This window comes from Schistocerca nitens, chromosome 5, assembly GCF_023898315.1.
Source record: "Schistocerca nitens isolate TAMUIC-IGC-003100 chromosome 5, iqSchNite1.1, whole genome shotgun sequence".
Taxonomy (NCBI): Eukaryota; Metazoa; Arthropoda; class Insecta; order Orthoptera; family Acrididae; genus Schistocerca; species Schistocerca nitens.
The window spans coordinates 506,403,234-506,547,412 of NC_064618.1; the positions used below are offsets into that span (position 1 = coordinate 506,403,234).

The 144,179-nt window shown below is 40.1% G+C and overlaps 1 protein-coding gene across 4 annotated transcripts; it reads left to right on the forward strand.

The window, feature by feature from the left end:
* Positions 1 to 19,889: 19,889 nt before the first annotated feature.
* LOC126259336 (3-ketoacyl-CoA thiolase, mitochondrial-like) lies at positions 19,890 to 116,562 on the forward strand. 4 transcript variants are annotated; one of them, XR_007546501.1, is made up of 9 exons: positions 19,890 to 20,044; positions 49,617 to 49,783; positions 53,336 to 53,467; positions 56,651 to 56,915; positions 58,388 to 58,563; positions 64,775 to 64,975; positions 65,140 to 65,294; positions 72,921 to 73,195; positions 116,520 to 116,562. XR_007546501.1 is itself a non-coding variant. In XM_049956043.1 (8 exons), exons 1-8 carry the CDS (start codon positions 20,026 to 20,028, stop codon positions 116,327 to 116,329), a joined length of 1,200 nt encoding a protein of 399 aa, XP_049812000.1. In that variant the 5' UTR covers positions 19,890 to 20,025; the 3' UTR covers positions 116,330 to 116,562. The 4 variants fall into 4 exon arrangements, 2 of the variants coding, with proteins under 2 accessions (XP_049812000.1, XP_049811999.1); XR_007546502.1 differs by having other exon boundaries at positions 72,921 to 73,069; positions 116,414 to 116,562; XM_049956043.1 differs by lacking the exons at positions 53,336 to 53,467; positions 56,651 to 56,915; positions 58,388 to 58,563; ... (1 more) ...; positions 65,140 to 65,294; positions 72,921 to 73,195 and adding exons at positions 88,649 to 88,780; positions 91,966 to 92,230; positions 93,697 to 93,872; positions 99,933 to 100,133; positions 100,298 to 100,452 and having other exon boundaries at positions 116,245 to 116,562.
* Positions 116,563 to 144,179: the final 27,617 nt, after the last annotated feature.

Consider the following 144,179-nt stretch of genomic DNA (forward strand, 5'->3'; position numbering starts at 1 on the left):
AAAAGAGACCCACTTGCAATGTCGGGAATATACCGTATACCTTGCACATGCGGAAAAGTTTATGTCGGAATGACTGGACGATCCATTAACACCAGGATCAAAGAGCATAAGCGACATTGCAGGTTGGGGCAGGTGGAGAAATCGGCCGTGGCAGAACACGCACTGAATGAGACCGACCACGTAATAAAATTCGCTGACACGGAAGTTCTGGCTGTAGAGAAGCACTATCACACGCGCTTGTTCAGAGAAGCTGTAGAAATCCAAAAACACGCGAACAGTTTCAACAAGAAAGAGGAAAGCCTTAAGGTAAACGGATCCTGGCTTCCCGTACTGCAGCGAACGACCGTCGCAGGTAGCAAGAGGAGAACCGCACCGGAAATGACCGCTGAGAAGCCCTCGGACGTTGGCGTGCCAGGTACATATAGTCTGCGGCCGCGAGCTCGCCTCCAGTTCACCACCGGCAATGGAGGGTGAAGCTTTGACAATGCCAGCCACTCATGCTGGCGAAACGTCAGAAAAATCATTAGATGAACGTCGGCCGAAGAACCCGAGACCTATGCAGGAACATCCATTTATTGCATTGTAAACATTTGCAGCCTGGTACTTATGAGTGCCTTCTCGAAAAGTGAGAGAAAATTGTAATGAATTACTCCAAAACTGGAAAAGCTTTGTAAGTTGGTGCGCATGCAGGGTAAGCATGATGGCAGTAGTTCTTAAGCATTTAATGACCTGTATCTACATTTGTATTCTGGAAAAGTGGTGTAAATTTGCAGAATTTTAACAAATAGCCCCAAAACTGTAAACTGCATCCCACAGCAACTGAAAATGGCGAAAGTAATACTCCTATATAAAAAAGGTGATGAGCAATGCATGGTAACTATTGGATTGTGTCTCTACTTTAAGGGCTTTCAAAAATTATTGAAAAAGTGTTCCTTTCACAACTAACTACATTCTTTGACACGAATAATACTGTTTCTGGATGTCAACATGGCTTTAGACCACAGTGATCAACTGAAACAGCCACTTTCAACCTGATAAACCGTGTCTTAAATGCAGTGGACAATCACAGAAATATCTCAGGTTTGTTCTTGGACCTAACAAAAGCTTTTGATGTGATTGATCATTCTGTGCTCCTGAGGAAGCGTGAATGGTATGGTGTAAGAGGTGTGCTAGATCAGTGGATAAAATCATATTTGGAATATCGTTTTCAGGTAACTGAAATTAAGTATATGTAAGGAAACAAACTCCAGGTACACCTTTCAGAACCATGTGGACTAAGTCATGGTCTTCCACCACGCTCTATTTTAGGTCCCTTTCTTTTTTGGTACACATTAATAATTTCCCATCACACTTTAGGGATTCTGAACCAATACTGTTTGCAGATGACACCAGTCTATTGACTGAAGGAAATAAAGAAGAAAATCTTACTGCATCTGCAAAAGACATTACAGAAGAAATGTCTGAATGGTTTACCAGAAACATGCTAATAGTTACTCCCCAAAAAACAATACTCATGAATTTTCACACAGATCATAATAAAAATGTGGCACAACCCATAATATGTATAGATAACCAAAACATTAGTGCTGACAATGATACTAAATTTCTTGGCGTTCATATCCTGGAAAATCTTAAATGAAGCACTCATATCACATCCCTAAATTCAAAATTAGCAAAAATGAGCTATTTAATAAGAATTCTTTGCAAGAATACTAGTGGCCTGTATACTTTGCTTGTGTACATTCAGTACTGAAGTACGGACCATTTTCTGGAGAAATGTACACCAGGCCATAACAGTGTTCAGGAAACAAAAGACAATTATAAGAATAATGAAACAAGTGAGCAGCAGAAAACCATGCAACACTTTCTTTAAAGATCTAAAGATCTTACCCCTTCCCTGCATTTTTATATTGGAAGTAGTCGTGCATGTCAAAAATGTATACTGAGAAAAGAAAACCTTTTTCCTCAAAACATAAGTGACATACATGTTAATCATTGTAACACCACATTATGCCAAAAAGGTGTATATCATGCAGGAACAAAACCATGCAACAGACTACCACGACATATAAAATCTCTTCCTGAACTACGGAGCTTCAGCCTACCTGCTGAAAAACTCCTACTATTCAATCTAACAGTATATTGTGCAAGAAAAAATGTAATTTGTATCTTTAATTGTAGAAATGACTTAAAAATATACAGTATTTAAAAATGTAATTATTAACAGCATACATCCAATTTGTTATAAAAATTTTAATAATATATGTTTGATGCTTGAAAAGCCAATAGATAAAAAGGTTTTCTGTCCAATATCCTGTGTACAATATATGTACTGAAAAAGACATTTATATGGACAAATAAATAAATAAATAAAAATATTACAGAAAATACCATTGCGCACAATTATCCTACTGGAAATTTTGAATACCACTTGAATTTGCTGCTGCTGCTGCTTTTGATCAACCAAGGTCTAGAGCACAAATGCTAAGTCCTATCTCATGATGCTGAGTACCTAAGGAGTGTTGGTGGTGGGGGCCTAGTGGCGTGGGAGGGTATACTGACAGTTTTGGGTCATAAATTATTGTCATTAAGATTTGTCTTGTGGCGACAGTCGACCACCAGTAACTTCACCGGCAAAGTGCAGAGTAAATGGTCTTTGGAGACTGGAGTTGTTTGGGTAGTCCCGTCTACTACTTGACTGAGTGATACATGTGTCAGGAATTTCTGCAATGTTTTCCTTGTGTTCTCTGTAATCATACGAACCTTAATAAAAGTGTCTTATCGCAATAAGTTTGAGTTTTCTGTGCGTGGCCCGTCACTATAGCCAAAAAACCCACATTGGTGACCCTGAGTTGCGAAAATACGTTGCCGTCGCTCGCTGGTATCACCAGTTTTGGGCCATTAGACAATATCACAGCCTCCAGTTTTTCCGGCAGTCCAGGACGCCGTGACCGCAGAATGGACATTCGACTGTGAAGCGCAACGGATTACTCCGTGTGCTACTAATACACCAGGAATGTTCGTGTCTCTCGTGTTTGCCTCGGCTGGCCGGACAACTCTAACCTCTGCCGGCATACCACACTGGGCGCTGTACACATCGTCTCAGACACCTTCTATGGCATTCTACGCTCAACAGAATGCTCCTCCAGCACAAGACCCTGGAAACCCCGAGTTTCTACTGCACAACATGGACCACGCTGCTGTCCAGTTTCTGGGTCCACACGCACAGCCGCCCCCTCCTCAGAGCGGCCCACCATTTAACGTGTCCCCCTCCACGCTAATCGAAGGGACACTTGCGCCAACTGTGCCGGGCCATTTATACGCCTATCTGTCCTGCTGCCCCGCGCACACCTTGGGCGACGCACCTGCCATGGTTCCGCCCCGTCACTCGGTGGTCAATCGCAATCTCGTGCCTCTGCTCGAGATTTCGGCTGCATTGGCGGTTGATCCTTCCGCACCTGCCACGCTGTGCTCGTCGTGTGGCTGTACAGATCCCATGCCTACAAGGACTGGATACTATGTTTTGCTTACACAGCTAATGGATGTTCAACGCAACACTTCGCCGGTCACTGAGGCACAGTTCGCACCAGCGAACACCGTGCAGAATCACTGTACGCTTCGTGCCTTTCCTACAGCCCCACAAGCACTGGCCCCCAGTCATTTTCCAAAGCTGCTGCCGTTACAACCGGACAACCCAGTGACGTGGTTTACCTTGGTGGACAACATGTTGGACATACACGGTATGGCGGACGACAACACTCGTTTTGTGTGTTTAGTGAACCATCTGCACGACCACCCTGATCATCAGTGGCTTGTTACTGAACCCAGCCAAGAGCAACAAATATGCCTCTGCTCGTGCATTACTCATTGAAAGCCTCTCTCATCCACCAGCCGATATGATTCACAACATAATTTACGATGAGACTTTAGGTGACAGAATACCCTCACAGCTGTCGCGACACTTGCGTGCGCAGGTCTGTACCGAGATCTTGCTGAACTTAGCGCTCTGGGCATTTTGGTTGGCGAAGCTGCTGCATGAACTACAGTTACATTTGCTTCCACATACCGCAGCATCACTCGAGGATAAACTACGGCTGGCAGACCAGGCATGCGCCCTCCGTGCAGCACAGTGCCTAGTACCGCCGAGGTTGGGCGGTAAAGGCCGGGTGCGTGCGTATCGCGGACAGCACATGGAACAGCAGCCATCTAGCGGTCAAGACGCAAAACCACCAGCGGGTCGGCCACAGCCTCCCCCCACCCCAAACGGGCTAGCGCCTGCCCGCCCCGCCTTCCCCTCACCTGACTCTGCGGCTGGCAGGACGAGTACAGCTGACTCACACATATGCTGGTTCCACCCCAGTTTCAGGGACGCCACTCACAACTGCCGCCCGCCCTGCGTGTTCCCAAACACCGCACACGGGTCGCAGTAGGCGCCATGGCCCGCGGATACATGCAGGGGTGCCCACAGACGTTGGATTCCGTCAGATCCCCCACCTCACGAGGATGTCTGTACGCCTTGGATTTAGGTTCGTGCTGGTATTTTCTTGTCCATACCAGAGCAGATGTTAGTGTCATACCTCCTGCAATTTCTGTAAAGGACACGACACCAGCCAAACTGTCCCTTCAAGCAGCAAATAAGTCGCCACTTCGTGTCGATGGTTTGGCCAAGTTACCTATTGAACTCATACCTGGCAAACAGTTCACTTGGTCTTTCTACATGGCTGACGTCGAAGATCCAGTATTAGGCATTGACTTCCTTTTCCACTGCGGACTGTCTCCAGATCTTCAGTTGGCCGCATTATTGCACCATGCCTCATCCCCTCATATTGCATGTTCAGTCGCCTCTTCGGCCCCCCTCCCCCTCAGCTTCCCGACGACTTTGACACAGCTCCCTTCGAGTGCTCTTCACTGGTGGTCAGCCTCACAACTTCCATTGCCCATCTCCAGCCTGAATGCCCTGCAGTCGACAATCTCCATGCTCACAACACCCAACTGAACTGGGCCATATCATCGGCTACGCAAGCCCTCACAAAGGCATGATGCCTCGTACAGCACCTGTCAACGCCGCTATCATCTGACACCAGAGATGCACCTCGTGGAACTTTGTCGCCACCGCCGCAGACAGCTTCCCCAGCACATCAGGTTAGTGACTCTTGTGTGCTACCGATTCCCGTTCGCAATGGGCCCCAAGCGAGTTTGCCAGCCGAGCTGAACGCTATCACGAATGGCGCGACACACAATATTGTCATGACAGATGGGCCACCAGTGCGTCATAAAGCACGCTGACTGCCACCACATAAACTTTGCCTTGCTAAAGCCGCAGTGGAGGAACTTCTACGGGCAGGTATTGTTCGTCCATCGGACAGTAACTGGTCTTCGCCCATACGTTTAGTTCCCAAAATGGATGGCACAATGCGCCCCTGCAGCGACTACCATCACCTCAATGCATGGATGGTATTAGAAAATTATCCTATACCTCACATACAAGACTTTGCACAAGTACTTAGCGGAGCACACATCTTCAGTGTCTTGGACTGCTGCAAGGTATGTTTACAGATACCAATGGAACAGAGTGACATACCAAAGACAGCTGTGATCACACCTTTCGGTCTGTACAAATTTTGTTACATGCATTATGGTCTCAAAAACGCGGCCCAAACTTGGCAGCGTTTTGTAGACTCACTCCTGTTTAACTGCACATATTGCAAAGCATACCTCGATGTCATACTAATTTTCTCCCCCTCTGACAGGGAACATGAACTCCACCTGGCCACGATACAGGACTTACTGACACATAACGGAGTCGAGATCAATAATGACAAGTCACAACTCTGCTGCACCAGTGTCACTTTTCTGGGGTACACCGTCTCCTCGGATAGTATATGCCCCCCGCAGGAGCGGGTTGACTGCATTCGCGATCTACCTCTCCCAGTGTTGTTTCGCAAATTACGCCAGTTTTTAGGAACTGTCAATTTCTACCGTCGGAACCTGCCGAAGGTGGCAGCAATTTAAGCCCCTTTGATTGATGCATTGGCCGGGAAACAAACCTCTGGCAGTCGCCGAGTACAGTGGTCTGACAACACGGTGAGAGCTTTTAAAGACCTTAAATCAGCGTTAGCACGTGGTGTCACTCTCGTCCACCCTTTGCCAGATTCCTGCATCTCTATTACAGTGGATGCAAGTGATTTTGCAGTCGGTGCAGTCCTCCAACAGCATGTCAATGACATGGCGCAACCACTCCGGTTTTTTTCCAAAAAACTATCTACAGCTCAACGTAAATGGTCAGCATTTGACAGAGAATTGCTTGCAGTTTATGAAGCTGTAAAATATTTCTGCACAGACATTGAAGGAAGGAATATAACAATTTTCACAGACCATCACCCCCTCGCGGAGGCTATCCGTAACCCCGCTGCTGACCTTCCCCCACATAGGTTTCGGCAAATGGACCTAATCTGCCAATACGCAACAGACATCCGTTACATTCGGGGTTCAGAAAATGTGGTGGCTGACTACCTATCACGTATCACTGCAATTTCGTCCCCCATTAATTTCGATGAATGGGCCCACTTACAGGACAGTGACACCAAATTGCACAACCTCTGACAGGACCCAGATACTTCCCTTCAGATCGTTTCGTGCAACCTACCGGGCTCGGCCAAGCCACTGTGATGTGACACATCCATGGGCACCGCTCGGCCTATTGTTCCCCCTGCACTGTGTTGCCAAGTGTTCACTACTTTACATAACTTGGCACATCCTGGTGTTAAGGCTACTACGAGCATGGTTACAGAACAGTTCGTGTGGCCAGGTGTGAAGAGGGATTGTCGTACTTGGGGTCGTGCTTGTTTACAGCACCAGCGCAGCAAAGTCAGCAGACACACAACCCAGTCTATGTAAATTCGACATCCTGAAAGGCCGCTTCCGACATGTACATGTGGACCTCGTAGGACTGTTACCCGTGTCTGATGGTTTCAGGTATATCTTGTCCGTCATTGACTGCGTTACACGTTGGGTGGAGGCAATAACCCTGCAGGGCATCACAGCAGATTCCGTAGCATGCACAATCATATTCTCCTGGATAGCTCGATTTGGCTGCCCTACATCCATCACCACCGACCAGGGAGGACTGTTTGAATCCCTGCTGTTTAACAAACTCTGCGTCCTCTGTGGGGTGGATAGATTCTGCACTACAGCTTACCACCCTCAGAGCAATGGACTGGTTGAGAGGTGGCATAGGACTCTTAAAACGGCACTCATGTGCCACGGTGGTGAATGGTGGGACGCCCTTCCCTGGGTTATGCTAGGAATACGCATGGCTTACAAGACAGACCTCCAGGCTTCACTTTCAGAGCTTCTGTATGGCGAGATCCTAGTTCTCCCCGCAGAGTTTGTCAATGACGAAGCAATCACTGACCTATCTGACCTCCCCATGCTAGTTGAGCATGTCTGGACACGCATAGCTGCGATCCGCACGCCTCCTCCACGACCACATACCCATCCTCGGGTGTTCCTGCATTCGGCACTGGACTCTTGCAAGTTCGTTATGTTACGGGATGACACAGTCAAACCGGCATTACACCCACCTTACTCTGGCCTGCATCGAGTAGTGGCTCGCATGGACAATACTATGGACATTCGCATCAGTGGCCATTGGCAAACAGTTTCCCTCCAACGTGTGAAACCAGCCTGGATGATCGAGGAATCTGTAACACACACCCCCGAGTCGAGTGTTCTGCCATCAGGTGACGACCCCGATCTCACACAGACCACCCACTCCCCTGCGCCCCACCATGATCATATGTGCACCGAGCCTACACCTGTGGGCAACTCAGTGGTTGCGTGTGACGATACTCTACCCTCGTTTCACATAGGCACTACGTGTGACAATCCACAACGTCAGACTCAACCACATGTTTTGTGTGACATTACCCCGTCCCAAGTGTTGGCACCCAATACCCCAACAGAGTGTTCCAGTGTTCTCCTGAACTAAATTACTTTTCCTCCCCCCCCCCCCTCCCCCCAGTGCCCCCTACATCCACTGTCGACAAAATCTGCATTGCAATCAATGCCTCTGAGTGCCCACACGACGAGCTTTCCTTGCAGCTCCACGAGGGATCCATCTTTGTCCTCCACATAGGGGACACATCACGTGGGTCCACACACACATCACATATCACCATTTTGCGCACAGTCCCTATCCCAAATGGGGTGGATACAGCTGACATGCAGTAAATGAAGCAGGCAAAAAGCAATACAAATTTCTCACAAATGAGATCGACAGGAAGTGCAAAACTGCTAAGCAGGGATGGCTATAGGACAAATGAAGGATGTAGAGGCTTATCTCACTAGGGGTAAGATAGATACTGCCTACAGGAAAATTAAAGAGGCCTTTGGAGAAAAGAGAACCACTTGTATGAATATCAAGAGCTCAGATGGAAACCCAGTTCTAAGCAAAGAAGGGAAAGCAGAAAGGTGGAAGGAGTATATAGAGGGTCTATACAAGGGCGATGTACTTGAGGACAATATTATAGAAATGGAAGAGGATGTAGATGAAGATGAAATGGGAGATACGATACTGCGTGAAGCGTTTGACAGAGCACTGAAAGACCTGAGTCGAAACAAGGCACCGGGAGTAGACAACATTCCATTAGAACTACTGATGGCCTAGGGAGGGCCAGTCATGACAAAACTCTACCGTCTGGTGAGCAAGATGTATGAGACAGGCGAAATACCCTCAGACTTCAAGAAGAATATAATAATTCCAATCCCAAAGAAAGCAGGTGTTGACAGATGTGAAAATTACCAAACTATCAGTTTAATAAGTCACAGCTGCAAAATAATAATGCGAATTCTTTACAGACGAGTGGAAAAACTGGTAGAAGTTGACCTCAGGGAAGATCAGTTTGGATTCTGTAGAAATGTTGGAACACGTGGGGCAATACTGACCTTACGACTTATCTTAGAAGAAAGATTAAGGAAAGGCAAACCTACGTTTCTAGCATTTGTAGACTTACGGAAGGCTTTTGACAATGTTGACTGGAATACTTTCTTCCAAATTCTAAAGGTGGCAGGGGTAAAATACAGGGAGCAAAAGGCTATTTACAATTTGTACAGAAACCAGATGGCAGTTATAAGAGTCGAGGGACATGAAAGGGAAGCAGTGGTTGGGAAGGGAGTGAGACAGGGTTGTAGCCTCTCCCCGATGTTATTCAATCTGTATATTGAGCAAGCAGTAAAGGAAACAAAAGAAAAATTCGGAGTAGGTATTAAAATTCATGGAGAAGAAATAAAAACTTTGAGGTTTGCCGATGACATAATTCTGTCAGAGACAGCAAAGGACTTGGAAGAGCAGTTGAACGGAATGGACAGTGTCTTGAAAGGAGGATATAAGATGAACATTAACAAACACAAAATAAGGCTCATGGAATGTAGTCGAATTAAGTCGGGTGATGCTGAGGAAATTAGATTAGGAAATGAGACACTTAAAGTAGTAAACGAGTTTTGCTATTTGGGGAGCAAAATAACTGATGATGGTTGAAGTAGAGAGGATATAAAATGAAGACTGGCAATGGCAAGGAAAGCATTTCTGAAGAAGAGGAATTTGTTAACATCAAGTATAGATTTAAGTGTCAGGAAGTCGTTTCTGAAAGTATTTGTATGGAGTGTAGCCATGTATGGAAGTGAAACATGGACGATAAATAGTTTGGACAAGAAGAGAATAGAAGCTTTCGAAATGTGGTGCTACAGAAGAATGCTGAAGATTAGATGGGCAGATCACATAACTAATGAGGAGGTATTGAATAGAATAGGGGAGAAGAAGAGTTTGTGGCACAACTTGACTAGAAGAAGGGATCAGTTGGTAGGGCATGTTCTGAGGCATCAAGGGATCACAAATTTAGCATTGGAGGGCAGTGTGGATGGTAAAAATCGTAGAGGGAGACCAAGAGATGAATACACTAAGCAGATTCAGAAGGATGTAGGTTGCAGTAAGTACTGGGAAATGAAGAAGCTTGCACAGGATAGAGTAGCATGGAGAGCTGCATCAAACCAGTCTCAGGACTGAAGACCACAACAACGACAACAACAATAGCTGACATAGCCCGCAACGTTCAGCACCGACGGGATGCTCAAGATTCGCATCCCCTTCTCTGCCGGTACTGCAACGACGACATCTTCTGTGCCAGGCCAGTTCACGCGTGCAGGTCGGCCAGTCCACCCCCCCTGCCCCCACTAGATGGCGGACTGTATGAGCACTAGTTCACCCTGCACAGACGGTATGGACTCGTAGCACATGCTGCTATCAACCAGCGAGCTTCCCACAACGCCACTACACAGGAAGACACCCACGTCCTGCCCCCAGTGCTCTGTATTCCCGGGGGGTGGGGGGGGTGGGGGTTCGCTCTGTGGCGACAGTCAACCGCCAGTATCTTCACCGGCGGAGTGCAGACTAAATGGTCTTTGGAGACTGGAGTTCTTTGGGTAGTCCCGTCTACTACTCGACTGAGTGATACACGTGTCGGGAATTCCTGCAATGTTTTCCTTGTGTTCTCTGTAATCATATGAACCTTAATAAAAGTGTCTTATAGCAATAAGTTGGAGTTTTCTGTGCTTGGCCCGTCGCTACAGCCAAAAAACCCACAGGCTCAAAGCAGCTGGGCACTTGGGTAAACATGGACTATTCCATGACCACCTTAGGTCATAAATTATGGAACCTAAAATGACAGTTATAGGCGTTTAACTAGATACTAAATACACTCCTGGAAATTGAAATAAGAACACCGTGAATTCATTGTCCCAGGAAGGGGAAACTTTATTGACACATTCCTGGGGTCAGATACATCACATGATCACACTGGCAGAACCACAGGCACATAGACACAGGCAACAGAGCATGCACAATGTCGGCACTAGTACAGTGTATATCCACCTTTCGCAGCAATGCAGGCTGCTATTCTCCCATGGAGACGATCGTAGAGATGCTGGATGTAGTCCTGTGGAACGGCTTGCCATGCCATTTCCACCTGGCGCCTCAGTTGGACCAGCGTTCGTGCTGGACGTGCAGACCGCGTGAGACGACGCTTCATCCAGTCCCAAACATGCTCAATGGGGGACAGATCCGGAGATCTTGCTGGCCAGGGTAGTTGAGCCTAGTGCTCACCTAGAGCACGTTGGGTGGCACGGGATACATGCGGATGTGCATTGTCCTGTTGGAACAGCAAGTTCCCTTGCCAGTCTAGGAATGGTAGAACGATGGGTTCGATGACGGTTTGGATGTACCGTGCACTATTCAGTGTCCCCTCGACGATCACCAGTGGTGTACGGCCAGTGTAGGAGATCGCTCCCCACACCATGATGCCGGGTGTTGGCCCTGTGTGCCTCGGTCGTATGCAGTCCTGATTGTGGCGCTCACCTGCACGGCGCCAAACACGCATACGACCATCATTAGCACCAAGGCAGAAGCGACTCTCATCGCTGAAGATGACACGTCTCCATTCGTCCCTCCATTCACGCCTGTCGCGACACCACTGGAGGCGGGCTGCACGATGTTGGGGCGTGAGCGGAAGATGGCCTAACGGTGTGCGGGACCGTAGCCCAGCTTCATGGAGACGGTTGCGAATGGTCCTCGCCGATACCCCAGGAGCAACAGTGTCCCTAATTTGCTGGGAAGTGGCGGTGCGGTCCCCTACGGCACTGCGTAGGATCCTACGGTCTTGGCGTGCATCCGTGCGTCGCTGCGGTCCGGTCCCAGGTCGACGGGCACGTGCACCTTCCGCCGACCACTGGCGACAACATCGATGTACTGTGGAGACCTCACGCCCCACGTGTTGAGCAATTCGGCGGTATGTCCACCCGGCCTCCCGCATGCCCACTATACGCCCTCGCTCAAAGTCCGTCAACTGCACATACGGTTCACGTCCATGCTGTCGCGGCATGCTACCAGTGTTAAAGACTGCGATGGAGCTCCGTATGCCACGGCAAACTGGCTGACACTGACGGCGGCGGTGCACAAATGCTGCGCAGCTAGCGCCGTTCGACGGCCAACACCGCGGTTCCTGGTGTGTCCGCTGTGCCGTGCGTGTGATCATTGCTTGTACAGCCCTCTCGCAGTGTCCGGAGCAAGTATGGTGGGTCTGACGCACCGGTGTCAATGTGTTCTTTTTTCCATTTCCAGGAGTGTAGACAAAAGAAGAGCTCAAGTGAGTGGTTTGTTTAAACAAGGGTCATTAACCCTTCATTTACCACCAGGCCTGAGGCCTGTCCGTAAAGCTTAATATCTTCTCTATTGCTGACTATACATTTCACTTAAACAAAATTTTAAGACTTTTCCTAATTTTGTCAAGTTAGTCATAATTCTGGAAATAAATGATTATGAAAATTTAGCTATGTCATTGTGTCAAAGGGTTGGTGCACGTTTCCTCCCATATGGGCCTCACAGGCCCATACGTTTATAAGCAGTTTTTCGACAACCAGATGTCTTTCTGTGCAGCATCAGTTATGTCACTTGCCATTGCTGAGTCGAGCATTATTCTTTCAGTGTTCAACATTTCTCCTTGTGATATGCACGTTTATTTTGATGCATTGTTTCATAACAGTTGTCTGTGCTAAAAACTGAAAATTGTAAGGAGAAGAGGACTATCAGATGAGGAGGTAAGGGAATTGCTGGAGCAGTCTTCTGATTCTGGAAACACGTCTAGTGAATGTGAATCTTCCAGTGATGATGATAATGAGGCAGATGTTGCGGAAAACTCAGAACTACACAAAGATGATGATCATGAAGTATCCCTTTACAAAGCTGCAGAAGAACAATTTAGTGATAATTCTGCTGAGTGTGATTTATTGTTTTCTTGTAATGGGAATGAAATATGGGTTACAGTTCCTCAAGCTGGAGTTTCTGGCAGATGGAACAAAAAGCCTGTACTGAAAGAAAAGCAGAGACCTACAACATATCCGATTAGGAACTGTGATAATGAAGAATCTTGTTTTTGTCATTCTTCCATGTACCGCGTATTGACTAAGTGTGTATGCAAACCAACAGGGAAGGTTGAATCATTCAGGGGGATTGGGTGGATACAGATATGCATGAACTGAAAAAGTTTCTTGGTGTTCTGATCCTGACTGGAGCATACAAGTCAATAAATGAATATATCAGTCAGCTTCAGAGTGCTGAGAATGGCCAACCACTGTTCAATGACATTATGGCTCGCAACTGCTTCCATGTTATTCTTAGGGTATTGCACTTTGTCAGTGCAGCAGCCCGACTTGAACATACTTCAAGTGACAAATTGGAATGAATGTGAAACCCAGGTGACTGAACTTGGAAAGTCTCTTTTTTATATCTCTCGATTTAGCTCATTATTTATTATCAAAAGATCTGACACTAGAATGAAATTTTCGCTCTACAGCAGATTCTGCGCTGATATGAAACTTCCTGGCAGATTGAAACTGTGTGCCCGACCGAGACTCGAACTCGGGACCTTTGCCTTTCGCGGGCAAGTGCTCTGCCGACTGAGCAACCCAAGCACAACTCACGCCCCTGTCCTCACAGCCTGGCGGAATTAAGGCTGTGAGGATGGAGCGTGAGTTGTGCTTGGGTAGCTCAGTCGGCAGAGCACTTGCCCGCGAAAGGCAAAGGTCCCGAGTTCGAGTCTCGGTCGGGCACACAGTTTCAATCTGCCAGGAAGTTTCAGATCTGACACTAGTCAGTACTATCCAAAAAGACAAAGGTGTACTGCCTGCTGATTTTCCTACACCTACAGGATGTGAAGTATACTTTACATTATTTGTTTTTCAACCAGATGTAATGACAGCCTCTTATGTTCCTAAGAAAAACTAAGGTGTTACCATCCTTAGCTCTCTTCATGACCAACCAACGGTGATGTCATCACAAGTAAAGAAGCCTAAAGTTATAATGATATAAAGTACCATAAAAGGTCAGCATTGGCGCTATGGACTAGAAAACACTATTCTACAATGTGAAAAGAAAAACAAGGCGCTGGCCATTGGCGGTTTTGTTTGACATGATCAATATAAGTATAATGAATGCATACATAATTTGGATGATGCTGGCTACCAATAAAAAAATGTGACATCAGACTTTCATCGTCAATCTGGAAAAGCAACTAGCAGGGGTAAAGAAGGCAATGAATTCATTAGTAGCACCAGACCCAGTAATGGCAGTGAAACCACCAGCTAAGAAAAGGAGAAGATGTGCATATTATATAGAGAAAAAGATAGAAAAAGTCAAGTTATGGGGTAAAAGTGTACCAAACCTGTATGCTTGGAACATTCTACTATTGTCTGTAGATCCTGCACAAGTTTGCTATAAGAATAAAAGTCATAAGTAAAAGTATAAAAACTGTGTTTTTTTTAAAATATAAACTTTAAAGAAATAAAATTATTTTAAAAGTATTTATACCTCGAAAGTCGTTCACATCATAAGTCGTCACAGTAGTGTCAATTTATGTCAATTTAAACAACATGAGCCTGAGAGACCCAACTGGTCGGCAATGCTATACAGATTTTCTGGTAAGCAGAGAGTTAAATTACAGTAGGGCAAGTGGCCGGTCTGTTTGTATAAGAGAACAATGGACCCTCCTGATGTCGAATCAGCTTTAGTTTACTACTCACATACAAGACATGTTCAGAAAGTATGTATACTAGATTTTTATATTTTTTTGGAAAAAATGTATTGTTGTTATAATTGCTGAGTAGTTTCCCACACAATCGCCATCCCGTTCAATGCATGTGGTGAGCTGTAGTATAAGCTTCTTCATATCCCCTTCTAAGAACTCTCCCACCAGCTCCTTCCTCCACATCAGAACTTCTTTCTGCACCTGCTCATCAGTTGAAAATTTAACTCCACTCATGTGTGCCTTCAGGAAGATTAAAAGATAGTAATCTGAAGGCACAAATTGGGGGGAATAGGGAGTGACGCAAAACATCCCAACCAAATGAGTCCAAGAGTGCCTTGGTGCCTGAACTTGTGTGAAGGCGGGCATTGACGTACAACAACTGCATTCCTCTTGTTAGCATTACCCTCCTTTTGTTTTGAATGCTCCTTTTGAGTTTTTTAGGGGCTCACATATATATGGAAATGGAAATACCATGTGGCTAGGGCCTCCCGTCGGGTAGACCGTTCGCCTGGTGCAAGTCTTTAGAGTTGACGTCACTTCGGCGACTTGCATGTCGATGGGGATGAAATGATGATGAAAGACACACAACACCCAGTCATCACGAGGCAGAGAAAATCCCTGGCCCCGCCGGGAATCGAACCCGAGACCCCGTGCGCGGGAAGCGAGAACGCTACCGCAAGACCACGAGCTGCGGACGGCTCACATATCATTGTGTATTTATATAGGCAAAAATTAGACGAAAATACTGCTTTTATAGTCACAAAACAGTGAGGCCGTGGTTTTTCTTTTTTTGCTCTAAATTGTGTTTTTGAAATTCTTAGCAGATCAGGAATTAATGTGATGCAACTGTGACAAAAGTACTTTTGTTTCAGGCGTGCAATGTGCCACCCACATTTCATCTCCAGTCACAATAGAGCACAGAAAATCCTCAACTTACAATTCAAGTCGCTCGGGAAACTCGCAGGCACTATTGACCAGATTTTTCTTCTTCTGTCAGCAGTTTTGAGACCAATATTGTGCAGTTTCTGGTATTCCAGCGTTTCTGTGAGTGTGTTTTATAAGAGAGTTCTGGAGAGTTGTGGAAACATTGTAGGAATTTCATCCACTGTCTGTTGGTGATGTTCATGAACAGTTTCGTCAATTTTTTGCCCCATCTCATCAGTCAAAATGGAAGGTCTTCCATTCATCTACATCTAATTGATTACTCTGCTGTTCACAATAAAGTGCCTGGCAGAGGGTTCAATTAACCACCTTCAAGCTGTCTCTCTACCGTTCCACTCTCGAACGTCTCAGGAAAATCGAGCGCTTAATTTCTTCTGATTTCTCTTATTTTATCGTGATGATCATGTCTACCTATGTAGGTGGATGCCAACAGAATGTTTTCGCAATTGGAGGAGAAAACTGGTGATCGAAATTTCATGAGAAGATCCCGTCGCAGCGAAAAACGCCTTTGTTTTAATGACTGCCTTCCAATTCACGTATCATGTCTGTGACACTATCTCCCCTTCTTTCTACTTTTTAGATGTCATCCGTCAGTCCCACCTGATGCGGATCCCACACCGCACAGCAATACTCCAGAATAAGGCAGACAAGCGTGGTGTAAGCAGTATCTTTAGTAGACCTGTTGCACCTCCTAAGTGTTCTGCCAATGAATCGTAGTCTTTGGTTTGCTCTACCCACAATATTGTCTATGAGATCGTTCCAATTTAGGTTATTTGTAATTTTTATCCCTAAGTATTTAGTTGAATTTACAGCCTTCAGATTTGTGTGACTTTTCTCGTAATCGAAATTTAGCTGATTTCTTTTAGTACTCCTGTGAATAACTTCACATTTTTCTTTATTCAGGGTCAACTGCTACTTTTCGCACCATACAGTTATCTTATCTAAATCATTTTGCAAGTCGTTTTGATCATCTGATGACTTTAAAAGACGGTAAATGGCAGCATCATCTGCAAACAATCTAAGACGGCTGCTCAGTCTATCTCCTATGTTGTTAATATAGATCAGGAACAATAGAGGGCCTATAACACTTCCTTGGGGAACGCCGGATACTACTTTCGTTTTACTCAATGACTTCCCATCTATTACTACGAACTGTAACCTTTCTGACAGGAAATCACGAATCCATACGCACAACTGAGGCGATACTCCGTAGGCACGCAGTTTGGTTAGAAGACGCTTGTGAGGAACGGTGTCGAAAGCCTTCTGGAAATCTAAAAATATGGAATCAATTTGACATCACCTGTGGATAGCACTTATTACTTCATGAGTATAAAGAGCTAGTTTGTTTCACAAGAACGATATTTTCTGAATCCATGCTATGTGTCAATAAATCGTATTCTTTGAGGTACTTCATAATGTTCGAATATAGTATACGTTCCAAAACCCTACTGAAAATCGACGTTAGTGATATAGGCTTGTAATTCAGCGGATTACTCCTACTTCTCTTTGTGGGTATTGGTGTGACTTGAGCAATTTTCCAGTCCTTAGGTACAGATCTTTCTGTGAGCGAGTGGTTGTATATAATTGCTAAATATGAAGCTATTTTATCAGCATACTCTGAGAGGAACCTGACTGGTATACAATCCGGACCGGAGGCCTTGCCTTTCTTTATTAAGTGATATAAGCTTCTTTTTTACACCGAGGATATCTACTTCTATGTTTCTCATCTTGGCAGTTGTTCTTGATTGGAATTTAGGAATATTTACTTCTTTGGTAAAAGAGTTTCGGAAAACCGTGTTTAATAACTCTGCTTTAGTGGCACTGTCATCAATGACTTCACCATTGTTATCATGCAGTAAAGTTATTGATTACGTCTTGCCACTGGTGTGCTTTATGTATGACCAGAATCTCTTTGGGTTTTCTGCCAGATTTCGAGACAGAATTTCGTTGTGGAGATTATTAAAAGCATCTCGCATTGAAGTACGCACTATATTTCCATTCCTCTGTTCGTCTGAACATTTATTCTGCCTCCACTAAATTTCCTACATCACTTAACCACACTCGTTCTGTTCATAACACCTTTGCTGCAAACTCTTTTGATTCACGAAAAAACTTCTTTGTGCGTTATTACTTCTGCGAGTAGGAAGAGGATCACAGCACGTGCTAGCACCTGGCGGAATTTATTATTAACATCTTTCACACAACTGGACACTACAACTTGAGTGAGTTTATGTACTTATAATGCTCGCTATGGTCAGGGGATTCCTACCCCCCCCCTCCCCCCTCATTCTACAACTCAGTGTTGCCAAACCTCAAAAAATAAAAAAAAACTTCAACCCATTATGGTCAAAGTACACTTACTTTCTGAACGTGCCTCGTATGTTAGAACTGGCTATGTTCGTAACTAATAGATAGATATTTTGGTTTACATACAGAAAAAAATATTAAATATATTAACTCCAAGTTTTACCTTATTCGCATTCTCCCCACAGACCTACTCAAAACAGTAGCGTTTGCGATAGGAAAGCTGCCAACGGCATGGAAAACAAGACATGTCCATTTCGACTAATGAAAAAGATCACCGGTGGTCTACATCTACATCTACATCTACATGGTTACTCTGCAATTCACATTTAAGTGCTTGGCAGAGGGACCATCAAATCACAATCATACTATCTCTCTACCATTTCACTTCCAAACAGCGCGAGGGAAAAACGAGCACCTAAACCTTTCTGTTCGAGCTCTGATTTCTCTTATTTTATTTTGATGATCATTCCTACCTATGTAGGTTGGGCTCAACAAAATATTTTCGCATTCGGAAGAGAAAGTTGGTGACTGAAATTTCGTAAATAGATCTCGCCGCGACGAAAAACGTCTTTGCTTTAATGACTTCCATCCCAACTCGTGTATCATATCTGCCACACTCTCTCCCCTATTACGTGATAATACCAAACGAGCTGCCCTTTTTTGCACCCTTTCGATGTCCTCCGTCAATCCCACCTGGGAAGGATCCCACACCGCGCAGCAATATTCTAACTTTAGTGGACTTGTTGCATCTTATAAGTGTCCTGCCAATGAAACGCAACCTTTGGTTCCCCTTCCCCACAATATTATCTATGTGGTCTTTCCAACTGAAGTTGTTCGTAATTTTAACACCCAGGTACTTAGTTGAATTGACAGCCTTGAGAATTGTACTATGTATCAAGTAATCGAATTCCAATGGATTTCTTTTGGAACTCATGTGGATCACCTCACACTTTTCGTTATTTAGCGTCAACTGCCACCTGCCACACCATACAGAAATCTTTTCTAAATCGCTTTGCATCTGATACTGGTCTTCGGATGACCTTACTAGATGGTAAATTACAGCATCATCTGCAAACAACCTAAAAGAACTGCTCAGATTGTCACCCAGGTCATTTATATAGATCAGGAACAGTAGAGGTCCCAGGACGCTTCCTGGGGAACACCTGATATCACTTCAGTTTTACTCGATGATTTGCCGTCTATTACTACGAACAGCGACCTTCCTGGTAGTCGCACAACTGAGACGATACCCCATAGGCCCGCAGCTTGATTAGAAGTCGCTTGTGAGGAACGGTGTAAAAAGCTTTCCGGAAATCTAGAAATACGGAATCAACTTGAGATCCCCTGTCGATAGTGGCCATTACTTCGTGCGAATAAAGAGCCAGCTGCGTTGCACAAGAATGATGTTTTCTGAAACCATGCTGATTGCGTATCAATAGATCGTTCCCTTCGAAGTGATTCATAATGTTTGAATACAGTATATGCTCCAAAACCCTACTGCAAACCGACGTCAATGACATAGGTCTGTAGTTCGATGGATTACTCCTACTAGCCTTCTTAAACACTGGTGCGACCTGCGCAATTTTCCAATCTGTAGGTACAAATCTATCGGTGAGCGAGCGGTTTTACATGATTGCTAAGTAGGGAGCTATTGTATCAGCGTAATCTGAAAGGAACCTAATCGGTATACAATCTGGACCTGGCCGCATACAATTATCACTGTACCTGCACAACACAGAACTGCAAAGAGACCGAGAGTCAGGGTCGAATGTGGCCAAGACACAAAATTTTTATTCCAAACAAAAATGTTTATTTCGGCCACTGACAGAGAAATTCCCTTCTTTAAGAAAAAAAGTTTCTGCGCGGGTGCGAGCATCTATGAGCGCCTTGTCACGCCTATATTTTTGTGGGAGTGTTTGCATTCGAGATAACAGACGAACTGCCGTCCCGCGTACCGCCCAGTGGCGGTCAAAGGTCTCCCGCGAATGGAGTATTCTTTTTTGTCTTATCGTACTCGTTACAGTCGCTTTCGTTATCTGGTGAGCAGCTGGTTTGTGGCTCTCTGAACTCAGGAGTATTAGCACACCTGCCACCCAATACAGGGCTGCAATTTCTTCCGCCTTGCCAAGAGAACGTCTACGCCATGGCATCTCTGACAAAAGGTATGTCCTATACTATTGACAACTTACTTCTGGTGGTAGCTGAATCTTATCTCGCGATTTTCCTTATGGCATGGCTTAGTACCAAATCGGCTAGAATCGCTGATACTCTAATGCAGTAAAAACACTTCCTTTTCCCACTGGACTTTGGCAGCTTAAACCGACAAGTTTCATCGACGCATTGTGTGCTAAATCGGTAGATGATGCCCCTCTCTATTTATCTGTTAAAAGCCGCGTGAACCGCACGTGTAACAACGCAAACGAAGTACTTGAGATATTTTGATACGACAGCTACACCTGCCCTCCTTACGTGAGGAAATGACAAGTCCCCTACTTTCTAAGGGACATTTAAATCTCCGACTAAAAGAAAAAAACCTGAAGTAGAAAGAATTATGAAATGCAGACTACTAGCATTTAAAGTGAGAAATCATTAACGGCCAGTAAAGCAACGATCAATTTCTTACAGAAAACAATCAATAAACTGTTATATAACGATCTGCATCAACCAACGACACGTTGAAAACTAATTGTCTGCTCTGGAAGACTACCACATTGAGCTGCTACTACCGAAGAAAAGGATTTTAAAGTTATTGAATGCTTTTTGCACCAGTGATTAGTAATGTGCTCTGTATAGCTCCAGATTCAACGACATGTTCTGTCACTCCCGGCTCTGAAATGTCTTTGGCAGTTAGAATAATGCGATTATTACAGCTGAAACAGGAAACTTACACTCTTGTTAGCTGACATGTAATGCCTTTGTAGGCAGTCGGTAAAAGATTGGAAGACATCGAATCAAGATACCGTCTTCCAGATTTGTTTGTGAACGTTTAAGAGGATATTTTCCGACAAGATTCCATTACGAGGTGCCTTCTTGAATTCTTTGAGCAGGTAGTGCTTTCTACATAAGTCGACTACTTAATGTAACATTAAGGTATCGAGTAAATCATAATAACAGTTTTAGGAGATTGGTCAATTTAATGAAACTCATACCTTCACGCAACAGAATGAAAGCATAAACGACAAATTGTCACGGGTCACCGCGCTTGATTATCTGTACCTCACGACAGCCTGTTAACAAAAAATATACCATTGATGGTCTAATAAATGATGATATACCTTATAACTGATGAGAAGAAAGCGGAGGGATGATGGAATTCAAAATGTGTGTCAACTGAATGTATTACTCGACGGAATAAGCTGGTCTTCTATTTGTGAAAATAATTGGCATTTAGTTGAGCATATATTAACAAGCAGAAGTTCATCGATTCTGTTTGCGCCAACAAGTGAGGTCAATCTTTCTGAAGAAACACAAGTATGGTAAACATGCAAGTGAGTCGAGGTCAAAAGAAAAACTCGTAAATAACGTCAGTAAATGATTTATAATATGACAGACTGCAAATGGACTTTCTCTTAATTTTTAAAAATTACAGTTGTTTAATTCCTGTAGAGCAAATGGAAATAATGCCAGTGAAAAGTTGCTTAGGCAGAAAGTTCGCATTACTGAAAAAGTAAAATAGAACTTCTAAAGCAGTAAAAGTTTTACAGTTTTTATTATTCGTGTCATAACCAAAGTGGGAAACAAGTGATGAGTAAGTTGAGGTACATTATCTGATTAAATAGATCCGGACATCGCTATGTAGGCCTACACGAAATGGACCTACTAGACGTCACGGGAGGGGGGGTATCGTGTTGCGAGCAGAGAAGCAATAATGGCAGAAAGGGTCGGTCAGGAGGGAACGTGGGCTAGTCACTGGATGTTATCAGAGCAAAAAATCTATCAGGGACATTTCAGCCTTTCCAAAGCTATCCACTTCAGCTGTTGGTGATGTGACTGTGAAGTGGAAATGCGGAGGAATAACTGCAAGTAAACCAAGGTCAGGCAGATCTCATCTACAAACGGACATGGAACGTCGACCACTGTGGAGAGTGGCTGAAAAAAATCGTATGATATCAGCAGAAGGAATCACTCGTGAGTTCCAAAGTGCTGTTAGCAATCCAACCAGTACAATGACTAGGCATAAGGACCTGGGCCTGCAATCGTTGAGCAGTTCATAAGCCACAGCTTTCTGTAGTCAGTGTTAATTAATGCTTGAGGTGGTGTAAAGAGAGACGCTACTGGACAGTGGATGAGTTCAAGAATGATTTGGAGTGATGAATTACGCCATACCTTGCATTTAGATGGAGGGTTTGGGTTTTGTGAATGCCTGGAGAACATTACCTGCTATCATGCGTCGTGCCAACAGTGAAGCATGGAGAAAGTAGTGTTGTGGTAGTGGGGTGTTTACAGCAGTTAAAAGTGTGGTCTCCTTATTGAAATTAAGTAAGTGGTAAATGCGGGAGGATACAAACACATTTTACATCATCGTGCACTGCATGCAGTAGAGGAACAGTTCGGAGACAATGATTGTATCATCATGATAACGTTCTCTTCCACAAAACAGCATCTGCGAGGTTTGTGGACAGTAACAGTCCTGAAATGGACTGGTCCGACGAGAGTCCTGGCCTGAATCCAAAACACCTTTAGGATGAGTTACAATGTCGACTTCACTCCAGATCCCAGCATTCCAAATGACTGCCTACTCTGGTTTAGTTTCTTGAAGAAGAATGAACTGGCATTCCTCCAGAGACATGTTGACATCCCACGGAAAGTGTGCGCAGTAGAGTTAAGCTGTCATAGAGGCGAAGATTGGAACACCCCTTATAAAAGTCCGCTGCTACTGTCGAAGATCCCCGACAGCTCGCCTTCAGCTGCGAAGCACTATCGGCTGCAGGGAAAACCGTAACAGCTGTGACAACGCTGAGGCTTTGCCACACAGGCGTTTCAAAATCGCGTTGACGCACCCAGCCCGCTGCAATGTCGGGGATCAACTTACATCGACTCAGCCATAGGCGTCCGGATAATTTAGATCAGATAGGGTATTTTGCCTGTTTCCATTGGCTGTGCAATCTTCTGGAGCGATGCAGGCCTTACACTGAAAATCATTATCACACCAAATCGGATGATGAAAAATATTATGTAAAATGCTCCAACGATCATTTACTAGGTATATAAAGAGCAGTATCAGGATACAAAGCGACTAACGTAATCTGTTAAGTACAAGTGTTTTTGGAACCATTGGCGATAAGGAAAAAAAGAGTTTCGACAATTACGGATAAGAACGATTTGTTTGCTGTATGGTCAATTTTAGTATTTTTGTTACCTAATGAACTGCCATAGCAAGTTCGGCTTTCCAGAGCATCAATATCGCGCTCAATCAGTCGCAGCAAATCCACCGTTCTCTATTCTTTCTCTTCTTCGTGATGCTTTTAATTTTGGCAACAGACAAATTTATCCTAATGTCGTCTATTCTATATCATACTCCGCAAGCCACCTAATGGTGTGTGGCGGAGGGTACTTTTTGAACCACTAACTGAGCCCTCCAACTCTGTTCCACTCACGAACAGCGCATGGGAAGAGTGATTGTCGGTAAGCCTCTGCATTGGCTCTAATTTCTCGAATTTTCTTCTCACCATCATTACGCGAGATGTATTTAGGGGTAAGTAATGTGTTGTCCGACTCTTCCCAGAAAGTTCTCTCGAAATTTCAATAGAAATCCCTCTGTAATGCACAACGACTTTCTTGTAACATCTCCAATAGAGTATGTTGAGCATCTCCGTAACGGTCTGGTGCCAACTACACGATCTCATGACGAAACGTGGCGCTCTTCTTTGAATCTTCTCTATCTCTTCTATCAGTTCTATATGATAGTGATCCCTGATAGATGAACAGTACTCAAGAATGTGTCGAACAAGCGCCTTATAATCCACTTCCTTCGTGGATGAATTACATTTCCTTAAGATTCTTTCTATGAATCTTGAGTCTTACATCTGCTTTTCCCACTATTTGTTTTATGTGGTCATTTCACTTAAGCTCGCTCCGGATAGTTACTCCTAAATGTTTTACGGCAGATACTGTTTCCAGCGGTTTAACTGTTATCTCCATCGTCCTTTGATCTTCCGAGGATTCAGAGTCTCCACTGGAGCATTCTTTATTAAGCAGTCTATTATAATCACACACACAATTATCTTTTCTACTGTCGCTTGTCTTTAGTGTCTTCCTGTTCTTATTCACCCATTTAATACCTCCTCATTCCATATTTTTCCTTTCCAGTGCGCTCGTTGAACTAGGTGACTTCATATTCGAAGATCTCCTTTTTTTTCTAATAAACTCCTTATATTAGGACATTTAATCTTCTACTAGTTTTCAAGATCATCTCTCTTTAAAAGAACACACTCTTCACTAAATCGACGTACCACTTTCATAGTACCTACGAGCACTTGTTTAGAGGTTTGTTTTACCTACTGGAAAATCGTTGATGTAATTGCAGTCCGACGGGAAAATTGGCGGTCACGGAGAATGACTCTCATTAAGGAGAAGGCCAGAAATCCCTGGGACGGAGATCAGATGGTTGTGGAGTATAAGACGCTACTTTAAAATTGTTATGGAGATGCTCGTAACTCATGAGTGCCTCATAAGCAGTTATGTTGTCTCCATGAAAAAAATCATGAGCAGCTTGCTACAGCGCCTTATCAGGTTACTCTGTATGAAACGCCACAACCTTTTTCTCAGCTGTTTGTTCTATTTCCCAGAACTGTTCTCGTTTTACCATTGCTCTCACAATTCTCAGATTAGTCTTCATTTTCTTCACTGGAAATTTCCATGACCGCCCCCCCCCCCCCCCCCTATAACATGGATCTTCATGCCTTGTTCATTGCTGTTCCTCAAGTTGCTCAAACTGCTGCCGATTTTTTCTTTCATTTTCTGCTATTTTAAATAAAACTATGTGTTTTTTTTAGAAGACTTGTGAGCACTTCATAATCAAATGAGGTGACTGAAGTCATGAGATAGCAATATACATACGCTGCTGGCCGTTGAAATTGCTACACCAAGAAGAAATGCAGATGATAAACGGGTATTCGTTGGACAAATATATTATACTAGAACTGACATGTGATTACATTTTCACGCAATTTGGGTGCACAGATCCTGAGAAATCAGTAGCCAGAAAAACCACCTCTGGCCATAATAACGGCCTTGATACGCCTGGGCATTGAGTCAAACAGAGCTTGGATGACGTGTACAGGTGCAGCTGCCCATGCAGCGTGAACACGATACCACAGTTCATCAAGAGTAGTGACTGGCGTATTGTGACGAGCCAGTTGCTCGGCCACCATTGACCAGACGTTTTCAATTGGTGAAAGATCTGGAGAATGTGCTGGCAAGGTCAGCAGTCGAACATTTCCTGTATCCAGAAAGGCCCGTACAGGACCTGCAACATGCGGTCGTGCATTATCCTGCTGAAATGTAGGGTTTCACAGGGATCGAATGAAGGGTAGAACCACGGGTCATAACACATCTGAAATGTAACGTCCACTGTTCAAAGTGCCGTCAATGAGAACAAGAGGTGACCGAGACATGTAACCAATAGCACCCCATACCATCACGCAGGGTGATATGCCAGTACAGCGATGACGAATACACGCTTCCAATGTGCGTTCACCGCGATGTTGCCAAACACGGAGCGACCATCATGATGCTGTAAACAGAACCTGGATTCATCCAAAACAATGACATTTTGCCATTCGTGCACCCACGTTCGTCGTTGAATACACCATCGCAGGCGCTCCTGTCTGTGATGCAGCATCAAGGGTAACCGCAGCCATGGTCTCTAAGCTGATAGTCGATGCCACTGCAAAAGTTGTTGAACTGTTCGTGCAGATGGTTGTTGTCTTGCAAACGTGCCCATCTGTTGACTCAGGGATCGAGACGTGGCTGCACGATCCGTTACAGCCATGCGGATAAGATGCCTGTCATCTCGACTGCTAGTGATACGAGGCCGTTGGGATCCAGCACGGCGTTCCGTATTATCCTCCTGAACCAACCGATTCCATATTCTGCTAACAGTCATTGGATCTCGACCAACGCGATCAGCAATGTCACGATATGATAAACCGCAATCGCGATAAGCTACAATCTGACCATTATCAAAATGGCTCTGAGCACTATGCGACTCAACTTCTGAGGTCACCAGTCGCCTAGAACTTAGAACTAATTAAACCTACCTAACCTAAGGACATCACACACGTCCATGCCCGAGGCAGGATTCGAACCTGCGACCGGAGCGGTCACTCGGTTCCAGACTGTAGCGCCTAGAACCGCACGGCCATTCCGGCCGGCCGACCCTTATCAAAGGCGGAAACGTGATGGTATTGATTTGTCCTCCTTACTCGAGGCATCACAACAACGTTTCACCAGGCAACGCCGGTCAACTGCTGTTTGTGTATGAGAAATCGGTTGGAAACTTTCCTCATACCAGCACGTTGTAGGTGTTGCCACTGGCGCCAACCTCGTGTGAATGTTCTGAAAAGCTAATCATTTGCATATCACAGCATCTTCTTCCTGACGGTTAAATTTCGCGTCTGTAGCACGCCATCTTCGTGGTGTAGCAATTTTAATGGCCAGTAGTGTATATACAGATAATGGTAGTATCGCATGTATGAGGTATAAAAGGGCAGTGTATTGGTGGAGCTGTCATTTGTACACAGATGATTCATACAAATAGCTTTCAGACATGATTATGGCTGCATGACTCCATGACGGGAATTAACAGACTCTGAATCTGCAGGTAGACGCATGGGACATTCCACATCGAAAATCGTTAGGAAATTCAGTGTTCCGAGATGCACAGTGTTCTGAGTCTGCCGAGAATACCAAATGTCGGGCATTACCTCTAACCATGGACAACACAGTGTCGACGGCCTCCCCTTAACGGTGGAGAGCAGCTGCATTTGCATAGAACTGTCAGTGGTAACAGACAAGCAACCCTGAAATAACCGCAGAAATTACTGTGGGACGTACGTCGAACGTATCCATTAGGACAGTGCGGCGAAATGTGGCGTTAATGGACTATGGCAGCAAATGACCAATACCTGCAGCACCTCTCCTACGCTCGTGACCATATCGGTTGGACCCTAGACGACTGGAAAACCATGGCCTGATCAAATGGGTCCCGATAACAGTTGGTCAGAGCAGATGGTAGGGTTCAAGTGTGGCACAGACCCCACGAAGCCATAGACGCTAGTTGGAGATAATTTGCAATCTTTTATGGATTTTATGACATGGTCGCCCACTGAATATTTATGGAACATAATCGAGAGGTCAGTTCGTGCACAAAATCTAGCACCAACAACACTTTCCCCATTACGGACGGCTGTAGAGGCATCATGGATAAGTATTCTACAGGAAATTTCCAACGACTTATTGAAACCGTGCCATGCCGAGTTACTGCACTACGCCAGGTGAAAGGACGTGCGCCTCGATATTAGGAGGTATCCTATTAGTTTTGTCACCTCAGTTAAATGCGCTCACAACTGCACAGGAGACTATTTGATCACTAATGAGATTTGCACAGGTGCTGCTCGTGGTCAATTAAAACAGCTCCACCAGCAGACTTGGCTATCATCTGCATTTATTATCAAGCATGCAATTCTAGTGGTGTCACCATATTTTTGTCTAACTCCTGCAGCTTACTACTCTTTAATAACAGCTGGGAGGCGACTGAGGTTGACATTTCCCATCCGTTGGACGACTCAGAATCTACAGTGGCATTTGCACAATTAACATGTAACATTGTGAAGTGGTCAAAACATAGTGAAGAGCTCTGGTGCATATTGTGGTGATCACAACTTAATGCTTTTACTTCTCCTCCACTTGCCGGCCAATTATAGGTAGTAAAATTTATTGTGCCGCCAGTATTAGAACTGACTGCTTCAAAGTCTATTGCCACCACTCCAGTGTGAGTTGCTGGCCTCAGATGGGGAAAGAGTCAGAAGCCTAATGTCAATTGTGCATGTGAGATCTTTTGAGGTCATGGCATATATGGCTGTGTGCTAGTCACTGCAGACTCACGTGTACAGCGATGAAGTATGTTTAGAAGCACTACATTTTTTTGTATTGGATTTGTCACATTCCTGAGCTACAAATTCCCTTGCGAAATTTTAGAACTTTCAGAAGAAACAATTCAGTCCACTTTTGCGCATCTTGGTACAGCAACTGGACGTGCTATGGACTCAAGTCGTTTGAAGTCCCCTGCAGAAATATTGACTCATGCTGCGTTTATAGCCCTTTATAACTGCGAAAGTGTTGCCAGTGCAGGATTTCAGGCACAAACTGACCTCTCAATTATATCCCATAAATGTTCGTCGAGATGCATGTCAGGCGATATGGTTGGCCAAATCAGTCACTCAGACTGTCCAGATCGCTCTTCAAATCAATTGGAACAACTGTGGCCAGGTGACATGGCGCATTCTCATCCATAAAAATTCCATCGTTGTTTGGGAACATGAAGTCCATAATGGCTGCAGATGATCTCCAAACAGCTGAAAATAACCAAACAATAATGAACCAGAGGACCCAGTTCATTCCATGTAAACACCACCCACATCATTATGCAGCCATCACCAACTTGCACAGTGCCTTGTTGACAAATTAGGTTCGTGGCTTTGTGACACATGCACCACACTCGAACCTCACCATAAGCTCTTACCAACTGAAATTGGGACTCATCTGACCAGACCACGGTTTTCCAGTCGTCTAGGGGCAACCAGTATGGCCACAAGCCCAGAAGAGGCTGTGTGTCATGCTGTTCTGAAAGCACTCGTGTCAGTCATCTGCTGCCATAACTCGCTAACGCCACATTTCAGCACACTTTCGTAACAGAAATGTCTGTCGTACGTTCCACACCGATTCCTGGGGTTATTTGGTGCAGTGTTCCTTGTCTGTTACCACTGCTCTCAATCGTTAAGTGAAGGCTGTCGGCCACTGCGTTGGCGGTGGTGAGAGGTAATGCCTGAAATTTGTTTTTTTTTTTTTTTTTTTTTGCACACTCAAGACACTGTGGACCTCGAAATGTTGAATTCCCTAACTATTTCCGAAATGGAATGTCCCTTGCATCTAGCTCCATCTACCATTCCGCAATCAGTCTGTTAATTCCCAGAGTGCGACCACTGTTCATTCCCATAGTGCGACCATAATCACGTCAGAAACCTTCTCACATAAATCTCGTGAGTACAGTTGACAGCGCTACCGATGCTCTGCTCTTTTATACCTCATGTACACGATACCACCGCCATCTGTATATGTGTATATCGTAATGCTATGACTTTTGTCTTCTCAGTGTATTTTGGAGCTACTAGAATTCGAATCTACATCTACATTTACACTCCGCAAGCCACCCAACGGTGTGTGGCGGAGGGCACATTACGTGCCACTGTCCCAGTCGCATACTGTTCGCGGGAAGAACGACTGCTGGAAAGCCTCCGTGCGCGCTCGAATATCTCTGATTTTACATTTGTGATCTCCTCGGGAGGTATAAGTAGGGGGAAGCAATATATTCGATACCTCATCCAGAAACGCACCCTCTCGAAACCTGGACAGCAAGCTACACCGCGATGCACGACGCCTCTCTTGCAGAGTCTGCCACTTGAGTTTGTTAAACATCTCCGTAACGCTATCACGTTTACCAAATAACTCTGTGACGAAACGCGCCGCTCTTCTTTGGATCTTATCTATCTCCTCTGTCAACCCCCTGGTACAGATCCCACACTGATGAGCAATACTCAAGTATAGGTCGAACGAGTGTTTTGTATGCCATCTCCTTTGTTGATGTACTACATTTTCTAAGGACTCTCCCAATGAATCTCAACCTGGCACCCGCCTTACCAACACTTAATTTTATATGATCATTCCACTTCAAATCGTTCCGTACGCATACTCCCAGACATTTTACAGAAGTAATTGCTACCAGTGTTTGCTCCACTATCATACAATCATACAATAAAGGATCCTTCTTTCTATGCGCTATACATGACATTTGGCTATGTTAAGGGTCAGTTGCCACTCCCTGCACCAAGTGCATATCCGCTGCAGATCTTCCTGCATTTCGCTGCAATTTTCTAACGCTGCAACTTCTCTGTATAATACAGCATCATCCGCGAAAAGCCGCATGGAACTTCCGACACTATCTACTAGGTCATTTATATATATTGTGAAAAGCAATGGCCCCATAACACTCCCCTGTGGCACGCCAGAGGTTACTTTTAACATCTGTAGACGTCTCTCCATTGAGTACAACATGCTGTGTTCTGTTTGCTAAAAACTCTTCAATCCAGCCACACAGCTGGTCTGACATTCCGTAGGCTCTTACTTTGTTTATCAGGCGACAGTGTGGAACTGTATCGAACGCCTTCCGGAAGTCAAGGAAAATGGCATCTACCTGGGAGCCTGTTTCTAATATTTTCAGGGTCTCATGAACAAATAAAGCAAGTTGGGTCTCACACGATAGCTGTTTCCGGAATCCATGTTGATTCCTACAGAGTAGATTCTGGGTTTCCAGAAATGACATGATACGCGAGCAAAAAACATGTTCTAAATTTCTACAACAGATTGATGTCAGAGATATAGGCCTATAGTTTTGCGCATCTGCTCGACGACCCTTCTTGAAAATTGGAACTATCTGTGCTCTTTTCCAATAATTTGGAACCTTCCGTTCCCCTAGAGACTTGCAGTTCAAAATGGTTCAAATGGCTCTGAGCACTATGGGACTTAACTGCTGTGGTCATCAGTCCCCTATAACTTAGAACTACTTAAACCTAACTAACCTAAGGACATTACAAACATCCATGCCCGAGGCAGGATTCGAATCTGCGCCGTAGCGGTCGTGCGGTTCTAGACCGTAGCCCCTAGAGACTTGCGGTACACGGCTGTTAGAAGGGGGGCAAGTTCTTTCGCGTACTCTGTGTAGAATCGAACTGGTATACTATCAGGTCCAGTGGACTTTCCCTTGTTGAGTGATTTCAGTTGCAATTGCAGTGGGCAAATTGGTCATGCTCGTATGCTGGGTGCTTCCATAACCAATGTAACCGAAGCATTCAGTGTTTGAAGTGCCACCATATCGAAAATTTATGCTGCATAAAGGGAATGTGGAAAACATTGAACACTAAGTAACAACACAGACTAAAGTGAATGTTGAGTGATCGTGACAGAGGTTACTGAAGTGAACTGCTACAAAACATATGAAAAAGACAGCTAGCCAAGTCACTGCTGAACTGCATGTCGCACTCATGAACCCTGTCAGGACCAAAATAAGATGAATGGAGCTTCATAAGCAGAGAACTGCAGGGCCAGCCGGAACTCCAAAACCACGCACCAATGATGCAAATGCCTGTAACAAGAAAACAAGGTGCCAAAGCTATAAAACATGCACTATGGAGCAATGGAAGAAAGTCATTTGGTTGGATGTATCTTGTTGCACGCTATTTCCAACTTCTGGCTGAGTTTAGGCCTACATTCCAGGACTAAAACGTGGCGGGGGTTCAGTCATTATTTGAGCAGCCACAATGTGGTGTTCCATGGGCCCCATGGGTACTCTACGTGGTCGCATCTCTGCCAAAAATTATGTGAGCAATCCGGCTAATCAGGTCCATTCCATGGTACAGTATTGTTTCCCAGTGGTGACGCTCTTTTCCAAGACGACAGGGACCTGTTCCCACAGTTTGCATCGTCAAGGAACTGTTTTGCGAGCACAAGCACGAATTGTCACATCTCTCCATTGAAAAACATGCAGCAGCTGTGGTTATCCATTCAGAGACGACAGGAAGCTATTTTGAATTTCGACGGTTTTCCTACACCGTATTGGGGCATCGTAATATGTTGTGTTTTCCTTTTCCATATTTTTGTCCACCCCCTGTATGTGATAGCGCTAAGTTTCACCTTCTCTCACATCGTCATCATCAGCATGAACGCGCATTATTCTTTACACAAGCTAAAAAAGTCACTTTCACTAAAACAGTTAGACTTGAAGACTGTTGGCGGTAGAATTCACCAGGCAGTGAGCCACACATAAGACCAATAAAGTCCAAATTTTCTCATGGATCCAAATTAACTGACGACAAATAATAATAGTTTTATCCATCCTCTTTCCTTTTATGAGTTTATAATAACATTCAGTCCACCTGGTACACCAGCACTGAACAGAGAAATTTTTCTATGAAATGGTCATTCGTAGACAACTGGCAATCCAAAGAATTCCATAAATATTCATACAAACTCAATTTACTTTTCTATCTAAATCACTCCATAATCTGTAGTTTTCTTTTCGTTAAATCGTGTGCTATAAACTATACGTGATCAAGGAAAACTTTTTGTTGTGCATAACACTCATTCCAGAATTTATTGTTCTTCAATAAAGAGATGGAGAGAAAGTCTTCATAATATCCTCCCAACCTTCCACTGTTATGTTGCCAAGCAGAGCAATGAATTCCAAAGATCCCCAAACAAAGCTAAACCACATTTCATTCCTTTGCCATAAAATTATGTATATGTACACGTACAGACAGACAAACAAATGATTAAAATTTAAGGAAAATTGGATGCTTTATTCAAGTGAAAGAGCTCCGTAGATGGAACCGCGAGACCCCTACGGTCGCAGGTTCGAATCCTGCCTCGGGCATGGATGTGTGTGATGTCCTTAGGTTAGTTAGGTTTAACTAGTTCTAAGTTCTAGGGGACTAATGACCTCAGAAGTTGAGTCCCATAATGCTCAGAGCCATGTGAACCATGTGAAGCTCCATAGACTCAGCAAGTCAATAACATGTTGGTCCACCTTGACCCTTGTGGAAGCAGTTATTTGGCTTGGCATTGATTGATAGAGTTGTTGGATGTCCACCTGAAGGATATCGTGCTGGATTCTGTTCAAACAGCGTGTTAGATGCTGAGATGGTTGGAGGACCCTGCCCATAATGCTCTAAACATTCTCAGTTGGGCAGGGATCCAGCGACCTAGCTGGCTAAGTTAGGGTTTGGCAAGCACGAAGCCAAGCAATAGAAACTCTCGCCATGTGTGGGCGGGCATTATTTTGCTGAAATGTAAGCCCAGGACTGCATGTCATAAAAGACGACAAAAAGGGGCATAGAATATCATCGATGTGCCGCTGTGTTGTACGGGTGCTGAGGATGACAACCAAAGGGACCCTGCTATGAAAACAAATGGCACCTCAGACTATCACTCCTGGCTGTCAGGCTGTATGGCAGGTGATGGTCATGTTGGCATCCCATCACTGTCGAGCGTGTCTCCACACACGTCTTCAGCCTCGAATCTCATTGACAGGAGTAAAATTCTCTTTAGTCATGAGTCCTGCTTCGAACTCAGCCCCAATGACCAGTGAAGACGTGTCTGAAGATGTCCCAGACAGCAGTGAGATACCAGTCTGTATGTCGCCCACCATACGGCTCAACAACGCAGACTGGTGGTCTGGGATGCCATTTCTTTTCATAGCAGGATTCCTTTGGCTTCATCTGCGGCACTCTTACAGCACAGCAGTACGTCGACTATATTCTATGCCCCACTTTGTTGCCCTTTATGGCAAGCCAACCTGGACTTACATTTCAGTAAGGTAGTGCCCTCTTACACATGGTGAGAACTTCTACTGCTTGTCTTCATGTTAGCGAAACCATGCCTTGTCCAGTAAGGTCATCGGATCTCTCCCAAATTGAGAATGTTTAGAGCATTATGGGTAGGGCCCACCAACCATCTCAATATTTTGATGATATAGCATGTCAGTTGAACAGAATTTGGCAGAATATCCCTCTAAAGGACATCCAACTACTCTGTCAATCATGCCAAGTTGAATAACTGCTTGCATAAGGATCAAAGGTGGACCAACGCGCTATTGACTTGTTCAATTTGTGAAGTTCTTCTCTTGAATAAATCATACAATTTTTTTCTGTACATTTACATCACATCTACCGATATCCATCCCGGGTGAGGATAAGGAGTAGGTGATTAGTGTTTAGCATCCCGTCGACAGCGAGGTCGTTAGAAACAATATATATGTCCCATTCGGATAATTCTTTCGCAGTGCTTTTTTTTCCATATGATGTATTCTCTAGGCTCTCCGAGTCTACAAGCTGTCACATCCCCGTCAGATGCTCACAGACTTGAGCGAGAATTCCTTGTGGGCTGGCTCTTTCTTAACATTGTAGAAAGTGAGAGGAACTAAAAGCATTCCTCAATTTCATAGGAAAGGTGAGAGGACTGGAGAGGGTCATTTTCAATAATTTGTTTTCCATATATACTTAACTGGGAGAGGTGTCTTACACAGTTTTACCCTTATGACTCGCTGGCCTAACTCCTTCAACAGACAGTTACATTACAGCAAACTGCTGTGATTACTTTAACAACATTGGTACCTAGCTACCAGAGACAAATGCTGTCCCCTGACTCGTTCTGCTTAGCCACAGGGAAATACAGATGTCTCACTCTCTTGCTTAACTACTCAGCTTTGTAAGAGAGGAGACAATGCCACAACTTATTCAAGCTCTTCACAGAACTATCTGTGTTAGCTTACTGCTCGTGTTCTTCTAATATCTGACACACAGACAAAGACACACAATTCGCCTGGTGCTTTATTGTCTAACTCAGTTGCTCACCAAAATGGAATACAGACTTCTTTATAAAATGCTTACTTCTGCATGGCTCTCAGTTCTGGGACACTGAGGCTGCACTGCTGCTCTTCAGAGTCTTCGTACGCCCCCAGTCTCCAACTGTACAGTAATGGCTCCTCATGACTAATTATAGTGTGATTCGTGAACGATGGTGGTTCACACAGGTCGAGACATGGACAGAGACTCCAGTGTTGCCAGTTCCAAGTGACAGCTGCTATACATGCATACATGTGCTTTGCACTTGAAGGAAGCGTGTTTTCTGCAAATTATGTTTCTTGCTTGCTTATGTAGAATTTGTCGCTTACTGCAAAATAACTCATTAGGATTACATTTAATGCTCGCACTAACTACGACGTTCACAGCAGAGAGCTCAGGACACTACTGAACACTGACTGACTGTGTGATGTAGGCCTGCAGAACAAGTGTAAACTAGACCGCCATCATCTGTGAGTCCAGCTATAACTGACACCTACTCTCTGTGACCCCTATTTATAATCTGTTATTGACTACCAGTTCTGGATCTGGGTGCCTTGTCACTTATTTTCTACTTTCCCTGACTGCTTTACCTATTTTGTGGAACCTCCCACCCACAGTCGGAGAGATCCTCAAATCCAGGTGGCCTGCTATCACTTCCACAGTTCAGTGGCTACCAAGCCAGTATGATATTACATATGGTCACACTGCCAAGAGAGTGTCTGCATGTAATCATTTTCTCTTCAGCATGTCTGCAATGCCAGATCTGCTTCTGCCTCCACTGGTCGTGTGGCATCAGAAGCATTTGCTCACGTTAGTAAACTTGGACAGTGGTGACGTCTGATAAATTAATAAAAAAGAAACGGCAATGACAATACATACATTAGAAAGCCATATGATTCATCAGTGTGTGAATGTCTATTACACATAACTTCCCACAAGTGATATAGTCATTCCAGAAGAAACATAACATGTGACAGGATTCGGTCATTGCGTTTTAAAGGAACCGTGCCAGAATTCACCTTAAGTGATTTTCGAGAAGCACAGAAATCTCTGGCTAGATGGCCTAAGAAGGGTTTGAAACTGTTCTTGTCAAAAAAATTGAGTCCTGTGGATTAACCTCTGAGCAACACTTAAGTCTTACACTTGGACAGTTAGATCTACCTACATTTGTTTGAAATGGTGTTGATACAAGCTCCCTCTGACAATACAGAATACTAACTCCACTACTCATATGGATAATGATTGGAGCCTTGCTTTAAGAGTTCAGAAGCTTAAAATTGTGCATTTCACAAAACGAAGAAATATAGTATCCTATGACTGCAATATCATTAAGCCACATTTGAAATCGTAATCATTCAATACTTGGGAGCAACACTTTGTAGGGAAATGGAACAATCACATGCTTTCATTTGTAAGTAAATCAGGTGGCAGATTGCAGTTCATTGGCAAAATACCAGGGAAATGCAATCAGTCTACAAAAGTGGCTGCATAATACAAAATACTTGTGTGACCGATTAGAGAATATTGCTCAAGTGTGTGGGATCCATACCAAACAGGACAACAAAGGGATGTTGAAAGGATACAAAGAAGGGCAGATAGAATAGTCACAGTTTTGTATCAACCTTCCGGTAAGTGTTACGAAGATAGTGAAAGAATTGAACTGGTAGACACTTTAAGGTAGACACAAACTATTCCACAAAAAGCTACTTAGATAATTTCTAGAATCAAATTTATGTGATGAATCCAGAAATACATTATAATCCCTAGATAACTTGATAAGTAAATTTAATTTAATAAAATGGTTTAAAATAATGTCCACTCCAAGTACAAATGAATCTACCAACAAATTTTTAGAACTGTTAACTGAAAATTTTGAAGCATATTGTCCTAAACACTGCAAGAAAATGTCAAAGCAAAATAGTTACACCACATCACACACTCTAAAAAGCTGGTACAACCCACATCTAAGTAGAATAAGAATCATAATGCTACTCCATTATGATAGGTCTAAGCAAAGTAATGCTGACAAGGAAATGGATATGAAAGTGAAAAAGATTTACAGGTCTGAAACCAAGGTAGCTAAGGGCAAAGCAAATGATACATATGTATTGAACTCAGTGAATAAATGCAAAGCTGGAGGGGAAATTATTAAAACAGAAATAAATTGTGATGATGAAGTATACCAGACACCATTTCCACTTGATATTCTAAATGCACATTTTGTTAGTCTTCAGTCAGATAACAGCATAATGGAGGATGTGAGTAAGGCAGAGGCACTGCTGCCAGAAATGAACAATTAGCACATGGACAGCTTTCACTGGACTCATGTAACTGAGAAGATGGTCAATGAACCAATAGCTAGGCTCAGTAATTCTAGAGCAGAGGATTACTATGGTCTCTCAAATGATGCTATTAAATATATCAGAAATCAAATTGTAACACCGCTGACTAAAATAATCAACAAAATTTTAATGAAGGTGATTATCCAGAATGTTTAAAAATATCTGTAGTTAAACCAGTACATAAGAAAGGAGATATAGCATCTCCAGATAACTATCGACCAATATCACTTATACCCATAATATCAAAAGTAATAGAATACTGCATGCATAAACAGATGAGTCAATATTTTGGACATAATGATATACTTACCTCCTCACAGTATGGTTTCATGTCCAGCCTTTCTACAGTCAAAGCAGTTGAGAGTATGGTTGGAAAAATATACAATTGTTTTTAAAATAAAGATATTATCTGTGTAACACTTTTGGACCTCAGGAAACCTTCTGTATGGGCTCCCACATTATTCTCATTAAAAAAAAAAAAAAAAAGAAAAAAAAACAAAAAAAAAAAAACGCTACCACTGAGGAGTGAGAGAAAGTGCTCTATGCCTAATGCGGTCTTACTTGGACAATAGAGAACAGTTAGTCAAGGTAAATAATCAAATGTCTAGATGTCTCCCAGTTTTGGGTGTACCTCAAGGATCTATTCTTGGACCTTTCATTTTCATTGTTTATATAAATGATTTACATGCAGTTGTATCATGAGATGCAGTGCTATATGCTGATGACACAACACTCATCACATGCGATACCAACCTTGGAAATGTGCAACACAGCATGGCAGTGGCAATGGAGAGATGCACTACTTGGTTTGAGGCAAATGTACTGTTGAAGAATGATAGTAAAACTGAAGCTATTGTATTCAGTCTGAATGCTCCCAGCCATGATAAAAGAAACAACAGTAAAATTATTAGGATTTCATAGAGATCAAAAGCTCAGCTAGGATACCCAGACAGGGAAGTTATGTGGCAAATTGGCATGTGTCATCTATCTGCTGTACAAGCTGAGGAGCAGTGTCAATAAAGAATGTCTGTTAGATGCATATTTTGTATTCTTCCATTGCCACCTGAGTTATGAAATACCATTATGGGGCAGTTCTGTAGGCTCAAAATTAGTGTTTAAATGGCAAAAGAAAGCAATAAGGTGCATAGCAGGACTTAGCCCATATGAATCATGTTGAGATTATTTTAAGAAACTAAATACAATGACAGTGCCTGGCCTGTATATTTATAACTGCCTTGACTTTTTAAAAGAGAATCTGAGTAAATTTGATTTAAGGAGGACAGTTCATGGCTATAATATAAGAAGCAAACAAACAGGTTAATATGCCATATGCTAGGCTTGCAAAGACACAAAACTGTTACTAATATCTTGGTCCTATCTACTTCAACAAATTATCTGAAAGTGTCTACACAGTGCCAGTAACTAAATTTAAAACTAGTCTTTCAAGGTGGATGAAAAGTAAAGTAATTTACTCTGCTCAAGAGTTCCTTGCATATGTGACAAATGACCCACTCTCCTTATGAGAATGAGCAATAAATTAACTGAAAAATATACTATTTTATTACTGTTTCATGTACTTATTGTTAATTATCTGTATGATTATTTACCTGTCATTCACTGAACTATGTAGTTCAAATACTAACAAAGAGATAGAGGGGCTGGCCAGTACTTACCTCAGCTCAGTACAGCCGATAGATACACATAAAACAGAACTGAAAATTTACATTCCTAGCTTTCGGAACAAATGTTCCTTCATCAGGGAGGAGAGAGGGGAAAGAAAGGGAAGAAGGGAAAGGAGATTCAGTTACTCACAACCCAGGTTATGAAGCAACAGGGAAAGGAAAATGGGAGGGTAGCAAGGATGGAGGCATGGTTGTCAGAGGTAAACCAAAGATATTCTACTGTAAGTACTGTGCCAGCTTCAAACCAAAGAGGATGCATACAGAAGTAAAGAGGTATATAGTATAAAGATAAACACAACTATGTAGGATGAAAAGATGCGTGAATGGCTAAAGAGGAAAGGGAAAGAGGAGAAGACTGAAGAGTGAATGGGAGTGAGGTTGTTTAACGTAGGTTCAGTCTAGGGGGATGGCGGGATGAAAGGATGTGTTGGAGTGCAAGTTCCCATCTCCGCAGTTCAGAGGGACTGGCGTTGGGTGGGAGGAGCCAAATGGCACATACGGTGTAGCAGGTTCCTAGGTCCCTAGAATTATGCTGGAGGGCATGCTCCGCTACTGGGTATTCGGCATCTCCTAGGCGGACAGTTTGTCTGTGTCCGTTCATGCGCTCAGCCAGTTTAGTTGTTGTCATGCCGATGTAAAAGGCTGTGCAGTGCAGGCATGTCAGTTGATAAATGACATGTGTAGTTTCACACGTAGCCCTGCCTTGAATTGTGTATGTTTTACCAGTAGCGGGGCTGGAGTAGGTGGTTGTGGGGGGATGCATGGGGCAGGTTTTGCAGCGGGGTCAGTTACAGGGGTAGGAACCGCTGGGTAGAGAAGGTAGTCTGGGAATATTGTAGGGTTTAACAAGGATGTTACGGAGGTTAGGGGGGCGATGAAAGGCAACTCTGGGTGGTGTGGGGAGAATTTTGTCAAGGGATGATCTCATTTCAGGGGTTGACTTGAGAAAGTCATATCCCTGGCGGAGTAATTTGTTGATGTTTTCGAGGCCAGGATAATATTGAGTGACAAGGGGGATGCTTCTGTGTGGTCTGGGGGTAGGAACATTTTTGTCGAACAGGGAGGAATGTATTGCTCAGGAAATCTGTTTGTGGACAAGGTCTGCAGGATAGTTGCGGGAGAGGAAAGCACTGGTCAGGTTATTGGTGTAATTGTTGAGGGATTTGTCACTGGAGCAGATACGTTTGCCACGAATACCTATGCTGTAGGGAAGGGAGCGTTTGATGTGGAAAGGATGGCAGCTATCAAAGTGAAGGTACTGTTGTTTGTTTGTGGGTTTGATATGGACAGAGGTGTGGATGTGAGCTTCAACAAGATGAAGGTCAACATCCAGGAAGGTGGCTTGGGTTTTGGAGAAGGACCAGGTGAAATTCAGATTCGAAAAGGAGTTGAGGTTATGGAGGAAATTAAGGAGTGTTTCTTCACCATGAGTCCAGACCACAAAGATGTCATCTATAAACCTGTACCAGTTCAGGGGAAGCAGCTGTTGGGTCTTCAGGAAAGCCTCCTCCATGCGGCCCATGAAGAGGTTGGCATAGGACGGAGCCATCCTGGTTCCCATGGCCGTTCCCCTGATTTGTTTGTAGGTCTGGCCTTCAAAGGTGAAGTAATTATGGGTGAGGATGAAGTTGGTAAGTGTGATAAGGAACGAGGTTTTTGGAAGATCTTCGGGTGGGCGTTGGGAGAGGTAGTGCTCAAGGGCAGAGAGACCATGGGTATGTGGGATGTTTGTGTAAAGGGATGTAGCACCTATGGTGACAAGAAAGGTTTCAGGTGGGAGAGGAGTGGGAATGGATTTGAGGCGTTCTAGGATGTGGTTTGTGTCTTTGATGTAGGATGGGAGTCTGCGGGTGATAGGTTGTAGGTGCTGGTCTACCAGAGCTGAGATACGTTCAGTTGGGGCTTTGAAGCCCACTACAATGGGACGGCCAGGATGGTTCTCTTTGTGGATTTTGGGTAATAGGTAGAAGGTAGGGGTACGTGGCTCAGGTGGAGTGAGTAAGTCTGTGGAAGGTGTTGTGAGGCCTTGTGAGGGACCTTGGATTTTTAGGATTTTTTGCAGCTCAGTCTGGATGGAGGGAATGGGGTCCTGGGTAACAGCTTTGTAGGTTGAGGTGTCAGAGAGTTGACGCAGTCCTTCTGCCACATACTCCACACGGTCAAGTACGACAGTAGTGGAGCCTTTATCCGCCGGGAGGATGACAATAGAGCGGTCTATTTTCAGCTCCTTAATGGCACGGGATTCAGCTGGGGTGATGTTGGGGGTTGTCGGGATGTTCTTCAAGAAGGACTGGGAGGCAACACTGGATGTGAGGAATTCCTGAAATGTCTGCAAGGGATGGTTTTGGGGGAGGGGAGGAGGATCCCTTTGAGAAGGCAGTCGGAACTGTTCTAGACAGGGTTCAACATTGGGTCTAGTATTTGGGGGCTGTGTTTGGGTAGTGAAGTGATATTTCCAGTTGAGGTTCCGGGTGAATGAGAGGAGATCTTTAACCAGGGCAGTGTGGTTGAATTTAGGTGTGGGGCTAAAGGTTAAGCCTTTTGATAGAACAGATGTCTCTGGAGGAGAGAGGGATCTGGATGAGAGGTTTAGGACTGAATTGGGACTGGTGATATGTGGCATTTGACTGTGGTTATAGTTGAGATTTGGTCTGTGTGGGGTATGTGCTGGGATGGGGAGATTGAGTAGGGTGGCTAGGCTAGGTTTATTGGCTATGAGGGGGGTTTGTTGAAAGTTCTGTTGTGGTTGGTGTTTGTGAGGGATAGGGAGAGGGACCCCACTTCTTAGGTGTTGCACTAGCACTGTGGATAGTTTTTTCAGGTGGTGTGTGGCATGGAACTCAAGTTTGCAGCTGGCTTCTAGGATGATGTTCCTGAGTGTGTTCTCCAAGCAAGAGGTGGAGGACTTTGAAGAGAGATAGGAGCCGTTGGGAGTGGTGGTTACATGAAGTAGTGTAGAGATTCAGGACAAGTTGGGTAAGGGCTAAGGATTGAAGGTTCTGGAAGTCCAGGAGAGACTAGTGGAAGGAGGAATTGCACCCGGAGATGGGAACTTTTAAGGTAAGCCCTTTAGGAGTAATTCCAAAGGTTAAGCAGGACCGGAGGAAAAGTATGTGGGATTGCAGTTTGGCTACGGTGAATGCATGTTTCCGGAATGAATGTAAATAATGTGGTATAGGATTAGGGTACATAGTGGGTAACTGGTGGGTAGTTCATTTATCTTGTAATTGATCTGTAAGAAAACTTTTTGCTGTCATTGACATTTGCATAAATATGTGTTGTATCCATCTTGGATTATTACACTGTAGTTAGTGACATATGTCCAAGTTTATATTATTATTATTGTTATTATTATTCTGTTAACACTGAGATGCCAGCTGCATTTAAATATGCTCAAAGGTGTAATAAAACATTTGTTGTGTGCTACATACTGATCCCATACAGATTGCGAAGACATGATATGACTAATTACAGCATGCACAGAGCACATTTAAGCTATCACTCTTCCCACACTTCGTACATGAATGGAACGAGAAGAAGCCATACTAACTGGTATAATGGCATGTACCCTTTTTCCTTGCATTTCACAGTGGTTTAAAGAGTATGGATGCAGACGTGGAACGTAGCTTGTGGTAGTTTGTTCTCCAGAGTTGCAGAACTACAAATTATTTTTATGTTTGAAATGATTGTTGAGGTTGAAAATAATAAACAATAACATCATGCGTTATGTTCTTATTTAGCTTTTGATTATCAACAACAACACTGGTGATATGCACCAAACTATCTCATTGCATCAGGCCAAAACAATACTGGGCCATCTTGAAAATATGCACATTTGTAGCTGTCCAAGCGTCTGCTTGCTACAACAGTCAATAGCATGCCAAGACTATCTTCACAACTATGCACTTTCATCTGAAACTACTTTTTTTATTCTGGTGGCTTGTGGCATCATTCCCATTCCCACTGCCAGAATTGTGGTATATCCTTATGAACAGAATTAAGTTTCATACAGACCTACAGGATATATCATAATTAGCTGTGTAAATGCATCTCTCTGAAAGTACAAGATATAGAAGCAAAAGAGTCTCAGCAAACATAGTCCCACAAACGGACCATTTGCGAGATAATTGCAACTTTGTGGTAGCTAACCACTGCTGACTTGAATTGGTGCAAATGTCATCGCAGTTAGGTAAAGGCAACAACATTATACAACATTAAGAAAAGTTACAAGACGTACTTTGGTAGAACTGCAGGTGTGTTGAAGGAACACGACAAAACTACATGACAGTACATGAAGTTTACAGGATGTGTTCAAAGTGTCATCCTTGTACCCTGGTGCAGACCTGTACCCATCACTGTAATGAATTTTTGAATGTTTTAAAAAACACATGGATCATTTTGAAATTCTTGACAAGCATTAACAAATCTCTGCCATAATTCTTCTACTCTATCATGCGGAGTGGTGTACATTACACCTTTAAGGTGGCCCTAAACACAGAAATCCATGGCATTAATATCAGGTGATCTTGGAAGTCATGGTACGGATTCTCCTCACCCAATCTATCTTAGTCATATTGGCGCATTAGATGTTGTTCCACCATAGCAGCAAAAAGTGCCTTTGCTCCATCATTCATGTACCACATCATCTGACGTTGCTCTAAGGGTATATCCTCAAGCAATCCTGCAAGATGATGTCACAGAAATGGAAGGTAATTCTGTCCTTTGAGCTTTCAGGTAACATGTGTGAACCAATAAGATGATCACCTAGTACCCCTGACCACATATTCAATGAGAAATCTCACTGATGCAGAGACTTAAGCGCAGCATCTGGGTTGGAGTCTAGACAACTCCAAATGGGAGAATTGTGATAATTAAACACACCACCACGAGTGAGCCCTGCTCCATCTGTAATAAAATATTGTTAACGGACGTAGAGTTGCCTACAACTTGTTGCAACCGCTGACAGAACGTTAGTTTAAGGCCAAAGAGCACACCTAGGACACTGAACTCACTGGAGGTGGTACAGGTACATTGTGTTGTGATGCAGTAGTCACCAAATACTACTGCGGCTCATTCCAGGAATATGTGTGGCAAATGTCTTCGTGGAGGTTGCTGGGGAGTGTTCAACAGTTTCCAGCACCCCATCTTCAAGCACAGGAGTAGTTTGTGCAGGTCTTCCCACTCCGATAGCATATGCAAATCTCCCAGTTTCTCAGAGGTGCTGATGCATCCCTATAAATGTTTTGACTCTTGGGCTGCTTCTTGGTGCAAGTGTGCAGCCTCCCACACAATGTCATTAGCCCTGCCATACATGTAATGCATATATGCATACTCCTCATCACTTTAATGTTCCATGTTACCACCAACATTCATACAACACAACACATGCTCCTCAAGCAACTGGCGTGAGGGGCATTCACTGTGTACTGTGTTGGCATTTCCACTCTGTTTATAACTCCACTCTCGAAAGTGTAAACTGTGTAAAGCAGAGAGTCGTCTGTTACCTTTAAAATTTTTATTCAACAAATTCCCAAGATTAATTTTACAACAAATATTCAGCAGATTTATGTGCCACAGTTTAAATTTGCATTACACAATGTAATATCTATACTGTTCAACACCAAGGAGAACCAGATTTTTTATTCAAATTTTTATCCAACAAATCCCCAAGATTAATTTTACAACAAATATTCAGCAGATTTATGTGCCACAGTTTACACTTGCAATACACTGTTCAATACCAAGGAGAACCAGAAACAAATTTCACAATTTTAAAAAATTAAAAAACAACAGATCAAAATTCGAAATTTTATAAAAGTGATAAATGCTGGGTATCCCAAAACAATAACAATACGCTTAGTAAAACACTTTGAAATACAGCTAAGACCAGTTACACAAGGAGTGCAGTGCAAACACAACAAGATACAAGAATACGGTAATTACTCTTATATGGAACTTATTTCAGATTGTGCACACCAGCTGGCCACAAAACAACTTCAACCAAAAAACTATCTGACAACATGTGACAGATACCAAAACACCTCCAGGTACCACAACTGGCCACAAAAATTTAAAATTCCTTAAGTAACTTAAAATTTATTTTTAGAGCAGATTCACTGGAACACATTACAGAAAAGAAACAATCTTATGACATATTTAAGTGAGAAGGAACCAAACCAAGAAAAGCAGACCAAAAAACAAATACATGATGGATATGTTGCCACTAACTATGCGTACATGCAGAGATAACAAATACAAAACATGTGCAGTGTGCCGACCAATATCTCTTGGACAGAGGCAACGTAATTTTATTACGAATCTGCAGAACACACAGTAATTAAAGGTCAGCCTAGTAACAGCAAGAAATGTTGCCCTAGAAATCGCTGCTCTCTCTTCAATCAAACACACTAATTGATTACATTTGGGAGAGAGCTAATCACCAGTTGTCATGGAAAGTTAGAATAGCCCTGTCTGATCACACACTCTCACAGGCTGAATCACCGTCTCCACTGTTTCCATGTAGGAACAAGCTGGATAGGTAGCCCTACAGAAAACTGTGCCCAATGTGACATAGCACAGCTGTTCAGCCAACAAATTCCTCCCACTGCCAGCTGACTCGACTGTGGCTGCCCAGATGTCCATTTAAATCCATATGGCCAACTCTTCCAGTGGTGTCCCTAGGTTCCTTCTTGTACTTTCTCATTTTGGTGACTCCATCATTCTTCTTGCACTCTTGCCAGCTGGTCATGTTTGGCACCTGATAGTGGTGTCCATGTTATGGTTCACCTGATGACAACACCTCCTGAAGAAATTTCTTACTGGTAGTTGCAGCACCAATATCTTGGTTTTCGAATACCTGTGGCTCAGTGACGTCTTATGATGGCACATCCTCCTCACCTCAATCTTCAATGACTTGGCATAGAAGTTGTCTGACAAACTCCTACACACCATTAAGTAACATGAATAACATGAAGACAATCATGGCACGCAGTATTTACACACATCAGCCACCCAGCATCTCAAAATCCAGAGCACTAACAGATCCTACACCACCAATCTTCTCGCATACATAGATATACACTGTCCACCACCTCGCACCTCAAAATCCAGAACACTAACAGATCATAAATGACAGACCTTCTCACATATTACATAAATATACAGTCCAGTCACATTATTGTGACCACTGCCTATGTTTGACGTCAATGTGCAATAATCACTTGCAGATGGTAGGTGGCAGCGCTAGCAGTGGAGGGTATGAAAAGCATGTCTGGGGATGCAAAAAACAGTACAGTCATTGTTGTAATGTGGAAACAGAACAACTTATCTGATATCCAAAAGGGCATAATCATTGGTTATTGGGCCAATGGTGGAAGCATTTCCAAAATGGTTAAGTCTCTAAACTGTTTGCATGCTGCCACAGTTAATGTATACCGTACATGGCAACATGGTGGCATCCAAACTCGGTATTGAGGCAACTGTGGTGCACCACAGGCCATAGAGGATAAGGGTGAGCAACTGCTGTGGAGATGTGTACACGCGAATAGGTGTGCAACTGTTGAGTGGATGGCCACCCAGATGAACCATCGGGCTACCAACAGTGTCTCCTCAATGAATGTTTAGCGAACATTGCTGTACATGGGTCTCTGCAGCAGGCACCTGATTCATCCACCCATGCTGACTGCTGTTCATCAGTGACAAAGGCTAGAATTTGCTCTGAGTAACAAGAGGTAGCCGGCCGGGGTGGCTGAGCAGTTCTAGGCGCTTCAGTCTGGAACCGCGCGACCGCTACAGTCGCAGGTTCGAATCCTGCCTCGGGCATGGATGTGTGTGACGTCCTTAGGTTAGCTAGGTTTAAGTAGTTCTAAGTTCTAGGGGACTGATGACCACAGCAGTTAAGTCCTATAGTGCTCAGAGCCAGTAACAACAGGTAGCCTTTTTGGAAGATAGATGGCCATTGATGTGTATAGTATGAAACATCTGAAAGCTAAAGACTTGTAACAATTTTCAGAAGGGTTCAGGCCAGAGGGCATTCCCTTGGTGATCTTCTCACACTGGAAGGCTTAATGGATCAACACACATATGCATTTATCCTTGGGAAGTATTCTATCTCCGCATGCAGTTTGTTTTTCCTCAGCATGATGGCATCTCCAAGCAGGACAATGCAACATGTCACCACACATTTCGCAGTGCACATGCATGGTTCAGAGAGCACAGGATGAGTTTTCTGCTCTCTCCTGGCCAACAAACTCCCTGAATTTAAACCCGGTTGAGAATGTGTGGGACCAACTCGATCAGACTTTTTGTGCCATGGATCCCCAGTATTGTTCCACATCTGTGTCTGTACCTTCTAGAACCTCACTGACTTTCTTCCTACATGTCTTGCAGTGGTTCACACAGCAAAAAGTGGTTATTCAGGTATATGGCAGGTGGACACATGAGACTGGACAGTGTACAACATACTTTCTGTCTCCAGCTTATTACAATTAGGAAACAATCCAATTCAGATACAGCTTTGTCTGAGAAATATGGACTCTATAAATACAACAGGTCTTTGGGTCACTCACTAATAGGATAACTGAGTGATGAACCTCACAATTTCAACTGACAACAGCTTGCTCATGACCTTCTTGGCACCTTTGTTTACCATCCCAAAATACTTGACAAATATTTCATCTCCTGGTTTCAAGGAAGTGGGTCGTTTCCCCACATATAATGTTGAGCAAGCTTCTCATGACTAATTTTTAGGATTTTCTTTGCCCATTGTCAAATTTCTTGAATTTGTGCTGTGTCAACCCTCTCTGGTAACAGATCATTTAAGGCCCATAGACTGGAAAATGGTGAATTTAGCTTGAAGGCAAAAATAAGGGTAGCTGGAGAACCTGGTGCACACCATGAGCAGTGATACTGAATGTATAACTTAACCAATGCAAGGAAGTGTCCCACTTAGTGTGTCATCTTGGTGGGAAGTGATCAACACTGCTCACAAATTTCTGTTAAATCACTCTACAAATGAGATGTTTGGGTAGTAGGGGGTTTTCATAGTATAAGCTATCCCCATTTGAAAATAGAAGTTCATAAATGCAGCAGAAGTAAAGACTGTCACATTATCCGATATAATGGCACTAAATGGACCAGACATTCCATAGATCCTTTTCAAACACTTTATGGTTGTTGGTATGCTAATGTTCCTTGTGGGGAGAAGCCAGCAAAATTGTGTACACATATCTTCATATGCATATACGAACCAGTTTCCCTCCTTTGATCTAGGAAATGGGCCAACATAGTCAATATACATTTTGGTCATGAGGATCAACTCAATTTTGGAAGACAGCAACCCCCACCAGGTATTCTATGTTGATTTACTAAGGCAACAAACATTGAATTCCTTTACTAACTTCTGAATCAGCTTGTCCAATCTTTTTCAAATAAACCTCTCAAGAAGCTTCAGTCTGGTGTTAAAAGTTATCTAAGCATCCTTACACTGGTGTTTCATGAAGATACTTAATTTCACATGACACCAGATCCAATGGCAACGTTTTTTTTTTTTTTTTTTTTTTTTTTTTTTTTTTTTTTTTTTTTTTTTTTTTTTTTTTTTTTGCGTTGATGTCCTTGAGCTACCAGCATAAAACATTACCTTTTACAAGATATGGCTTAATGGTCTCTGCCTTTCTTAAATGCATTTTAATATGGGCCAGCTCAGAGTCTTTGTCTTGTTGCTGAGCAATGTCCCTAAAAAGGAGTGGCAGCTCCTTCAAAATTGGGCATACCACTTTCCCCAGTTCAATTGCAATTACTTGCACTTGCTCACCATTACATGTATCTCCCTTGCTTTCATCACTGAACATTTGGCATAGGGGGAACAGGGGAAAAGGGATGCGGTTGGGAGATGCCAAATGATAAGTTGCTTGGGTGGGAAAATGTTTTTGCACCAGCCCTGAGGACTACACACATTGGCCATCACCGTGATGACAAATGTATGTGACTTACATTTTGAAACAGTTCCACAATTTCCCTGTTTGCCACACTTAACCATATCTGCCTTTCTTACTGTTACCTAAAAAATATTGTCCTTCTAGTAATTGGACATGTATGTCAGCTGTTAAGGGAGGGAGGGGGGAGGAATATCGTAGAACATAGGGATAAACTTTCCAATACTCCAAACAATTCTGGTAGACTGTTAGGGAATATTAATACCTAACCACCCAAGAAATGCTGAGAGAGAAAATATAATGATCAGCCCTGATATAAAATAAAATTAAAGAATAGCACAGAGGAGTATACTACTTTTCAATAGATGATAAAAAATATTTTAACCTGTCTCTTTATAGAGACAGACCTTCATCAAACAGTGGATTTATTTCAGTTGATGAGACACAGATAATCAATTTCTATGACTTTGAAATATATTAAATAAATCTGCTTGATGATGGAAGAAAATCCTCGAAACAAATAGTATGAAGAATTATAAATGTGACTGGGTATGGTAATTTGTATTTTCAGTTGATATTCATAACACTCACAGTGAGCCCTAAGCTGAAAATTTTGTATTTAAATCAACATTTCTTGTTCTTTTTTTGAATTGCCGAAAAAAGAAGTTCAGATTTACTAACAAATATCTCTTTGAAAGCACAAGGAAATGATACTCCATGTTCATTAAATGGAAGTACATTCCACACATTAGATTTGTTTTATGAATCAGTCAGAAGCAACACTACCACCATTCATACAGGTTGTACACCAACTCAAAAGAACTTATGAGAAATATAAATACAGCAAATTTCTAGCACAAAAATCATGAGTGAATAAGTAAGCCTACTCTCCAGTTGACAGAACACTACATTATATACTGCACAACAAGAGCAATCTTTGTGTCACTGCTACCATTTAATATAATAATTAGCTTAATTGTGGAAAAGGACATGCTTCTAATGCAATTCATAAGTTGTTTCCCTGCATTGTATTTAACAATAATACATATAGTTAACAATCCAAAATTGAATAAAATAAATTATCTCAGATTTCTTCTCACAGGAATTTTTATTGTTGCTGCCAAAAGAACGCCATTTGGAACTATGGGTGGGAAATTTGTTCAAAAGAAAGCGGTAGAGCTCCAAACAGTAGCAGCAAAAGCAGCAATGGAAGCTGGAAACGTCAAACCAGAACAGATAGATTCTACAGTAATTGGACATGTTCTGTCTGTAAGTGTTCAATGCTTGCAAAGATAATTTTTTGTGCCTCGTGGAAATATGCATGTGATTATAACTAGTCATTACCATATTAACAAAAAGTTAAATACATTTTCACAAAAATTTAAACTTGCAAATAAATTTCACAGTAAGATGAAAAAGTTGATTTCAAATCTCCAACTTTTATATTAATTTTTTCTTATTTGTAAAGAGATGGTGATGGGTATTGGGGAGGGGAAGCAAAAGACAAGATACTGAAGAACTGTCAAGATCTTAGATAATAAGATAGAATCTCATGCAAAGCTTAAGAGAAAATCAAATGTAAAATTTTTGCAGTTGGATTTGAGATACTCTCATTACTGTCAATGATATTCCTTGCCTCTTACTACTGTTAATGATACTCCTTGCCTTTTACGGACTAATAAAATGCAGCATGTTTGTATAACACCCAACTGAAGAAAGAGCCTTGTTTGAAAAATTTTGAAAAAGTATTAGCTGCCAGTTCAATGTAATTACAACTATTTTTGAAAATGTGGCTCCTAATATCTGTCATCAATACTGGGATTTTACACCACTGTTTGTGAACTGCCCTTTACAGCCCCAGACTTTGAAATGATCATCAGTGTCAGTTGAAACCAGTTGTCAGTAATAAAAAGTTGTGTTCCAGGTGATATTTGTTCATTTATTTGTCTTCAGATCTCCTCAAAACAGTTTAGCTTTCTTGTTTTCGTCTTACCTTCCCTGGATACTTTTTTAAAGAATTGAAATCCATTTGAATCCTATAATACACAAGGGATCTGTAACTATTATCTTTTCAAATATTTCTATCACTCATAGAGATAGATGAAATTGGTCATTCTTATCTTCTTCAGTCTCATTTTGAAGTCTCAAAGCTCAAGTATGACAGCAATTATTATCAGTGCAGTAGTCACTGACCTAATAGTCTTTTCCCATAACTTAAGGTTTGAGTATGGTTCTCGTCTTTGGACTCTTGTAATTCAATTGGACTATCCATTGTACTTTTATCTTCTAATGGATTAACCTATGAATTACTTATCAAATAGGTCTAACAACAGATATAACAGAAATTTGATCATTCTCTTGAACTGAGCAACAGAACTAGTGTCTGCATTGGGCATCTCACACAGACTATTAGAACAAGGTAAGAGAGATTAGGAATTGTATTGAGATATGCCCATCATCATCATCACCTTCATCATCATCTCATCACCTTGGCAGGTCATTCCATGATATTTGAAGGGTCAGCTGACAAGGCTTCTCCAGGAATTATGGTTCTTACACTCCTCTCCCTTTTCGATGTTGTCCCATGTATGTCCTCTCTGCCTGATGTCAGGTTTCACCATGTTCTTATACCTTAGTGTTGGTCTTTCTCTTGGTCTTTCGTCTCTGAGTCCCAAGTCACACTCTAATCCTGGTAGTCTGTTAGAATTCACATGTCATATATGTCCACAGCATCTCAGCCAATGTGAGGTTATTTTGTCTCACAGTCATGTCACTGTTACATTCATTTGTCTTCATCCTATTATCAGACATTCTTATTTCGGATTGAATCACTCGATGTCACATGCTCTGTATGAAACTCTTCTAACTGTCTGAATTCTGTTAATGTATTTACTTTCAAGGTTCATCTTTCACAACCATATAGCAAAATGAACATGTAATAGGTTTCATAGATGACCCTCTTACATTTAAATGGTGCTTTGTCATTCTATATTAGATCTTTATCTGTTTGATAGAAGTTATTGCTGCTTGAATTCTGTGAGTGAGATCTTTGACTATAGAACAAGTATTGGTGACAAAATGATAGGTCACCTGTAGCTGTTTCCTCTCCATTTCAACATGTCCCATTGGTTGCCTGTGTCTTCTCACATCTATCACCTCACTTTTTTCCTTGTTGAAGATGAGGGCATATACCTCAGCAGCTACCGCCTGAGAGTTTGTTTGACCTTGAACGTCTTCTTTAGATTCACCCCACAGACATATCTCATCAGCAAACAATATGGATTTCATTTTTCCATCTCCGGGATTTGGTATACTTTTGTCTGGATCTTCTATGCTACAGTGACAAAAAGAAGAGGAGATAGAACAGCACCTTGCCTTAACCCTTACTTCATTCCAAACGTTTAGGTCATTCTCAAGGGTGTTTTGACTTTACTGTGTCTTCATACAAATTCTTCATCCTGTGTACCATGTCAGCCCATATTAAAATTTTCTTGGGCATTCTGCATACCTTTTCTCCTGTTTAAAGCATCAAATGCTTTCTTTAATTCAGGAAGGATAATCACTGGTCTCAGTGATGTTTGTAGTATTTTACCATTTATTTGCAGAGAGCAAAAATTAAATGAGTTGTTGATTTTCCCTTCTTGAATCCATATAGTTTATTCCAAAAGATTTTCTTTAATAAGGAGTCTGATCTTATACTCTATATTTCTTTCACAAAGTTTATTCACTTGAAATCTGAAAGTGATATGTCTATAGTTACATTTATTTCTATTCCTCGAAAGTTCAGATTATGATGCCCATTTTGCAATCTGTGGGTACATTTTTCCCTACATACACAAATGTAGGAGGATAGTGTTGCTGAAATTGGGACAAAGTTCCCTGCACCAGCGGATTTCAAAATATTGATGTATATGGATATCGATGCTATAGGTATCCATAACTATACTTCACAGTGGTGCCATATCTTCTTGACAGAAGTGTCTTTATTTTTTGCCTACACAGTGATTCTCAATATACGCTGACATGGAAACAGGGGAGTGTTCCTATTTATGTGTGTGTTATCAGAAAGGAGAACCAGAAATCTTCCACTCCCTTTCCATCTCTCTTCCACCAATTCTTCTCCCTCTATGACCAAACCCATGGTAATAAAAAATATAATAAAAATAAAAAGAGCCTTGTTTTGAATAAAAAAGAAAACAATAATAAAATTTTTCTTAATTATGGTATTATAAATATTTAACTCCACACTGATAAATTATAGAAAGTTGCAAAAGAACAGTATCTTTAAATTGTTGCAAATTTATTTTCATCAAGAAAAGCAACATTAGCACAGCATCATAAAAAGGCAGAAGCAGACACTTAAACTGAAACTGCTAGCGTTCAATGGGGAGTCAGCATTGTAGGCAGTCAGATGCACCAAGAGTCTGCATCAGTTACACGCATGATGAGAATCTCAGGAGTAAAATAAAAGAAAATATTCAGATAATAATAAAAAAATTAATGAACATAAATTAGAAGATAGGTAAAAATGATGGGGATATCCACATTTGGGTTTTCTTCAGGGGTTCAGTTTCAGCATGTCAACCTGAAATGTAATAATATGTGTAAAATCTGTGGTAATCATAAAATATGTAGTTGAATGTGCAATTGCAATTTGTTTTAAAAATAAGAAGCTAAAAATAGTCATACAGCTTTAACTGTGCATTTCAAATTACTAGATACTTCTAATTTAATTTTATTGCATATGGTAAGAATATTACACATATTGGCATATTATGTTCAAAATTGTATTACAGATGATGAACAAATCTTATTTTACAGATTTCATCAGCAGATGGAATACTGATAGCTCGACATGCTGCTTTATACAGTGGTGTCCCAATAGACAGGCATGCCATGAGCATAAATCGACTCTGTGGATCCGGTTTTCAATCCATTGTCAGTGGTGCTCAGGTGAGATGATGTTTATATTATGCCCTAGACATTTGTAGAAATAAGAAACTAGTATATTTTATGGGCTCTAAAATGAGCAACAAGAATTTGTGTAATGTAGAGAACTGAAAAACTTGCACAGACTTCTACAGAGTCTTGCTTTCTTTTTTGAGTATATTTATTCTGTATGACATTTCACAAATAATGGTTAAAAACAAGTCTGAAGTAAACTTCAGTAGGCTTATACGTAAACAGAATGGAAGACACAAAAAAATGTAGCCTTTACTTCTTCGTGTAAGTGGATTTCTATATTCTGATGGAAAAGTCTTTAATGAATACCTACTGGTGCAGTGCAAGAGGACAGGGATCCCACAAAATTCCTTTGTTACCTTCAGCTGTCAACTGACTGATGTGCAGCACTCAGAAACTCACAACAGAAAACCATTTTTACCAGATGTTTAGCTCTTGCTCTTTGTCCAGTAAACTTGTAGCAGTACACACACCTCTCATACGACCCCACAGTCGCCCAAACTCACACATCCGTGGCCATAGTGAGACTCACTGTGGCTACATGTGTATGTGTTGGGATGTCTGTGATATTGTGTGTGTGAATGTGTGTACATTTACTAGAGAAAGAGCACGAGCTTGGAAGATAGTATAAATAGTTTCCTGTTGTGTGTTTCTATGCACCACACAGTCAGATATTGGTAACTCATTGCATTTCCTTTATGTTACGTATTATTCCACCCATGAATTTTCACTGTTGTTATTCATTGTTACCTCTGTACTTCACTAACGAAACCAGCAATGCTCCACAATTGCTTAATATGTATGGGAATTGGATATACATCCTGGAGTCCTTCCTGCCTTCTCTCTGCCCATTTCCTCCTCCCTTCTCTCTTTGTCCATTTCCTCCTCTCCCCCCCCCCCTCCCCCACCACTCTCTCTGCCAGTCTCCTCTTCCTCCCTCTCTATGTCCATTTTCTCCTCCCCTTCTCTATTCTCTTACCATGTCTCTGATCATGAGCCTTGTTTACTGCTATTTTAAATGAAACCTTGACTGGGAACTGATGTCACTTATAATGAACGGGAAGATCGGTTGAATAATTGATATATGGGGTATGAGAGACGCCTCTCCAGCTGCTGGATCTGTGACAATAGTAGTTTCTATGCCAGTGTTTTGCAATTTTAATCTGCAAATGGATAAGATTACGAAGTCTTAAATGATTCAGATTCTGTAGTAGTATTATAACTCTAAGCCATTAATACAACTCTCCTGTTTTCAATAAAACTGACAACAAGGAAGACAACTGAGAGCACATAGTGTGTACAGATGTAGGTCGAAAATATATACAAAGAGAAATAATATTACGAAAGAAACAATTTTCTAATGGTTTACATGCCCTCTTATAGTAGTTGAAACTAACTGCAAGAAAGAAATTGAAACCATACATTTTTACAGTAGTATGAATTAGCCATATCTTATCTGATTAATTAGATCTAATAATAGAAAGTCTATATCACTAGAATAGCAGTAATGATGTTCTTTGTTAGCAGGTCTCCATTCATATACTGCACTGATAATAATTGTCCTTTGCAGTTTTCAATTTACTCGTGTAACTGAGCAAGAAGTAGTACTGTAACTTGAGAAGCAGTTTGTTTTCCTTCCTTCCACCCCTCCCTCCCTCGCACCCTCCTCCCATGGTAATGTCATTCGCAGTATTATTTTCACATAACTTATAAAAAAAATGACATACCAGGTGTTAATTTTTAATTTCCTTTCATTACTGGCAACATGTATGTATAACTTGTAAATTCAAGAGACTGACCTTTGCTCATTTTCAAACAGCGGAAACAAAAAAAATTCTGCAGTAGAATTCTACATCGAATCATATATAAAGCTATGTTTTCCAAATTAGTAAGAGCTTTCCTTTTTGATGCATGATGCAAACAATCACTTTTTCATTGAAAAAGTTTAAGTTTACCCACTTAAAGGCTAATCCAATAACAGTGACAAATTTTAATTTAAAAAATAATTTACTCTGATTTATGAAGTTCATCAAGTCTAGAATGATTGTGAATATATAATTTTTATTATATATTCATTTTTCTCTTATTTTATGACTCCAACAAAAGCTTGAGTAAAGGAATCAACTTTAATAAAAAAAATATTTCATTTATTTATTTGTTGTTAGCCACCATATGTTGAAACAGGCAATTTTACAAATCAAATTCTACAACGTATTTAACAATCAGCATCTTCGTGTTAGAAATTTGCTTTATAGCTGTCAAATTGAAGTGGTGCACTTAGAACTGGTAAGTAAACTATAAAGACTCTATGTTGTACAAATGCCAATCTTTGCATACCCTTAAACAATTCGTGGAATACACAATATTGAATTTTTATTTCCTTCTTAGCTCAATTTTGACAGTAGGTGACAGGTTAGAACAATTCATGGGGATGAGGAGCTTTACTATGTACATTAAAATTCCTTAGCACTATACACACACTTACCAACTAACAACTTATGAAGGCGGTCATCAAAAACGTCACTGGTAAGTCTTCCATTGATGGTGGTTACTTGTTATATAGCTTCATGTCATTCCAATAAAGCAAAAAATATTGGAATTACTTTTATCTCTTATGTCGTGTTTAAAAATTACAATTTTTGGAAATAAGCTTTCACGAGAGCAATGAGTGGAAATATATTGTCATGTTTTTTTACTGTGAAGAAAGTGAATGAATTTACGGAACTTGCTCCAAAACTAGTGATGTTTCAGAGGACTCAAATGTCAGTAGCAGATTAAACATACTATATGCATAGTAAAATGCTTAACCTGTTAAAAATTTTTGTATTGTTACATATTATTTGCATATATCAATTTTATAATTTTTGACGGAGACCATCCAGCAGCACCTGGTGAATGGCATAGTCTTAGTAATACAGTAATAATGTATGCATAAAAGTAATAATGTCCTTGAGGAAATCTGGCATGGTGTGTGATTACTGACTGTGCAGTATTGATACTGGTATCTGTGACAGAATTACACAATGGCTGTTTCAGTCACCCTACAAAAATAGTCCCTACAATCATAGGTATCAAAAACTGAATCAATATCTTTTAGCAGCACATAAGTGTCTTGAATTAATTTTACTGTATTGTCCATCAATGTTTTAATATCTCAAATAATTCTCCTTTCAGAGCATACTTGTGGGTGAATCAAAAGTGGTCTTAACTGGAGGAGCTGAAAATATGAGTCAGACACCATATTTTGTGCGTAATGTCAGGTTTGGAGCACCTCTTGGAACCAAAATTGAATTTGAAGACTCCTTCTGGGCTGGTCTAACAGACACATATTGTAATTTAAATATGGCTATGACAGCGGAGAACTTAGCTGTAAAGTATAAATTAACCAGGGAGAATGTTGATAAGTTTGCTCTTCGATCACAGATGCTTTGGAAGAATGGTAAGCCTAATCAGCAGCCTAGTACTTTTGGCGTGTTTGTGTGTTTGTGCGTGTGTGTGTGTGTGTGTGTGTGTGTGTGTGTGTGTGTGTGTGTGTGTGTGTGTGTGAGTGTGAGAGAGAGAGAGAGAGAGAGAGAGAGAGAGAGAGAGAGAGAGTGAGAGAGAGAGAGAGAGAGAGAGAGAGAGCCTGCCTTTATTTCTCAAGTATAGCAAAAAATTGAATGGGGAATAAATAGATAGAGAAGAAAATCAGCAGTATCATTTTCAAAGAAACTATCCTGAGATTTGCCTTAAGGGTTTTGAGAAACTACAGAAAACCTAAATCTCAGTAGTCAGACAGGGATTTGACCCACTGTTTTCTTGAATGCAAGTCCAGTGTGTTACCACCATGTCTTCTTCATAGTTAAAATGCTTAAGCCTATGAATCATCTGGTATGCAGTGATATGATTTTCTTAATGTTACATTGGAATAAGGTCAACACTTCTAAAACTTGTACCACCTTTAATCATAATAATTTTTTACCATTCCTCCAACTGAGTTAACATGGTTGTTAGCTGTTAAGACACACATGAAAATGCCTTTGCTATTTCCTAATCTGAGGGCCACGTTGAAAAATTTTCCCTATTCAATCCACTACTCCTGTACATTCCAGCACACTCATTTGGGAAACACACAAATAGGAAAGTGAGATCTGTGATAGAAACACAGACAGATATAGATCTTTATTTTGTACTGGCATGACCATTATGATATTTTCAATCACAAGTAATTCCCTTAGACAAATCTAGGCCAATAACAGCCAAAATCTACTGCTGAAAATGTTGAACATCAAGGACCTGACTCACTTGGACTTTCAGTTTTCAACATTAGCACTTTCAAACTCAACAGACGAAAACAGCCTCTCTGACATCTTCCTTTTTACATTTATCTTTAGCGTTTTCTCTGTCTTCCTAGCACTTACAATCTTTTCATCCTATATCTTCTTATAAATATTCTCTAATTAAAATGTTTATAATTATCATGTTTTATACATCGTCTGTGTTTGAAGGTACATGCTTTTTACACGGGCTAAAGACTTTACAAGATTTGTATCTGTTTTCCGTATCTGAGACAAGATTTGTGAATATCCCTATTAATATGAAAAGGTTTTTATTGACACATCATTTACTGGTAGACTTTTGCTGACTTGGGAGAGCAAGCATTTCTAATGCTTCAGACAAAGATTTCAGTTTTGAAGGCCTATCAACAATTAAAAGTTGTGTTTAGGACAAAGAGTGCTGAGCTTTGTTTGCTAAAGAAGGAATCAGTATACTTATTCCATTGAGGTATTAATCATATGAATATCTAATAATTCTTATATAAAAAGAGTTTAGGCTATGTATGTATGTATGTATGTATACACTGAGTGTATGGAGCCAATTTAAACGTACTTTTAACTTGAATTGTTATGAAACTCTTTTTGTTTATTACAGCCAATGAAAAAGGTTACTTTAAGGAAGAATTAGCTCCAGTTACCATAAAAACAAGGAAAGGTGAAGAAATTGTGAATGTTGATGAGCATCCTAGACCATTCTCTACAGCTGAAGGACTAGCAGCTCTTCCTCCAGTTTTTAAAAAAGATGGAGTTGTTACTGCAGGTTCCGCATCGGTAAGAGATATTGATTCCCTGCAAAGTGTTTGATACTACTTCCATTTACGTTTCTATAAACTTAGGCAGCATCTTTTGCTATTGCAACAAGAGCAACGATAACGTTTTGTATTTTACTTGTACATATGCTGTTCATTTGTCTCATAAATATTTTTTTTTGCCTCAAAGAAGCCATCAAAGGAACTAGGAAAGTAGTGGTGGGCAGGAAATCGCGTATCTGTTAGAAATCGCAGTGACTGAGAAGTCACAGATATCACAGTAGCAACTTTACAAAATCTAACTGCGATTTCAGTCACAGTTAGCAGTCGCAAGTAGTATTTCACATTCAAAGACGTGAGCCATCTATTGGTCGAATTTAGCACTGCTTTCTGCGATTTCCGTGACAAGTCGCAACTAAGAGTCGCAAGTAGCAGCTAAAAAGCGCGGTTAACAGTGCCATCTGTGGGTCAAAGTTCGTACTACGCCCATCTCTGCGGTACGCTATGGAGTCTAACTGCGATTTCCGTGACAAGTCGCAACTAAGAGTCGCAAGTAGCAACTAAAAAGCGCAGTTAGCACTGCCATCTGTTGAGCAAAGTTCATACTACGCTATTCGCTACCGAGTCAAACTGCGATTTCTGTGACAAATCGCAACTAAGAGTCGCAAGTAGCAACTAAAAAGCGCAGTTAACATACTTTTCCTAGTGTCATCTGTTGACCGACGTACGTACTTCGTTATGAGAGCCTTGTGCCCCACGAGATCGATGTGCTGTGTGTGCATATGAAGGGCTTATTTCAATAGTGGTACAAGTCCATTTTTGTTAATTTTGAGATATAGAGTCGTAAAGTTACATGAGCGCTGAAAAATCTGCAGTTGAGATACCAGAAATATTCAAGCATATGGCTTCTTGCTAGAGATGAACCTTTATTTATGTTTGTTTGGATCACTAATTTCAGAAGCATTATAGACAGAAAAGTGGAGGTAATGGACTTGTACCACTATTGAAATAAGCCTTTCATATTATATGACGACATGCACATTCAGCATCAGTTATGGTTGGTCAAATACTGCTGTGACTCTGAATGTATTATATTAATAAGAAGCAACATTGCCGTTTTCTCCTGAAAATATCAAGTAACGTAACAAATGTGTTTGATTCTGCTTCCAATATGACAGTTTTGGTTAATACTCCACATGCCTACAGGACTTTGCAATGTTAACACAGCAGAACTCAGACATCTGTATAAGTGTAGAGAAATGAAAACAGTCATATGAATGCCTCACTTTTGTTACGACACAGTTCAAGACTCGGGAGAAAAGTTTTACACCTGGTGTTCTACATGGCAACTTCACACACAAGAACTTTTTGCCGACACTACTACCACCTACATAAGTAAGCTTTTCCTGTGTTACTTTCAAGTAATGCACTTAAGCTATTCCTGATTTAACTGGAAGATCTGTACTTCCCACTTTCATATCAACAGCCTCAAAATGCATATTGTAGACTTCGGGATATGTTACAGGTCAGTGTCACACCAAGATTGTGGAGAAAGGGGGCGGGGGGGGGGGGGGGCATGTCGCTCTCCAACAAGTGTTTACCAATAAGTAAGTGGCGGAAAATTATGGGTATAGGACGGCTTAAACATGTGGAAAATGAGATTTTTATTATTCACTCACTGTATTTGACATTTATTATTCCTTTAAAATCGCACAACAACTTCGATAAAACACAGCTTAATCATTAACACACTTATTTCACAATTGTTTCACTTTTAAACTGCAAATCCTCTAAGAGCTGTCTTGAATCTCCACGAGTCCCTCCCAACAGCCTTGATGTGGATAGATACGTACAGCAACCAGTCACAGTTAGCAGTCGCAAGTAGTATTTCACATTCAAAGACGTGAGCCATCTATTGGTCGAATTTAGCACTGCTTTCTGCGATTTCCGTGACAAGTCGCAACTAAGAGTCGCAAGTAGCAGCTAAAAAGCGCGGTTAACAGTGCCATCTGTGGGTCAACAGTGCCATCTGTGTCTGCAAAAACACAAGGATTATTAAACAATTTTTGCTGTCATTAATTACTAGAAGTATAATTGACAGAGTAGATTGCTAATATTTGCTATAATGAATATCACATTTGCAAGAACGATCTCACTGAAGTAATTAAGTCCATCGAAACGCTTAGAAACTAACCTATCGTCTGACGAAAACGGTCTAAAGATGCAGTGGCAATTTCTTCAGATCTGTTGACAATGATATTTTCAGTTATCACTTTACTGAGTGACTGAAATGTAGTTCAGGTACCTGTGAACATAACAATATGTTAGAATTCATTTTCTAAATACGAACTATTACGGTACTGTACGGCTACTTACATATTAATTACACTATTAATATTTTCACAGTTGTTTCTTTAATACAAAATTAAAGCCAACGGAAGAAAAAACGTAAAACATACTTGCCAATGACAGGTTTGTTGCGATGCAATTTTCCGTGTTGACAGATGTAACTTTTTCATACAGTAGTAAGTCGCAGAAATCGCAGAAGTAGCAGGAGTCACAGAAATCGCAGAAGTAGCAGAAGTCACAGAAATCGCAGAAGTAGCAGAAATCGCAGAAGTAGCAGAAGTCACAGAAGTAGCAGAAATCGCGGAAGTAGCAGAAATCGCAGAAATAGCAGTGGCAGAGGGATACACGACCTATGATCCTTAACTGCGACTCTTAACTGCGACAAATCGCAGTTAAGAATAGCAGATACTGAAAAGTAGCATTCACAGAAATCACTGATATCGGAAAATCGCAGTTTAGCCCATCACTATAGGAAAGGTAGTTACTTTGTTTTATTCATTGAATAGAATACCGTATTTACTCGAATCTAAGCCGCACTTTTTTTCCTGTTTTTGTAATCCAAAAAACCACCTGCGGCTTAGAATCGAGTGCAAAGCAAGCGGAAGTTCTGAAAAATGTTGATAGGTGCCGCCACAACTAACTTCTCCAGTCGAATATATATAGTGCTACACAAGCGTGCTTTGTGGGCACAAAGATAAATACTGGCGCCAAAACCTCTGCATCAGTAAATAAATTTTAAAAAAAGGTAGAAGACGAGCTTTTTTTTTCTCCGCCCCGAGTTTCGACCACTGCATTTTCATACATTATCCAACGAAGTAAATACAAATTCCGTATTGTTCATCTTCGAATGTAGCAGAATTTCAATGTACTACGAAAATCCGACTGGCAAGACAGTTAGGGATATTTGTCAATATGGCCAACTCTACGTTCCGAGTTTTTTCCTACCTGTGAGAAGAGATGGTTGCTAATAGGAACCTGATGAAATGTGAATCACATGCAGTATTCTCTTCACCATAAGAATAATACGAATATAAACATTTTACCATGTATTCTTTCGTATTTGCTGCTATCTCATTTAAATCCTGTCTGCGTAATAAACTACGAAACTAGAGTGAGACAACAGCAAACGCGGAAGAATATACGTATCGTGTCATGTTTATATTCGTATTATTCTTCTGCCTAATAGTGATACAGTCAGAAATGAAGCACGGCAACTGACAAGATTTTAAATGTAAGATGACTAATTTCTGTGCAGAATTTGATGTACTAAAGAAGCGGTCGCAAAGATTTTCAAACGGAGGAAAATTTTCGCAAAACTCTCGTTCAGAACATGTTCTATCATACGCATGTTCTATCATACGCATTTGGTTCTTGTTGATCATTATCAAAGAAAGTAGCAGTGTAAGTAACAACAAATATCAGTCTCTTGCCATTGTTTCGCTAATGAGACGATTACTCTTTTTTTTTTAAGCGGCGGTAGCGCGCACGAAAGCAAGTCATGCCGCGAGCGGCGACAGGCCGTAAACACGCACTATCAAAATGCGACAAACAATGCATTACACAGTACAGTAATGCATTTTCAGCTTAGAGTGACGTAAACACCTATAACAAAGAAAACGGCACTTATCAGATCAAAGCAAAATAAGCAATCGATTCAAACCAGACGAAGCACGTGAAAAAGGAAGGGTACCCGTATAAATACGGACGGAGCGCCTGACGCATAGCAATGGCTACCTGGTAAAGCTTAACTGCTAAGCTTACGACTCGAACCAAATTACTGTAGCTGTATCGTCTTTCATTCGACCTAAATTGTGTCTCATATTACAATTAGACGAACTTTGTTTCGATTTGGAGGTGCGGCCTTAAACTTTTCTCTCCCCTTGAATTTCGAGTCTCAAATTTCAGGTGCGGCTTAGATTCGGGAAATTTTTTTTTTCCTTTATTTCGAGTCTCATTTTTCAGGTGCGGCTTAGATTCGAGTGCGGCTTAGATTCGAGTAAATACGGTAACTGAATTAGGATCAAAATTTATAAACTGATGTCTGTCCACACTAAGTAATAATTCACACTAAGTAATAATTCAGAGGAAAAGCTAGCAAAAGTTGATTTCATTTGGGAAATGTTGCAATGACACACCAGCATACAGCTCTTTGGTAAAGTTCTGTAGCTGATCACCAGAAGGCTGTGTCCATCAAGAACCACGCTATCCTACTGGCATTCGGCATGTGCTTTACGTCCAGTGATCTTGTTTTAGGGTTTCTTAGATTGATTTAGAAAAATATTAAGATAGTTGTTTTCAAAACCATTCTGACAGTTCCTACCTCTGATGTGAAGCTGACTTACAGAAAAAAGTCACATTAGCAACAGACAAAGCAGACAGATGGTTTAATGAAAACAGACTCATTGTGAATGGCAAAAAAACAATGTGGATCAACTTCATACATATTACAAATAAAATAAAAACTAACCTTACAGTAGAACTGGGTAAGTGTAAGATTGAACAAGCATCATACACTAAATTCTTGGGAGTATGGTTTGATGAACACTTAAGATGGGAAAAGCATGTAATATCATTGAACAAAAAATTAAGTCAAACATGTTATATACTTAGAATGCTTAAAAGCTCATGTAAAGTTAACAGAGTTATGTGATTATTTCTCATTCATGCACAGTTTATTAAGATATGGTGTACAGGTTTGGGGGAACAACAGTCTAACAAAACATTCATTTAGACTACAAAAGAAGGCAGTCAGAATAATAAAAGGTATAAGATATAGAGACTCTTGTAGGCATGTGTTCAAAGAATTAAAAATCATGACACTACCATCGTTATATATATATATGAAAGCATATGTTTCTTAAAAGAACACGAGGAATTTTCTACATTAAACAGAGAATTTCACAACTACAAAACAAGGAATAGGAATGATTTCCACACAGAAATTCATAAAACAGCTATATATCACAAAAGTGTACTATACCAACCCAAAATCCTCTACAGTGCTCTCCCCAAAGAACTAAAAATAATACCAAAACTGCACATATTTAAAAGAGAATTTAAAAACATGTTATTGAGCAGTAGTTTTTACAGTACTGAAGAGTTTATGAATCATTGACAATAAAAGCGCAGTTAATATTTCCCTGACATAATGAATATGTGTAATTGCTCACATTTAAATACTTACTGTTTCTATGAAAGTGTGAAACAGTGTTAATATAAGAATGGAAATAATCTTTGATGTGAGAATCACTAGCTTTTTTTTTTTTTTTTTTTTTTGTATGTTGTTATCCTACTTGTATATTTTTATGTTAATGTTCTTATAGTTCTATTAAAATTGTAATGTCTAAGTGACAAGTAAATTCAATTATAAATTTTCATGTAATGTATTTTAAATTCTAATGTTTATTGACAAGTCCTATGTCATTTTGATGATGTACTACAAGGACTCTAATAAATTGAATTGAATTGAATCTAATCTGAGGTTGTTTGCCATTTGTAATGACTTTATCATAAATGAAACATTAAACACTAGTCTCCCCTTCTTCTTTTTTGTAGTATCAGGTGAAATCCAACATTAACAAAAGATAACAAAAATACTATATATGTTTCAAATTTTTCACTGTTTTCAATATTTATCTACAAAGATTTAATGAATGAATAAACAGTAATTTATTTTTATGCCTGACCTAAATGTATGGGCCTCTTCTCATAAATTTACTTTATGTGATACTCCTGGTGCAGAAGCAACTCTGAAATATACAAGAGAACACAGTCATCATCAAGTGTTACTGATCTTCTTGTTTCTCTGTTACTTGTTGATTTAAATATATATTTTATTAAGATGATACTTATATTTTTATTAACTTTCCTATATCTATTAACAGGGTATATGTGATGGTGCTGGAGCTGTGATAATTGCCAGTGAAGAAGCTTGCAAGGAATACAATTACCAACCTCTTGCCCGCCTAGTTGGTTACTCTGTTGCTGGAGTTGATCCCAGCATAATGGGTATTGGTCCTGCACCTGCAATACAAAATCTGTTGAAGGTTTCCGGAAAATCTTTAGCGGATATTGACCTGGTTGATGTGAGTAGATTTCGAGGGAAAAATGTTAACTATGTTCTTTGTATCAAATTATTGCATATAACCTGTGCACTGTCTCTACCAAGTAATAATTACATGCACTTTCAAACCATCAAACTGCCTATTTACTTAACTACAGAAAAATAACTGTTCTTACTGACTTACAGATCAATGAAGCATTTGGTGCCCAGGTAATGGCCTGCCAGGAAGAACTGAAACTAGATATTGAGAAACTTAATGTCAACGGAGGTGCTATTGCTCTAGGTCATCCACTTGCAGCATCAGGGGCTAGAATCACCACACATATTGTACATGAGCTCAGGTAAACATTTTGATGAATATTCAGATTAGCTGTAAATTATCTTTAATTAAGGATATAATTATAAATTGTGGAAAAATCGAAATTTTTTTATGACTTTATTAAATTCTATAGTCTTTCCTTTTACATTGATATATACATTACAAGGTTTCAAATGAAAAATGACCTATATATACCAAATTTTAATGTTATGGTCACATATGCCGCCACGCCCTCTTTATTTCTGTTACAGAAACCAGTATTATTTCGAAAAGAACTGTGAACATTCTGTTTCCAGCAATTATAGTATGATACATTGTATATGTTGATGACAGTGCAGGTTTCTAGTGGCTATAAATGATTATCTTTGCTAATATTTACTTTTGTTTCGCTGAACCAGTTTGTTCACATGTTAGTGAATGTTTGTTGTCCAAGTGCTGCATATATTTGTGGAAGTACATATCCTTTAGTGTGCAATAAATACGAACTATGACACACATCAAGAAATTAAATAAAAGGAAATTCTATGGTAACCAGTTTACAAACAAAGCAAGCCACACTGTTGAAAGTAACGTATGTATCAGTTCTTCAGGGAAGAAACTCCCACATGGATGCCTCCTGGTGATTCAAATTTTTGTGTTAACAATGACGCTGTTTCTGGTGATTTGTTGTTGTTGATGTGAGCATCTTAACTTCTTTGATAAAGGAATTGGCGAAATGTAAACAATGTGATGCTGTAGGCTGCCTGGAAATAACTGAACAACAAAGTAGCACGGAGAGTTTAGAATCAAAATTAGTTGTTTTGTGTAGATTCTACAATAAATCTACCCCGAAAATGACTTCAAACATTGTGCATAATGCATACGATGTGAACTTGAAGTTAGTGTACGCAATGGGTGCAATAGGAAAAGTAAAAAAGGCTGCTCAAACGTTTTGTGGTTTGATGGACCTTCCTCTTCCTCCCAGTAGGTTCAGCAAGTACATAAACATACTTTTAGGTGCCTTGACGGTTGTGTCTAAAGCATCTATGAAACGTGCAGTAGAAGAAACTGTAAATATTAATGGAACCAGGGAAATTCCTATTGCACTCGATGGGACACGGCAACGTCGAGGACAAAATTCCTTGAATGGTGTTGTAAGTGCTACTTCTCTGGAGACTGGAGAAGTTGTTGATGTTGAGTGCTTATCTAAGTACTGCCACACCTGTCTTGGTAACAGTGAAGGACATATTGAACATCAGTGTTCTAAGAATTATGATTGTTACAGTGGAGGAGCTCTAAAAATTTTTCAGAGGTCGGTGCCCATTTATAACGTTAGATATACTAAGTACCTAGGCGATGGGGACTCTAAAGCTTTCAATAAAATTAATGAGTTCAATGTTTGTGGTGTCTTGTATTTTATTGAGAAAAAAAACTTATTTATTCTCAATAAGGATCAGGTGCTGACAAAAAGCAGTGAGTTTGGTTTTCAAATACTTAGATTTATTTTTGAATCTGGAGGCACTGTTTACGCAAGAAGTCCTTGACCAAAGAGCTTCTAAAAAAACCTAAGAGTAAAAGTGCTAGTGTTGTGAGTCAAAATAAAAAAACATAGGTAAACAAAACATTATGCTCATATGTGATGTTGATTAATAATTTAACACAAAACTTCTTTTTAAAAACGTTAATAAAAAGAATTTACTTTAACACTTTTCCATGTTAAGTAGAAATCAATAAACAAGCAAACCCACAAAACAAAACAAAACTTACTTTTACAACAGTACCATTTGATTACACTATATCTTCATATGTGTCTTCAGTAGAGCTTTGGTCATGATGTCCACTACCGGCTCTCCACATGGGATTTGATGAACCGTAATTCTTCCTTCAAAAAGTTTTTCACGATTAAAGAAATGCTTAATGGCTATATGTTTGGTTCGGCGATGAAATTCTGGATTCTCTACTAACATCACTACTGCTGAATCGTCAATTCAAAGAACTGGAATTACAGATAGTCTTGTTGTTTCTCTGATTTTTTGACGGGTTAATCAAATAATCTCCTTGAGAGTTTCAACTAGTTCAGCTTCAGTTGTAGATGTTGCTACCATGGTTTGTCGCTGACTTAGCAATGACATCGCCCCTCTAGTGTAGTTGATGACTACTCCAGATGTTGATCTGCCTGTTTTTGAGCAGCCTTAACAATCTACATCACTGTAGCATTCCAGAGTTGTGCTCTTTCCTCTTGATTTGTATGTGATTCAATATTCAGTCGTTCCTGATACATAACCAAAAACCCTTTTTACATTTAATAACTCTTCTTTGGTGTGATTCTTGAGAGATCTTGAGAGAACACTTACACTGAAGGCTAGGTCTGGTCTTGTGCAAACCATCAGATACATTAATGCTCCAACTGCTTCTCTATATGGAAAAGACTGTTCTACCGTAGCATCTTTCCCTGACTGTGAAACATCTATAACTTTCAACACTGGGGTAGAAACTGCTTTACACTCTGAAAAATTGAAACATTTTAAAGTTTGTTGTGCATAAGCCTTCTGGTGAATCTTCATACAGCAATCGTTGCCATGTTCAATCTGCAGACCTAAATAACAATTTGCAGGTGCCGTTGTGATCTTAAACTCCTTTTGTAATTGTTGAAAGAAAATGCTCAAATCATTTGTGTCAGTGGCAGATATCAACCTGCTGTCGACACACAAAATTACCAGAACTTCTTTGCCATTTTTATTTTGAATGTACAAGCATGGATCTGCTTGGCTTACTCTGAAATCTAGACTGACCACAAATTCTCTGAATCGTTTGTTCCAGCAACTTAGTGTTTGTTTTAAACCCCGCAGACTTTTCTCCAACCTGCAAATTGTGTTCGTACCATCTTCATAACCTATTGGTTGTGCCATATAACAGATTTCCTTAAGTTTTCCATACAGGAAGGCCGTTGACACATCAAACTGTCCGAGATACATTCTTTTAGTTGCAGCAACACTCAGAATAGACCGAATCGTTGTCATTTTTGCAACTGGACTCAAAATTTTGACTGCAATTTACATCTTCTTGTTGACTGAAACCCTTGGTAACCAGTTGAGCCTTAAATTTTTTCGATCTGACCCTCTTCATTTGTTTTCAGTCGAAACACCACTTATATGGTATTGCCTTGGCACTCTTCGATAAGTCTTCAAACTCCCAGGTTTCATTTTCGATCAGAGATTCCATTTCTCTGTCCATTGCTTCCTTCCATATGATGCTCTCTTCATGTCTAAGTGCATCCTCATTGGTTTCAGGGACCTCAGTTGGGACAAAGAAATCTTCTGTTATCATTGCATAATCAATTGAGGTATTTTGGTCTCTTTTATGATGAACGATCTCTTAACTTCACTCCTATTTCCTCTTTGCAAGTTTCCAGAATGTCATCATCAGATTCTGTGTCTGATCTGGTTTCATGATCCAAACTATCTTCTGAGTGTGTATTTTCCTCCCTCGCTGATTGATTTTTAATATAATCTGGACCTGCAATGGTCTTTTCAACATCTTGAAATGGTAGTGTAACTTGTTCAGCACAGCATCCTGGTTTTTCTTCAAATTGCACATCTCTGGGCAGCACAATTGGATTACTTTCTTTTATCCAAATCCTGAAGAGTTCATCACCATCATAACCAATGAGAAGTCTTTTCACAGTTTTCTTGTCCATTTTCCTTCGTTTTTCACTTGGAATGTGTGCATAACATGTTGAGCCAATATTCCCACAACTCATAAGGACTGACACCTTCTACAGATGACTACCCTGTCCTATTAAAGATGTAAATTGCTGTGTTAACCAGTTCTGCCCATATCTGTTCTGGATAAGTGACATCTGGATTTGAATACTTAAGTGTCCAGGCCATCTCAACAACTGTCCTATTAGACAGCTCACAAATACCGTTTTGCTCAGGAGTATACCAACTGAATTTAAGATGGATCTAACCTCTTTGTTATCAAACTCCTTGCCATTGTCACTTAGCATCTCTTTAACAGAGTACCCTAATGCCTTTGTACATGGGAGAAAATCTTCGAGAATTATACTCAACTCTGATTTTTCTGCAGCAAAATAACCATAGCGAAACTTGATGTAATTGTCTTTGAACAAAACGAGGTAACATTTCTTCTGGAATTACTCATGAAAAGGTCCACACACATCAGCTGACATCAACTCAGCAGGCCTTGTTGACTTTTCTCTAATTCCAAATGGTAGACGATGCGCTTTCCCAAATTTGCATGGTTGCCTCTTCCTTTAACGTCAATGCTAAAATCCTTTTTGAGTCTTGTTTTAACATGACGCTTGCCTTGATGACCCCATCTCTCATGATACAGTTAAAGTACATAAACTCTATCTACCACTGAAAGATTCACAGTTGCACCCTTCTCTGGCACTAAGGGCTTAGTTTCTGCTTTATATAAAGTGCCACCAACTTTACGATTTCCACACAGTCGCACTCAACCACCAATAGTCAAATAGCAATATGTAGTAATTGACTGAAATATACTATTTTTGTTACGATCTTGGTCAGCTAAAACAGAAATACGGTTTTTGGAAATTTTTGGTACATACCAGACATCATTCATGGTCAGGTCTTCACATGTGCTGCCAACTTTTGACAAAATCCGAAGTGATCCTATTCCCTTTGCTTCTAGAGACTCCTATCCAGCGGCCTTTGTACAGCAGGGATTGTTGAATACTTCAAAGCTGACAAAATTATCAGGACTATTTGTCGTATGTTTTTTTGCACCATTGTCAGTCCACCAATTGTATACATCCACTTCTAATGAACAAGCCTCGCCACAAATAGTAAACAATGCTACATTCGTTAAAGACAGTTTTGTCCATGTTTTTCTGCACAGTTGTATTTTTAGATGGTCTTCCATCAGCAATCCTCTTCTTACAATATTTGATCCAGTGGCCCAGTTGTTTGCAATAGTTACATTTCCCTTTAACTTCGAATTTGTTAGTTTTTATTTTATTTTGTACACCTGATTTGACTACTAATGCCTCTTGTTCGATTTTGTCGCTACTATCTGTGAAATTTCTTTCAAACATGCACAATTGTTCCTTTAATCCAGCAAACGTTTTCTTATCATCTTTCGTTAAAACACCCAACTCGATGTAAAGGAATCGGACTTGCAGGTAGAATATGTAAAACTTTACATACCAATATCAGATCAGGTAGCACAGATTCTCCCTTTGCTTAAGCCCGTTGTGTGGAGATGTCTTCTCCCTGAGTCCAATAAAATGCGAAGTAATCTGAAAAAATCTTGAACAGCTGGTCCTCTGATGATGCTTCGAAACTTTGCTTCAATGCCTCCCATGCTTCATGAGCCGTTTCTTTGTCCATGATGTTCTTATACACAGTGTCTGTAATTGCATCGACTTGGCATAACTGTTCGCTTTACGATAAAAATCTGTCTTGTCTTTATGATCCTTTATTGCTGCATCATTAGCATCTTCAGACAGTGGCTCAGGTTTTACAGACTTGTCATCAATTACGTCTAAAGCTCCTTCAAAATAATCAATTAGCTGTAATTTTCAAAAATGATTGCCTATCGAAGTCGCGGGGTCCAAAAGATAAATGTCGACCGTGCGATCTTAAATCGATTACGCGCCTCTGGTGGCGGCGTTATGAGTGTGCTTACAGTGGTCACTACAGCAATGACAAAAGAAGACTGTTACAAAAATACGTGTAATTACAAAGGGGATGACTTACCTCACGCATCGTCGGTGTTGTCGTCATGTGAAAGTCCATGTGATGTGTACGCTACGGGAACAATTGCCTTTTTGCCATTAATTCGCGGAGGTATGTAACTTAGAGCAATAAGGGTACGACGGAAAACAGATAAAACAGACTATCACAAACAATTGATCGTTTTAGGATCGCACGTTCGATATTTATCGTTTGGACCCCGCGATTTCGATAGGCAATCATTCTTGGAAATTACCCAATTAGCTCTCGTATTTTTCTCTTCCACGTTGGCTAATCAGTTTCACTATTCAACGGCTTGATATGTTTTACCAGATCCTTTTCAACCCTAAAACTAAAAACACACACTCAAATACCAGTTAAAAGAAAACTGTGTCTGTCACTTTTTGCACACGTTTTCATACACGTAACTGGGACCCATAACCTATTGTATTTTGTTGAGAAAAAAAACTTATTTATTCTCAATAAAGATCAGGTGCTGACAAAAAGCGGCGAGTTTGGTTTTCAACTACTTAGATTTATTTATGAATCTGGAGGCACTGTTTACACAAGAAGTCACTTGACCAAGGAGCTTCTAAAAACACTTAAGAGTAAAAGTGCGAGTGTTGTGTTTCAAAATAAAAAAAAACAGAGCTAAACAAAACATTACGCTCATATATGATTAATAATTTAACACAACACTTCTTTTTAAATATGTTAATAAAAAGAATTAATTTACATGGCGATACCGTGGTAACAAAACTGGAGTGTTGTGGACATGTGCAAAAGAGGATGGGTGCAAAACATGGTCATATCTTGGTAACAAAACTGGAGTGTTGTGGACATGTGCAAAAGAGGATGGGTGCTAGATTGAGGAAGCTACGTACAGAAATGAAAGGGAAGTTGCTATCTGATGGAAAATCTCTCTCCGGCCGAGGCAGTATTTTCTAAGAACTACTTGACAAATGTACTTGCAGAAGAGCATGTTATATGCACAAAATCACATGAGTTATTAAAGATTTGTTCCTACTAGAATGTATATTGTGGTGTCCTGTGACCAGTTCAGAGCAGCATAAAATTTTATTTTACTTAAGGATGAGCTCATAATACACTTTTTAGGTCAAAATTAAGATGTTTCCAACTTCATTTTCATCATCATGTAATGTCCCACAAGATTCTGTGAATTGACCTTTGGTTTTACTAGCTTATGTGAATGCTCAGTACTATGTTATTTAAGTCCACACTTTACACAGGTGACACTAGCGTTGCTACAGCTGTTAGAGACTCTAAAATATTCGATTCAAAAGCTGAAGAATATCCCAGGTTGTTCAGTAAATGCTACAGAATAAATGGATAAAAAATTTAATCTATGTGACAATCACTGTTATGATATCTTGACTAAACTCCTCTGCTTTTCTTTCGATTAAAAAAAAAAGCCATATTAACTACCTCAACTTCGCTAATTCAAGTTCCGTATTTACCAAGTAAACTTGAACGAGTTCTTATGGAATCTCTGCTATGCCTTTTCTTACACCCAACTCACTTATGCTGTGGTTATCAGACTATTTCTCTGAAGAGGAAAGAAGTTTTAATTGATGTAAGAACGCACTGGGGAGCATCTGAGGAGTATGATGAGACTTGCAAATTTAGTTTTAAAACACTGAAAATATTCATATCCACTCTCACTTGTTTCATGCACAAGAACGAAAACCAGCAGAATAATACACTGCAGCAAACATTTATATTTAATTATTGTTACATGTGTTTTTATAGGACCCATCTGTTTTAATTTATATTAATATCATTGTAATTTATATTAATATATATAGTAAAAATTTCTGTATTACCCTTAAAATTTATTGTTATAAGTACATGTGTATAAGTGATGCCAATGACTACATGAAAGTGTTTAATAAATAAACAGTCCTAAGCAATCCAACCTTTCTTTTCAGGAGGAGGAAAGCAAAATATGGAATTGGATCTGCTTGCATTGGTGGTGGCCAAGGAATTGCTCTCTTGATTGAAAGCATACACTAATGAATGTTTTTTTATGAGAAGACTGACTTGTTAATTCATAATAATAATAATTAACTTCCTAATCCCAATTTTGTGTTAAAATTCCACTTTGCACATCCAGTATTACTTCATTTTATGCTTTTATACTAAGAAATAAACTACTATGTTATCATCTTTACTACACCTTCTTAAGTTCCAATGTGAAAAAAGTGTACATTTGTTGAGGAATATAATTCTCAAAATTTTATTTAAATGTTGTAGAGAGAACTTTAACAGTTATTCTGGATATACACTGCTGTCATATGTGTGGTTATTTCTTATTAAGAGAAAACTTTCTTGCTGCTGTAAGGTATATGCTCTGTACTAATGGAATATACAAGTATTCTTGTTACTATAATAAACTATTCACCATAAAGCCAGTTACAAAAATGTGCTCTAAATTAAAAAAGACAAGTAATTTTCAGTACAACTCCCATTATGACACTTAAATTCAGAAATTTCTTATGTGTTGTTCCTTAAGCATAGCTTCATTCAGTGTTGAGTTACATCACATTTTTTACAGAACAATTCAAATGTTAGTGATAACACATAAAGGCTACAATATGTTCTCAACGTATTGTCCAGTACATTTGAAGTTTGTTATTATCTGACTTACACACTCCTCATGGTCTTTAACCAACACATGTATCAGAATGCAAGAACAAGAATCAACAGTCTGTTCCATAAGATGTGCAATGTTTCTGATTTTCACTGGATACACAATTTCCTGCATAGAAATCTAATGGACTTAAATACAGAGAAAATGGCTGCCACTCCAATGGACCTCCATGACCTATCCATCTCCGGAGAAACTGGTATCCATGAATGCCCAGACAACTAGTCCATAATGAGGTGGTGTACCATCATGCTAGAAGAAAGTTGGAAATGTCTCATCGTCAGACAACAAAGACAGCTGGACATCTTTAACAACTGCAAATAATAGGCTGCTGTTGGTGTATCCTATATGGAGAAGGGGCCAACAATATGAGAACATGATTTCCCAAACAAAACCATCAATTTTGATGTGCCAACTACCTTTGACAGTTTCATCCAGCAAGGGTTTACATCTGGTCAGTATCTGTGATTCTGTTTTTCACTTCTCCATTCACGTAGAAATTAGCATCATTTGTAAACAGCATATCATATGGGGAAATGATGATTTCATCCAGCTTGCATGCCACCCATTCTGCAAACTTCACCCAGTGATCTGGAGATTTGGTGAGATTTGCATTTGCATTTCGCAATGGTGCCATTTATGTGTGATCAAAATTTTCACTGCTGACGTATGACTGACCTAAGTTCCTGGTATGCAGTAAACATTGTGCTCTGGACCCTTACCGAACAATTCCAGTGTAGCAGTTCTTGTTTCATCCATATCATTAGCCATGTAGCTTTTGATTTCTTTGTGACAGAGCAATTTTCATGGAATTTCACAAGCAGTTTCAACATCACATTGTCATTAACATATAGTCTACCTGGGTGGTGTTGGCTAAAACCCTCTGCAGGACAGTCCCAATGCGTTAGGTTGTATTAATGCTATCAGTTTTCACGTCATTTGTAAGAAAGAAGCCTCAGTCATCAGTCAAGAACGAACAAAATCATGCTCATTTGAAAGACACCATTGTTTTTCCTGTATAATTCTCTATCTGTTTGATATGCCACATGACATACTTTCCATTTCAAAATTTTTGTCCCAGACAGTGGCTTCCAAAATGGCCAACATGTTGGTAATATAGCCACACAGGTTTCACTCCCCCCTCCTCCTCTCCCATGTCCATCTCATACTATGGTACTTATGGCTGCGCCGGCCGCGGTGGTCTAGCTTGAACTTATGGCTGCCACCTTGGCTATATCATCTCACTACAGGCTTTCCCAACCTCCCATTCCATATTACTTGAGATTAAATTCCTGTTGTCCACATGTTTTGTGTTATGGGGAAGAGTGGGGACATATTGTGCACGTAAGCCATTTTTTTAATACTTCTTATTTTATGAACTGAACTGGAATGGTGAAATCTTATTTTGTCAAGTATTCGATTGCCTATATGTTTATGGTTCCATATTTGGTACATTGAATCTGTTTACATTTCTACAGGTATTACCGCAAGGGGTGATGTAATACCATGCAGTGTAAGGCATAGTACAATATAGCACATAAAATGGCAAAAGCTCTGTAAAAATAAAACAACTGAAAAATGTATTTACAATTCAAAAATGTAAATTTCAGAACTTATTAAAGTTTCAACAAAGAGCAAAAAAACAACAGTCCTTTTACTGGTGAAATAACATTGTAACACGATGGACTCAACATGTCACATTTAATGCTTATTTGAAAGGTAGTAGTCACAAACACACTTTTTAGCAGTGTCACATCCACTACATTCTGAATAAACCAATCCACTACAAATCACACATCGAAACCACAGCTCCCTGTTTTTCCCAAACTCTCCACAGAGTAGGCAGGTGGAATCGTTGTCCGTAAATGTAATGTTTATTCTAACAGGAGTTTCTCTGAAATGGTCAGTGTCATCCATCTCATAGCCACTACAGAGTTTGTACAATGGTGGGTCTAAGTCATCATCTAGTAAGGACTCAAGAGAAATGTTCCGACATTTCATTATGCCGGATTGCTGAGGTCTTATTTTTTAAGTGAACTTTCTGAACTTACTTTTTCTCTGAGGCTTTAACTTGTCTTTTTTTAAAGATAATTCACCTTGTTTTCATTCTTTCTTAATTTTGCGTTTCACTCTCTGCACCTTTTTCTAAACTAACTTTGTTAGGACTCAAAGTGAAAACTGAGGAATGCTGATGTGTGGCACTTTTCTTCAATTTAAGAGGGCCTGGTAATGGAGGAATATCTTTCAATTGTAGGCCTGCTACAGGCTGAACTTGTAATTCTTTGCCCACATCATTGAGGACACCAGCTGCTGCCTCGGAAGAACAAACCACAACTCTCTCATTACTTTCATCATTTTTAGCGGTGCCATCCTCAACAGCTAGTGATCTGAAAACTGTCTCTTCTTCTGGGTGCAAAAGCATGAAGTCACTAAAGTTGGTAGGATCTAGAAGGAAAATTCCTGTATTGCTGAAAATCCTCATGAAGGCTTTGCTAAAGACAGGACAAATATCAAAGGGTGTTATTTTCTGGTGGGTGCTAAACTTCATAAAAGTATCTATCACATTCATGATTAAATGAAGCCGTCAAGCTGCGGAAAAACGCCACATACAAAGGTTGGAACCTGTGAGAGTAGTGAGGTGGTAGTTTTACCATTACTATTCTATTGTCCTTGCAAAAGTTGTAGGCTTCTAGGGACACATGTCTAAAATCAAAAGTCTGTATGATTCTTAGACACTTGGCAAAGTTAACAAAATGCTTCAGCTACTTTGGACGAGATCCTCGGTCATCCAACCATTCTTGATACATTCATATATTGAATTTGGTGGCCCCCCTCTTGTAGGTCAGGAGTCATCCCGAACTGAGGAAAAATAAACATAAGAGGCATATATGCCCCATTGGCACTAATGAACAACAAGCTTGCTTAGCTCCTTCGAGTGCTAAAATTTTTTCTGGCTTTTGAAATGTTGATATTCCCATTTTAACAAAATTGTAAATTCTAGAGGCATCAAATTTATGACGTTAGTTACATCAGTGAAGTTCGAGAAAAAAGTTTGACGTCATTTGTATTAAAAGTTGAGACTGGTGGCTTCAGGTTTTCGAAACCTGCCTGACGGATTTTTTTTATAAGAAAACCAGTGAGCCAATCCTTTCCATCTATTTTGGATGATTTATTAAAATTATGCTGAATTTTATTTGCCTCAGCATATTTATACATTAATCTTCTCAACTCCACTGAAGATATACCATAAAAGTCTTTGCTAACAAAAGCACAGTTTTTGCTATGTAATCTTTCCGTTCATTAGAAAATGTGTGTTTTCTTCCTAAGCTTACTTTAGAACAGTCTGCAGTTTTTAACCTATCTCAGAAGGTATTCCATACAGCCTTTTTGCTCCTCTCCATGGCTTTTCATTTTCCATAAAATCGTGGACTGCACAGTTTATTTCATTTTCCATCCACCCTTTTCCCCCTTTCAGTCGTTCTGATACTACTGTTACGTGTTCTTCACCACTTGCTAGCAGCAGACACAGTGGCTGCACCAAAGACTGGAACGGTGTGGAGTTTTACAATTATTTATTGAACTTTCTTTACAATTTCTCCCTTGTCGTCGCTGCCCAGCCCTGCGCATCCCTCCGCCTGGTTGCTGTGTGCAACGCCTTGGTCGCTGGCGTTCCTGTGTTTTGCCATTCTCCACTGCGTGAAGCAACACTTACTACATGTGGCCGCAACACTGCCTCCTCCTAAAAATTAAATTCGACCCTGAATTTACCCTACCCCTTGCCCGTGAAAACAACCCATGATGGACAAATGGAAACTGACTCCGTTAGACATCTACTGAATCCTAAACTCGACATAGTAGCATGAGTATACCCCTCCTTAGAAATTAATAAAACCTCCTGTGTCCTGAACTGTATGCCCTTCCCCATGCCCTCCCATCTGACCGGATAAGGATGCACTGTGTAACAGTGATACTGTCTCCCCACACTAGTTACTGGAAATCCAATCTCTATATAAATCTTAACGAGATCCGTTGTTACCTTAATCCTAGACATATGATAAAAAAGTGAAATACTCGCTTCTAATTATCGGCACTACTTGCTTTACCCCCTCTGGAAACTCTCCCTCTGCCTGCTTCAGACTCCGTCTGAATTTTTCTGGTGACATCAACGTCACACTCACCTGCCCATGCAATGCGTGATGTACTGCCTCTTGCAATTCATCCATCCTCACTCGTGCATCACCAATGCTGTTAACTAGTTCCCGCAGCAATTTAGCCATTTCCAGCTTCCTCTCCACTATATCCAATCGCGTTTGTACCTGTTCCAGATCCGTATTCAATAATTTCTGTGTTTGTTCTAGATACGCTCGTAACCCTGTAACCATCCCACGAACCACGCGTGTCACATTCAACAACTCTGTACCTAATCCCCGTCTTTCTGTTGTGTGTATATCCACTAACTTCCCTATGCTTTCCTCCCTGCCATGAATAACTGTTAAAGAATTGTTCAAACCCTCAATATCGTTTCTATCTGCTGTTCCAAAAACTGTTTGCAGCAACTTCCCACCTGCATTCAACCAATCCCTCTTTACTCTCTTTCTCCTCCCTGGAATAATGCTCACGACTTGGCGCAGTTGTTCCCTTATTTCTTACATGGCCTATCCAAAGCCTTGTACTCTTCTTGCACGTCCCGTAATATTCCATTCTTAGATCCAACCGTTTACACACTCGATACCACCTTCTGTAGCTGCTGCTTCTCGTTCCTTACCTGCAGGATGTTGAGTGCCAGCCGAATCGTCCACTCGTGACTTGTGAGGACCACATCCGGTTGTTTCCCGAACAACACCCCACTTCGCAATGGCGTATCCTGTACCTGGCCAGCTTGTGTCAGCTGCCAGAGGACTACGCCTCATACTATCGACTTGTACTCCATCCTGCGTCACCTACAGAATGGAGAGAGAAGGAAAATGCTCCCATCACTACCCCTTAATACCAATAAAATAACCCTAGTCTGTACACACATGATAATTACTGCTAACTACACATCCCTCGTATGCAATTTATACTTAATACCCGGTTTACTGACTGCTTCTGGCGCTTCTTTTCGCTTTCTGCCAGAAGGAGAAGTACATATACACGGATCTACTACCCTCTGGAACGGCTTAACTCTACTAACGTGAAGCACTGTTGTCTTGGTAGGCAATTGTGATTTTACATTGACAGGTGATGTCATTTCCACTACCTGGTATGGTCTCTGGAACTTGTTTGTGAACTTCTTGGTTCACCCTTTTGGAACATACGGATTAACATGTAGCACCCATTGGCCTACTCTGTACTGTGGCAACTTCCTCGTTGTACCTCCCATCAGTTCTTGTCTTTCCAACGCTTTCGTGTTACCTCGTCTAACTCTCCGCCATACTTCCTTAATGGTTTTCGCAAACTGCGTTACATGCTCGCCCTCCGCTCCCAGCATTGGACGAAGCATGTCAAAAGGTGATGGCATCTTCCGCCCATCTTTCGTACGGCGACAATACTGTCGACGTGTTGACTATTTACATAGTGACTCAACATCTTAGCGATCGTGCGATGCACTCTCTCTGTTCGTCCGTTTGCTTGCATATGGAATGGACTAGTGCATAGTTTCTTTACCTTCAGTAACTTACACAGTTGCTTCATCAGATCAGACGTGAAATTAGTACCTTGATCCGAGATTAAGTACTGAGGTATCCTATACCTGAGTAACCAATTATTAACTAAAGCTTGTGCCCCCATACCTGCTTTCTGATCTGATAATGCGACCATGTCTAAATACCTAGAAAAGTGGTCAATCACTATTAACACATACTTATTCCCCGCTGCACTCCTATTAAATGGGCCTAATACATCAACTCCGATTTGTTGGAAAGGTCTGTCTGCCTCTGGTAATCTTTGAAGCTGAATCTTCTGATGGCTCAAGTCCGCACACTGTGCGCATTGCACACAATTCCTGACGTACTCGTCCACGTCTTGACGTCGTGTCCTCCACCAAAACTTCTCCGCTATCCGCCTATCTGTAGCTCTTCTCCCGCCATGTCCTGAAAGAAAATGGTCATACGCCTGTTGCAAAACTTCAGATCTTAACGCTGCTGGTACGACGACGCGAAGGCCGCATTTCATCGACCTGCAAAGTAACCCGTGCTGTAGTAGGAACTGCGGTTGCTTTCTGAACAATTGGCAATCACTATCCACGGCTTGTGCCCTTTTTCACTCACCTTCAGTCACCACTGTTACTTCTAATACTGCCACTTTCCTGCTCAATGCGTCAGCATTGGCATGTTTCACACCTGGCTTGTGTATTACCTCATAATCGAACTCACTGAGTTTCAGCGCCCATATCACTAGCCTACTCGCTGGGTCTTTCAGACCTAATAACCATTTCAGAGCTGAATGATCCGTCACAACCTTAAACCTTCTACCGTACAGATAACATCGAAAGTACGAAATCCCGTATATTACCGCTAACAATTCCTTCTCCGTCGTGGAGTAATTTTGTTCCGCCTTGTTAAGTTGACGAGACGCGAACGCAATCGGATGTTCTTTGTCATCAATTTCTTGCCCAAGTACAACCCCAGGAGTGTGATTAGACGCGTCACATTGTAGTATAAACTTCTTTGAAAAGTCTGGAAACTTCAAAACTGGATCTGATGTCAGTATCCGTTTCAACTCTTGAAATGCTTTCTCGGATTCTGACATCCACTGGAAGGTAACACCTTTTCTTAACAACTTAGAAAGTGCCCCGCTATTTCTGCGAACCCCTGTACGAATTTTCGATAATAGCTCGCAAGACCAATATACGACTGCAGTTGTTTAACCGTTTGCGGAACCGGAAAATCTCGTACTGCAGAAGTGACAAGGATCTGTCCGTACCCCGTCCTGACTGATAACATGCCCGAGATAATTTGCTTGTGCTTGCACAGAATGGCTGCCAGATGTCAACTTCAGCTCTGGAGGTCGGCCTGAGTTCGGTCGGCACCATGGCTGACTAACTACAGCGAGAACTTCCAGCAGGACCAGCCGCAGCGCGGTCTTGGTCACAGGCGCCGCTGGGGACTGACGCTCGGACTTCACGGCAACCTGGCCCCATGGCACATGGTCCGTCCATGACGGGACCTCGTGGACATAAGGACTGACGACTTTCCAGCCGCCGGTGCAGCAGGCGTCGGCAGCTGACCTCACGGCGACACGGCTAGCGGCGACGAGTTCATCTCAACCACAGGGCACCCTGGCTTCAGCAGAGCACTGGTGGCCTGAGGCTCCCGAGTGCGATCGGTGGCGCGCGTTGCCTGCATTGTCGGAGAATCTACACAGCAGCAGCCAGGCGGAGGGATCCGCAGGGCTGGGCAGCGACGACGAGGGAGAAATTGTAAAGAAAGTTCAATAAATAATTAACAAATAATTGTAAACTCCACGCCGACTCAGTCTTTGGCACAGCCACTATGTCTGCTGCTAACAAGTGGTGTAGAAGACGTAACAATTGGTGTCAGGCACACCCAGGCCACGACTTTGACTAGCACCGTGCAGAGCAACTGAGAAACACCGAACAGGGTGAGTCCAGCAACTGCCTTCTCTCTATGTTTTCTGTGTAGCTAGACATGTCGAGGGTAACGTTCAGGGATGTGAGAGTGTCATTTGAAAGGCCTAGCAGCCCTGTAGACTTATTGTAGTTTCGTGGGAATGATAGTCGCGTTAACTTAGTACCATCTAAATGTGTAGTGTGTGGATTAACAGGTCACGTCGCTCCTTGCAATACATTTGTACCAAGCACTTGTGATGTGTGTGGCTTCTATGGCCATGTAATGGGGCAATGTGGTAAGTCTAGATAGCTTGCCATTAGACGTGCTAGGAATTAACTTGCTTCTGGGTAATACAATTTTATTTTTGTGAGATGAGGTATACCACACGGAAAATGCCAGAGACACGTGCAACTGGGACAAATGACGCCGTAGTCGCATTGACACAGCAAGTTAAGAAACTTATTGAATAAAATATGTTGCAAAAGCAGCACATGCAGAGGATGGAGCAACAATTGTTGCAAAATACTCAATCAGGCTTGGGAAGCGATAGTGTAGAATGCGAGGGTACTGTCTTTTCCGGTGTGGCAGATTGTTCAGCGGCTAATTTGATACCTTCCTTCTCTGGTCGGATGAAATGTGTTTGCAAATGGCGAGGTTACGGTTAGTAGGTGACCCAAAGACTTATGTGGCATACCACAAAGGGTTTAAGGATGCTACTACGTTCACAGAGTTGGCTGAGGGATTGTTGCAAAGGTTTAGGAAACGAAACAGAGACCAGATTTTCGCGGTTCTAGGCGCGCAGTCCGGAACCGTGCGACTGCTACGGTCGCAGGTTCGAATCCTGCCTCGGGCATGTATGTGTGTGATGTCCTTAGGTTAGTTAGGTTTAAGTAGTTCTAAGTTCTAGGGGACTAATGACCACAGCAGTTGAGTCCCATAGTGCTCAGAGCCATTTTTAGACCAGATTTTTTATAGAAAAAATTGGGGAGGATGATACAAAAAACGGGTGAAACGGTAGAAGAATTTTCAGACAGAATTAGGAGAACGAATGCGCACACGTATGAGTTAACGCAAAATGTGAGTGCAAATGAAGTTCTATTGAAAGAAGCAGAGAATAGAGCTTTAGACGCATTTTTGCGAGGGGTCTCGCCGGATTTTTCACGCCGGATACGAATGGAAAATCCAAGTGACTTAGCAGCAGCATTGCGCGTAGCTACACATTTGCAGGAAGTGGATAGCGCCACTAGAACTCGCAATGACAAGAAAATTTTTTCGCCTTCCAAAGAGTGTTACCATTGTGGGAAGCAAGGTAATTTTAAGGGACAATGTAGGGAACCGCAGTGTTTCAATTGTCAGAAAATAGGGCATAAGGCACGACAGCGTAAAGCCAAGAAACGGGTTAATGATACAGCAGGTAAAAAACTGTTAAACGAAAAAGGGAGACTTCCTGCCGCCGGGAGGCATTCCCAGTAAAAAGAGCTACTCAGAGAGTGCACGAAGAGGCGAATTGTAATTTGATAGTTTGGATAAAAGATAAGTGGCGAAGAGTTTTAGTGGATACTGGAGCGCATATATCAGTTGTCAGTGGGACCTCGTGGGCAAGAAAGAATTGGAAGCTCCGAGTTACAGATTGCGTGCAGTAGGTGATAAAAAATTTGATGCATTAGGGACAGCACAGCTCAAGTTAAAGATAGGGAACGTGTAGTTCCGGGAGCAAATGGAGGTGTTGTCAACTGTGGAACAGGGATTTTCAGCGATACTTGGGTTGGACTTTCTGATTAAACATCACGCCAAAATTGACCTTTCGCAACATACGCTGGAACTCGATGGGAACTTGTTCTCAATGGGTACAGCCATTGCAAATGTTTCAGAGTCGCAAGGTGCACTGATAGCTAAGGTGATGCCAACTAAACTGCATACAAGTGCATTAAAGGTGATTTAGTGAGACAATGTACGAACAGGTACAGGGAAGTTGATCTGGGTACTAGTGAATGTCGATGTGCCACAGCAGGGGTTATTATTGGTAGAGCCACTACCGAGTAATGAGGTTTTAGACGAAAAACATTGCTTTATTCGTAGGAGTGTATCTCGGGTAACGGGCATAAACGGGCATTTTATGGTTCCAGTGCGTTTAGATAACTTTGGGCGGAATGATGTCGATCTGCCGAAGGGATTAGTAATAGCCACAGTACAGTTAATGGATGAAGAGGACATCGATAGTTCGAGGCTAGAATATGGTGTAAAGCAAACCGTTAGCACGTCTGCACTTTGTGACAAGGTAAATCATTTGAGAGGAAATGATCGTTCGGGTATGGACGCATTATTACTAAAATATAACGCATTATTTGAAGCACAGAGTACGTTACCTGCTACACCGATAACACAGCATTGTATTCCGACAGGGAATCACGCTCCGGTGTATCGTAAGCCATACAGACTACCGAAACAATTACAAACAGTAGGAGAGCAACAACTAGAAGATGGGATAATCCTGCACAGTAATAGTCCTTGGTGTAGTAGCGTGGTCCTAGTTCCGAAGAAGACACCGGACGGGTCGAAAAAATTTCGCTTTTGTTGCGATTACAGACATTTGAATGAACAGACAGTGGCGGCGTATATCCGATTCTGAATATCACAGAAACGTTAGACAACCTAGGGCAGTGTAAATTTTTCCTACTATGGATTTGCAAAGCGGTTATCACCAGACTGATGTATGTCCGGAGGACAGGCCAAAAACAGCATTTACGACGCATTGTGCTCACTTCGAGTATAAAAGAATGATGTTTGGACTAAAACACGCTCCAGCAACATTTCGGAGGTTGTTGGATGGAGTCTTTCGCGGGTTGAAACCGAAAAAATGCATGGTGTATCTGGATTACATTATAGTTTTTTCAAGAGATATAGAGCAGCATGTGGAACGGTTAGAGAAGTTGTTTAAAAGATTAGAGGCAGCACGGCTAATATTAAGTTTGGACAAATGCCATTCTGTGCAAGCACAAGTAAATTATCTCTGTATATTTATACAGACTTCGGGAATCGTCACCTACGAAGATGGAACAAATGGACACGGACCACGTCTGTCCTCAGATCCGAACTGCTTCCTAATGGCTTCTGTCTCTTGCTGCCAGCGCTCCATTATTTATATCTGGAAGGAGGACGTTTTTTCCCTCAGTGGTAGCTTTTTGTTATTACTCCCGCAGTATATTGCAGCGTAACTTAGTGTGCTGGCCTCACTTCCCCTTACTCAGCACTCTCCAGGATTCGCTCGGTGCTCGGTCTGTGTGCGTCCTTGCATCAGTCTGTTGGTAGACTGCTGCTGTCAGCAAGGCTGTCTGTGCCTGCCTACTTCGCAATGCCTTGGTCGCCGGCATGCCTCTGTTTTGCCATTCTCCACTGCGTGAAGCAATGCTTACTACATGTGGCTGCAACACATAATTCTGATGACATATTTCATGGGTGACCAATGACTAATTAAATGACAGAGAGCCCCACACCATATGCAGTAATGATTTACTGAAGGTGTCAATGGTCATACAAGATACGGTGGCCGAAGTGCAGTGACCAATTTTCGTCCAAAGAGCTGGGTGAGTTCATTCGTTTGTTCAGAAGGTGAGGCTGACAAGGGTTTGCCACCTTTCGGCCTACTTGCATGCACTGCAGTCTTTATTAAACGATTTTACAGGAACTATTCGGTAGGAAAATTTCAATTTTGCTTTACTTATAGATTTTTTGTCACGTTCATTATGATGTGCGCATCATTTCGTTAATGGTCATAGTTATTGTGATATTTACGTAGAAATAAGACACTACGCGAAATTCGAAAAAGTTTGCCATGAAAAATAGGGGTCAGTAAGATTTAGCGTTTGGTTCACATTATGTAATAAGTTGCTGTGTATGAACTTTAGCTAACATATCAAACTTTTCTTTAGACTTCGGTGGAGGCCTCAGTGAGTCACCAATCTCGAGAAAATTGATCTCATGTAGCACGCTCATTTGCAATCGCGCTGTGCCAGCGGTAAAACATGGTGAAATAGGCACATCATTTTTCGTATTTCATAAACGAACTGAGATATCAAAAAGAGGTTTTGGCAAATGATAGCACGCAAAGAGCAGAGCATTTTGCCATATTTTTATTATGCAAAACTTAATTATCTACTATGTTACACCACTGACTATAGACTTTCTTAATGAAGGAATTTAATTTTATAGGGTCATCGATAGCTAGTGAAATGAGAAATGCTTTGGGCTTGGGAACAACATACATAAGTGAAGTCATTACACGTTTATTTTGTACTGAGAATGTGCGTTTCATAAGATGCTGACCTTACTTTTCCTCAGTTCCTCGCTTAATAAACTTAATAAATCTCTGTTTCAGAATTCTCTCGCAATTGAACCTGCACAACTTGTTAGTGCGGTGACACTGTGTTAACTCCACTGAGTTTTGGCAAAAGAAGCAAATTTTAAGATGGCAACAAGAGAAATGTGTAGTTTTCACTCAAAATTCTCCACTTGTGACTCTTCTATGAAAGTTACAAATGGATAATAATCCAGGCGAAAATAAGTCGCTGCATTTTCGATGGAATTCTCTTTAAATACTAACTAAGGATGAGGTGACAGACCGTTTTGAATGGTCACCAAGCAAGTGTGGGCGTTGAGGGGCTCTGCATAATATTCAGCAAAAATGTGAGTTTAGGCTCCAGTTCAGAACGGCACTTCCCCACCAGCGCTTCACATTTCCCCTACAGCGCTCTGAGCGACGCCTCTCCACACACTTCCACAGCTGAATGTTCATGTAACGGCCTTGGCATTTTGCGTGCACTGTAACTACAAATTACTGTAAGCATTTGCATTTATTACACTTTCCACAACGCTTTTCAGAGGATTATACCACCATCATCAAGTTGTTTTATGTCAATAAGTAAGATGTGGATGTATTGTCACTTGGATAATCTGTGTTGCTGTGTGGCAGCAGTAGAGAAATCACTATTTTAGAACAAATCTCAAAGCTATGTGGATGTTTTGATTGCACAGGTAAACAGTATTATAAATGTCTTTACTCTCTGTGGGTGGATAAATTTGATCTTACTATTAAAATAGTTTCTTGTCATCTGCTGCCAGACTGTGCCACAGTCTATCTAAAGGTCATACATACAGTTATTAACTGACATATATCTAGTTGATGATGGAGGCATAATGCTCCAAAACGATTAGTGGAAAGTAAATAAATGTGACTGGTTATGGACATCAGTTGTTTCAATTGAATTCATAGCTATCATGGTCAAAGATAATCTGAAATGTTCACATTTATGATAACTGCCAGTATCATTAATATAAGTTGCATTGTCTTGTTTTGCTGAATATTTTCAAACTGAATGTATGCAGTTTAAGCATATACAGTTCACAAACTTTCTATGACATTTCACCTAAGAATGTATGATGTCAAAGTAAAAAATTAAAGGAAGACTAGGCAGTGTGTTGGTTTATATGAAAATGCAGTTAATATAGCTATATCGCTGCACTGTCTTTCATTAACAGGTACAGAAATGACAGGACACTGACGCCATCTTGAGGCTTTAGATACTGTTTCCTTAATACTCTAGAAAGTGTAGACAGCTTCAGCGTCACCACAAAGCGATATTAGTACTTAATACCAGGGACGAAGTTGAAACTGATAGCTGTTTGGCAAAATGTCAGATTTCCTGCTATCTATGAACCACATAGTGAGATACATCATAGTTAGAGATTTGGCCAAACATTGCTACGGAGTGTGGCTAACATGTAGATCTCAGTTAGACCATGGAGGTCAGCTGCAGACAGGCAGGTAGATTTGGCAAATTTGGGTATAATCATTCATCAGTGAAGTGAGTGAATAATATATCAATTAATTAACTTTACTCTTTGATTTGTTGCAGCTTGTGATCGACTTTCACTTATTGCATTTTTGAGGTTACTACTGAGAAAAATTTGTTAATTGCGAGATAAATTACATAAAATACTGGTAGTAAAGAAAAGATCATCTATTTTGGAATATTTTGACATAAACAGTGAGAATAATAAGTTTTCCATTTCTTTTATGTGCTGAGATTAAATTTTTCAGGACAGAGAAGGAAAAAAATAGTTATGTACTAAAGCCTTAGCTTGTTTTTTATTCTTTTGTTTTGAATTATTTTGTGAGACTATTCAACAAGGTGTTTATCCATAGGTATGATGGTACTGTGAGTTAGGTACTTCATTTAATAAAATTGTTTGGAATGTACAGATTTTGTTGATTTTCCCTTCTTGAATCCATATAGTTTATTCCAAAAGATTTTCTTTAATAAGGAGTCTGATCTTATACTCTATATTTCTTTCACAAAGTTTATTCACTTGAAATCTGAAAGTGATATGTCTATAGTTACATTTATTTCTATTCCTCGAAAGTTCAGATTATGATGCCCATTTTGCAATCTGTGGGTACATTTTTCCCTACATACACAAATGTAGGAGGATAGTGTTGCTGAAATTGGGACAAAGTTCCCTGCACCAGCGGATTTCAAAATATTGATGTATATGGATATCGATGCTATAGGTATCCATAACTATACTTCACAGTGGTGCCATATCTTCTTGACAGAAGTGTCTTTATTTTTTGCCTACACAGTGATTCTCAATATACGCTGAGATGGAAACAGGGGAGTGTTCCTATTTATGTGTGTGTTATCAGAAAGGAGAACCAGAAATCTTCCACTCCCTTTCCATCTCTCTTCCACCAATTCTTCTCCCTCTATGACCAAACCCATGGTAATAAAAAATATAATAAAAATAAAAAGAGCCTTGTTTTGAATAAAAAAGAAAACAATAATAAAATTTTTCTTAATTATGGTATTATAAATATTTAACTCCACACTGATAAATTATAGAAAGTTGCAAAAGAACAGTATCTTTAAATTGTTGCAAATTTATTTTCATCAAGAAAAGCAACATTAGCACAGCATCATAAAAAGGCAGAAGCAGACACTTAAACTGAAACTGCTAGCGTTCAATGGGGAGTCAGCATTGTAGGCAGTCAGATGCACCAAGAGTCTGCATCAGTTACACGCATGATGAGAATCTCAGGAGTAAAATAAAAGAAAATATTCAGATAATAATAAAAAAATTAATGAACATAAATTAGAAGATAGGTAAAAATGATGGGGATATCCACATTTGGGTTTTCTTCAGGGGTTCAGTTTCAGCATGTCAACCTGAAATGTAATAATATGTGTAAAATCTGTGGTAATCATAAAATATGTAGTTGAATGTGCAATTGCAATTTGTTTTAAAAATAAGAAGCTAAAAATAGTCATACAGCTTTAACTGTGCATTTCAAATTACTAGATACTTCTAATTTAATTTTATTGCATATGGTAAGAATATTACACATATTGGCATATTATGTTCAAAATTGTATTACAGATGATGAACAAATCTTATTTTACAGATTTCATCAGCAGATGGAATACTGATAGCTCGACATGCTGCTTTATACAGTGGTGTCCCAATAGACAGGCATGCCATGAGCATAAATCGACTCTGTGGATCCGGTTTTCAATCCATTGTCAGTGGTGCTCAGGTGAGATGATGTTTATATTATGCCCTAGACATTTGTAGAAATAAGAAACTAGTATATTTTATGGGCTCTAAAATGAGCAACAAGAATTTGTGTAATGTAGAGAACTGAAAAACTTGCACAGACTTCTACAGAGTCTTGCTTTCTTTTTTGAGTATATTTATTCTGTATGACATTTCACAAATAATGGTTAAAAACAAGTCTGAAGTAAACTTCAGTAGGCTTATACGTAAACAGAATGGAAGACACAAAAAAATGTAGCCTTTACTTCTTCGTGTAAGTGGATTTCTATATTCTGATGGAAAAGTCTTTAATGAATACCTACTGGTGCAGTGCAAGAGGACAGGGATCCCACAAAATTCCTTTGTTACCTTCAGCTGTCAACTGACTGATGTGCAGCACTCAGAAACTCACAACAGAAAACCATTTTTACCAGATGTTTAGCTCTTGCTCTTTGTCCAGTAAACTTGTAGCAGTACACACACCTCTCATACGACCCCACAGTCGCCCAAACTCACACATCCGTGGCCATAGTGAGACTCACTGTGGCTACATGTGTATGTGTTGGGATGTCTGTGATATTGTGTGTGTGAATGTGTGTACATTTACTAGAGAAAGAGCACGAGCTTGGAAGATAGTATAAATAGTTTCCTGTTGTGTGTTTCTATGCACCACACAGTCAGATATTGGTAACTCATTGCATTTCCTTTATGTTACGTATTATTCCACCCATGAATTTTCACTGTTGTTATTCATTGTTACCTCTGTACTTCACTAACGAAACCAGCAATGCTCCACAATTGCTTAATATGTATGGGAATTGGATATACATCCTGGAGTCCTTCCTGCCTTCTCTCTGCCCATTTCCTCCTCCCTTCTCTCTTTGTCCATTTCCTCCTCTCCCCCCCCCCCCCTCCCCCACCACTCTCTCTGCCAGTCTCCTCTTCCTCCCTCTCTATGTCCATTTTCTCCTCCCCTTCTCTATTCTCTTACCATGTCTCTGATCATGAGCCTTGTTTACTGCTATTTTAAATGAAACCTTGACTGGGAACTCATGTCACTTATAATGAATGGGAAGATCGGTTGAATAATTGATATATGGGGTATGAGAGACGCCTCTCCAGCTGCTGGATCTGTGACAATAGTAGTTTCTATGCCAGTGTTTTGCAATTTTAATCTGCAAATGGATAAGATTACGAAGTCTTAAATGATTCAGATTCTGTAGTAGTATTATAACTCTAAGCCATTAATACAACTCTCCTGTTTTCAATAAAACTGACAACAAGGAAGACAACTGAGAGCACATAGTGTGTACAGATGTAGGTCGAAAATATATACAAAGAGAAATAATATTACGAAAGAAACAATTTTCTAATGGTTTACATGCCCTCTTATAGTAGTTGAAACTAACTGCAAGAAAGAAATTGAAACCATACATTTTTACAGTAGTATGAATTAGCCATATCTTATCTGATTAATTAGATCTAATAATAGAAAGTCTATATCACTAGAATAGCAGTAATGATGTTCTTTGTTAGCAGGTCTCCATTCATATACTGCACTGATAATAATTGTCCTTTGCAGTTTTCAATTTACTCGTGTAACTGAGCAAGAAGTAGTACTGTAACTTGAGAAGCAGTTTGTTTTCCTTCCTTCCACCCCTCCCTCCCTCGCACCCTCCTCCCATGGTAATGTCATTCGCAGTATTATTTTCACATAACTTATAAAAAAAATGACATACCAGGTGTTAATTTTTAATTTCCTTTCATTACTGGCAACATGTATGTATAACTTGTAAATTCAAGAGACTGACCTTTGCTCATTTTCAAACAGCGGAAACAAAAAAAATTCTGCAGTAGAATTCTACATCGAATCATGTATAAAGCTATGTTTTCCAAATTAGTAAGAGCTTTCCTTTTTGATGCATGATGCAAACAATCACTTTTTCATTGAAAAAGTTTAAGTTTACCCACTTAAAGGCTAATCCAATAACAGTGACAAATTTTAATTTAAAAAATAATTTACTCTGATTTATGAAGTTCATCAAGTCTAGAATGATTGTGAATATATAATTTTTATTATATATTCATTTTTCTCTTATTTTATGACTCCAACAAAAGCTTGAGTAAAGGAATCAACTTTAATAAAAAAAATATTTCATTTATTTATTTGTTGTTAGCCACCATATGTTGAAACAGGCAATTTTACAAATCAAATTCTACAACGTATTTAACAGTCAGCATCTTCGTGTTAGAAATTTGCTTTATAGCTGTCAAATTGAAGTGGTGCACTTAGAACTGGTAAGTAAACTATAAAGACTCTATGTTGTACAAATGCCAATCTTTGCATACCCTTAAACAATTCGTGGAATACACAATATTGAATTTTTATTTCCTTCTTAGCTCAATTTTGACAGTAGGTGACAGGTTAGAACAATTCATGGGGATGAGGAGCTTTACTATGTACATTAAAATTCCTTAGCACTATACACACACTTACCAACTAACAACTTATGAAGGCGGTCATCAAAAACGTCACTGGTAAGTCTTCCATTGATGGTGGTTACTTGTTATATAGCTTCATGTCATTCCAATAAAGCAAAAAATATTGGAATTACTTTTATCTCTTATGTCGTGTTTAAAAATTACAATTTTTGGAAATAAGCTTTCACGAGAGCAATGAGTGGAAATATATTGTCATGTTTTTTTACTGTGAAGAAAGTGAATGAATTTACGGAACTTGCTCCAAAACTAGTGATGTTTCAGAGGACTCAAATGTCAGTAGCAGATTAAACATACTATATGCATAGTAAAATGCTTAACCTGTTAAAATTTTTTGTATTGTTACATATTATTTGCATATATCAATTTTATAATTTTTGACGGAGACCATCCAGCAGCACCTGGTGAATGGCATAGTCTTAGTAATACAGTAATAATGTATGCATAAAAGTAATAATGTCCTTGAGGAAATCTGGCATGGTGTGTGATTACTGACTGTGCAGTATTGATACTGGTATCTGTGACAGAATTACACAATGGCTGTTTCAGTCACCCTACAAAAATAGTCCCTACAATCATAGGTATCAAAAACTGAATCAATATCTTTTAGCAGCACATAAGTGTCTTGAATTAATTTTACTGTATTGTCCATCAATGTTTTAATATCTCAAATAATTCTCCTTTCAGAGCATACTTGTGGGTGAATCAAAAGTGGTCTTAACTGGAGGAGCTGAAAATATGAGTCAGACACCATATTTTGTGCGTAATGTCAGGTTTGGAGCACCTCTTGGAACCAAAATTGAATTTGAAGACTCCTTCTGGGCTGGTCTAACAGACACATATTGTAATTTAAATATGGCTATGACAGCGGAGAACTTAGCTGTAAAGTATAAATTAACCAGGGAGAATGTTGATAAGTTTGCTCTTCGATCACAGATGCTTTGGAAGAATGGTAAGCCTAATCAGCAGCCTAGTACTTTTGGCGTGTTTGTGTGTTTGTGCGTGTGTGTGTGTGTGTGTGTGTGTGTGTGTGTGTGTGTGTGTGTGTGTGTGTGTGTGTGTGTGAGTGTGTGTGTGAGAGAGAGAGAGAGAGAGAGAGAGAGAGAGAGAGAGAGAGAGAGAGAGAGAGAGCCTGCCTTTATTTCTCAAGTATAGCAAAAAATTGAATGGGGAATAAATAGATAGAGAAGAAAATCAGCAGTATCATTTTCAAAGAAACTATCCTGAGATTTGCCTTAAGGGTTTTGAGAAACTACAGAAAACCTAAATCTCAGTAGTCAGACAGGGATTTGACCCACTGTTTTCTTGAATGCAAGTCCAGTGTGTTACCACCATGTCTTCTTCATAGTTAAAATGCTTAAGCCTATGAATCATCTGGTATGCAGTGATATGATTTTCTTAATGTTACATTGGAATAAGGTCAACACTTCTAAAACTTGTACCACCTTTAATCATAATAATTTTTTACCATTCCTCCAACTGAGTTAACATGGTTGTTAGCTGTTAAGACACACATGAAAATGCCTTTGCTATTTCCTAATCTGAGGGCCACGTTGAAAAATTTTCCCTATTCAATCCACTACTCCTGTACATTCCAGCACACTCATTTGGGAAACACACAAATAGGAAAGTGAGATCTGTGATAGAAACACAGACAGATATAGATCTTTATTTTGTACTGGCATGACCATTATGATATTTTCAATCACAAGTAATTCCCTTAGACAAATCTAGGCCAATAACAGCCAAAATCTACTGCTGAAAATGTTGAACATCAAGGACCTGACTCACTTGGACTTTCAGTTTTCAACATTAGCACTTTCAAACTCAACAGACGAAAACAGCCTCTCTGACATCTTCCTTTTTACATTTATCTTTAGCGTTTTCTCTGTCTTCCTAGCACTTACAATCTTTTCATCCTATATCTTCTTATAAATATTCTCTAATTAAAATGTTTATAATTATCATGTTTTATACATCGTCTGTGTTTGAAGGTACATGCTTTTAACACGGGCTAAAGACTTTACAAGATTTGTATCTGTTTTCCGTATCTGAGACAAGATTTGTGAATATCCCTATTAATATGAAAAGGTTTTTATTGACACATCATTTACTGGTAGACTTTTGCTGACTTGGGAGAGCAAGCATTTCTAATGCTTCAGACAAAGATTTCAGTTTTGAAGGCCTATCAACAATTAAAAGTTGTGTTTAGGACAAAGAGTGCTGAGCTTTGTTTGCTAAAGAAGGAATCAGTATACTTATTCCATTGAGGTATTAATCATATGAATATCTAATAATTCTTATATAAAAAGAGTTTAGGCTATGTATGTATGTATGTATGTATACACTGAGTGTATGGAGCCAATTTAAACGTACTTTTAACTTGAATTGTTATGAAACTCTTTTTGTTTATTACAGCCAATGAAAAAGGTTACTTTAAGGAAGAATTAGCTCCAGTTACCATAAAAACAAGGAAAGGTGAAGAAATTGTGAATGTTGATGAGCATCCTAGACCATTCTCTACAGCTGAAGGACTAGCAGCTCTTCCTCCAGTTTTTAAAAAAGATGGAGTTGTTACTGCAGGTTCCGCATCGGTAAGAGATATTGATTCCCTGCAAAGTGTTTGATACTACTTCCATTTACGTTTCTATAAACTTAGGCAGCATCTTTTGCTATTGCAACAAGAGCAACGATAACGTTTTGTATTTTACTTGTACATATGCTGTTCATTTGTCTCATAAATATTTTTTTTTGCCTCAAAGAAGCCATCAAAGGAACTAGGAAAGTAGTGGTGGGCAGGAAATCGCGTATCTGTTAGAAATCGCAGTGACTGAGAAGTCACAGATATCACAGTAGCAACTTTACAAAATCTAACTGCGATTTCAGTCACAGTTAGCAGTCGCAAGTAGTATTTCACATTCAAAGACGTGAGCCATCTATTGGTCGAATTTAGCACTGCTTTCTGCGATTTCCGTGACAAGTCGCAACTAAGAGTCGCAAGTAGCAGCTAAAAAGCGCGGTTAACAGTGCCATCTGTGGGTCAAAGTTCGTACTACGCCCATCTCTGCGGTACGCTATGGAGTCTAACTGCGATTTCCGTGACAAGTCGCAACTAAGAGTCGCAAGTAGCAACTAAAAAGCGCAGTTAGCACTGCCATCTGTTGAGCAAAGTTCATACTACGCTATTCGCTACCGAGTCAAACTGCGATTTCTGTGACAAATCGCAACTAAGAGTCGCAAGTAGCAACTAAAAAGCGCAGTTAACATACTTTTCCTAGTGTCATCTGTTGACCGACGTACGTACTTCGTTATGAGAGCCTTGTGCCTCACGAGATCGATGTGCTGTGTGTGCATATGAAGGGCTTATTTCAATAGTGGTACAAGTCCATTTTTGTTAATTTTGAGATATAGAGTCGTAAAGTTACATGAGCGCTGAAAAATCTGCAGTTGAGATACCAGAAATATTCAAGCATATGGCTTCTTGCTAGAGATGAACCTTTATTTATGTTTGTTTGGATCACTAATTTCAGAAGCATTATAGACAGAAAAGTGGAGGTAATGGACTTGTACCACTATTGAAATAAGCCTTTCATATTATATGACGACATGCACATTCAGCATCAGTTATGGTTGGTCAAATACTGCTGTGACTCTGAATGTATTATATTAATAAGAAGCAACATTGCCGTTTTCTCCTGAAAATATCAAGTAACGTAACAAATGTGTTTGATTCTGCTTCCAATATGACAGTTTTGGTTAATACTCCACATGCCTACAGGACTTTGCAATGTTAACACAGCAGAACTCAGACATCTGTATAAGTGTAGAGAAATGAAAACAGTCATATGAATGCCTCACTTTTGTTACGACACAGTTCAAGACTCGGGAGAAAAGTTTTACACCTGGTGTTCTACATGGCAACTTCACACACAAGAACTTTTTGCCGACACTACTACCACCTACATAAGTAAGCTTTTCCTGTGTTACTTTCAAGTAATGCACTTAAGCTATTCCTGATTTAACTGGAAGATCTGTACTTCCCACTTTCATATCAACAGCCTCAAAATGCATATTGTAGACTTCGGGATATGTTACAGGTCAGTGTCACACCAAGATTGTGGAGAAAGGGAGCGGGGGGGGGGGGGGGGGGGCATGTCGCTCTCCAACAAGTGTTTACCAATAAGTAAGTGGCGGAAAATTATGGGTATAGGACGGCTTAAACATGTGGAAAATGAGATTTTTATTATTCACTCACTGTATTTGACATTTATTATTCCTTTAAAATCGCACAACAACTTCGATAAAACACAGCTTAATCATTAACACACTTATTTCACAATTGTTTCACTTTTAAACTGCAAATCCTCTAAGAGCTGTCTTGAATCTCCACGAGTCCCTCCCAACAGCCTTGATGTGGATAGATACGTACAGCAACCAGTAATCAGAGTCAGAACTGTGTCTGCAAAAACACAAGGATTATTAAACAATTTTTGCTGTCATTAATTACTAGAAGTATAATTGACAGAGTAGATTGCTAATATTTGCTATAATGAATATCACATTTGCAAGAACGATCTCACTGAAGTAATTAAGTCCATCGAAACGCTTAGAAACTAACCTATCGTCTGACGAAAACGGTCTAAAGATGCAGTGGCAATTTCTTCAGATCTGTTGACAATGATATTTTCAGTTATCACTTTACTGAGTGACTGAAATGTAGTTCAGGTACCTGTGAACATAACAATATGTTAGAATTCATTTTCTAAATACGAACTATTACGGTACTGTACGGCTACTTACATATTAATTACACTATTAATATTTTCACAGTTGTTTCTTTAATACAAAATTAAAGCCAACGGAAGAAAAAACGTAAAACATACTTGCCAATGACAGGTTTGTTGCGATGCAATTTTCCGTGTTGACAGATGTAACTTTTTCATACAGTAGTAAGTCGCAGAAATCGCAGAAGTAGCAGGAGTCACAGAAATCGCAGAAGTAGCAGAAGTCACAGAAATCGCAGAAGTAGCAGAAATCGCAGAAGTAGCAGAAGTCACAGAAGTAGCAGAAATCGCGGAAGTAGCAGAAATCGCAGAAATAGCAGTGGCGGAGGGATACACGACCTATGATCCTTAACTGCGACTCTTAACTGCGACAAATCGCAGTTAAGAATAGCAGATACTGAAAAGTAGCATTCACAGAAATCACTGATATCGGAAAATCGCAGTTTAGCCCATCACTATAGGAAAGGTAGTTACTTTGTTTTATTCATTGAATAGAATACCGTATTTACTCGAATCTAAGCCGCACTTTTTTTCCGGTTTTTGTAATCCAAAAAACCACCTGCGGCTTAGAATCGAGTGCAAAGCAAGCGGAAGTTCTGAAAAATGTTGATAGGTGCCGCCACAACTAACTTCTCCAGTCGAATATATATAGTGCTACACAAGCGTGCTTTGTGGGCACAAAGATAAATACTGGCGCCAAAACCTCTGCATCAGTAAATAAATTTTAAAAAAAGGTAGAAGACGAGCTTTTTTTTTCTCCGCCCCGAGTTTCGACCACTGCATTTTCATACATTATCCAACGAAGTAAATACAAATTCCGTATTGTTCATCTTCGAATGTAGCAGAATTTCAATGTACTACGAAAATCCGACTGGCAAGACAGTTAGGGATATTTGTCAATATGGCCAACTCTACGTTCCGAGTTTTTTCCTACCTGTGAGAAGAGATGGTTGCTAATAGGAACCTGATGAAATGTGAATCACATGCAGTATTCTCTTCACCATAAGAATAATACGAATATAAACATTTTACCATGTATTCTTTCGTATTTGCTGCTATCTCATTTAAATCCTGTCTGCGTAATAAACTACGAAACTAGAGTGAGACAACAGCAAACGCGGAAGAATATACGTATCGTGTCATGTTTATATTCGTATTATTCTTCTGCCTAATAGTGATACAGTCAGAAATGAAGCACGGCAACTGACAAGATTTTAAATGTAAGATGACTAATTTCTGTGCAGAATTTGATGTACTAAAGAAGCGGTCGCAAAGATTTTCAAACGGAGGAAAATTTTCGCAAAACTCTCGTTCAGAACATGTTCTATCATACGCATGTTCTATCATACGCATTTGGTTCTTGTTGATCATTATCAAAGAAAGTAGCAGTGTAAGTAACAACAAATATCAGTCTCTTGCCATTGTTTCGCTAATGAGACGATTACTCTTTTTTTTTTAAGCGGCGGTAGCGCGCACGAAAGCAAGTCATGCCGCGAGCGGCGACAGGCCGTAAACACGCACTATCAAAATGCGACAAACAATGCATTACACAGTACAGTAATGCATTTTCAGCTTAGAGTGACGTAAACACCTATAACAAAGAAAACGGCACTTATCAGATCAAAGCAAAATAAGCAATCGATTCAAACCAGACGAAGCACGTGAAAAAGGAAGGGTACCCGTATAAATACGGACGGAGCGCCTGACGCATAGCAATGGCTACCTGGTAAAGCTTAACTGCTAAGCTTACGACTCGAACCAAATTACTGTAGCTGTATCGTCTTTCATTCGACCTAAATTGTGTCTCATATTACAATTAGACGAACTTTGTTTCGATTTGGAGGTGCGGCCTTAAACTTTTCTCTCCCCTTGAATTTCGAGTCTCAAATTTCAGGTGCGGCTTAGATTCGGGAAATTTTTTTTTCCTTTATTTCGAGTCTCATTTTTCAGGTGCGGCTTAGATTCGAGTGCGGCTTAGATTCGAGTAAATACGGTAACTGAATTAGGATCAAAATTTATAAACTGATGTCTGTCCACACTAAGTAATAATTCACACTAAGTAATAATTCAGAGGAAAAGCTAGCAAAAGTTGATTTCATTTGGGAAATGTTGCAATGACACACCAGCATACAGCTCTTTGGTAAAGTTCTGTAGCTGATCACCAGAAGGCTGTGTCCATCAAGAACCACGCTATCCTACTGGCATTCGGCATGTGCTTTACGTCCAGTGATCTTGTTTTAGGGTTTCTTAGATTGATTTAGAAAAATATTAAGATAGTTGTTTTCAAAACCATTCTGACAGTTCCTACCTCTGATGTGAAGCTGACTTACAGAAAAAAGTCACATTAGCAACAGACAAAGCAGACAGATGGTTTAATGAAAACAGACTCATTGTGAATGGCAAAAAAACAATGTGGATCAACTTCATACATATTACAAATAAAATAAAAACTAACCTTACAGTAGAACTGGGTAAGTGTAAGATTGAACAAGCATCATACACTAAATTCTTGGGAGTATGGTTTGATGAACACTTAAGATGGGAAAAGCATGTAATATCATTGAACAAAAAATTAAGTCAAACATGTTATATACTTAGAATGCTTAAAAGCTCATGTAAAGTTAACAGAGTTATGTGATTATTTCTCATTCATGCACAGTTTATTAAGATATGGTGTACAGGTTTGGGGGAACAACAGTCTAACAAAACATTCATTTAGACTACAAAAGAAGGCAGTCAGAATAATAAAAGGTATAAGATATAGAGACTCTTGTAGGCATGTGTTCAAAGAATTAAAAATCATGACACTACCATCGTTATATATATATGAAAGCATATGTTTCTTAAAAGAACACGAGGAATTTTCTACATTAAACAGAGAATTTCACAACTACAAAACAAGGAATAGGAATGATTTCCACACAGAAATTCATAAAACAGCTATATATCACAAAAGTGTACTATACCAACCCAAAATCCTCTACAGTGCTCTCCCCAAAGAACTAAAAATAATACCAAAACTGCACATATTTAAAAGAGAATTTAAAAACATGTTATTGAGCAGTAGTTTTTACAGTACTGAAGAGTTTATGAATCATTGACAATAAAAGCGCAGTTAATATTTCCCTGACATAATGAATATGTGTAATTGCTCACATTTAAATACTTACTGTTTCTATGAAAGTGTGAAACAGTGTTAATATAAGAATGGAAATAATCTTTGATGTGAGAATCACTAGCTTTTTGTTTTTGTTTTTTTTTTGTACGTTGTTATCCTACTTGTATATTTTTATGTTAATGTTCTTATAGTTCTATTAAAATTGTAATGTCTAAGTGACAAGTAAATTCAATTATAAATTTTCATGTAATGTATTTTAAATTCTAATGTTTATTGACAAGTCCTATGTCATTTTGATGATGTACTACAAGGACTCTAATAAATTGAATTGAATTGAATCTAATCTGAGGTTGTTTGCCATTTGTAATGACTTTATCATAAATGAAACATTAAACACTAGTCTCCCCTTCTTCTTTTTTGTAGTATCAGGTGAAATCCCACATTAACAAAAGATAACAAAAATACTATATATGTTTCAAATTTTTCACTGTTTTCAATATTTATCTACAAAGATTTAATGAATGAATAAACAGTAATTTATTTTTATGCCTGACCTAAATGTATGGGCCTCTTCTCATAAATTTACTTTATGTGATACTCCTGGTGCAGAAGCAACTCTGAAATATACAAGAGAACACAGTCATCATCAAGTGTTACTGATCTTCTTGTTTCTCTGTTACTTGTTGATTTAAATATATATTTTATTAAGATGATACTTATATTTTTATTAACTTTCCTATATCTATTAACAGGGTATATGTGATGGTGCTGGAGCTGTGATAATTGCCAGTGAAGAAGCTTGCAAGGAATACAATTACCAACCTCTTGCCCGCCTAGTTGGTTACTCTGTTGCTGGAGTTGATCCCAGCATAATGGGTATTGGTCCTGCACCTGCAATACAAAATCTGTTGAAGGTTTCCGGAAAATCTTTAGCGGATATTGACCTGGTTGATGTGAGTAGATTTCGAGGGAAAAATGTTAACTATGTTCTTTGTATCAAATTATTGCATATAACCTGTGCACTGTCTCTACCAAGTAATAATTACATGCACTTTCAAACCATCAAACTGCCTATTTACTTAACTACAGAAAAATAACTGTTCTTACTGACTTACAGATCAATGAAGCATTTGGTGCCCAGGTAATGGCCTGCCAGGAAGAACTGAAACTAGATATTGAGAAACTTAATGTCAACGGAGGTGCTATTGCTCTAGGTCATCCACTTGCAGCATCAGGGGCTAGAATCACCACACATATTGTACATGAGCTCAGGTAAACATTTTGATGAATATTCAGATTAGCTGTAAATTATCTTTAATTAAGGATATAATTATAAATTGTGGAAAAATCGAAATTTTTTTATGACTTTATTAAATTCTATAGTCTTTCCTTTTACATTGATATATACATTACAAGGTTTCAAATGAAAAATGACCTATATATACCAAATTTTAATGTTATGGTCACATATGCCGCCACGCCCTCTTTATTTCTGTTACAGAAACCAGTATTATTTCGAAAAGAACTGTGAACATTCTGTTTCCAGCAATTATAGTATGATACATTGTATATGTTGATGACAGTGCAGGTTTCTAGTGGCTATAAATGATTATCTTTGCTAATATTTACTTTTGTTTCGCTGAACCAGTTTGTTCACATGTTAGTGAATGTTTGTTGTCCAAGTGCTGCATATATTTGTGGAAGTACATATCCTTTAGTGTGCAATAAATACGAACTATGACACACATCAAGAAATTAAATAAAAGGAAATTCTATGGTAACCAGTTTACAAACAAAGCAAGCCACACTGTTGAAAGTAACGTATGTATCAGTTCTTCAGGGAAGAAACTCCCACATGGATGCCTCCTGGTGATTCAAATTTTTGTGTTAACAATGACGCTGTTTCTGGTGATTTGTTGTTGTTGATGTGAGCATCTTAACTTCTTTGATAAAGGAATTGGCGAAATGTAAACAATGTGATGCTGTAGGCTGCCTGGAAATAACTGAACAACAAAGTAGCACGGAGAGTTTAGAATCAAAATTAGTTGTTTTGTGTAGATTCTACAATAAATCTACCTCGAAAATGACTTCAAACATTGTGCATAATGCATACGATGTGAACTTGAAGTTAGTGTACGCAATGGGTGCAATAGGAAAAGTAAAAAAGGCTGCTCAAACGTTTTGTGGTTTGATGGACCTTCCTCTTCCTCCCAGTAGGTTCAGCAAGTACATAAACATACTTTTAGGTGCCTTGACGGTTGTGTCTAAAGCATCTATGAAACGTGCAGTAGAAGAAACTGTAAATATTAATGGAACCAGGGAAATTCCTATTGCACTCGATGGGACACGGCAACGTCGAGGACAAAATTCCTTGAATGGTGTTGTAAGTGCTACTTCTCTGGAGACTGGAGAAGTTGTTGATGTTGAGTGCTTATCTAAGTACTGCCACACCTGTCTTGGTAACAGTGAAGGACATATTGAACATCAGTGTTCTAAGAATTATGATTGTTACAGTGGAGGAGCTCTAAAAATTTTTCAGAGGTCGGTGCCCATTTATAACGTTAGATATACTAAGTACCTAGGCGATGGGGACTCTAAAGCTTTCAATAAAATTAATGAGTTCAATGTTTGTGGTGTCTTGTATTTTATTGAGAAAAAAAACTTATTTATTCTCAATAAGGATCAGGTGCTGACAAAAAGCAGTGAGTTTGGTTTTCAAATACTTAGATTTATTTTTGAATCTGGAGGCACTGTTTACGCAAGAAGTCCTTGACCAAAGAGCTTCTAAAAAAACCTAAGAGTAAAAGTGCTAGTGTTGTGAGTCAAAATAAAAAAACATAGGTAAACAAAACATTATGCTCATATGTGATGTTGATTAATAATTTAACACAAAACTTCTTTTTAAAAACGTTAATAAAAAGAATTTACTTTAACACTTTTCCATGTTAAGTAGAAATCAATAAACAAGCAAACCCACAAAACAAAACAAAACTTACTTTTACAACAGTACCATTTGATTACACTATATCTTCATATGTGTCTTCAGTAGAGCTTTGGTCATGATGTCCACTACCGGCTCTCCACATGGGATTTGATGAACCGTAATTCTTCCTTCAAAAAGTTTTTCACGATTAAAGAAATGCTTAATGGCTATATGTTTGGTTCGGCGATGAAATTCTGGATTCTCTACTAACATCACTACTGCTGAATCGTCAATTCAAAGAACTGGAATTACAGATAGTCTTGTTGTTTCTCTGATTTTTTGACGGGTTAATCAAATAATCTCCTTGAGAGTTTCAACTAGTTCAGCTTCAGTTGTAGATGTTGCTACCATGGTTTGTCGCTGACTTAGCAATGACATCGCCCCTCTAGTGTAGTTGATGACTACTCCAGATGTTGATCTGCCTGTTTTTGAGCAGCCTTAACAATCTACATCACTGTAGCATTCCAGAGTTGTGCTCTTTCCTCTTGATTTGTATGTGATTCAATATTCAGTCGTTCCTGATACATAACCAAAAACCCTTTTTACATTTAATAACTCTTCTTTGGTGTGATTCTTGAGAGATCTTGAGAGAACACTTACACTGAAGGCTAGGTCTGGTCTTGTGCAAACCATCAGATACATTAATGCTCCAACTGCTTCTCTATATGGAAAAGACTGTTCTACCGTAGCATCTTTCCCTGACTGTGAAACATCTATAACTTTCAACACTGGGGTAGAAACTGCTTTACACTCTGAAAAATTGAAACATTTTAAAGTTTGTTGTGCATAAGCCTTCTGGTGAATCTTCATACAGCAATCGTTGCCATGTTCAATCTGCAGACCTAAATAACAATTTGCAGGTGCCGTTGTGATCTTAAACTCCTTTTGTAATTGTTGAAAGAAAATGCTCAAATCATTTGTGTCAGTGGCAGATATCAACCTGCTGTCGACACACAAAATTACCAGAACTTCTTTGCCATTTTTATTTTGAATGTACAAGCATGGATCTGCTTGGCTTACTCTGAAATCTAGACTGACCACAAATTCTCTGAATCGTTTGTTCCAGCAACTTAGTGTTTGTTTTAAACCCCGCAGACTTTTCTCCAACCTGCAAATTGTGTTCGTACCATCTTCATAACCTATTGGTTGTGCCATATAACAGATGAGAGGTGGCATGAGCCCCCTCTCATATTTCTATCTTACGATTCTCCTCTCTAGTTGCATGCGGTGGAGGGTTGCTTTTCCTTAACACGCGTACTTCCCACGCAGCGTCTCTCGTCACCCGGGTGGGCCGGTGACAGGCGGGCTCTGTGGAACTGGAGAGAGTTAAGCCGACGTGTGTGAGGCAGTCGAGTGAATGCTTTTCAGACGCCGACATTGTCAAGAGACACGCCCGCTGGGGTGTGAAGTAGCGGCTGGGCTAGAGGTTCCGTTACTTCAGAGAAACTTTGCGAAAACACTTTCTGGCGGGCTACCAGCGAGGCGTGGGAATGACTTGTGTACCCACGCAGTTGTGGCGGGAAAATTCCCGCACTTTCTGCAAAATCAGCACAGAAATTGGCGCCAAGAATCTCCATTGGTGGAATGGTAGTGCTCCGGCAATGGAGTGGAATTTCCGCCGGTTTTCGAGTTGCTGATTGGAACGTAACCACGGCCACTGTCGTGGGGGCGGGAATGTTCGGTGTTCGGCCTGTACGGGTGCTCTGGGTAGTCGGCAGTCGCCTTTCGGTCGAGGACGTCGGAGCAACCAGCCCTCGCCTGCGGTACGCCAGATCGTGTTCTGGGAGATAAGAAGACTGTTGGTAATGTACGTCCGCAGCACCGGCAGATAGGGATTTTCCTAGGTGATAATCAGAGCTCAGCAGAGCGCGCCTGTTCATCCTTTTCTAACTTTGTTCAGTTTCGAGTAGCAGCAATTACTATTGGGTTAGCTGTGTGTCTCTCTTGAGATTTGAGTGGAAAGGAATTGGCTCCACATACCACTTCGTCTTAAACCTCACGATCTAAGTTAGGGACAACTTCACCTTTACTGTGTTTGTATGAATCTCCAATTTTAGCCAATTTGATGTTTTATATTTCCTGTGTCTCTTTTACTATTCTGCGTTTAATCTTAATAAATCATATTGTTATTTTGGACAGAACTTTCTTTCTGTTAATCAATAGAGCAACCCTATCATTCCTCACTATGCTAATGAAACCTTTGTTTATTTAACTTATTTATCAAATTAAATTATTGCAGGTGCCAAACTCTCTTCTACTCCACTAGCAGGGTTGATTAGAGTCAGTTCGCGTATTTGTTTTATCCTTGTGCAACAGCAAAAGTCGGAGTTAGAATAGGGGGGGCTTAGAGCATGATTTACACATGTGGATTCTAGTAGAATTTAGTGATAAATACACTACTAGCCCCGGCACCTCGCATAATATGGCGACCCTTGGCCTCGGATCTTTCCTGTGAATCTCTGATAAACAAACAGGATTCTTAGTAGGAACATTCAATTTTTTTTCTCTCTATTTTTTTTAATGATTAATACCCAAGTTTTTTTTGGTAGTTCCGCGTTTAGTTTTAAGTAGCGGCGCATGTTTACTGCTTTTGTTTTCAGCGTATATATTTGTTTGTTTGTTCATTGTTTTATATGTTTCTTTGATGTGGTGTCCGTACCACTTCACACTTTGTCGAATTTGTGTGCGGTTTCTGTACCACAACAAATCGTGCGTATAATTACAGCGTTGGAGCGGCGTTGTTGAAATTTTATGTTTATGTGTAAAAATATATGGAGTAGATTAATTTTATTGTGCATTTTAGATAAATTTGTTTTTCATGAATGATAACGAGAAGTAAGGCACGACTATTATCGAGCGCAGCTAAAACAAAAGAGGATAGCATAATGGATAAGGGGCAGCTTACTGACGGGAATAGGTTCGGAGATGAGATGGGCACATTTTTAGCAGGGCAGGACGCCAGGGTCATTGATGAGAAAGGTGATTTGGACGCGATCTCAGAACAGCGTTGCGGCCGTGATTATGATAGTGAAGTAGAGGATGAAACAGAGACAGGCACACAGGTCGAGACGGTAGCAGAAATTTATAATCAAACGAACGAGAGCAGACAGGGGCTAGCTCGGCCACGTCAGAGCTCTAGCGCCCAGGTGTCCAGAGTTACATCTCCCACGTTTGAAGAGGATCAAAAAGATGACGTAAACCCAATACTGAGCTTCCTACGATCCATGAAAGAAGAAGATGAGAAACAGCGTAAGAAGGACACTCAGACTATAATTTCGCATATAGGGGAAATTCGTGGGGAATTACTAACAATAAAGAAAGAATGTGGAGAAGCAAAACAATTGTCAATGGTAGCACAAAAAGTAGCAGGCCTAGCCCAAACGGCAGCAACAGGGGCAATGAAAATCGCAAAAGTAACTTCTCAACTTGTAGGTCGCTTGCGACGTGCGACACAAGCCCACTCAAAATCCCTAGCGTTCTTAAAAACCCAAGGTAATATTGCGGTTACCAACATCACGAAACGAATGAAAGAAGTAGAGAGTCGGATAGCGAAACTAGAGCGAAACGGGCACACGAGCACTGCGCGTTCGGATACCAATGATGGAGTACACAGAAGTGTGTCTCCGAGGAAAAGCCCGCCGTGCTCTAGCCCAGTGACAGAGTGCGGAACTAACAATGCACACGCAGAAACACCTAGTAATAGCTCCAATAATTGTAGCCCACTTAGGAGAGTGAATTCTGAGTGTCACCGCCACTGTGATACAGAGGTAGCACATCACAGTTATCAGCAAGATAGATCAGGACACTCAGCAGACGTGCAAGTATCGGAAACGAGTGACAACACCAGTGCGAGGATCGGACAGGATTTTGATCACAATCACTTCCTGTCGATACTAAAATTCCAAAAGTTCAGAGATAATGGAGGGTCGATGCATCCGAAGAGCTGGGTGACGCAGTTTACTAATTCATTACCGTCATCATGGCCAACCCACGCAAAATTAGAATTCGTGTGTGGACACATCGAGGGCCAAGCCGCGGAAAAGATGCGGGGTGTGGCAGCGACGTGTCGGACCTATCAGGAATTTGTTGATGCATTCCTGCGGACCTACTGGTCAAAGGAAACGCAAGACAGGATTAAAGAGGAAATAATATTTTGTCCTGAACTGGAAGTGTCCGGGCATAAGAACGCAACCAAATTTTTTGATGATTTACTCAAGAAGAATCAGTTTTTAGATAGTCCATATAGCAACGGAGAAATCATTAAATTTTGCTTTTCCAAATTGCCTATTAGGTATCAACAGACACTTGTCGGGAAGTGTGGATCGGACATAGAAGCATTCAAGAGTCTATTGCGCGAACTCGAAGTAGTCTTCGATAAACAAGACGCAAAGGACAGGAAGAAGGCGCAAAATAACAAATACCACGGGCCAGCAAGGGAAGACGACAACAGATCGCAAAATCGCACTCGTCAGTTAGGAAACCGGGGTTACGGAAATCAAGGTTACGCTACTCAAGGTTATGGAAACCAGAGACACGGAAACCAGAACGTCAGGAAACAGGGTCAATCTAGACAAGGAATCTGGGACAGGAGAAATAACGTACGGCAAAGCGACCGTAATTGGAGAGAGCGAAATCAAGGACAACAGGAGAACCAGGAGATTGAAATTAGACCTGCAAATCCTAATGCACGTCAGAGGAGGGGGAGTCTAACAAGGGATTGGCGCTAGTCCATAGGATTCCACCACATCTCTCACACAAAGAAGTTCGTGGAATAATAGTAGTTTAAGTGGTGTACATAGTAGAATAAGCAAATATATGAACCTTTCTGTGGGGAACAATAATTGTTACATTAATAGATTAAGATTGCTAAAGTATTAACACGCTGCGTTGTCTTGCATAAGAATTTACTGCTGCTATCCTCTTTTTGTTTATGTTTGCGATCTCCAATGTCGATGGAGTAGGAGACACTACCTTTTCATGAGCAATGTTTTTGTCCTTTCCTATCTGGTGTCCATGTTAAGGGATAAGGATGAGTGACGAGACGTCGCACAAACGGGCGCATACAAGAACGTGCTCTTAGAAGCGTTCTGAGAGGTCGTGATACGCTCCATAGCGGCCACAACCAGTTCGTGAGACGTTCATACCAATGCTTGCAGGCACGCGTCAGTGCACTGCACGATTGTGGTATATTGCGCGATTTTGAGGGTGAATATGGGCAGTATAGTTTTTGCAGAGTTGCGCCGGTATCGTTGTCTTGCAAGTCGGGGTGAACCTGTGAGCATTTGACTCTAATGGTGCCCTAGACGAGAGAAATGAGGGCATAAAAGCCTACCATGCTAATGTGCTGGTTGGGGATTTAGCGTGCTGCTCGTTTTTGTCACAGATGAATCACCAAGGAATTGTACTTGGATATTCGTGACATACTGTGTAGCTGGCGTGTGTTGGGTGTCTGAATCCTCAACAGGAACCAGTCCTGGCTTGGTCATATTACATTGCTTCTGGAAAGGTGTACTTCGATCGCGAAAACCGCTTCACATAGAGAAGGAAGTTGCAACTATAAATTTATTGTCGTGTATAGCCATGGCTAACCCAGTCTCTGGAGTTTCAGTGAGGCGTAATGAAAACTCGGAGGTCATGTCGTACGGCGCGCACATCACTGTCGTCAATAGCGGCGAGCAGCAAGACATCTCAGCGTAACAGGAACTATGTAAGGGTATTGTATAAGGTAAAAAAAAAATAAATAAATAAATAAATAAATAAATAAATAAATAAATAAATAAAATAAAATAAATAAATAAATAAATAAAAGGGAAAGTACGATACTAGGATAAGTTAAACTGTAGGATTTAACAATAACTAGATTAATATTGTGGGGGTTTTCTACCACAAGTGTGGCGCGCGCCTGTTGAGTTGCTATTTTTCAGGTCACCAAACCACAGACCCGAGATGGAGGGACGACGGGCGAGCGAAAGTAGCGTAGTTGCATGTTCTTTATAGCACAGTAAAACTTAGACCTGCATAACAACATAATTTAATTAAAAGACGTAGAATGTAGATCGTTGGGATATGGTAGTTAATTCTTGAGCATGTCTACTGTCGATCTATATAATTAATAGTAATATTAGTGCGGTCCCGCACATTTAGTTGTTCATCCATTACAAAGCATCAGTTATCACACACCATGTACATACTGAGATCGGTCTCTACACATATATCAAAATAAATTATTTCCATGTCTAGATTAGATGTTATAATGATTGCCATAGATTAATAACTATAAAAGTAAAATAAGAGTGTCTGAAATGACAGACCATCAATGTTTCATTATGTAAATTTATTATAACATAGAAGGTCATGGGAAAAAGTTAGGCATAAGACTTTTGTAAGAATTGTACAGATGACGAGGAACGTGGCAATGCAGAGGCCAGCCAGCGCAAAAACAAGAGGTCTTCGGCTACCTGCTAGAGGGCGAGCGTCCCGTCCTACACGCTGACAGTCACCCGGCTGCCTACCTGAGGGATTACACGGGACCCTCGCCCCGCCACAAGCGAAAGTGGGGCTGGCCGTTGACCCTGACACGCGACAGCCTGCTAGCTCTCCGGATGCGGCAGCCGCTTGGAGGGATTCCCTGCGGCAGACCACGTTGTCGTGAGTACACGAAGAACATCACATATCGTGTCAGAACCTGCGCCTCATGTGCCTCAGGACAGAAAGGGACGCTCTATACTCACCTGTTTGGGTTTTTACAACTCACTAGCATTGGCCGATCTGCATACACAAAGCAGTATCGTGCCACACTAACAAATGTATGGTCTCATGTCTTACTTCTCCTCTCTATTAGAGAGCAGTTTTTAACAATAGTCGCTCCTAGTTCGATCCTGTATGGATGACCTCACACACTTGTGGAGTCACTCCACGTGCCATCATCCCTCGTCGAACTGCAATATTGGGAAACATAAAGTTCTGTCCAGCGAGAGAAGAGACCTAGACTAGTGATGTATCCCAACGAGTAGACCTCAGAGACAATTAATCGACGTGAGGAGAGCCTATCACTGTGTCTTCCTACCGTACTGCCGTGATCATATGCGTGGGTCTGACTACAATCTCAACAGCGTACTGCAGACACTCCAGAACTCCCTATTGCTGTTGCCACAACGTAGCAACAACACCCGACGTTTAGCCTTATGTGATGTCAGTACAGTGGAATCAGTGAAGTGCCACGGATATTTCTAACAATGTGATTTAGTGCCTCATTCTCAGCACAGTCGTGAACTTTGTGCAATGTGCACGCACAATTTGATGCCCCATGAACCTTGTTTCTTTGGTTTTTCTTAAATTTCTTTCTCTTATGTTGTTTCTGTAATGTATGTTATACCTTGTATGCGTTTGTGTTTTACACTGTAATTCTTATTACAGATTACTGTATTGTTCTCCACATCATGTTTTTTTTGTATTTTGTGTTTATTGTTGTGTGTATGCTAACAGTGTGCCTGAAGTCCCCATAAACTGAAGCAGATACCACCACTGTCATTGTGAATGGACCATCAGTTCAGGGAACATTTTGTAAAGGTTATTCTTGCTGCAGGGAGACAGAATGAATCGGAGGTTGTAACTAGATTCTGAAAACTCACAAAGAGATTGTTAACTTAAATATTATCATGTGTGAGTGAGGTCAGGTTAGTTTAATGATTAAAATTGTTGTAACATCTTGGGCATTTAATTGCGGAGCACTCCAACTCTGATTGTAAAGAATAAACTGCTCCATATTTGGCTCAGATGCCCGGGCCATGTTTAGAGCGTGAATGTCTGCGTGAATCGGTGTTTGGAAGGGGCTCCCTGGGTATGGATGTGTGATGTGAGTGTTAGTGTTCCATATTAAGAAGGTGAAGTTGGCTACATCATAAATAATCCTCCCTCTATGAGTTGCATTTTTCAGTTGCAATGATCTTTTTTATAGAGTGCGGTATGTGGAGTCACTTTGTAAGATTGTTCTTGGGCGATTGACTCACTACCTTGCTCCTAAGTGAGCCAACCGCTCACCAATTACAATCTAAAATGGCGTAGGGGCAATGAGAGGTGGCATGAGCCCCCTCTCATATTTCTATCTTACGATTCTCCTCTCTAGTTGCATGCGGTGGAGGGTTGCTTTTCCTTAACACGCGTACTTCCCACGCAGCGTCTCTCGTCACCCGGGTGGGCCGGTGACAGGCGGGCTCTGTGGAACTGGAGAGAGTTAAGCCGACGTGTGTGAGGCAGTCGAGTGAATGCTTTTCAGACGCCGACATTGTCAAGAGACACGCCCGCTGGGGTGTGAAGTAGCGGCTGGGCTAGAGGTTCCGTTACTTCAGAGAAACTTTGCGAAAACACTTTCTGGCGGGCTACCAGCGAGGCGTGGGAATGACTTGTGTACCCACGCAGTTGTGGCGGGAAAATTCCCGCACTTTCTGCAAAATCAGCACAGAAATTGGCGCCAAGAATCTCCATTGGTGGAATGGTAGTGCTCCGGCAATGGAGTGGAATTTCCGCCGGTTTTCGAGTTGCTGATTGGAACGTAACCACGGCCACTGTCGTGGGGGCGGGAATGTTCGGTGTTCGGCCTGTACGGGTGCTCTGGGTAGTCGGCAGTCGCCTTTCGGTCGAGGACGTCGGAGCAACCAGCCCTCGCCTGCGGTACGCCAGATCGTGTTCTGGGAGATAAGAAGACTGTTGGTAATGTACGTCCGCAGCACCGGCAGATAGGGATTTTCCTAGGTGATAATCAGAGCTCAGCAGAGCGCGCCTGTTCATCCTTTTCTAACTTTGTTCAGTTTCGAGTAGCAGCAATTACTATTGGGTTAGCTGTGTGTCTCTCTTGAGATTTGAGTGGAAAGGAATTGGCTCCACATACCACTTCGTCTTAAACCTCACGATCTAAGTTAGGGACAACTTCACCTTTACTGTGTTTGTATGAATCTCCAATTTTAGCCAATTTGATGTTTTATATTTCCTGTGTCTCTTTTACTATTCTGCGTTTAATCTTAATAAATCATATTGTTATTTTGGACAGAACTTTCTTTCTGTTAATCAATAGAGCAACCCTATCATTCCTCACTATGCTAATGAAACCTTTGTTTATTTAACTTATTTATCAAATTAAATTATTGCAGGTGCCAAACTCTCTTCTACTCCACTAGCAGGGTTGATTAGAGTCAGTTCGCGTATTTGTTTTATCCTTGTGCAACAGCAAAAGTCGGAGTTAGAATAGGGGGGGCTTAGAGCATGATTTACACATGTGGATTCTAGTAGAATTTAGTGATAAATACACTACTAGCCCCGGCACCTCGCACAGATTTCCTTACGTTTTCCATACAGGAAGGCCGTTGACACATCAAACTGTCCGAGATACATTCTTTTAGTTGCAGCAACACTCAGAATAGACCGAATCGTTGTCATTTTTGCAACTGGACTCAAAATTTTGACTGCAATTTACATCTTCTTGTTGACTGAAACCCTTGGTAACCAGTTGAGCCTTAAATTTTTTCGATCTGACCCTCTTCATTTGTTTTCAGTCGAAACACCACTTATATGGTATTGCCTTGGCACTCTTCGATAAGTCTTCAAACTCCCAGGTTTCATTTTCGATCAGAGATTCCATTTCTCTGTCCATTGCTTCCTTCCATATGATGCTCTCTTCATGTCTAAGTGCATCCTCATTGGTTTCAGGGACCTCAGTTGGGACAAAGAAATCTTCTGTTATCATTGCATAATCAATTGAGGTATTTTGGTCTCTTTTATGATGAACGATCTCTTAACTTCACTCCTATTTCCTCTTTGCAAGTTTCCAGAATGTCATCATCAGATTCTGTGTCTGATCTGGTTTCATGATCCAAACTATCTTCTGAGTGTGTATTTTCCTCCCTCGCTGATTGATTTTTAATATAATCTGGACCTGCAATGGTCTTTTCAACATCTTGAAATGGTAGTGTAACTTGTTCAGCACAGCATCCTGGTTTTTCTTCAAATTGCACATCTCTGGGCAGCACAATTGGATTACTTTCTTTTATCCAAATCCTGAAGAGTTCATCACCATCATAACCAATGAGAAGTCTTTTCACAGTTTTCTTGTCCATTTTCCTTCGTTTTTCACTTGGAATGTGTGCATAACATGTTGAGCCAATATTCCCACAACTCATAAGGACTGACACCTTCTACAGATGACTACCCTGTCCTATTAATGATGTAAATTGCTGTGTTAACCAGTTCTGCCCATATCTGTTCTGGATAAGTGACATCTGGATTTGAATACTTAAGTGTCCAGGCCATCTCAACAACTGTCCTATTAGACAGCTCACAAATACCGTTTTGCTCAGGAGTATACCAACTGAATTTAAGATGGATCTAACCTCTTTGTTATCAAACTCCTTGCCATTGTCACTTAGCATCTCTTTAACAGAGTACCCTAATGCCTTTGTACATGGGAGAAAATCTTCGAGAATTATACTCAACTCTGATTTTTCTGCAGCAAAATAACCATAGCGAAACTTGATGTAATTGTCTTTGAACAAAACGAGGTAACATTTCTTCTGGAATTACTCATGAAAAGGTCCACACACATCAGCAGACATCAACTCAGCAGGCCTTGTTGACTTTTCTCTAATTCCAAATGGTAGACGATGCGCTTTCCCAAATTTGCATGGTTGCCTCTTCCTTTAACGTCAATGCTAAAATCCTTTTTGAGTCTTGTTTTAACATGACGCTTGCCTTGATGACCCCATCTCTCATGATACAGTTAAAGTACATAAACTCTATCTACCACTGAAAGATTCACAGTTGCACCCTTCTCTGGCACTAAGGGCTTAGTTTCTGCTTTATATAAAGTGCCACCAACTTTACGATTTCCACACAGTCGCACTCAACCACCAATTGTCAAATAGCAATATGTAGTAATTGACTGAAATATACTATTTTTGTTACGATCTTGGTCAGCTAAAACAGAAATACGGTTTTTGGAAATTTTTGGTACATACCAGACATCATTCATGGTCAGGTCTTCACATGTGCTGCCAACTTTTGACAAAATCCGAAGTGATCCTATTCCCTTTGCTTCTAGAGACTCCTATCCAGCGGCCTTTGTACAGCAGGGATTGTTGAATACTTCAAAGCTGACAAAATTATCAGGACTATTTGTCGTATGTTTTTTTGCACCATTGTCAGTCCACCAATTGTATACATCCACTTCTAATGAACAAGCCTCGCCACAAATAGTAAACAATGCTACATTCGTTAAAGACAGTTTTGTCCATGTTTTTCTGCACAGTTGTATTTTTAGATGGTCTTCCATCAGCAATCCTCTTCTTACAATATTTGATCCAGTGGCCCAGTTGTTTGCAATAGTTACATTTCCCTTTAACTTCGAATTTGTTAGTTTTTATTTTATTTTGTACACCTGATTTGACTACTAATGCCTCTTGTTCGATTTTGTCGCTACTATCTGTGAAATTTCTTTCAAACATGCACAATTGTTCCTTTAATCCAGCAAACGTTTTCTTATCATCTTTCGTTAAAACACCCAACTCGATGTAAAGGAATCGGACTTGCAGGTAGAATATGTAAAACTTTACATACCAATATCAGATCAGGTAGCACAGATTCTCCCTTTGCTTAAGCCCGTTGTGTGGAGATGTCTTCTCCCTGAGTCCAATAAAATGCGAAGTAATCTGAAAAAATCTTGAACAGCTGGTCCTCTGATGATGCTTCGAAACTTTGCTTCAATGCCTCCCATGCTTCATGAGCCGTTTCTTTGTCCATGATGTTCTTATACACAGTGTCTGTAATTGCATCGACTTGGCATAACTGTTCGCTTTACGATAAAAATCTGTCTTGTCTTTATGATCCTTTATTGCTGCATCATTAGCATCTTCAGACAGTGGCTCAGGTTTTACAGACTTGTCATCAATTACGTCTAAAGCTCCTTCAAAATAATCAATTAGCTGTAATTTTCAAAAATGATTGCCTATCGAAGTCGCGGGGTCCAAAAGATAAATGTCGACCGTGCGATCTTAAATCGATTACGCGCCTCTGGTGGCGGCGTTATGAGTGTGCTTACAGTGGTCACTACAGCAATGACAAAAGAAGACTGTTACAAAAATACGTGTAATTACAAAGGGGATGACTTACCTCACGCATCGTCGGTGTTGTCGTCATGTGAAAGTCCATGTGATGTGTACGCTACGGGAACAATTGCCTTTTTGCCATTAATTCGCGGAGGTATGTAACTTAGAGCAATAAGGGTACGACGGAAAACAGATAAAACAGACTATCACAAACAATTGATCGTTTTAGGATCGCACGTTCGATATTTATCGTTTGGACCCCGCGATTTCGATAGGCAATCATTCTTGGAAATTACCCAATTAGCTCTCGTATTTTTCTCTTCCACGTTGGCCAATCAGTTTCACTATTCAACGGCTTGATATGTTTTACCAGATCCTTTTCAACCCTAAAACTAAAAACACACACTCAAATACCAGTTAAAAGAAAACTGTGTCTGTCACTTTTTGCACACGTTTTCATACACGTAACTGGGACCCATAACCTATTGTATTTTGTTGAGAAAAAAAACTTATTTATTCTCAATAAAGATCAGGTGCTGACAAAAAGCGGCGAGTTTGGTTTTCAACTACTTAGATTTATTTCTGAATCTGGAGGCACTGTTTACACAAGAAGTCACTTGACCAAGGAGCTTCTAAAAACACTTAAGAGTAAAAGTGCGAGTGTTGTGTTTCAAAATAAAAAAAAACAGAGCTAAACAAAACATTACGCTCATATATGATTAATAATTTAACACAACACTTCTTTTTAAATATGTTAATAAAAAGAATTAATTTACATGGCGATACCGTGGTAACAAAACTGGAGTGTTGTGGACATGTGCAAAAGAGGATGGGTGCAAAACATGGTCATATCTTGGTAACAAAACTGGAGTGTTGTGGACATGTGCAAAAGAGGATGGGTGCTAGATTGAGGAAGCTACGTACAGAAATGAAAGGGAAGTTGCTATCTGATGGAAAATCTCTCTCCGGCCGAGGCAGTATTTTCTAAGAACTACTTGACAAATGTACTTGCAGAAGAGCATGTTATATGCACAAAATCACATGAGTTATTAAAGATTTGTTCCTACTAGAATGTATATTGTGGTGTCCTGTGACCAGTTCAGAGCAGCATAAAATTTTATTTTACTTAAGGATGAGCTCATAATACACTTTTTAGGTCAAAATTAAGATGTTTCCAACTTCATTTTCATCATCATGTAATGTCCCACAAGATTCTGTGAATTGACCTTTGGTTTTACTAGCTTATGTGAATGCTCAGTACTATGTTATTTAAGTCCACACTTTACACAGGTGACACTAGCGTTGCTACAGCTGTTAGAGACTCTAAAATATTCGATTCAAAAGCTGAAGAATATCCCAGGTTGTTCAGTAAATGCTACAGAATAAATGGATAAAAAATTTAATCTATGTGACAATCACTGTTATGATATCTTGACTAAACTCCTCTGCTTTTCTTTCGATTAAAAAAAAAAGCCATATTAACTACCTCAACTTCGCTAATTCAAGTTCCGTATTTACCAAGTAAACTTGAACGAGTTCTTATGGAATCTCTGCTATGCCTTTTCTTACACCCAACTCACTTATGCTGTGGTTATCAGACTATTTCTCTGAAGAGGAAAGAAGTTTTAATTGATGTAAGAACGCACTGGGGAGCATCTGAGGAGTATGATGAGACTTGCAAATTTAGTTTTAAAACACTGAAAATATTCATATCCACTCTCACTTGTTTCATGCACAAGAACGAAAACCAGCAGAATAATACACTGCAGCAAACATTTATATTTAATTATTGTTACATGTGTTTTTATAGGACCCATCTGTTTTAATTTATATTAATATCATTGTAATTTATATTAATATATATAGTAAAAATTTCTGTATTACCCTTAAAATTTATTGTTATAAGTACATGTGTATAAGTGATGCCAATGACTACATGAAAGTGTTTAATAAATAAACAGTCCTAAGCAATCCAACCTTTCTTTTCAGGAGGAGGAAAGCAAAATATGGAATTGGATCTGCTTGCATTGGTGGTGGCCAAGGAATTGCTCTCTTGATTGAAAGCATACACTAATGAATGTTTTTTTTATGAGAAGACTGACTTGTTAATTCATAATAATAATAATTAACTTCCTAATCCCAATTTTGTGTTAAAATTCCACTTTGCACATCCAGTATTACTTCATTTTATGCTTTTATACTAAGAAATAAACTACTATGTTATCATCTTTACTACACCTTCTTAAGTTCCAATGTGAAAAAAGTGTACATTTGTTGAGGAATATAATTCTCAAAATTTTATTTAAATGTTGTAGAGAGAACTTTAACAGTTATTCTGGATATACACTGCTGTCATATGTGTGGTTATTTCTTATTAAGAGAAAACTTTCTTGCTGCTGTAAGGTATATGCTCTGTACTAATGGAATATACAAGTATTCTTGTTACTATAATAAACTATTCACCATAAAGCCAGTTACAAAAATGTGCTCTAAATTAAAAAAGACAAGTAATTTTCAGTACAACTCCCATTATGACACTTAAATTCAGAAATTTCTTATGTGTTGTTCCTTAAGCATAGCTTCATTCAGTGTTGAGTTACATCACATTTTTTACAGAACAATTCAAATGTTAGTGATAACACATAAAGGCTACAATATGTTCTCAACGTATTGTCCAGTACATTTGAAGTTTGTTATTATCTGACTTACACACTCCTCATGGTCTTTAACCAACACATGTATCAGAATGCAAGAACAAGAATCAACAGTCTGTTCCATAAGATGTGCAATGTTTCTGATTTTCACTGGATACACAATTTCCTGCATAGAAATCTAATGGACTTAAATACAGAGAAAATGGCTGCCACTCCAATGGACCTCCATGACCTATCCATCTCTGGAGAAACTGGTATCCATGAATGCCCAGACAACTAGTCCATAATGAGGTGGTGTACCATCATGCTAGAAGAAAGTTGGAAATGTCTCATCGTCAGACAACAAAGACAGCTGGACATCTTTAACAACTGCAAATAATAGGCTGCTGTTGGTGTATCCTATATGGAGAAGGGGCCAACAATATGAGAACATGATTTCCCAAACAAAACCATCAATTTTGATGTGCCAACTACCTTTGACAGTTTCATCCAGCAAGGGTTTACATCTGGTCAGTATCTGTGATTCTGTTTTTCACTTCTCCATTCACGTAGAAATTAGCATCATTTGTAAACAGCATATCATATGGGGAAATGATGATTTCATCCAGCTTGCATGCCACCCATTCTGCAAACTTCACCCAGTGATCTGGAGATTTGGTGAGATTTGCATTTGCATTTCGCAATGGTGCCATTTATGTGTGATCAAAATTTTCACTGCTGACGTATGACTGACCTAAGTTCCTGGTATGCAGTAAACATTGTGCTCTGGACCCTTACCGAACAATTCCAGTGTAGCAGTTCTTGTTTCATCCATATCATTAGCCATGTAGCTTTTGATTTCTTTGTGACAGAGCAATTTTCATGGAATTTCACAAGCAGTTTCAACATCACATTGTCATTAACATATAGTCTACCTGGGTGGTGTTGGCTAAAACCCTCTGCAGGACAGTCCCAATGCGTTAGGTTGTATTAATGCTATCAGTTTTCACGTCATTTGTAAGAAAGAAGCCTCAGTCATCAGTCAAGAACGAACAAAATCATGCTCATTTGAAAGACACCATTGTTTTTCCTGTATAATTCTCTATCTGTTTGATATGCCACATGACATACTTTCCATTTCAAAATTTTTGTCCCAGACAGTGGCTTCCAAAATGGCCAACATGTTGGTAATATAGCCACACAGGTTTCACTCCCCCCTCCTCCTCTCCCATGTCCATCTCATACTATGGTACTTATGGCTGCGCCGGCCGTGGTGGTCTAGCTTGAACTTATGGCTGCCACCTTGGCTATATCATCTCACTACAGGCTTTCCCAACCTCCCATTCCATATTACTTGAGATTAAATTCCTGTTGTCCACATGTTTTGTGTTATGGGGAAGAGTGGGGACATATTGTGCACGTAAGCCATTTTTTTAATACTTCTTATTTTATGAACTGAACTGGAATGGTGAAATCTTATTTTGTCAAGTATTCGATTGCCTATATGTTTATGGTTCCATATTTGGTACATTGAATCTGTTTACAATTCTACAGGTATTACCGCAAGGGGTGATGTAATACCATGCAGTGTAAGGCATAGTACAATATAGCACATAAAATGGCAAAAGCTCTGTAAAAATAAAACAACTGAAAAATGTATTTACAATTCAAAAATGTAAATTTCAGAACTTATTAAAGTTTCAACAAAGAGCAAAAAAACAACAGTCCTTTTACTGGTGAAATAACATTGTAACACGATGGACTCAACATGTCACATTTAATGCTTATTTGAAAGGTAGTAGTCACAAACACACTTTTTAGCAGTGTCACATCCACTACATTCTGAATAAACCAATCCACTACAAATCACACATCGAAACCACAGCTCCCTGTTTTTCCCAAACTCTCCACAGAGTAGGCAGGTGGAATCGTTGTCCGTAAATGTAATGTTTATTCTAACAGGAGTTTCTCTGAAATGGTCAGTGTCATCCATCTCATAGCCACTACAGAGTTTGTACAATGGTGGGTCTAAGTCATCATCTAGTAAGGACTCAAGAGAAATGTTCCGACATTTCATTATGCCGGATTGCTGAGGTCTTATTTTTTAAGTGAACTTTCTGAACTTACTTTTTCTCTGAGGCTTTAACTTGTCTTTTTTTAAAGATAATTCACCTTGTTTTCATTCTTTCTTAATTTTGCGTTTCACTCTCTGCACCTTTTTCTAAACTAACTTTGTTAGGACTCAAAGTGAAAACTGAGGAATGCTGATGTGTGGCACTTTTCTTCAATTTAAGAGGGCCTGGTAATGGAGGAATATCTTTCAATTGTAGGCCTGCTACAGGCTGAACTTGTAATTCTTTGCCCACATCATTGAGGACACCAGCTGCTGCCTCGGAAGAACAAACCACAACTCTCTCATTACTTTCATCATTTTTAGCGGTGCCATCCTCAACAGCTAGTGATCTGAAAACTGTCTCTTCTTCTGGGTGCAAAAGCATGAAGTCACTAAAGTTGGTAGGATCTAGAAGGAAAATTCCTGTATTGCTGAAAATCCTCATGAAGGCTTTGCTAAAGACAGGACAAATATCAAAGGGTGTTATTTTCTGGTGGGTGCTAAACTTCATAAAAGTATCTATCACATTCATGATTAAATGAAGCCGTCAAGCTGCGGAAAAACGCCACATACAAAGGTTGGAACCTGTGAGAGTAGTGAGGTGGTAGTTTTACCATTACTATTCTATTGTCCTTGCAAAAGTTGTAGGCTTCTAGGGACACATGTCTAAAATCAAAAGTCTGTATGATTCTTAGACACTTGGCAAAGTTAACAAAATGCTTCAGCTACTTTGGACGAGATCCTCGGTCATCCAACCATTCTTGATACATTCATATATTGAATTTGGTGGCCCCCCTCTTGTAGGTCAGGAGTCATCCCGAACTGAGGAAAAATAAACATAAGAGGCATATATGCCCCATTGGCACTAATGAACAACAAGCTTGCTTAGCTCCTTCGAGTGCTAAAATTTTTTCTGGCTTTTGAAATGTTGATATTCCCATTTTAACAAAATTGTAAATTCTAGAGGCATCAAATTTATGACGTTAGTTACATCAGTGAAGTTCGAGAAAAAAGTTTGACGTCATTTGTATTAAAAGTTGAGACTGGTGGCTTCAGGTTTTCGAAACCTGCCTGACGGATTTTTTTTATAAGAAAACCAGTGAGCCAATCCTTTCCATCTATTTTGGATGATTTATTAAAATTATGCTGAATTTTATTTGCCTCAGCATATTTATACATTAATCTTCTCAACTCCACTGAAGATATACCATAAAAGTCTTTGCTAACAAAAGCACAGTTTTTGCTATGTAATCTTTCCGTTCATTAGAAAATGTGTGTTTTCTTCCTAAGCTTACTTTAGAACAGTCTGCAGTTTTTAACCTATCTCAGAAGGTATTCCATACAGCCTTTTTGCTCCTCTCCATGGCTTTTCATTTTCCATAAAATCGTGGACTGCACAGTTTATTTCATTTTCCATCCACCCTTTTCCCCCTTTCAGTCGTTCTGATACTACTGTTACGTGTTCTTCACCACTTGCTAGCAGCAGACACAGTGGCTGCACCAAAGACTGGAACGGTGTGGAGTTTTACAATTATTTATTGAACTTTCTTTACAATTTCTCCCTTGTCGTCGCTGCCCAGCCCTGCGCATCCCTCCGCCTGGTTGCTGTGTGCAACGCCTTGGTCGCTGGCGTTCCTGTGTTTTGCCATTCTCCACTGCGTGAAGCAACACTTACTACATGTGGCCGCAACACTGCCTCCTCCTAAAAATTAAATTCGACCCTGAATTTACCCTACCCCTTGCCCGTGAAAACAACCCATGATGGACAAATGGAAACTGACTCCGTTAGACATCTACTGAATCCTAAACTCGACATAGTAGCATGAGTATACCCCTCCTTAGAAATTAATAAAACCTCCTGTGTCCTGAACTGTATGCCCTTCCCCATGCCCTCCCATCTGACCGGATAAGGATGCACTGTGTAACAGTGATACTGTCTCCCCACACTAGTTACTGGAAATCCAATCTCTATATAAATCTTAACGAGATCCGTTGTTACCTTAATCCTAGACATATGATAAAAAAGTGAAATACTCGCTTCTAATTATCGGCACTACTTGCTTTACCCCCTCTGGAAACTCTCCCTCTGCCTGCTTCAGACTCCGTCTGAATTTTTCTGGTGACATCAACGTCACACTCACCTGCCCATGCAATGCGTGATGTACTGCCTCTTGCAATTCATCCATCCTCACTCGTGCATCACCAATGCTGTTAACTAGTTCCCGCAGCAATTTAGCCATTTCCAGCTTCCTCTCCACTATATCCAATCGCGTTTGTACCTGTTCCAGATCCGTATTCAATAATTTCTGTGTTTGTTCTAGATACGCTCGTAACCCTGTAACCATCCCACGAACCACGCGTGTCACATTCAACAACTCTGTACCTAATCCCCGTCTTTCTGTTGTGTGTATATCCACTAACTTCCCTATGCTTTCCTCCCTGCCATGAATAACTGTTAAAGAATTGTTCAAACCCTCAATATCGTTTCTATCTGCTGTTCCAAAAACTGTTTGCAGCAACTTCCCACCTGCATTCAACCAATCCCTCTTTACTCTCTTTCTCCTCCCTGGAATAATGCTCACGACTTGGCGCAGTTGTTCCCTTATTTCTTACATGGCCTATCCAAAGCCTTGTACTCTTCTTGCACGTCCCGTAATATTCCATTCTTAGATCCAACCGTTTACACACTCGATACCACCTTCTGTAGCTGCTGCTTCTCGTTCCTTACCTGCAGGATGTTGAGTGCCAGCCGAATCGTCCACTCGTGACTTGTGAGGACCACATCCGGTTGTTTCCCGAACAACACCCCACTTCGCAATGGCGTATCCTGTACCTGGCCAGCTTGTGTCAGCTGCCAGAGGACTACGCCTCATACTATCGACTTGTACTCCATCCTGCGTCACCTACAGAATGGAGAGAGAAGGAAAATGCTCCCATCACTACCCCTTAATACCAATAAAATAACCCTAGTCTGTACACACATGATAATTACTGCTAACTACACATCCCTCGTATGCAATTTATACTTAATACCCGGTTTACTGACTGCTTCTGGCGCTTCTTTTCGCTTTCTGCCAGAAGGAGAAGTACATATACACGGATCTACTACCCTCTGGAACGGCTTAACTCTACTAACGTGAAGCACTGTTGTCTTGGTAGGCAATTGTGATTTTACATTGACAGGTGATGTCATTTCCACTACCTGGTATGGTCTCTGGAACTTGTTTGTGAACTTCTTGGTTCACCCTTTTGGAACATACGGATTAACATGTAGCACCCATTGGCCTACTCTGTACTGTGGCAACTTCCTCGTTGTACCTCCCATCAGTTCTTGTCTTTCCAACGCTTTCGTGTTACCTCGTCTAACTCTCCGCCATACTTCCTTAATGGTTTTCGCAAACTGCGTTACATGCTCGCCCTCCGCTCCCAGCATTGGACGAAGCATGTCAAAAGGTGATGGCATCTTCCGCCCATCTTTCGTACGGCGACAATACTGTCGACGTGTTGACTATTTACATAGTGACTCAACATCTTAGCGATCGTGCGATGCACTCTCTCTGTTCGTCCGTTTGCTTGCATATGGAATGGACTAGTGCATAGTTTCTTTACCTTCAGTAACTTACACAGTTGCTTCATCAGATCAGACGTGAAATTAGTACCTTGATCCGAGATTAAGTACTGAGGTATCCTATACCTGAGTAACCAATTATTAACTAAAGCTTGTGCCCCCATACCTGCTTTCTGATCTGATAATGCGACCATGTCTAAATACCTAGAAAAGTGGTCAATCACTATTAACACATACTTATTCCCCGCTGCACTCCTATTAAATGGGCCTAATACATCAACTCCGATTTGTTGGAAAGGTCTGTCTGCCTCTGGTAATCTTTGAAGCTGAATCTTCTGATGGCTCAAGTCCGCACACTGTGCGCATTGCACACAATTCCTGACGTACTCGTCCACGTCTTGACGTCGTGTCCTCCACCAAAACTTCTCCGCTATCCGCCTATCTGTAGCTCTTCTCCCGCCATGTCCTGAAAGAAAATGGTCATACGCCTGTTGCAAAACTTCAGATCTTAACGCTGCTGGTACGACGACGCGAAGGCCGCATTTCATCGACCTGCAAAGTAACCCGTGCTGTAGTAGGAACTGCGGTTGCTTTCTGAACAATTGGCAATCACTATCCACGGCTTGTGCCCTTTTTCACTCACCTTCAGTCACCACTGTTACTTCTAATACTGCCACTTTCCTGCTCAATGCGTCAGCATTGGCATGTTTCACACCTGGCTTGTGTATTACCTCATAATCGAACTCACTGAGTTTCAGCGCCCATATCACTAGCCTACTCGCTGGGTCTTTCAGACCTAATAACCATTTCAGAGCTGAATGATCCGTCACAACCTTAAACCTTCTACCGTACAGATAACATCGAAAGTACGAAATCCCGTATATTACCGCTAACAATTCCTTCTCCGTCGTGGAGTAATTTTGTTCCGCCTTGTTAAGTTGACGAGACGCGAACGCAATCGGATGTTCTTTGTCATCAATTTCTTGCCCAAGTACAACCCCAGGAGTGTGATTAGACGCGTCACATTGTAGTATAAACTTCTTTGAAAAGTCTGGAAACTTCAAAACTGGATCTGATGTCAGTATCCGTTTCAACTCTTGAAATGCTTTCTCGGATTCTGACATCCACTGGAAGGTAACACCTTTTCTTAACAACTTAGAAAGTGCCCCGCTATTTCTGCGAACCCCTGTACGAATTTTCGATAATAGCTCGCAAGACCAATATACGACTGCAGTTGTTTAACCGTTTGCGGAACCGGAAAATCTCGTACTGCAGAAGTGACAAGGATCTGTCCGTACCCCGTCCTGACTGATAACATGCCCGAGATAATTTGCTTGTGCTTGCACAGAATGGCTGCCAGATGTCAACTTCAGCTCTGGAGGTCGGCCTGAGTTCGGTCGGCACCATGGCTGACTAACTACAGCGAGAACTTCCAGCAGGACCAGCCGCAGCGCGGTCTTGGTCACAGGCGCCGCTGGGGACTGACGCTCGGACTTCACGGCAACCTGGCCCCATGGCACATGGTCCGTCCATGACGGGACCTCGTGGACATAAGGACTGACGACTTTCCAGCCGCCGGTGCAGCAGGCGTCGGCAGCTGACCTCACGGCGACACGGCTAGCGGCGACGAGTTCATCTCAACCACAGGGCACCCTGGCTTCAGCAGAGCACTGGTGGCCTGAGGCTCCCGAGTGCGATCGGTGGCGCGCGTTGCCTGCATTGTCGGAGAATCTACACAGCAGCAGCCAGGCGGAGGGATCCGCAGGGCTGGGCAGCGACGACGAGGGAGAAATTGTAAAGAAAGTTCAATAAATAATTAACAAATAATTGTAAACTCCACGCCGACTCAGTCTTTGGCACAGCCACTATGTCTGCTGCTAACAAGTGGTGTAGAAGACGTAACAATTGGTGTCAGGCACACCCAGGCCACGACTTTGACTAGCACCGTGCAGAGCAACTGAGAAACACCGAACAGGGTGAGTCCAGCAACTGCCTTCTCTCTATGTTTTCTGTGTAGCTAGACATGTCGAGGGTAACGTTCAGGGATGTGAGAGTGTCATTTGAAAGGCCTAGCAGCCCTGTAGACTTATTGTAGTTTCGTGGGAATGATAGTCGCGTTAACTTAGTACCATCTAAATGTGTAGTGTGTGGATTAACAGGTCACGTCGCTCCTTGCAATACATTTGTACCAAGCACTTGTGATGTGTGTGGCTTCTATGGCCATGTAATGGGGCAATGTGGTAAGTCTAGATAGCTTGCCATTAGACGTGCTAGGAATTAACTTGCTTCTGGGTAATACAATTTTATTTTTGTGAGATGAGGTATACCACACGGAAAATGCCAGAGACACGTGCAACTGGGACAAATGACGCCGTAGTCGCATTGACACAGCAAGTTAAGAAACTTATTGAATAAAATATGTTGCAAAAGCAGCACATGCAGAGGATGGAGCAACAATTGTTGCAAAATACTCAATCAGGCTTGGGAAGCGATAGTGTAGAATGCGAGGGTACTGTCTTTTCCGGTGTGGCAGATTGTTCAGCGGCTAATTTGATACCTTCCTTCTCTGGTCGGATGAAATGTGTTTGCAAATGGCGAGGTTACGGTTAGTAGGTGACCCAAAGACTTATGTGGCATACCACAAAGGGTTTAAGGATGCTACTACGTTCACAGAGTTGGCTGAGGGATTGTTGCAAAGGTTTAGGAAACGAAACAGAGACCAGATTTTCGCGGTTCTAGGCGCGCAGTCCGGAACCGTGCGACTGCTACGGTCGCAGGTTCGAATCCTGCCTCGGGCATGTATGTGTGTGATGTCCTTAGGTTAGTTAGGTTTAAGTAGTTCTAAGTTCTAGGGGACTAATGACCACAGCAGTTGAGTCCCATAGTGCTCAGAGCCATTTTTAGACCAGATTTTTTATAGAAAAAATTGGGGAGGATGATACAAAAAACGGGTGAAACGGTAGAAGAATTTTCAGACAGAATTAGGAGAACGAATGCACACACGTATGAGTTAACGCAAAATGTGAGTGCAAATGAAGTTCTATTGAAAGAAGCAGAGAATAGAGCTTTAGACGCATTTTTGCGAGGGGTCTCGCCGGATTTTTCACGCCGGATACGAATGGAAAATCCAAGTGACTTAGCAGCAGCATTGCGCGTAGCTACACATTTGCAGGAAGTGGATAGCGCCACTAGAACTCGCAATGACAAGAAAATTTTTTCGCCTTCCAAAGAGTGTTACCATTGTGGGAAGCAAGGTAATTTTAAGGGACAATGTAGGGAACCGCAGTGTTTCAATTGTCAGAAAATAGGGCATAAGGCACGACAGCGTAAAGCCAAGAAACGGGTTAATGATACAGCAGGTAAAAAACTGTTAAACGAAAAAGGGAGACTTCCTGCCGCCGGGAGGCATTCCCAGTAAAAAGAGCTACTCAGAGAGTGCACGAAGAGGCGAATTGTAATTTGATAGTTTGGATAAAAGATAAGTGGCGAAGAGTTTTAGTGGATACTGGAGCGCATATATCAGTTGTCAGTGGGACCTCGTGGGCAAGAAAGAATTGGAAGCTCCGAGTTACAGATTGCGTGCAGTAGGTGATAAAAAATTTGATGCATTAGGGACAGCACAGCTCAAGTTAAAGATAGGGAACGTGTAGTTCCGGGAGCAAATGGAGGTGTTGTCAACTGTGGAACAGGGATTTTCAGCGATACTTGGGTTGGACTTTCTGATTAAACATCACGCCAAAATTGACCTTTCGCAACATACGCTGGAACTCGATGGGAACTTGTTCTCAATGGGTACAGCCATTGCAAATGTTTCAGAGTCGCAAGGTGCACTGATAGCTAAGGTGATGCCAACTAAACTGCATACAAGTGCATTAAAGGTGATTTAGTGAGACAATGTACGAACAGGTACAGGGAAGTTGATCTGGGTACTAGTGAATGTCGATGTGCCACAGCAGGGGTTATTATTGGTAGAGCCACTACCGAGTAATGAGGTTTTAGACGAAAAACATTGCTTTATTCGTAGGAGTGTATCTCGGGTAACGGGCATAAACGGGCATTTTATGGTTCCAGTGCGTTTAGATAACTTTGGGCGGAATGATGTCGATCTGCCGAAGGGATTAGTAATAGCCACAGTACAGTTAATGGATGAAGAGGACATCGATAGTTCGAGGCTAGAATATGGTGTAAAGCAAACCGTTAGCACGTCTGCACTTTGTGACAAGGTAAATCATTTGAGAGGAAATGATCGTTCGGGTATGGACGCATTATTACTAAAATATAACGCATTATTTGAAGCACAGAGTACGTTACCTGCTACACCGATAACACAGCATTGTATTCCGACAGGGAATCACGCTCCGGTGTATCGTAAGCCATACAGACTACCGAAACAATTACAAACAGTAGGAGAGCAACAACTAGAAGATGGGATAATCCTGCACAGTAATAGTCCTTGGTGTAGTAGCGTGGTCCTAGTTCCGAAGAAGACACCGGACGGGTCGAAAAAATTTCGCTTTTGTTGCGATTACAGACATTTGAATGAACAGACAGTGGCGGCGTATATCCGATTCTGAATATCACAGAAACGTTAGACAACCTAGGGCAGTGTAAATTTTTCCTACTATGGATTTGCAAAGCGGTTATCACCAGACTGATGTATGTCCGGAGGACAGGCCAAAAACAGCATTTACGACGCATTGTGCTCACTTCGAGTATAAAAGAATGATGTTTGGACTAAAACACGCTCCAGCAACATTTCGGAGGTTGTTGGATGGAGTCTTTCGCGGGTTGAAACCGAAAAAATGCATGGTGTATCTGGATTACATTATAGTTTTTTCAAGAGATATAGAGCAGCATGTGGAACGGTTAGAGAAGTTGTTTAAAAGATTAGAGGCAGCACGGCTAATATTAAGTTTGGACAAATGCCATTCTGTGCAAGCACAAGTAAATTATCTCTGTATATTTATACAGACTTCGGGAATCGTCACCTACGAAGATGGAACAAATGGACACGGACCACGTCTGTCCTCAGATCCGAACTGCTTCCTAATGGCTTCTGTCTCTTGCTGCCAGCGCTCCATTATTTATATCTGGAAGGAGGACGTTTTTTCCCTCAGTGGTAGCTTTTTGTTATTACTCCCGCAGTATATTGCAGCGTAACTTAGTGTGCTGGCCTCACTTCCCCTTACTCAGCACTCTCCAGGATTCGCTCGGTGCTCGGTCTGTGTGCGTCCTTGCATCAGTCTGTTGGTAGACTGCTGCTGTCAGCAAGGCTGTCTGTGCCTGCCTACTTCGCAATGCCTTGGTCGCCGGCATGCCTCTGTTTTGCCATTCTCCACTGCGTGAAGCAATGCTTACTACATGTGGCTGCAACACATAATTCTGATGACATATTTCATGGGTGACCAATGACTAATTAAATGACAGAGAGCCCCACACCATATGCAGTAATGATTTACTGAAGGTGTCAATGGTCATACAAGATACGGTGGCCGAAGTGCAGTGACCAATTTTCGTCCAAAGAGCTGGGTGAGTTCATTCGTTTGTTCAGAAGGTGAGGCTGACAAGGGTTTGCCACCTTTCGGCCTACTTGCATGCACTGCAGTCTTTATTAAACGATTTTACAGGAACTATTCGGTAGGAAAATTTCAATTTTGCTTTACTTATAGATTTTTTGTCACGTTCATTATGATGTGCGCATCATTTCGTTAATGGTCATAGTTATTGTGATATTTACGTAGAAATAAGACACTACGCGAAATTCGAAAAAGTTTGCCATGAAAAATAGGGGTCAGTAAGATTTAGCGTTTGGTTCACATTATGTAATAAGTTGCTGTGTATGAACTTTAGCTAACATATCAAACTTTTCTTTAGACTTCGGTGGAGGCCTCAGTGAGTCACCAATCTCGAGAAAATTGATCTCATGTAGCACGCTCATTTGCAATCGCGCTGTGCCAGCGGTAAAACATGGTGAAATAGGCACATCATTTTTCGTATTTCATAAACGAACTGAGATATCAAAAAGAGGTTTTGGCAAATGATAGCACGCAAAGAGCAGAGCATTTTGCCATATTTTTATTATGCAAAACTTAATTATCTACTATGTTACACCACTGACTATAGACTTTCTTAATGAAGGAATTTAATTTTATAGGGTCATCGATAGCTAGTGAAATGAGAAATGCTTTGGGCTTGGGAACAACATACATAAGTGAAGTCATTACACGTTTATTTTGTACTGAGAATGTGCGTTTCATAAGATGCTGACCTTACTTTTCCTCAGTTCCTCGCTTAATAAACTTAATAAATCTCTGTTTCAGAATTCTCTCGCAATTGAACCTGCACAACTTGTTAGTGCGGTGACACTGTGTTAACTCCACTGAGTTTTGGCAAAAGAAGCAAATTTTAAGATGGCAACAAGAGAAATGTGTAGTTTTCACTCAAAATTCTCCACTTGTGACTCTTCTATGAAAGTTACAAATGGATAATAATCCAGGCGAAAATAAGTCGCTGCATTTTCGATGGAATTCTCTTTAAATACTAACTAAGGATGAGGTGACAGACCGTTTTGAATGGTCACCAAGCAAGTGTGGGCGTTGAGGGGCTCTGCATAATATTCAGCAAAAATGTGAGTTTAGGCTCCAGTTCAGAACGGCACTTCCCCACCAGCGCTTCACATTTCCCCTACAGCGCTCTGAGCGACGCCTCTCCACACACTTCCACAGCTGAATGTTCATGTAACGGCCTTGGCATTTTGCGTGCACTGTAACTACAAATTACTGTAAGCATTTGCATTTATTACACTTTCCACAACGCTTTTCAGAGGATTATACCACCATCATCAAGTTGTTTTATGTCAATAAGTAAGATGTGGATGTATTGTCACTTGGATAATCTGTGTTGCTGTGTGGCAGCAGTAGAGAAATCACTATTTTAGAACAAATCTCAAAGCTATGTGGATGTTTTGATTGCACAGGTAAACAGTATTATAAATGTCTTTACTCTCTGTGGGTGGATAAATTTGATCTTACTATTAAAATAGTTTCTTGTCATCTGCTGCCAGACTGTGCCACAGTCTATCTAAAGGTCATACATACAGTTATTAACTGACATATATCTAGTTGATGATGGAGGCATAATGCTCCAAAACGATTAGTGGAAAGTAAATAAATGTGACTGGTTATGGACATCAGTTGTTTCAATTGAATTCATAGCTATCATGGTCAAAGATAATCTGAAATGTTCACATTTATGATAACTGCCAGTATCATTAATATAAGTTGCATTGTCTTGTTTTGCTGAATATTTTCAAACTGAATGTATGCAGTTTAAGCATATACAGTTCACAAACTTTCTATGACATTTCACCTAAGAATGTATGATGTCAAAGTAAAAAATTAAAGGAAGACTAGGCAGTGTGTTGGTTTATATGAAAATGCAGTTAATATAGCTATATCGCTGCACTGTCTTTCATTAACAGGTACAGAAATGACAGGACACTGACGCCATCTTGAGGCTTTAGATACTGTTTCCTTAATACTCTAGAAAGTGTAGACAGCTTCAGCGTCACCACAAAGCGATATTAGTACTTAATACCAGGGACGAAGTTGAAACTGATAGCTGTTTGGCAAAATGTCAGATTTCCTGCTATCTATGAACCACATAGTGAGATACATCATAGTTAGAGATTTGGCCAAACATTGCTACGGAGTGTGGCTAACATGTAGATCTCAGTTAGACCATGGAGGTCAGCTGCAGACAGGCAGGTAGATTTGGCAAATTTGGGTATAATCATTCATCAGTGAAGTGAGTGAATAATATATCAATTAATTAACTTTACTCTTTGATTTGTTGCAGCTTGTGATCGACTTTCACTTATTGCATTTTTGAGGTTACTACTGAGAAAAATTTGTTAATTGCGAGATAAATTACATAAAATACTGGTAGTAAAGAAAAGATCATCTATTTTGGAATATTTTGACATAAACAGTGAGAATAATAAGTTTTCCATTTCTTTTATGTGCTGAGATTAAATTTTTCAGGACAGAGAAGGAAAAAAATAGTTATGTACTAAAGCCTTAGCTTGTTTTTTATTCTTTTGTTTTGAATTATTTTGTGAGACTATTCAACAAGGTGTTTATCCATAGGTATGATGGTACTGTGAGTTAGGTACTTCATTTAATAAAATTGTTTGGAATGTACAGATTTTTTTGTGAAATGTAATTATAAAAACCAAATAGTAAATACTTAACATACCTTAAACACAATGAAATATTTTTTTGTCTAACAGGTACTGTAGCTATGAAAAATCATTTGAAAACGAAACATCGAGACAAATTCCGAGCAATTAATGATGATACAGCTGCTGCCATGCATACACTGTCTTTAGCCACCCACAATACAAGTTTGTCATCAACTTCAACAGAAAAGCAAATCACTGTAAGAGAATCGTTTGATAGAAAGTTGCTTTGGAATTTAAGTGTAGAAAAAGTAAAAAAAAAGATCATTATTTAAGAGCAGAAGTGATTGCACTATATAATGAGCAATTATGTGTAGTAGAAAGGACCAGATTTACAAGATTCAGAAAAAGCTGTTCCCCACCATAAAATACTACACCTTACATACATTTCCCAGAAAATAGCTCCTTTCATCTACGACAGAATTTATGAAAAAATCTAAAGAAATATTTCAAGTGCTCTGACAGTTTCTGCAGCTACTGATATGCGGTCCTGTTCGTATAAAAATACCAACTTCCTTAGATTTATATCTCATTGGTTGTGTCCTGCATTCTAGCAGGAACATGGTTTTCTTGCTATGAAGCTTTTTCTGGGTCCTCACACTGGAGAAAATACAGTAAGGGAGTGTAATATCTCAAATTGCTGGGATACTGATAAAACAAAATATGTTTACTCATGCACGACAATGGTTCTAATGCAGTGAGAGGTGTTCAACACAGTGAAAGGTGTTCAACTGACAGAGCATCATTCTGCTAGGTGTTTCATCCATTCGCTTCAGAGGGTTGTAACTGAGTCATTAAAGGTCCAGCCTGAAGGAACAGATATGATCGCTACTGGTAGATATCTCATAACGCACTTCAGTTGCCCGAGTTTAACTCAAGAAAAACTGTTCACAATAGGAAAGAAGCAACCTTTCTGAGTCCAAGATTCAAGACCGACTCTTTGGGGGTTATTGAAGCTGTAAGAGGTCAACAGAAGATCCTATTGCAATTTTGTGAATACATTTCCAATACCTGCTAAAAGTCATAGAAGAGATGAGACTAAATGAACTGTAGCTTGCAAAGTTCACGGTTTGGGATTGCTTTAATACTGTGGCATATCAAAGTAATAAATCAGTGTGATGGTCTAGAAGGAAACGCAATTGAAAACGAGATTGACTGTTATTTGCTGTTATTTGAAGATGATTCAAATCGATCAGAGTTGTAACCTTTGTATCTGGTGGTCAGCTAATGCGACACAGCCCTCAAATTGGACGAAGTTTGCCAAAATTTATCGTTCATTGCCTTGTAGCAGTACGGCGAAAGACTTTTCTCTTAAGCAAAATCGCTTATTACACCTTAATGCAGACAAATTGGTGTTTACTTACTATAAATTGCCTCTATTTCAGTACAAGTACTAAGCGACATTTTGATTTGAAGATATTGTGGTTTTATTTGTGTTTAGACTGTCTTACATGTGAATTAAATAAAAGCTATTTTATGAAACTTTCGTAATTTCTTGAAAATCCTGTATCTGCCAGATATTGTCATTTTATGCAGTGTCAGGCTGGACAGAAAAATTATGCTGTATATCAGATAGCTGCCAAATATCTGTTTAATCTCTTATCTAGGATGCATTGACTGATACATAGTTAATTCGTTTGGTGCTGATATTAAGAGCTGATTCGTATTCCTTTCTTCTAAACTCAATAGAGACTTCCCAATTACAGTATTATGGGCAAACAGACTATAATGGAGGTCAATATACTATTGACTGATATTGGTAACAACAAATAATTCAGCTTGCTTCTGATGTTAATGCCCTGGATATTCCTCATTGTTGCTAATATTTTTGTAAAGACCACATTTCCCTGGAGCCTCAGATACATTAACAAAATGATTTTACTTGAAAAGGCCAGTTCATAAAATTATGATCTCTCACTGAAAGTATACTTCTGTTTTTTGGATCAAAAATGCATTTGTTTTTTATGTAGTCACCTCATAGGTGAGTGCATTTGTACCACTTTCTTCGATGGGTATATTCCATCCATAAAGTATTTCTGGAAGACTTATACAAAGACCTACTCTTGAACAGTTGCTTGACCACTTGATTGAACTTAAAATGGTTTTCCACAGATATATTTCTTTAGATGTGGAAATGTGTGTCAGTCAAAGACAGTCAAATCTGGTGATTGGGGCAAAGTGTCAATAACTAATCATTCAGATGTCGTATTTCCTGTTGTAAACAATCTGAATAGGCAGGTAAAATTCTACAACAAAAATTGATTTCTTCCCCTCTTGCAATCCAAATTTTTTCGCAATTTTTTTCATCTGTGTAGTATTCGCCAATTATTATTTCACTTCTAGCAAAGCAATCGATAACACAGGTATCTTCTGGAATCCATAAAACATTGGCTATAATCACATGCCTTTATCCACAAGTATGTTAAGAGAGGTAATGCAGGTACACTCCTTTCAAAGTCATACTATACATCAGCTCTCTGTTGTCAAGGAGTCATGATTGCGGTAACCATTCTCGCTGACGAATTAAAGCAGCATCTCAATATACCTTCAGCAATTGGATTCACTGCAGTTTTGAAAACTATTGCTGTATTTTCTTTATTTGAAAATGAGAGCTTGCCAACTTAATAATCGTTATTTACGTAGTAGCATGTACTATGAACATGTCTTAAGGAAAAGTGCCTCCAGTGTTAAACAAATGTGCTGGTTGTGTGAACTATGTCCTCCTTTGTGAATTGCAATTCACTGTCATAAAAGTCAACTTCTTCCTTTAAACTTGAAAGTAACTGAAACAATCAGAAAAAAAACCAACAGGATCATTCCAAGGTATATACTTTAACTGAAGGCATCCTTGTTTGGAAAAGAACGTTTCTAAAATAAATAACATTTAAACTGTTTTTATACTTTATAGATGGGTCAGACTAGTCAGCATTCAATATCTTTTTATATCTGTCAGTCTTTTCTATGTTTTTTTATTCTGATTGGTAGCTTGTTTTACCAGGTAATTAAATGTTTTAAATATTTACTCTCATTTCCGTGTTTCATGCCTAATTTGTAAATTGTTGGCAGTTACAATTCACTCCTGAGAGACCACTCTTACGTGTACATAACGTCATGTATTAGAAAACATACTTCTATCAAAGTATCAAGAAAAGTTTCAGAATCTTTCAGTAAGGCGAAGGTGAGTATTAAAATTTTTTGGGAACCAGAATATTCTAATTCGTTACTCTAAGTCTTTACCAATTACACCTCAATCTTGATTTACAAAATGTGAACATGTCCTGTGTCATAGACCAACTGAAAGATTTAAATGTCGGTAAATCTGTTGGAAAGGTCTTGCATAGTTACTTTTGTGTGTGTTCCGCATCATCTACAAGTTAGCAAGATACGAGGCTATTTTGCACAGTATAACAATCTTTACAGCTTCAAAGAATCAACTTCTGGTCCTGACTCAAATCACTTGAAAAAAGGGATTGAACCAGAACTAGAAGCTCATGAAGACAACAAAACCTGGAAGATAGTTCCTAGAACTAACAGCCAGTTGTTGTTGACTCAAAATGGGTGTTCAAGGTTTTATTTGAAACAAATGTTAAGATTACAGCACAAAGCATGACTGTGTGCAAGAGGTTTCAAACACGACTATGGTGTTAACTACAATGAGACTTTTCAACTAGTGATTCAATGTGATTCACTCAAGAGTTTTCTTGGCAACTGTCGCATATAATGATCTAGAGATGGTACAGTTCGATGTTCGCACAGAATTTCTGTATGGAACAAATTGAAGAAGAAGTTTACATGGTACAACCTGAGGGAGTGGTGGTTAAAACAGAGAAACCTGTTGTTTGCAAAATTGAGAAATCATTGTGCAGACTTAAGCAAGCTCCTCGATGTTAGAACAAGAAATTTACAGACCTTCTTTCACATTATAGTTTTCAAGCAACTGACGCTGATCCATGTTTATTCAGTGGTGCAATCGGTGGCGATGTTATCTTGTAGCATTATTTGTAGATGATGGTCTTATTGCATCAAAGTCAATGGAAGCAATTCAAAAAATGTTGTTACATCACTAAAAGAAGTCTTTCAAATAACTGTCTGTGAAGGTCATTACTTTGTTGGAGCGGAAATTGAGTGAGATCGTGTGGGAAAGAAAATGTTAATATGTCAACACAAGTATACGAGTAGAATAACTGAGAATTTTGGAATGTCTGAAGCTAAAGATTTAAGTGTTCCTGCTGATCCTCATGTGAGTCTGTTACCTAATGATGAAGAGTTCAGTGGTGAAAAACTACCATATCGTGAAGTGGTTGGACCTCTTATGTTTCTGTCAGTTATCTCTCGATCTGATATTTCATTTGCAGTGAACAGCGTGACCAGATTGCTGAACAGCCATACTAATGCACATTGGCAAGCAGTGAAACGAATTTACAGGTACTTAATTGAAACACCAGATTGCGGTATAGAGTACTAAAACAGCGGCAGCAAAATACAATTGATTGGTTTTTCGACTATGCAGGTGATCTTACATCGCGAAAGTCAACAACAGGATTTGTTTTTCTTTTGGCTGGTGGTCCTGTAACCTGGACTTTTCAGAGGAAAAAGGTTGTTGTTCTAAGTACAACTGAGATCGAATATGTAGCTGCTGCTACTGCTGCTAAGGACACAGTTTGGCTGAGGGAATTACTAGGTGGTCTGGGAATCAAGTGTAAAGAACCAAGTACATAACAAATCGACAACCAGAGTGCAATCAAGTCGTCAAAAAATCCTGAATATCACAAACGCGCCAAACATTTAGGTCAACACTATCATTTCTTACAAGAAAAAGTGCAGTGTATAGAGATAGAAGTTGTTTATGTGTGTACCAAAGAACAATATACTGATTTGTTGACCGAAGCATTAACCAAAGAAAAATTTCTTTATGCTCACATTCTCAACACAAGTGCATAGAGTTTATTTGCGTGAGCGCAGCTGTTTATCTTTCTCTTCTTTGCAGTAATAGCATTCTTTGTACTGTTTTTGTTGCATGTGAAAAGTCAGACGTTGTAAAGAAAGCCAGTTATTTTCGTTACTAAAATAAGTTCATATGCAGTTTTATTAATCTCTATTAGCAAACCTCCACTATCCAAATCAAACACATTAGCTTAAATTTAAAGACAGCAAATTGATATTTTGGAGAGATCTTCTATGTGATAGTGTTTAGGAACAACATATATTCAACGTAACGTTAGCGACAGCCCCGGACAGTGCACAAGTCCCACCCAATCACCCCCCTCCACACCAATCCATATCCTAAGCTCCGTCCATGCTCTGCCGCATGTTCCAACATGAAAGTTGTTCGTATCACAGATATGCCAGTCATAACAAGGGAGAAAATCAGTAGTTAGTACGAAATACAGTTTTTCCGGTACCATTGTGAAAAGAATTAGAAATATGTTCATTGAATATGCGAATTGAAAAATCATCAATAAGAAAGAAAAATAAAAATGGTATCCACACTGTCTTTTTTATTTCATGAGCTTTCATCTGCACTATATCAAAAAACCTGATATTTGTTAACTGCAGTGAGCGCAAATTTCGGTCACATCGCGTAGTGTAAGAAATTCTGTTGGGAAATATTAATTGGTAGTATCGCCAAGGATGCTGTCCTTTATCTCAAATTCTCGATTGTCTAAAGTCAATGTTGTGCATAAACAAGGCAAAGTCGTTGTCTTGCTTTGTTTCTGACTACCTCATTAAGACTAAAGAATATAAGAGTGGGATAATGTAGAAATGCATAATGCAAGCAGTCAGATATTTATACAGTGACATTCTTCGTTAATATTTGCCTGTGTAATGGGTGAATTTTTACTTGTGAACTCTTATGACTGCTTGTTTATAGGAGACACGAGATTACTTTGAGTTCTTCTTCAGTGTTTGAGAGCTTTAGAGCTGCCTATTGTTAAACATATGTACATAATTTCGTCAGTGTCATTCCAACACATCTTATCGTACTTTAATTTCTGTTAGGTATCAGTTTTGACAGCAGTTGGCCACAACAGTCAATATTAGGTAGCTTGTGTATGATAACTTTATTGAGAGTGCATATCTATGTTTCATTTTGACAGTATTACACAAACTGCTAAGAAGTAGTAACAGCAGAACACTGCTAGTATGAACAACCACGGTAAAAGAAAAAACTACTATACAAAAACACGACAGCGACGAGGACTACCAAAGATCACATTGGTGCGCTCTTGGTTGGTGTGGTGTGGGGGGGGGGTAGGTGTGGAGGGGGTAAATGGGCGGGGCTTGTGCGAATGTCCGGGGCTGTCGCTAACGTTTCCTTATATTCAAGGTGCTGTAGAGTAGAAATACCTCTGGATTGGACATTGTGTTCTGCGCACATTAACAAAATTTACCTGGAATTGTCACTTGACCTCAGGACACTGCCGTTTGTTTATGCTTTCAGCAAAGTTCGAACATTTAATATTACACATATTTGGTGCGTTTTTACCATTTGCTTGTTCATAACAGCAATGTGAACTACTGTTGTTGCTACAGATGCAAAGAGAAATGCTTGGAAGGAGAAAAACTTTGTGTTGGATGAATGCTTCGACATATTGTGCTGTTCTGGTTGCATTGTGAAGAAATGTTTAATATCTGCTATTGTCTGTGCAAGATGTGTGTCATTTCTTGTTAGTGGCACACATAAAAGGGTATTTAAATCCACAGCTCGAAAAATGGGTGTTTCTTTTGACAGTTGTGGACCTTTCGCTTCATACGTTTCTGACAGCTGACATCTGTGTAATTTGTAGCCCCTTTGATTGTTTCAGAGTGAAATATGGTTCCCATTTGGTATTTTATAACTTGAAAAACAGTTTCGCATTTCATTCAATAGCAAAATTTTCATGAAACATTCCGCTCTTGGTCAGACAGAATAGATAGAATGTTTTTCAAAATAGAGAAGAAAAACTGAATTTGTCTGTGTGTGTGTCTGTGTGTGTGTGTGTGAGTGAGTGAGAGAGTGATATATTTTCTACACAAGTCTGGAGCAGAAAAACTACTTTGTTTGCTGTTATCACAACCCTGGTATCCTTACACATGGATTATATATTCTGCCTTCCTAAATCAAGACAACAGGTTCCCCTGCCTAAAGAGTATCTCCAGCACTTTCAAAAATACTGAATACAACCACTCACAAGACAGATCCCTTATCATTTAGCTACAATATAGCAGGTCAGCAACTGGAAGCAGTTAATTCCATAAATTATCTGGGAGTACACATCAGGAGTGATTTAAAATGGAATGATCATATAAAAAGGTGATTGTCGGTAAAGCAGATGCCAGACTGAGATTCATTGAAAGAATCCTAAGGAAATGCAATCCGAAAACAAAGGAAGTAGGTTACAGTACGCTTGTTCGCCCGCTGCTAGAATACTGCTCAGCAGTGTGGGATCCGTACCAGATAGGATTGATAGAAGAGATAGAGAAGATCCATCGGAGAGCAGCGCGCTTCGTTACAGGATCATTTAGTAATTGCGAAAGTGTTACAGAGATGATAGATAAACTTCAGTGGAAGACTCTGCAGGAGAGACGCTCTGTAGCTTGTTACGGGCTTTTGTTGAAGCTTCGAGAACATATCTTCACCGAGGAGTCAAGCAGTATATTGCTCCCTCCTACGTATATCTCGCGAAGAGACCATGAGGATAAAATCAGAGAGATTAGAGCCGACACAAAGGCATACCAACAATCCTTCTTTCCACGAACGATATGAGACTGGAATAGAAGGGAGAACTGATAGAGGTACTCAAGGTACCCTCCGCCACACACCGTCAGGTGGCTTGCGGAGTATGGATGTAGATGTAGATGTAGATGTAGATTTAAACAATTCAAATATCACATATACCAGATGTCACAAAGAAAAACAAACCATTGGAAAGACTAATATGGGACATTTCACAGACTTAACAATCCTCCATCAAAACATGCAATCAATAAAAAATAATATACAACTGTTAGAATTTGAGCTCCAATCTTTGTACTGTACAGTAGTTTGTATTACTGAGCACTGGTGTGGAGACATAGAAATCGAACATGTAGTATTACCATTGTATGAAAACGCAAACTCTTACTGCAGAACTACTTCAAGGGGTGGAGGATCAAGCATTTATATCAGAAAAGGAAAACAGTTCAAATCAAGACATGACCTCAGTACCATAAGTGAAGACAAACACTTTGAAATATCAGCTATTGAATTAATGGGGCTTTATATCACCAAGAAATTAATCATTTTGTGTGTGTATAGATATCCCAGTGGCAGTGTGGACACTTTTTTCAATAAGTTAACAGAACTTCTAGGTAAAGCCTCAAGTACAGGTCAACATAATTATGTGTTTGGAACATTAACATCAACACTAATATCATAAATGAATCCAGCAGCACCTTCATAAACATCCTTCAAGGTTTTGGCATGCCCCTATTGGTCAATAGAGTTACGAGTGTTACCACAATGACTTCATCAGCAACTGACCATGTGGCCACAAATATGGACAGGGAAAAATGTGATGTAGCAGTAAAAGATCTCGGACTATGAGACCATCTCTGTGAAATAACATCAGTAAAGTCAGGCATCGACTCATTCCCTAAACTAAAAGCCTACAAACGACATCTATCAGAAATCAAAATAAAAGATTTTTCAAAAGAACTAGAAAAAGTGTATAAGGTGTGAATATGAAACTCTCTAAATTCTCCACATTGTTTAAATTGAACTTTGAAAAGGCATTTCCAAAAGTATGCATGTCTGTATCAACATCTCACAAAAACAGATGGATAGTAGCAATTATTAAGAAGTCCTCCCAAACACTTAAACACCTCAGTTCCATGAAAAAGATTCGCAATTCATAAATTTCTATCGTAGATACAAAAAGATCCATAGGAAGATGCTGATTGCTGCAAAAAAATCATTCAATTACAAAATAATATATAATGCAGAGAATAAAAGCATAGCAGTCTGGGATGTTATAAAAAAGGAAATGGGGAGAGGGCAACAAACGCAAAATAACATACTGCTAACGGAGAGGGAGATAAAGCAACAAATGATCCACAGCACTTAGCAAACTACGTAAATGAGCATTTTTCAAGTATTGCAGAGAAGTTACAGCAAAAATTCCCCAAAAATAATAGAACACCTGTAAATAATGTTGCACAAAATACTTTGATGTTACTTCCAACCACATAGAATGAAGTCAGTAAAACAATTCAAAAACTAAAAAATAAAAAGTCAGTACGCTTGGATGATGTGTGTACTGAAACAATGCATAGGGATTATACAGGGCCCCTTAACAAATATGATAAATGAATCATTCACATCAGGGGCATTTCTAGAGCAGTTAAAACAGCAAGAGTTGTACCTTTGCCTAAGAAAGCTAATGCAGAAGACATAGAAAATTAACAGCCCATTTCCCTGCTGTCACCATTCTCAAAAATAACAGAAGCAATTATGAAAGACAGATTAATGAATTACCTGAATAAATAAATCTTTTAAGCGAATCACATGTTGGTTTACGAAGTGGCAAAAATACGGATTCAGCTATAGTAGAATTCACAAAAGTTGTACTTGATGCTCTTCATAAAGAGTGTGTCACAGGCATATTTTTGGATCTTTCTAAGGCGTCTGATACAGTCGACCACAAGATTCTATTAAATAAATTAGAAGCATTACGAATAATAGGGGTAGCTAATGACTGGTTTCGATCACAGGGACAGGGATAGAGATAACACATACTTCAAATAGATCTAAACATTTAGTAAAACACTTATCAGCACCAAAATACGTTAATGTAGGGGTTCCGCAAGGTAGCATATTAGGACCAATACTTTTCATGATATACATCAATGACTTTCCCATGACTTTTCTCATGAAGGAAAAAATCCTCTTTGCTGATGACAGCAATATTATAGTCACTGAGAAATCAAGAGAACTCCTTGCTGAGAAAGCAAATGAAACTAGTTACATATTATTCATATGTACACTCAATTCTTAGTTATGGCATTCATTTCTGGGTAACAAATGCACAAAATATGAACACAGTTTTCAAACTCCAGATAAAAGCCACAAAAATAATAACCAAAAATACTAGTCGAGCTCATTGTAAAGATCTGTTCAGAACACTGAGGATTTTAACTGCTCCATGTGAATACATTTACCAATCAGTTGTACACATCAAAAATAACATAGGTAATTACTGCACAAACAGCTCTATCCATGACCATGCAACAAGAGATAGACTCAACTTACATTTACCAAGAAAACATAAACATAAAACTCAAAACAGCATTTTCTACCAAGGAATAAAACTGTACAATAAATTACCAAAAGAGATTAAAGAAATTGCAAAAATACACTTATTTAAAAAGCCAGCTAAAAAGTACCTGTTATGCAATACATTTTATACATTCAAAGGATTACTTACAAAAAACAGAGTAGGAATTGATAAAAAATTTAAAACATATAAATAATAATAATAATGATTATAAAACGTCCAACATTCCACATAACACCTTCACTTCATGTTTTTTCCTTCTTTTTTCCTTTCTAGAAATACTTACCCCCAAGCTATGCATAGCACAATACTATCCCTCTTCTACTTTCTGAGCTCAACGTCTCACTCATTAAGGAGGGATGCTGACTCAGTTTTTCAGGATAGAAAATGGGAAGTGGCAATACAGAAAATGGCCTGTGTGTGTGTGTGTGTGTGTGTGTGTGTGTGTGTGTGTGTGTGTGGTGACTGAAGTGTTATGAAATAATGTGCATTTAGTGTGTGCAGTGACTATGTTTCAACAGTGTGCGTGCAAAGAGACTTAATTTCGTGACTGGAGACCAATGATTTTGGTTGATCATGTAAAGCACTGGTGCTTCTTTGAAAATATGCCTAGTTATGTGTGAAAAATGTTTCCTCTGAAAATTATATTTATTTGCGATATGTTTACTAGTTTGTGAAAATTATGTGTGGGGTCTTTTCATACTGCTGTTTTATACAGTGAAATCACACAACCTATGCATGTGTGATGTGAAATCTGATGCTTCTAGAACAGTTTTTACCACTAGAAATGTTCGGTGCACATTACAATGCAGTAGTAACAATAAGACCTATATCATGGATGTTATCGAATGGGTGCCAAATAAAATATATGAAGTGCAGTTATTTTACACACAGTGTAAATACATAGCACTGTATGGAAAATTGGTATTTTTCATCGTAATGTTTCATATGGTATTCATATGTGGCATATATATAGAACTTCGACACATTTGATGTATCAGACCTTTTTACATTTTGACATTGTTGTCCGGTTCAAAAATTATTCTGTTATTAACTGTAGGCTTTCGTCACATAAACTGGATCTCCTAAAGTTGCTTAAAATGAACCCCTTACTTTTTTACGTTTAAAGACTTCCTATGTCAGTGCACACTCTTATTCTCTTGCTGGCACCAAGAGGGTAATAGCTAGGGTTGATAAAAGAAAGTGGAATCTGTCTAAAATGACTAAAACTATTCATGTAGTTCAAAAATGGGTGAGTTGGAAGAAGGCCAGTGAACAGTTTAATGTTCCAAAAACAACTCTTATGAGGATGTCCAACAATAACTACAGTACACCTGAGGAAGCCAAAAAACAAAAAGAGCCAGACCTACCCTTCAGGTAAAGATCTGGAAGAGCTGGTTAAGTACTGTGTTGCCATGGAAGCTTCTTTCTTCATGCTTACTCACAATGACTTGTGAAGAATGGCTATACCTGGCAGAGAGAAAAAAGCACTGAACACCCTTTCCAAGACGAAATTGCTGTGAAAATGTGGATAGTTCTTAAATGACAGAAAACCAAACTGTCAGTAATAAATTCTACATGAATAGTCTATAGTAGAGCTTTTTGGTTTAGCCAAAGAAAAAGATACATAAATTCTGTAACTTTCTGGAGAATGTTATATTACACCTACTTTGCAACTATATGATATTTTCTCCGATTTAATACCGTCTTCTAATTTAGTTTAGTACTATTTTGATTATTTGATCTTGGGATCCCATTTTGGCAGCTATGTTTGGAACTAATTAAGTGTATATTTTTTAAATATGTTTTTCATTTTTTGTTTATTTCATATTACTAGCATGTAAATACCTGAAGGATAAATGACACTCATTAGTACACATTAAAGTTGTCTTTAGTACAAAAAGGGGTGCACAATGCTCCAACAAAAAATTTTAATCACTTATCCAGTGATATAAATTGTCTGACAGTCAGCTAAGTAAAATTGATATAATACTGCAAAAGTTTCTCCTTGACTGCATCTTCTGTTCCACAGAAGAATTTGTAATACTGTATTACTGTAATGTATAAGAGGCAGTGGGTATCAATTACTAAATCACATCTATATATCTTTTTCTTTGAAAGAAAAAGAAAAAATTCTGATAAATTTTCAGAATGTAATCATATGTACAAATTAATATGCGATGTTAATGTAGAAAGACTGTCCCACACTATTATGATGTATTATACAAAATGAACCATGGAACATGTAACTAACTAACTAACTAACATCACAGTCTAACATAACATTAGCAGCACTTTGTATCGTTACCCAAAGCGATAGCAGCATCCCAGGCGGCCAGCAAGCGACACTTCTGAATATGATAGTGGATGAGGGCGAATACTAACGATTATATTGATTTTAAACATAGGTTTCACTATAGGATGTGTATGTAATGTTACAGAAATTGATAATAACTCAAAAATGACTCCATATTATTTGGTTTTCTTATTACCATGGGAGGTAAGAAGTGGTACATTACAGGATAATTTATTTGCAGTTCTCTTGTAACACAGACACTTACTGAGTAATGTAGTTTACCTTTAATAAGAAAAAATTGCCAGTAAACAGAGGAAGACATAAACTTTTGTAGAAAGATGTTGCATATCTACTCAGCACAGAGAGTTTTGTTCACTACATTTTCAACCAAATCAGTTAATGTAGAACATAGGAAATCTATGTGTAATGTAATATCTGTTTTATTTAACGTACTACATAAGCCACACAGACGTGCTAATAATACATCAAAAGCGATAAAACTGAAACTTCCTGGCAGATTGAAACTGTGTGCCCGACCGAGACTCGAACTCGGGACCTTTGCCTTTCGCGGGCAAGTGCTCTACCAGCTGAGCTACCGAAGCACGACTCACGCCCGGTACTCACAGCTTTACTTCTGCCAGTACCTCGTCTCCTACCTTCCAAACTTTACAGAAGCTCTCCTGCGAACCTAGCAGAACTAGCACTCCTGAAAGAAAGGATATTGCGAAGACATGGCTTAGCCACAGACTGGGGGATGTTTCCAGAATGAGATTTTCACTC

Excerpts from the sequence above, each read along its gene's own strand:
- LOC126259336 (XM_049956043.1), top strand. Across the intron at positions 49,784-88,648 it reads TAATTGGACATGTTCTGTCT|ATTTCATCAGCAGATGGAAT; the intron begins GTAAGTGTTCAA and ends CTTATTTTACAG. Across the intron at positions 92,231-93,696 it reads ACAGATGCTTTGGAAGAATG|CCAATGAAAAAGGTTACTTT; the intron begins GTAAGCCTAATC and ends TGTTTATTACAG.